The sequence below is a fragment of the Pelodiscus sinensis genome, chromosome 27 (genome assembly GCF_049634645.1).
Source record: "Pelodiscus sinensis isolate JC-2024 chromosome 27, ASM4963464v1, whole genome shotgun sequence".
Classification (NCBI taxonomy): Eukaryota; Metazoa; Chordata; order Testudines; family Trionychidae; genus Pelodiscus; species Pelodiscus sinensis.
The window spans coordinates 15,302,038-15,441,682 of record NC_134737.1 but is presented as its reverse complement, the minus strand read 5'-3'; the positions used below and the strand labels follow the sequence as shown (position 1 = coordinate 15,441,682).

At 55.6% G+C, this 139,645-nt stretch overlaps 3 protein-coding genes across 3 annotated transcripts; 2 read left to right on the top strand and 1 right to left on the bottom strand.

The window, feature by feature from the left end:
• The first annotated feature begins 48,548 nt into the window (after positions 1-48,548).
• Positions 48,549-62,274, top strand: GPR61 (G protein-coupled receptor 61). The gene is made up of 2 exons (XM_075910379.1): positions 48,549-49,458; positions 59,793-62,274. Exon 2 carries the CDS (start codon positions 60,173-60,175, stop codon positions 61,520-61,522), a length of 1,350 nt encoding a protein of 449 aa, XP_075766494.1. The 5' UTR covers positions 48,549-49,458; positions 59,793-60,172; the 3' UTR covers positions 61,523-62,274.
• Positions 62,275-72,004: 9,730 nt separating this feature from the next.
• GNAI3 (G protein subunit alpha i3) lies at positions 72,005-105,169 on the top strand. The gene is made up of 9 exons (XM_075910388.1): positions 72,005-72,203; positions 89,289-89,331; positions 89,441-89,582; positions 91,849-92,006; positions 99,042-99,170; positions 102,228-102,357; positions 102,962-103,115; positions 103,709-103,918; positions 104,004-105,169. Exons 1-8 carry the CDS (start codon positions 72,086-72,088, stop codon positions 103,897-103,899), a joined length of 1,065 nt encoding a protein of 354 aa, XP_075766503.1. The 5' UTR covers positions 72,005-72,085; the 3' UTR covers positions 103,900-103,918; positions 104,004-105,169.
• Positions 105,170-107,291: 2,122 nt separating this feature from the next.
• On the bottom strand, positions 107,292-122,375 carry GNAT2 (G protein subunit alpha transducin 2). The gene is made up of 9 exons (XM_006132159.4): positions 122,251-122,375; positions 118,322-118,364; positions 117,345-117,486; positions 115,269-115,426; positions 113,765-113,893; positions 113,285-113,414; positions 111,401-111,554; positions 110,788-110,993; positions 107,292-108,662 (listed from the first exon to the last, which is right to left on the bottom strand). Exons 1-8 carry the CDS (start codon positions 122,366-122,368, stop codon positions 110,803-110,805), a joined length of 1,065 nt encoding a protein of 354 aa, XP_006132221.1. The 5' UTR covers positions 122,369-122,375; the 3' UTR covers positions 107,292-108,662; positions 110,788-110,802.
• Between the last annotated feature and the right edge of the window lie 17,270 nt (positions 122,376-139,645).

The window sequence follows — 139,645 nt, the reverse complement described above, 5'->3', positions numbered from 1 at the left end:
AGGTCTCTTCCAGCTCTGTGATTCTATGGTTCTATGGTATTGTGAGGGGCCGGCTGCGTGAGTGGCATTGTGAAATAGCGCTGGGACACTAGTCCGGGCAGACTTGAGTTTGAGTCTCAGCTCTGTGACCTTGGGCAATACATTTAGCTTCTCTTGCCTCCATTTCCATCTGTACCATGGGACTAACAGCCCTGCCCTGCCCCCCCTCCCCAGGGGGGACAAGGATAAATATACTCAAGACTGTGTTCTCAGCGATGTACTGGGGCGTGGGTGGCCCGACCTCTTAGCCAGAGTCCATGGTGAGACAGGAGCCAGCTGGGCTGGGATGCCAGGTCAGACACAGGAGACCAATCAGACGCCAGGCCGGGGGCAGGAGGCACACACTTGGAGCTTCCTGTTCTTGCAGGCGGTTTAAACAGGGCTAGCTGGCCAATCAGCTGCTCTGGGCCTCCGCAAAGCACGGTGGGTATGGAGCCTCTAACGGAGGCTGGGCTTCACGGGTCACAGGCTGCCAGGCAAAGGGTTGGAGCATGGCTGCTCCTAGGAAACGTAGCCCCAGGTTTGTGGCTCGTAGGGCACACGGGCGCTCTGTGCTGCAGCACTCGTGGGGACAATAGCAGGGTCAGCGCCGCTGCCAATCAGCGGTTTGGCGGCTTGGGGAGGAGCCATGAGTGGCGGGGGGCCTTGGGGAAGGGGCAAGAAGAGGTAGAGTGAGGGTGGTGCCTTGGGGACAAGGGGGGGCAGGGCTTGGTGGAGCAGTGTTCAGAGTGGAGCAGGGTTCGAGCACCCTGGGGAAAAGTTGGTGCCAGAGATGGGCCGTGATGAGCTATACCTGAGAGAGGCATCTCCTGATTTACACCAGGATCAACGAAGGGAGACTCAGGGCCCGTAGTGTCCCCCTGTGGCCGCATGCTGGGGGCCCGAGGGCCCCTTGCATAGTGCCTGCGCTGTGGGGTGCTGAGAGGCACGTGGGTCAGCAGCCGCTTTGCAGACGGGTTTTCGGTAGAATCAGGAGCACACCAGGGCCGTGCGCTTGCACCGTCCTTCGCTGATGTTACTAGACTGTCTGATGAGGGAACTGACGGAGGCCAGCCCAGGATGTGTGGAAGTTAACGATTCATCCCTAGAGGATCTCGAACAGGCGGGTGATTTGTCTCCCTGGGAGAGCCCTGAGCATCTGTGCATGCTGCTGTAAGCGGGAACGAGCCACCTGCCAGCACGGCATGCAGACTGCAAAGATGCTGAAGGGTGAATAGGTCTGGCTGGCTAGTTGATGGGTAGCGGGATGTTCATCAGCTCAGTCTTGCACCAGCGTTATTTCCATGTGTCCAGAAGCCTTGGTTTGGGCGGCTGGATGTCTGTGGGCTGAGAGATGCAAGCGAGCAGCACGGTAGCGATGAGAACAGCAACACGGAGGAGAAATGTGGCCATTAAAACCATGGCAGAGAGGAAGCTAAACAGGTTCAGTGTCGAAAGTTGCTGCCTGTCCTTAACATCCCTGGCTTTGCTTTTGTCACAAGCCAGAACAGGAGTGGACGATCCGGGCAAGCTGAGGTCTTGCTCAAGCTGAGTGCGATGGAGAGCGAAAGGGGTTGGACTCACCATAGCGGCGCCTCCTGCTGGTCAGTCCAGGAATTAGCTCAGCTTGGTGCCTTCTGCAGGTGGTGCCTCACACGTCATCACTCCGCTCTGCTGTCTCCACCCTGTGGCCCTGGACCTGCGTTGTGCCCTTGCACCATGGGGTCTGCTTCAGGGCACTGCCCGCTGGCAGTACCGCCCTTCCATTCTCCCTCCTCCAGGGATATCGGCAGCCCTCCCCCTCGCTTCTGCCTCAGCAGCCACCTGCAACCCAAAGCCTCGGGGGCAAGGTGCAATCTGCACTGGCCACGCCGGGCTGGCAAGGAGCAGTGCAAGAGGGAGGAGTGGGACCCAGGTCCATCTGCCACTCCAGGTCCCGACTGCCCTTCCCTCCTCTCCACTGCCCGTGTTCCCTGGGCCCCTGCCCGCCAGCCCTTGCACCTCCTCAGCCCCACTTCACAGGAAGCACAGTCTGGCAGGGTCAGCTCTCCCTCTACTGCTCCCAGCACTGCTCTGTCCAAGGTCCTGCTTGTTCCCTCCTCCACTGGGGCCCGGCTTTCCCCATTGCTGGGCAAGACTGAGCACCTCTCTGCCCTGCATCCTTTAATAGGGCCCAGCCTGGCCCTGACTAGCACCTCTAGCTGCACCCTGATGACTTGTAGGGTTTTACAGGCTCCCTCCAGCCTGCTTTTAACCCTCCGGTTGCCACAGTGGGACGCCTGCCCCCTGTAAGTGGCCATGTCCGGCACGCGGAGGAAGGAACGCTGTACACGTAGGGGGCTGAATGACGTGGAGCAGGAGGCTGGCCATGGGTGAAGTCGGAGATGCAGTTTTGGGGGGTGTAAGCAATCCTCCTCCATAGTCTCTGGCTGGCGCACAGACTTGCAAGGGGCCATTTGAGATGGAAGCGTATTCAGTCTTGTCGCCATGCGAATCTGCTATCGCTAAAAGGCGATCAGCCTATCTTAGGGTTATTTCTAAGAGATCGCCGCTGAATAAACAGGCAGCAAACCGGCTGGAGGAGGCAAACGGGAGGCGGGTCAGTAGGGTTACGTGGTCTTTAAGGCAGGGGTAGTGTGGTGGAACCCCGGTTGGTAGAAATCAGTAGAGTTCCATTGAATCCCTTTTCCCCCAGCTGGGCTCTGGCCTCACAATCACATCTGTGTTCCTACCCTGAGGGGTGTGCGCCCCCCAAGCATCTGCAGCCCCTGCACCTTTCTGGGACTGCTGTGCTAGGCGTTTTGTTACCAGCCTGTCTTTGTGTTCAGCTTCAGTCTTCGCTCAGTTTCCCCTTTTGCTCCACTTTGTTCCTACCCTCTCTCCATAGCTGTCCTCCTGCCCCCCAGCTTGTTCTGCTTGTTGTGTCTGGAGTGGTTCACAGCAGTGGCAGCCTGTCAGAAAGCAGGGCAGACTCCTCAAACTGGTGGTGTGACTATAATTAGATTTCATCAAGCCAGCGTAGCAGTCTTACCATGCAGTCACAGAAAGTCTCCCTCCGTCAGGCCTAGGCAAAATGCAGCCCACAAGCTGGATCTGGCCTTCCAAGCCACCAGATCCGGCCTGCAGACACTGCGGGGAGCTGCAGGCAGGCTCCCCGCTTGCCTCACCCCACCCACACACTGCTCAGAAACTCAGCTGCAGCACGGTTTCACTTAAAAAACTGAGCCCAGAGGGGCAGGGGGAAAGCTTTACGGGCTGTTCCCTCCCCCAGCACAATCCCATTGGCCGGCTTCTCATCAGAAACTGGCCAATGTGAGCTGTCTGTTTCAGTAACAGGCAGCCACGAAGTACAAGGGGCTCATAGTTATTCACAGAGCACATGTCTGTATCCTGTGCAGGAGCACGGCAGGCTGGCAGACTTATTCAGGAATGGCTGCTGGTTGGTAAGTTTCCTGGCCAGAGCCTGCCTCTGGTACCCCAGCCGCTCCTTTTCCCAACCCTCTGCCCCCTACAGGTATGTCTACACTACAGTGTTATTTTGAAATATCTTATTTCAAAATAGCTTATTTTGAAATAACACATCTAGACACAAAATGCATTTTGAATTAGTGTTTTGCTATTTCGAAATAGCGCGTCCACACTGATAGGACGCTGAATCGCATTTAAGGCCAGCCAGAACTGGTTCTGGCAGGGCATCAGGTCAGGAGTTACTTAGCCTCAGGCAGCAGCCACACAATCTGAGACCTGTGCTTAAAGGGACCTCCCCCGGACAGCCAGTTCTAAGGCTTCCCTGCTTGCTTGCCTATCACACTGAGGGACAGAAAAGCATTTTTTTCTCTGCATGCTCTTGTTGCCCTCACTTAGGACACCACAGCACTCTGCAGCATGGAGCTGGAGCCACCCTTGGCCACTTTGGTGCTTTTCCTGGATGTGTTGCTGCGAGCCTGGCAGCACGTTCTGCAGGCAGTAACAGTCTCCCTGGTGTGCCCCACTGGGGGCTTGTGCCTCATTCCTCCCTCACGTCCTTCCACTTACCCCTCCCTAACCCCCCTTCCTGCGGCACAATAAAAGACACATGTTCATTAAAACTGGGGTGGGGGAAGAATGAAACTGAGGTGAGACTGGGGAAAGAAGGTGGGAGAGGAGAGGAGGGAGGGTGGGAGAGGGGAGGGGGAAACCTGGGAGGAGGGAGCTGGAAGGGGGAAGCAAGGGGAAGAAGGGGGAGGGGAAGCTCAGGGCTCAGGGTTGGGGGTCTTGCCGGACCAACTTGATTTTCATGCAAACCTGCCCCTGGGTTTGAATGTGACCTTTGGAGGCCAGGCTGGCAGCTATCCTGCCATAGACGGCTGCATTCCTCTGTCTAGTGCGGAGATCATGGATGTTGGAGGCATCCTCCCCCAACTTGAATAAGGTCCATGATCTCCACCCTGGACCAGGAAGGCGCCTGCCTTCTCCAGCCCCTATCAGGCTCCTGGGAGCTGGCAGACTGCTCCTGGGGAGCAGTGGAGGGCTGGCTGCCAGTGGCTTGCTGGCTCATGTTTTGGGGCCACAGGATCAGGGGCAGTGACTGCTGGCTCTGGGCTGGCAGGCTTGGAGCTGGCACAGGCACTGTGGCCAGAGTCAACCCCTTTAAGGGCTCTGGGGAGGGGGGAGGGAGAGGAGTGTTCTTGGGTGAGGCTGGAGTGGCCACCAGGGCACACTGGGAAGGCTGGAGGCCCCCTATTTCGATATAAGTGTCTACACAGCACTTGTTTCGAAATAGCTATTTTGAATTTGGCGTTACTCCTCGTGGAATGAGGTTTACCAAATTCGAAATAAGCCCTCTGCTATTTTGAATTAATTTCGAAATATCGGTTTGGCTGTGCAGATGCTAGGAAAGTTATTTCGAAATAACTTTGCTGTGTAGACAGACCCTACTTCTGCCCCCTACTACACATATCCAAATCCTCTGCCCCCCCTCCTGAACCCAAACCTCTCCCAGATCTGGCACCCCAATTCCTTGCCCCAGATCCCAGTCCCCTCCTGCCCTAGCTCTCAACCCAATCCCTTACACCCCCTCCTGTACCCCAATTCCCTGCCCTAGGTCACACAATCCAACCCCCTGCACCCCAGTCCAGTGCCCCTGGTCACACCTACCTCCTTCACCCAAACTCCCTTCCTTCCCCCAAGCTCCCCTCTGCTCCCCCCTCCATCCCAGACCTTGCACCTCCTCCATTAATATCATGGAAAAGTGCAGCCCTCAACCACTTTCCAAATTCTTGGAGTGGCCCCCCCCCATCAAAAGTTATTGCCCACTCCTGTCCTAGACTCTCCAGCCTGTCTTGCCAGCCAGACAAACCAGACATGATGATGATGGTAATGTGATGGGGTATACTTGCACTACACTGGAGAGGAAGGGGTTAAGGCATCACTCTTAACAATGGAAGCCACGCCCCCTCAGCCCTGCTGGGCATGCTCCAACTGTTGCTACTGTATAAAAGAGAGCAGCTCAGCTAGGTCAAAGCTGATTGTTGAGGAGGAAGGGTGCACCTCCCCAGCTCCAGCTGAGCAGCAGGGCTCGTGGAGCACAGGAGCAGCAGAGGGCAACAGAGGTGTCCAGGGAGCACAGCAGCTGGGGAGCTGTCTGGGGAGCACAGCAGCTCCAGAGATGCACAGCTTCCACTGCTGGCGTCATGGGAGGAAATTGTCCAGGGAGGGACTAGCCAGTATCCCAGCTGCAAAATGTCTGTAGTTTTGTGCTCTAGTTATAGCTCTTTTCAGACTGGACCCCTCTCTCGGTCTGGACTCCCCGCTTGTCTTCCCTTCCCTCCAGGGGTTGTTAGCAATCTCTCTTCTCGGGCCGGCAGGCCGTCAAGTAGACATTTACCTTCCCCTCCAGTCGTCAATAAGATTTACACAAGGTGGGACTCTCTTGTCTTCAGATTTGATCCCCCTTTACTTTTAGTAGAAGGTTACAAGATGCCCAAGATAATGTTTAAGATCAGGTGACAGGACTATCTGATTAAGCAGTGTCACAGGTACATCACAGGGCATTCTCCGGAAGAAGAGAGATTAGCACCTGCACAGTCTTGTTGTTTTGGCTCATGGGTCATTAGCCCTGTCTGGCTTTTCAGTGTCTACCTGAAGGGCTAGTTGTGGGTGACACATTGGAAGTACAGATACATGGGCAGTATTATTTCGATGCAGATACAGAAAAGGCACAGGTGGAGAAATTGGGTCAGTAAATCGTAACCTTTCCATCTCTCTCTTACATGAGCAACCTTGATAACGTACATCTCAGGAATAGCAGAGCCATGTCATAAGCACAAGAATATGGAGGGCACTGTCCTGGGGATGTGCATGGAGCCCCGACGGGCCTGATGTAACTGTGACAATGCAGGGATCATGAGCAAAGGAGAGAGAATAGTGCCCTTTGCTGTGTGTGAGGAGGGCAGAGAGTGGGGCTTGCTGGGAGGGAAGGAAACACCCCTCCCTGACACATATATACACCCAGCCCCACACCACGTATATGCACATGCCCCACAGAGATGTTCCCCCCCACTATACACCCTCCTACCTGCTGTATATGCACTCACATATGCAACAGGTCCTGACACACAGCACACAGCTATGCAGCCATAATATACTCACCAACATGCACACAGCTGCACCATATGTTCAGCCAGGCGCTATACCCATACAGATTATACACACACATCTGTACTCATAATGACATGCATCACATATAAACGCAGGCTCAGCACTCAGACCCATCCATCATACGCACAGAACACACACTCGCAGAGATAAGCAGGAAGCACGCTGTGTATTCAGCATCCCCCTTGTGTAATGACAAGCACACAAAGCACGTGCGTTATTACTACAGCCGTGTCCACCAGCCCCACACGTGGCCCAGCCCTCACTGTACGCCGCCCTGTTCAGACACAGAACAAAAGGACAGTCCCGCTCTCTGTCCTAGATTGAGCACAACCGAAATCTCAGCATGGAGGTAAGCGCTGCAGTGCTGGGGGGTGAAGCAGGCCTGGCCGGTGTGTGTTCTCAGCACACCAGTGGCCTGGCTGGGGGCAGGCTGTCTGGAAGCCCTGCCAGCAGAGGAGCATGTTGGAGGGATGCAGGGGATGCGAAGGAGAAGGCGCAGCAGTAGTTTGGCGGGTGCTCACTGCGGGAGAGGCAGCCTGGGAGGAAGCACAGAGGGGCTTGTTAGCGCATGTCCACGTCGAGGTGGAGACCTGCCACGTCCAGGCAGCCCTGTTAGCACAGCACACGCTAACACTCACCTTCATTGCACCGCTCCGCCCTCAGCCTGGGCTGTCTCGCACTGCCCCTGCCCCAGGAGGGGCAGCCCTGGGCCCCCTATCTCTGGTCCTTGGCCCGGGCCAGCCCTGCAGACCGAGGGCCTGGCAGGCAGCAGGTGGAGAGCCACAGGAAGGGTTTACAGTCCCACCCCGCACTGCCCTGAGCAGGGAGCGGATCCTGCTTCCAGCCCAGAGAACCTGGCTCTGCTGGCTGGGAACAAAGGTGCAGCCCATGTGTGGGGAAGGGGGTGGAACGGAAACCATCGGGCTCCAGATGTCAGGAGTCTCTGAGAACAGCCAGGCATGAGCAGGGAGAGCACAGCGAGAGCCGGGAACCTCCTCCCAGCACGCCCGTCCTCTCCCCTCCCCCACCTGCTTGTGCCAGGAATGACCTTCCCTTGCATCAGCCCTCCCGCTCCCCTGCTCGTCTTATGTAAGTGACTTGTCTCCTTGGCTCCCAGGCATATTTTTAGATGCAAACATTTGTGCAAATTTTTTAATCCAAAATTAGAGGGAAGGGAAACGAAGAGAAATAAACAGGGACCAAAATATGAATCAGCTGTTTTGATGAAGGTGGGAAGATCGTCAGACTGAAATGCAAAGAACGTACGATCCCCGAACATCTTCCCCACCCCCAAACTTAGTAACCCCCAGCGCTTCCTTCCCACCCTGCCCCGGCAGCCCTGCCCTTGTAGCACATAAAAGGGAGATGCTGTGCTGAGTTGTACCACACCAGGCCTAGAGGACCTGATGTGCCAGGGGCTGTACAAACGCATTGGAAGAGACAGAGCAGGTTCTAAGGAGTTTACATTCTAAATGGACCAGACAGACAGCTGGTTTTCCTACATAATGGAATATACTGTGGTCTCACTGTGGTTGTGGGGCTTGTGATGAACGGGGATCAGAGAAGATGGCCTTGTGGTTCTTCTGGCCTTCAGCTCTATGAAGTGACTTGCCCAAGACCACCCAGGGACTCAGTAGCAGAATAAGGAATTGAGTCCAATTCTCCTGAGTGCCGGTCAAGTACCTCAGCACAGCCTTCTGCTGAACCAGGAATTCCTTCATCCAGCCCAGTAGCCTTCCTGCCAGGGCCTTGGGGGAAGACCTGGAAGGGGAGCACAGGAGAAAACTGTTATCGTCACTGATGGAGCTGACCTGGTGAGGGAGGTGAATGGTTAACTGCTCACTAGTTACAGTTAATTGGAGGGAGCCGGAGCAGCCCCCGCCTGCGGTGGGCCCAGCCTAGCCAGACCAGCCCCCGCCTGCGGTGGGCCCAGCCTAGCCAGACCAGCCCCCGCCTGCGGTGAGCCCAGCCTAGCCAGAGCAGCCCCCGCCTGCGGTGGGCCCAGCCTAGCCAGAGCAGCCCCCGCCTGCGGTGGGCCCAGCCTAGCCAGAGCAGCCCCCGCCTGCGGTGGGCCCAGCCTAGCCAGAGCAGCCCCCGCCTGCGGTGAGCCCAGCCTAGCCAGAGCAGCCCCCGCCTGCGGTGGGCCCAGCCTAGCCAGAGCAGCCCCCGCCTGCGGTGAGCCCAGCCTAGCCAGACCAGCCCCCGCCTGCGGTGGGCCCAGCCTAGCCAGAGCAGGCCCCGCCTGTGGTGAGCCCAGCCTAGCCAGAGCAGCCCCCGCCTGCGGTGAGCCCAGCCTAGCCAGACCAGCCCCCGCCTGCGGTGGGCCCAGCCTAGCCAGAGCAGCCCCCGCCTGCGGTGAGCCCAGCCTAGCCAGACCAGCCCCTGCCTGCGGTGGGCCCAGCCTAGCCAGAGCAGCCCCCGCCTGCGGTGAGCCCAGCCTAGCCAGAGCAGCCCCCGCCTGCGGTGAGCCCAGCCTAGCCAGAGCAGCCCCCGCCTGCGGTGAGCCCAGCCTAGCCAGACCAGCCCCCGCCTGCGGTGGGCCCAGCCTAGCCAGACCAGCCCCCGCCTGCGGTGGGCCCAGCCTAGCCAGACCAGCCCCCGCCTGCGGTGAGCCCAGCCTAGCCAGAGCAGGCCCTGCCTGCCCCCTGTACAACGTTTAACCAGTTAAACAGAAGGTTCAATCGGTTACCTGATGAAATGGGATTTTACATCCCTAGGCCTGGCAGAGTGAGGGCAGGATGTCTTAGGGCAGAAAGCAGAGCTCGGTCTCCAACCAGCGCTGGTCCCACCAGTTCCCTGGCATGCCTGCCCCAGCTCTGCACCTTCTGCTCTGTCCAGCTGCTCTCCGGGGCGGTGTTGGTGCCCCATGCCCAGGCTAAATTGACCCTAAAAGGGAAACGGCATGATCCAGGGACAGGGCACAGAGCTAGTCCTCCAGCGAGCAGGGCTCCATTTCCCCACTGACCACGTCCCACCCCCAGTGCCTCAGTTTCCCTGTAACTAGATGAAGACACTAGCTGGATCCCGATGGAGCATTAGGAGCCCTGTGGACAGCAAGTGCTAAGTGTGGCTATTACTATGGTGCTGGGCCTGGCTGAAGGCAGAGCTCTCTGTATGCCCACCCTCCTGGTATCTGAGAGAATCACTACAGACCTGCCCCCGCTTCCTTCCTTGTGTCCCCCCCTACCCCTGACTCTGTCTCCCTGCAGTCACTTTGCCTTCCTGCTCTCTCCCTTGAGCTCGTGTTTCTCTTTCCCTGACTCCCCCCTCTCCCCTCCTCCATGACACAGCGGCTCCACCTCCCTCCTTTCCCTCTGCTACTTTCCTTCCTTCCTTTCTCCATCTCTTTCTATTTGCCTTTCCTCCCTCCCATTCTCTCTCCAGCCACCCTCCCGCCCACTCATCCATCACCCCTCCTCCGCCCGTCTGATGCTTATACAATCGCCTTCCCTCTCCCGCATCTCACTTGCGCCCGAGGTCCCCCCTCCACGCAGGAGAATCGGTGGGAGTCTCTGGGGGAGTTGGCTGCAGTGGAGTGGAACCGAGGGAGATGAGAGCCATTCGTCTGCCCTGGCTGAACCTTCCCTGCCGCAGGGGAAGCACAGGGAGAGGCATCTTGACAGGGAGGTGCAACCATGAATATCCCCTTCCCAGCCGGGCCAGCGTGTCCCTCCCAGACTCTGCCTCTGTGCTGCTCTGCAAGCGCTCGGGCGGCAAACGCTGCAAGCAGCCCTGCTGCTCGGCTTCTGTTTTCCTCTCTTACGCTACCAGCAGGCCTCTGATTAGTGCCTGGAATAAATAATGGTGCAATAACGATTTCCCTGATCACTGCCTGGCGGTGGAGCTGGTGCCGCAGCCTTAGGGAGGGTGCTGCGGTAGGGACGGATTCTCAGATGTTTCACCAAAATCACCCAGGCACTTGCATCATGCCCTTCGCTCCCCCCAGGGGCCACCCCGGGCAGAGGCATCCCCATCTCTGGGCCTGGCAGAGCTGGGAGCCCCTGAGATGGGGTAGAAAAGGGGTTCACTTGCAGCCGGAGGGCTAATTAGCTCCCCAGCGTACAGGGGAGAACCCCGGCCTGGCCTGGAATCGGCCTCCCTGGCCTTCAGCTAAGTTCAGCATTCTGCGTCCTGCAGCGAATTCATAGATTGAAAGGGGGGGGGAATCCAGCCCCCAGGACTTTAAAACCCAGGCCTGGATTTGACTGCCTGGGCCCATCCGTTTTCTCCCTCCCATTGCTGCCTGGGCCAGGCCTGATACCACATCACGCCCTGGCTCCCCTTCCCCGCGGCTCTGGCACACGGCGGGAGCTCAGCGCAGGCGGTGGAGATTAGCCGGCGGATTAAGCCGGCGCACGAAGTGAAAGGCGATCAAGCTAGCAGATTGCAAGGCAGGTGATTTATTGTGTTTTCCCCCTTCCCCCCCCATAATCCCCCTTCCTCTGGATTCTGTGGGTGGAAGATGTGCTTCCTCCGGCCAAAGCCCAGAGAGCGGAAGCCCGTGATGAAGCTGTGCTGGACAGGCACACGGACACAGAGGATGGGGGGGACCAGTGAGGGCAGGGACTGCCTGCACCCCTCAGCCACACAGGGCAGTGGACTGTCCGCCCCAAGCACATCTCAGCGCTGGCCCGCTGGCTTGCGTGGGCGTGGTGGGGGGAGGCAGTTTGCCATGTGTATCACTCTCCTGGAAGAAAACACAAAATTCTCATGGGCAGAGCTTGTGGGGGGAGTAGGGGACTTGGATTCAGAGTGGTCCAAACTGCTCGGCAAGCAAACAGCATGGGCTTTGCTACGGCTAGAGGGAAACGGCTCCGGCCAGGAACACGGAGCACAAGAGCCACAAGAACGGCTAAAGGCTTGGAGACGGTGCCTTAGCGACGGGTGCACGGTGCTCAAGCTGAGCACAAAGAAGGCTGCGGGGGCCTGAGCCCAGCCGATCGGTACCTGCCCGGAGAATACGTGTTTACTCATGGGCGGTTCAGTCCAGCAGACAGAGGTGTCACAGACTGACAGGCCAGGTGCTCTCTCTCTCCTAGCTCTGTAATGGTCCCTGCAAGAACTCTTCAGTGCATGAGATGCGGGAGAACTCTTTGGGTGCAATTTTTGAGATAGACTGTAACTTACTTGGTTTTCTTAAAGCGGGGTGCGGAACCTAAAGCCATACGCTGGATGCGGCCCCCAGCTTGCCTGAATCTGGCCCCTGAAGCTCGCAGCTCCTCTACCAGCCGGCTCCTGCACGCTTCCCCACACCCCAAGCCTGTTTCCTGGCAGCCCCCACCTACACACTATAAACCCCTCATTTTGACCCACCCCAGAGTCTACTGGGAGCTCACAAAAATCTACTCACCCTCAGTCTCTGGCATGGCCCCTGACTTATTTTTCTGTGGGTCACTTCACGTGGAAGTGGCAGAGGGGCTTAATGGCTTCGTTTCGATTTTCACCAAGATTAGTGGCAATTGGATACCTAACAGTGAATTGCCAGTGAAAATGAAGTAGCATCAGAAGTTAAAATAGGGAAAAGAACAAGTTCAAAATTACTTAGACAAAGTAGGTATCTTCAAGTCACCTGGGCCTGATGAAATGCATCCTAGAATATTTACTGAGCTAAGGAAGTATCCGAACCGTTAGCTATCATCGTTGAAAAGTCCTGGAAGATGGGTGAGATTCTAGAAGACAGGAAAAGGACAAATACAGTGGAAAAGGGAAGTAAGAACAACCCTGGGAATTACAGACCAGCCAGCTTAACTTCTGTGCCAGGAAGGTAATGGGGCAAAGAATTTAGGAATTAATCTGCAAACATTTAGAAGATAATAAGGTGATAACTAACAGCCAGCATGGATTTGTCAAGAACAAATCATACCAAACCACCCTGAGAGCTTTCTTTGACAGGGTAACAAGCCTTATGGACAGGGAGGAAGTGGTAGATGTGGTAATATCAAAACTTTAGTAAGGCTTTTGATATTGTCTTGCATGATCTTCTTATCAATAAACTAGAGAAATACAACCTAGCTGGGGCTACTATCAGGCGGGTGCATAACTGGTTGGGTAACCATTTTCAGAGAGTAGTTATCAATGATTCATAGTCATGCTGGAAGGGCATAACAAGTGGGGTTCCACAAGGATTAGTTTTGGGACCGGTTCTGTTCAATATCTTCATCAATGGTTTAGATGATGGCATAGTGAGGACGCTTCCAAAGTTTGTGGATGATACCAAGTTGGGAGGGGTTGCAAGTGCATTGGAGGATAGGCATCATAATTCAAAATAATCTGGACAAACTGGAGGTGCTCAGGGGAGAGGGTGGAAAGAGGTGGGGTGGGGTTGGGAGGTTGGATGGGGTGGGGTGGGACCTGAGGCAGGGGAGGGATGAGCACACCCCAGCTAGAACAGAAGTCGGTGCCTATGTCTCGAGTAGCCTTCCAGTTCTACTCGATTTGATTCGATTCAATTCGATTTGATTCTTCCTCAGGTTTTATTCTCCACTTCTAAAAAGTCTCAGAGGGGGAGCCATGCTAGTCTGTGACTTTTCAAAACAAGGAGTCCTGTGGCATAGAGCCTAACAAATATATATATATAGTACCAGGAGCTTTCCTGGGCCAAACTGCCACTCCTACTCGCATTCTGCAGCCTCAGAAGGGAACGTCGTGCTCCTCTCACGTTGCCTCCTGCATATCAGGCAAAGAGAACTGCCCCGAAGTGTTTCCCGTCTGCAGGAGGGCGTGCATTGCGGCAGCACGCCAGCAGTGTGACCTCTGGGTAAAGGCTGACCTTCTCTAGGACCCCCGAAATTGACATGCTGCAGGTTTCTGTCTGGGGTACTTCAGAAGGGTGCAGGGAAGGGTAAGTAACTCAGTTTGGGTGTCATTTGGGTTGTGGAGATCTAAACCTGGGGACACCAAACAGCTATTTTTAAAAGGTGTCGAGGTGTTTTTATTTGTCGTGTTTGCTTTGCAAAGAGCAGGCGCTCAGGTTGTTGTGATGCGGGTCAGTGTAAGATAAGATGAAAGGAGGGTGCCATCCTGCCTTGGAGCTTGCGGCTGAATTTTTGCTTTGGGCAGAGGGGTGCCTGCACAGGAGGAGAGAGATCCGACAGAAACGAAGAGGAGACAAGGCCCAGCCAGGCAAGGAGAGGAAAGAAAGCCAAGCCGCAATAGCCTACCAGCACAGTCTGGCCCTGGAAAAAGCCAGCAAGAACTTTTGGGGCCTGAAGTTGGGGAGTGTAAGTGAAGAAATTGCTCCTTTGGTTTCTTCAGCGTTCAGAGACACCGGGCACGGTACATTCCTAGGAAATAAACAAGCTTCCAGAAAACAAAGTGCCAGACTCCATCAATTGCTGCTTCCAGCTGGCACAACCCCAGGGCCCCAAACGTTGCTGGGGCGAGGGGCAGGATCCAGGTTGCAGGGGAGAGGCTGTGAGCTGCGTGTTCTGTTGGGCCCAGGGGCAGTGAATATGGAGGGACTTGCAGAAACCAGAAGCGGCCTGTGGGATTTCAGGAGGGGAAGGTGCCACAGGAGAATGCTGGGATCTGTCTGCTGGGGGCTGACAGGCCGGGCGGTGAAGGGGACGGCAGCTGCACATTGCCACGCCTAACGTTAGGTGCCCAGCCCCACGGTGGAGCCCTGGTACAGTGTGAGCTGGCACCTAAGGAAGGGATTCACAGATGCTGAGCCGCCTATGCCAGCCAAGTGGCCGTGCCCAGGGGAGAGGGAGCAGAAGCCCGTGCCCAGTGGGAGTTCAGCGCCTGTCTCCCCCGGGTGCTCAGCCTGACCCTGCTCTGCCTGCTCCTCCAACTTCCCTCAGGGGGCAGGGGCCTGAGGGTCCTGTTCTGGGTGTGCGCAGCTGGCTGGGAGGTCAGGGGCGCTGGTGCGGAAGTGAAGCCCCCAGAGGTGCGGCAGTAGGTGATCGTGGGCTCCATGTTTGGCCTCGGCAGGTGGAGGCCTCAGTCTCTTTATGGATCTAAGTCCCAGTGATGGAGCTGGGAAGAGACCCTGGGTCCTGACTCCCCTGTGCCCTGCTGGGACCACTGGCAAACACCCCTCCCGAGCTCCTGGTGGCCATGCCAAGGAACGTTCTTCCTGCTCCCTGCTTTCCACGGCTCCTTTGCTCGCTCTGTGGCGGGGCCGGCTGGCACTGAGCCGCTCTGCAAACACAGCTGCCAGCCTCCCCGCCGGCCTGTGCTGGCACAGACCCGCACGCCGCACCTGTGCAGGTGGGGGCTGAAGCCAAGCACCCCTCCCCCACGGCAGTCAGCAGCCATCCATCCCAACCCCCCATCTCCCACCCACTCAGCCCTTCCCCTGGGTCCGGGCTTCTCTCCCCTTCCCAGGGCGGTACAGGAGGGACCCAGGGTGCCGAGGAGGAGGAGCCCAGAAAGGAGCTAAACAGGGAGGCAGGACCAGGGTTTCGCTACTGCCTGAGCCCAGGACTGACTCCAGGAGACAGCGCCGGTCCGTCCAAAGCAGGGCCACAGCCGGCGGACGATTGTTCCCGTTAACGAGAGGGACAGGAGCACACTCCTCCCGGACTCCCCTGCTCACCTCTGGCCTCTCTGCTGCACCGGGGAGACCCGGGGGTGCGTGGACAGCTCACCCCTGTGGCACGGAGGGGCTGCAGGTAGCAGCGTAAAGCAGCCATGAGCGGCCGGACTAGGCGCCTGCTCTACACGCTCAGCGCCCAGCAGGCACATGGAGTCCGGCAGGGCTGGGCCGGCGAGGGCGGCGAATGCAGAAAGCCTGAGAATTCAGTTCTGCAGGCGGGGCCCGAGCTGCAGCCTCTGGCTCAGAACCGGGCAGGGCTAATGCCGGCGAGCGGCGCCCAGCCAGGCCGGTCGGGTGACACGCCAGCTCCATGTTCGTGGCACATGCGCCCTCTGAGGGTCCCCACGTCTCTGCTTTCCCCCAGCACGGCCACGCCCCTGCAAAGTGTCCTGGGCTCATCCAAGGGATGGGGAAGGTCTGGGATTTGGCCAAGGCCAAATGGGGGAGCAAATCCTGTAGCCCTGTGTGACAGGTGTGACGGCGCGTTGGGGGTTCCCCGTCTCCTGCACCCCGAAATGGCCCAAACAGACTGCACCAGCCAGTGGAATTGAGGGTGGTTTATTGCTCCTCCAGCACAGCGCAGCACAGATGTAATCTGGTCACAGGAACTGGGCTAGGATGCCTCAGGCCCCCTTGAGATGGGGGAGACTGGGCCCCTAAACTCCAGCCCCTTCTCCTAGGCTCTCCTCCATGCCCTCCGACAGCCAGCAACCAACCCACTCACTTCCAGCCCTGCCCCCCAGCCAAGGCAGCATTCCACCTTCCTTTGTTCCTCTCCATGGGTGGTGTCTGGCCACTGGTTTGCATAGTGACTCATCCTATTTTGCTGGGTCGTGGTACCCACGGCAGCCAGTGGGGGTTCCCCCAGAGCCAGCAGCATAGAAACCAGCCAGGTACCCCCACTACGTCACAGTTCTCCCCCCTCCGAGAGCGAACTGAGCAGGGTCACTCCGCTCGTGACCTAGGGAAGTTCGGGTCCTCTGCGTGGGAACCCGCCCCGGGGACATGGGTGCTCCCCTTGACTCGGGCCGGCCGTGGCAAGGCCCCACATGAGCTGGCTTCCCTCTGTCCACTCGCCGCCCCGCTCCAGGGCGACTGGCACAGGCCTGTACTCGGGGGTCACACCCACCCTTCCACTGGCCTTGATCTCTGGCCAGGGTCTCTCGGGCTGGGGCCATGAGCCCAGCGAGCCTTCTCTGGACAGCCAGGGCGGCTTCCACCCCCGATGCTCCATCCAGGGAGGACTTCCCCTCCCATAACTCTCTCAGCCAGCCCAGAGGGTCCTCTATCTGGGGTAGAGACCCCCAAGCCGCTTTCCTACTGTCTTGGGCCTTCCCGCCCCTCTGGCAGGAGTCACAGGACCGGCAGTACCGCTGCACGGCTGTAAAGATTCCCGGCCAATAGAAGTGCTGGAGCAGCTTCAGCCGGGTGCTCCGGATCCCCCGGTGGCCCCCAACGGGGGAATCGTGGGCCAAATACAGCAGCTTGAGGCGATACTTTCGGGGGACGACCAGCTGCCGCTCTACCCTCCATGCCCTCACCTTCCTGGGGGGGAGCCACTCACGGAACAGGAGTCCACGCCCCCGCAGGAATCTCTCCTGGCCACCTCTCCCCCGGGGCTGAGCTGCACGGAGGCCAGCCTGGTCCCTCAGCCTCTGCAAGGAGGGGTCTGCCTGCACCTCAGCCTGGAATTCAGCTGCTGAGGCAGGGATCGGGACCTGTCCCCCACCTCTGCCTAGGTCCGGAGTCCCAGCCTGGCTGGACCCCGTGTCCACTGGGATGGGACCCTGAGGACGCTGCCAGGAGTCCTTCCCTGGACCCACGTTGTCAGCCTCCCGCTGGCTCTGGCTCCGGGTAGTGACTAGAGCCCGCTGGGATTCATGGGGCCACTCCTCTAGGTCATTCCCCATCAGCACCTCGGTGGGCAAGTGCGGGTGCACCCCCACTTCCTTGAGGCCCTCCTTGGCCCCCCATTTCAGATGCACCCGGGCTACAGGCACCTTAAATGGGGACCCATCTATGCCCTTCAGGGTCAGCTGCGCGTGGGGTAGTATCCGCTCCGGGGCCACTATGTCGGATCGGGCCAGAGTCACCTCCGCCCCCGTGTCCCAGAAGCCTGTCACCTTCCTACCATCCACCTCCAGGGGTATGAGGCACTCGCTCCGCAGGGGCCGTCCTGCCCCCACCCGGTACACGGAGAAATCCGCCTCCTGAGAATCAGACCTCCCAGGGGAGGTGCACTGAGCATCCTTCCCCTCTCTCTGAGCTGAGGTTTGCCTGCCAGCCCCTGCCTCTGGGGCAGCCTGCCCTTCCTCCCGCCCCAGCCAGTTAACCCTGGAAAGTCCCCGGTCCTGGGACCTGGTGCACTGAGCCCTCTTGTGGCCTTTTTGCCCACAGCGATGGCAAGTTAGGCTTTGGGCTGTCTCTGTCCAGGCCCTGGCTGGTTCTCTGGGGCGCAGACGACCTGTTCCTTGGTCTCGCCCCGTAGTTGACTCCCTCCGTCGCTCAGCCGAGATCCGGTCTCTGCGCGGTTCCCTCTCTCTCCGGGACTCCCGTTCACACCCGGACCGGCTCTCCGTGAACTCGTCCGCCAGTCTCCCGGCCTCCTGGGGGTTCTCTGGTCTCCGGTCCTTGAGCCACAGCCTCAGTTTGGGTGGGCACGCTTCATAGAACTGCTCCATCATGACCAGCTTGAGCAGCTCCTCTGCGGTCTGGGCTCCGACTCCAGACACCCACTTGCGGCAGTATTGCGCCAGGCGGGAGGCCAGGTCCACATAGGTCTCCCGTGGCCCTTTCTGTACCCCCCGGAACTTCTTCCTGTACATCTCGGGGGTCAGCCCGAACTTGTGCAGCAGGGCCTCCTTGACTCGGTTGTAATCCCCTGGCTGTAGGTCCTCCAGCTGGCTGAGCACTCCGGCCGCCTCCTGGTTCAGTGCGGGGATGAGCTCCTGCAGCCAGCCAGCTGGGGGGACCCGTTGCAGTCCACAGGCCCTCTCAAAGGAGCTGAGGAACCCGTCTATGTCACCCATGTCCTTCAGTTGGGCCACCGTGAGCCTCTCCAAGCGTCTGGCAGTCCTGGGACCCTGGGGCCCATCCGCACTTGGCGCAGCCGGTGCCCTGCCGGTTCTCCGCTCTGCCATGGCCAGCTCATGCTGCCACTGCCTCTCTCGATCTTGGCGCTCCTTCTCTCGATCTTGGCGCTCCCTCTCTCGGTCCTGGCGGTCCCTCTCTCGGTCCTCTACTTCCAATTCCCTGATCCGCAGCTGGATCTCCAGGCGCCGCAGCTCCGCTGGGCTGGCCCCTGCCCTAGATGGGCTACGGCTTGCAGGCCTCCCGGGAGACGCTGTCTCATCTCTCCGTTGGGTTCCAGCGCTCCTCCCCCTCTCTGAGCCTGACACACTCTCAGGGGGGGTCTGGCTGCTTCCCCTGGGGACAAGATCCTGGCCCTGTGGCTGGTCATTCTCTTCCAGCTGGGTAATCAGCTGGGCCTTGGTTGCTTTCCGCACAGGCAAGCCCCTCTCTCTGCACAGCCCCACCAGCTCTGCCTTCAAGAGTCGGGCGTAGGCCATCTACCCGCTGGGCCCCTCGGTGCAGACTCACCAGTCTAGTGCTGCAGCGCCCCACGATTCCCAGGAACCGCTTCGCTCTGTCTCCAGCACGCCTGGCTCCAGGGCTCTTGCTTCTACTGCGCCTTGTCGCTTGCCGCTGGGAGCTTCATCCACGGGGTGCAGTGCATCCCACTCCTGACACCAGTGTGACGGCGCGTTGGGGTCCCCCGTCTCCTGCACCCCGAAATGGCCCAAACAGACTGCACCAGCCAGTGGAATTGAGGGTGGTTTATTGCTCCTCCAGCACAGCGCAGCACAGATGTAATCTGGTCACAGGAACTGGGCTAGGATGCCTCAGGCCCCCTTGAGATGGGGGAGACTGGGCCCCTAAACTCCAGCCCCTTCTCCTAGGCTCTCCTCCATGCCCTCCGACAGCCAGCAACCAACCCACTCACTTCCAGCCCTGCCCCCCAGCCAAGGCAGCATTCCACCTTCCTTTGTTCCTCTCCATGGGTGGTGTCTGGCCACTGGTTTGCATAGTGACTCATCCTGTTTTGCTGGGTCGTGGTACCCACGGCAGCCAGTGGGGGTTACCCCAGAGCCAGCAGCATAGGAACCCGCCAGGTACCCCCACTACGTCACAACAGGGCGTTCGCCCTGCACTGGCCCTTTAAGGGCAAACCCCAGCCTGAAGCAGGGCTGGGGAGTTTAGCCCCAGCTGGGGCTGCATTAGGGGATGAGGGCCCAGCTGGGGGCTATATAGGAACCTGGGCGGCAGCTCCCAGGGAAGGTCAGTGAGGGCCTGGCTGCTGGGGAAGCAGGAGGCTCCCTGGGGCGAGGCCGAGGCGAGGCCGAGGCGAGGCGAGGCTAGGCTAGGCTAGGCTAGGCTAGGGGAGCTCTGGCCGAGCAAACCCCCAGGCTGCAAGGCCTGCATAATGGCCTGGTGGAGAAACAACAACCCCCAGAAGGGGGGCTCAGACGGACTTGGGCACTGCCGGGGGGCAGTGTGGTGAAGAGGACGACGCGGCCTGGAGGAGAGGGGAAGCCCCGCCAGAGGGAAGGTACTGTGCCAGCAGAAGGAGCTGATCCTGGAAGCAGACGGCAGACCCCCTGCTATGGTGGTGAGTGAAACCCCTCACACCCTGACTCCAGTGCTCCAACCACTAGGCCACGTCCCCTTCCCATTCCTCCAATAGAGTGCAGGGCCCTGAGTGAGCCGAGCTGAGCCGTGAGCCAGCAGATGTCACCCAGGGACTGATCAGTGCCAGCAATTGGCCTGTTCCAGCCTGGACAAGGGGCATTCCTGCTGCACAGAAGGGTCCCAGCTCTGCTCCCCTGGCCTCCCCCAGCTGCTGCTGCAAGCGCAAAGCGTCTCCTTGGCTGCACATGGTGTTTCTCAGGCTCCGGCTGTGATCTCCAGCCAGGGCTCCCCTGGGCCTGGGGGCACATTCCTGAAAGGGAGACAACCCAGGGCCCGACACCCCTACCCTGAGCCTCCCTTTGCTCTGGGGGAACTGGGAGCCAGGCGGCACAGCGGGGCCCTGGCCTGTGCTGGCCGCGATCGCAGGGCTAGTAATAGGCAGCAGTGCAGCCAGCGTGGCACTCAAGCCACCACCTGCGCCATGCGCATGGCTCTGCCCGTCCATCTCCTGGGGCACAGGCCCAGCTGAGCTTGTCGCCCACCCCGAAATGCTGGGCCGAGCCCCATCCCCAAGCAGGGCTGCCCACCAGCGCCCCTCCCTGCAGGGAGCCACAAGGGCTGTGCTGGGATGGCAGGCCCTGGCAGCCGCGGCTGCTGGGAACCCCCGGCTGGGGGCAGGGCGATCCGGGCGGCCGGGAAGCGCTGGCAGAGCTGTGAGGAAAGCTGTCAAGAGAGCAGGCAAAGGCGTGAGTGTGTGGGAGGGGGCAGCGCTTCGCGAGCAGCATCCCTGGCTCAGCCGGCTGCAGCGTCGCGTGAGGCGCAAGGCTCTGGGGAAGATGCTGAGGATCCGGGTGTGGGGCTGGCTGTGGGGAGCCGGGCTGATTTGTTTGGGAAGGCAAGGATGCAGGCTGAATGAAGGACAAAGCTGAGAGGGATGCAGATGGGGGGAGGGGGCCCTCTTAAAGCAACATGCCTTGCTTTGATCTTTAAAGTCCGAGCCTTCCTTGAAATGCTGGGCCGTGTCCCTGCACGCCTGTGGTGAGCCCCATGCTGTGATTCTTGGGGCGGGCACGGGGCAGCCTATGGCCCCAGTCCACCCACCAGGCATCGGATGCTGGGCCGTGTCCCTGCACGCCTGTGGTGAGCCCCATGCTGTGATTCTTGGGGCGGGCACAGGGCAGCCTATGGCCCCAGTCCACCCACCAGGCATCGGATGTGCTGGGGTTTTCCTCCTGGGTTCCGTTGCTTTGGTGCAGTGAATAGTGGCACCTTGGTGCCCAATTGGTCACTGGACCAGCTGAAGGGGCTGGATGGGCGGCAGTGTTCCCTGGATGCTGGGCACTTTTGTGGCCCCTTAGGAGAGAGTTTAATGACGCCCAGCTGGTGAGCAAAGCACCACAGCTTGGTTTGTATTTCTACTGGTGGTGCACATTCACACATGCCTCGGTGCACATAACATTATTCTGCACATGAATGGGAAAGTGTGACGGCGCGTTGGGGGTCCCCCATCTCCTGCACCCTGAAATGGCACAAACAGACTCCACCAGCCAGTGGAACTGAGGGTGGTTTATTGCTCCTCCAGGATACAGCATAGCACAGATGTAATCTGGTTACAGGAACTGGGGCTAAGAGGCCTCAGTGCTCCCCTTGAGATAGGGGAGTCCCAGCCCCCCTCCCCAGCTCCTGCTCCCCTGCTTTCCAGACCGCAGAGGCCACCACAGCCCAGCAAGTACCCCCACTACGTCACAGAAAGATCTGCACATGGATGGATAAGATTAGAGGAATTTGAATGACGCACATCTGGATCCAAACTCTCCCAGCTCTGGGTTTCAGTGGACACCAATCTGGAGGGATAGACTTGCTGAGTGCAAGCTTCAGAAACTTCTCATTGCTAATACCAGCCACGCTCCCGGCCAGTTCACGCTGGCGGGCGCTGCAGGCGGGGCCCAGCAATGGTTGCTGCACTGAGCAGAGAGATGCAAAGCACAGTTAGCAGGCAAGTGCCCCAGGGCATGTCTGTGTCCAGGTGAAGGTCACTTGTCTTGGGTGAACTGACAACGCTGATGCTGAGGGATGGGTTCCTGCAGGAGAGGGCTGCACGGGAAGGAGCACTGATGTTTTGGGATGAGTCAGTGGATGAAACTTTTAGGAAGAGTCATTTGTCTGCTGGGGCTGCCGACACGTCCCATTACACAGGCGTTTGCTGGCCCGTTGAAGGGGAGTGGAGGGGGCAGTCTGGTGCCCCTGGACCCATCAGCTGCCTCTCGGGGGGGAGTGAAGAGCCGAAACCCATCTGAGAGTGTGCAGAGAAGGGCAGGGGAGAGCCCTTGGGGGGGGAAGAGAAGAGTGTTCCTGGAGGACCGGCCAGGGCTGGAGCAAAGCCTGCCCAGTTCCAGGCCTGCCTACAGCAATTGTGGACTCCAGTACAGCCCCCTGCCCCTCCCTCGGCCGGAGCCACAAGCCCCCGCCCAGAGAAAATCTAAGTGCCCCCCTCGACCAGGGGACCCCCTGGCTGGTTGCAGCCCATCCCCCACCAGCCCAGAGGAGCCTCTCCCCCTCCCACCTGCCCGGAGGAGCCTTGGCTCAGCTGCAGCTGCACTGACCCAGACCCAGCCCAGCCTATTTGCTGCTCAGCTGCCCCACAACCGGCATGGGGCACAGCAACGGTGCCTGAGAAGAGGCGTCTTCCCAGGGCATGCTGGGTCAGGGAAGGGAGGGGAGGCCGCTGGCCAGGAGGGGGTGCTTGGGCTCCTCCGAGTGGGGGGGTCTGCGATGAACTCCTCTGCCCGCTGGGGGGTGTGATGACGTGTCGGGATTCCCCCCACACTGCACCCCCGTAGCAGCCAGAACAGACTCTGCCAGCCAGTCGAATGGAGAGGGGTAATTGCTTCTCCAGGATACCGCCCAGCACAGACGTGATGTGGCTGCAGGAGTTGGGGCCAGGATGCCTCAGCCCCCTGGAGAGGGGGTCCCTGGGCCCCTCGATTCCAGCCCCCTCCTTAGTCTGTCCCCTTCATGGTTCCAGCCCAAGACTGACCCGTCCCCAGACACTCACTTCCCTAGTTCCCTCGCTGCCCTCAACTCCTCTGACCGGTTTGGTCCTTGTCTAGGACTTAGGAAGCCCCCCCTGCTTCCCCCCTGCTGGGCCGTGCTCACAGGCAGGGCCAGCAGGGGTCACCCACAGCCACAGCCCAGCAAGGTACTGACACCGCATCACCACCTGTGGGTGAGTCAATGGGGATCGCACCTCACAGCGCAGGGGAGCCCCAGGATACAGAGCAGACAGCCCCCCACTGCGCCACAGGGGCATTTCCTTCTTTCCTTGGTGGGGGGAGAGGTGTGGCTCCAGCCAAGGGGGGGGGGGGGGAGAGGTGTGGCTCCAGCCAAGGGGGGGGGGGGGGGAGAGGTGTGGCTCCAGCCAAGGGGGGGGGGGGGAGAGGTGTGGCTCCAGCCAAGGGGGGGGGGAGGGGAGAGGTGTGGCTCCAGCCAAGGGGGGGGGGGAGGGGAGAGGTGTGGCTCCAGCCAAGGGGGGGGGGGAGGGGAGAGGTGTGGCTCCAGCCAAAGGGGGGGGGGGGGAGAGGTGTGGCTCCAGCCAAAGGGGGGGGGGAGGGAAGAGGTGTGGCTCCAGCCAAAGGGGGGGGGGAGGGGAGAGGTGTGGCTCCAGCCAAAGGGGGGGGAAGAGGTGTGGCTCCAGCCAAGGGGGGGGGAGGGGAGAGGTGTGGCTCCAGCCAAGGGGGGGGGGGAGGGGAGAGGTGTGGCTCCAGCCAAGGGGGGGGGAGGGGAGAGAGGTGTGGCTCCAGCCAAGGGGATCTCTCTGCTCTGGCCACAGAGGAAGGAGGGTGCGGGCGCAAGGAGTGGAGCCAGGGGCTAGGGGAACCCCACCCACCGCTCACATGCCCAGGCCTGGGGCCCAGCTGCCCTTTTAAATCGCCCACCTTGCCCTCCCCTGTCCGCGGGCAGGAGGCCTCCCTTGGCAGAGCAATGGATTTGGGAGTTTACAGGAAACACCCGCCCCTCCCGGCGGTGTGCGGAGGGGCCCGGTGAGAGCGCCAGCCACGGCGCCGGGTGACTCGGCGGGAGACGAGGGGGCTCCGACAGGCCCAGGCACACACAGGCTGTCCAAGTGGCCAGAGTGGGGGCCTGGTCCCGGGGGCCTGGTCCGGGGGGCCTGCGACACGTCCCCAGGCTCAGGGCGAGGCTGGGAGAGCGGAAGCCTCTCATCCCGGGCAGCAGCGCAGAGCTGCAGGACTGAGGCCGGCTGGCAGGTTCTGGCCCCTCCCAGGCGACCTGGCCCCTCAGCTCCCCCTGCGCACAGGAGGGTCAGCAGGGGCTGGCTTGCTCCTTGGAAAGCAGTTTTAGCAGCACCCCCCACGGCCTGGGGGTTAGCTCTCCTGGGGCTCTCTGCGTGGGGGGCAGACCCAGCCTGCTGCTCATGGCTGGGGCAGGCGCCCAAGAAGCGGCATGCAGGAGCCGGGCGAAGCCAAGCCCTCTTTGGTGGCGGCATGGGCCGGTGCAGCACTCCCCTTGGAGAGCTGAAACCTCCTGGAGTCTGGCCAGAGGAGCCTGGTGCCCTCTGGGACCCCGATTCTACTCCTGAGGCCAGGCGGCGTTCGGAAACCCTGCGGGCTGTGGCAGATGGCAGGCGGTGACTCCCTGCAGAGACTGGGGGCTGAGTGCAGGGTGCTGCAGGTGGGCGGGAGGAGACAGCTGGTAGGTTCTTCTCTGCGCTGCAGATTGCTGTTGGCAGCGGACAGGAGGCAGCGCCGCTCCTCTGAGCAGGGAGCTGGTGCGAAAGGAGACAACCCCAAGAGGCTGGGGTTAGGTTTGCCAGCACTGGGGCTACCCTGCTTTAGAAGGACGGAGACCCGAAGGGCTGTAGGAATTGGGGGCTGACGCCCCACTCCATGGGAGAGCTCGTTACTCTGCGTCAGTGTCAAGTGCATGCCCCAGTTTCCTTCTTCTGGCCAGGGCCTGTCGCTGAGTCCTGGAGGATCTTCTCCTCCCCTTTCCAAGGAAGCAAGCGAGGAGACGGGCTGCCCTGGCTGCAGCGTCTCTGGGGGCACTAGGAGCGAGCAGCAGAGCCGGGGTTGTGCTTTGGAGCCGGATCTGAGAACACACTGAATTATTGATGTAATAGCGGCAGGAACCAGCAACACCCCTGAGTCTGTTTCTCAGAGCTCTGACATGTGTAACGGTGACGGTGCAGGCGAAGGCTGGATGCAAACATGGCTCAGTCAATGATCGCTCGGATGATTCAGCCAGATTCGTAACAGCTTCTCGGGGGACGGGCGAGCGCGTGGTCTGGTGGCCACGGGCCAGGGCTGAGGAAGCCGTTCTTACTCAGTTGGCCAGTCCACGGGCTCGGTTTGATCCCCAGGCAGGGGCTCTCGGATTCCTGGCTGAGGCTGAGCTCTCTTGTGACATGCTGTTGTCTGTAGGAGGCTGTTCCAGCTCACTGGATGGTGAGGGAGCCACTGGGTCTTGCTGTTTTCCCTTCTTGGCTGGAGCTCAGCAGTGTGACAGGCCTGGCCGTGAAGCCTTCGGTGCCTGGCGAAAGTCAGTGGGGCGCAGCCAGGGCTGCTGTGAGTTCATCACACCTGTCTGTGCCCTGCAAAGTAACCCTCGTGTGAGGTCCCCACGGAGACACGTCAATCCCCACTTCTCCCCCAGAGGAGGGGAGGCGGGAGAACAAGCGTGTGACAGGCGTATCACGTGATGCCCTGCTGCAAGGTGCTCAGACAGGATGGTGACAGATGTGGTATAAGAACAGGTAGAGAACAGAACCGGTCACTGTTACGTGCCTCAGTTTCCCCTGTCACATGCCTCAGTTTCCCCATTTGTAAAGCAGGGCTAATGATGAGATGGGGCCGCCGGGGCGTGTGGCTGTAGTCCCTGCTGCACAGAATGTTTCTCAATGTTCTTGGGTTAAGGATGCTCTAAGAGCAAAGGGTTATTGGGGGACTTGGCCTGACTGAGTTTGACACCAACTCGTGGCCCATGGTTGGCTGGCCGCTGCTTATTCACTGTCCTGTTCAGCCAGGAAGCAGCACCGGGTGATGGGAGCTAGGCCCATCCTCATGCTTGAGACAGCCAAGCGCAGCTTGTCCAGCAGCAGACAGTGTGCTCAGGTTTGAGCCTTCAGTCCCCAGCAGGCAGCCAGTGGTGTCACACAGCCACCTAGTGTAGACGGGCCACAGCACAATGAACCGGGGTTTGCTCTGCTTTCCTTTCCCAGCTCCTGGCAGCTAGGGACGGGAACAGTGGGTGCAAATCACAACTTACCGCAGTCCTGCTTCTCTAGCCTGACTCCCACCCCCGATCTAGCTTTCTTACCTGTAGACCTCAACGCCCTTCACAAAGAAGGCCGGTATCGCTATCCCCATTTCACAGATGGGGAAACTGAGGCACAGTGTTTAGCCAAAGGTCAGCGAGTGGGGCTAGCTCAGAGTTCTCCAGCTATCCTGGGGAAAGTGAAGCACACAAAGAGGAAGTGAAGTCATTCAGAGGCAAAGCTGGGACTAGAACCCCAAAGGGCTTCTAACCACTGTGAAACAAAACCCTGAGGGCTTGCCTCCGACCAGATCTCCTGCCACTTTTACAGTCAGTGAGAACGCCTAGTTTTTATCTAGCATTTTGATCAATCTGTCTCCTGGCCCTTTACAAAGGAGGTCAGTCATACAGCTAGGGAAACTGAGGCAAGGCAGTGCTGTCGCTCACTCCAGATCCCCCATGCAGAGGTGACTTTAGGCCAGATAGCCAGCAGGCGTAAACAGGTGCTGCTTTTCTGATGGCAATGGAGCAACCCCAATTTACACCAGCTAAGAATCCGGCCTTTTCTTTGCTCCTGTGCTTGGCACCCAGGCCTGTGCTTGGCTGGGTGGGGGGTGGAGTGGTGCCAAGGGGGCTTAAGGGCCAGCTGGAGTGCCAGGTGGTCAGCACTGCACAGAGCCAGGCCTGATTACTGAGAGCTGCTACCACGCTCCCTTTAAAGCTGTGCCTGGGAAGAGCCGCACGTCTTGTTGTTTTAATGTCAGCTGCAGTGTTGGTGCCAGCCTGCTCCGTGGGGAGCAAGAGGATGGAAGCTATGGAAACCAGGGGGAGGGCCAGGCTCAGGGGAGCAGCAAGGGGGGAGCGCAGTGACTTGGGCCCAGAGAGCAGTGACGCAGCAGAGGCTGAGATGGAGGAGCAGCTGTGGGGCGGGAAATCCGGCAGAGGAATGGGTTGGGGGGGTGCAGGAGAAGGTAGGCTGAGGATCAAGCTCCGAGGGGTGGCAGGAGTGTGGAGCAGGCTCAGGAGAATGGGACCCTCCAGGATCCAGTTTTAAACCCCTCCCCTGTGTGGTGATCGGGGGGAGGTCACGCAGAGCGCATGGAGGGGGAGATTTTCCTTCTGGATGAACTGCAAGGGCTGGTCCCTCTCAGTGCCCTGAAAGGCCTGGCCTCTGTCCCGCTTCCTGGCTGGTTTTGTGAGCAGGGTGGGGAGCCACACACAGCCAGCGGTGGCAGCCCTCCCAAGAACCCACCTGGGAATTAGTTAATTACACTCTTGTCATGGTGGTATTGCCCCCGGGAGCCAGAGGGGGAAACTGAGGCCCGAAGTGCTGTAACTGCTAGACCCCACTCCTGTTCTACAGCTGGGACTAGAACCTGGAGTCCTGGGGCCTGGTCCTGTTGTTCTAACCACTAGCTAGTGCTACCTCCATAAACCTGGGCTGCTATTTGTGCCATGTGAGTTCATCTGCTTCCACAGCCCTCCAGGAAGACATGATAATTAGAGCCCAGCAAATCTGTGGGTTCTGCATCCGTGGGTGCGGCTGCAGATAGCCATCCATGACACATTTTTGTGGATACGGACGCAGATACAAATTTTGTATCCTCACAGGGCTGTAGTGATATTGGATCATACGCTCCGTGCTGTGACTCCCAGCTCTCTGCAATGCCTCTCCCAAGGAAGGGCGGGGGAGCCGGGAGCCAGATCAGTCTTTCCTACAGGAATAGGAACGAGGCTGGCGTCTCTGCAAGATGGCAAAGAACCTGGCTCCCAGCTCCATCATGCAGCAATGACCGAGTATCTGCAGACAGCTCCCCATAGACAGCACTCCGGTACGGGGAACTCCTGGGAGAGGCCTTACAGTCCCTCCTCCCGCTGTCTGCGCTGGAGAGCAAGGATCCGTAGCTAGCTCCAGCTGAGCTCCCCTGACCCCCAACTCGGACCGTGAGGCTCACTGGGTACCTGCAAGGCTCCCGGGCTAGCAGCAAACAGGCCCCTAGCTATTATATGTTTCAAACAATTGTGGATTTGTTTGTGCAAAGTAAAGTCCTACTTCACAATTACCTACCCATACCAACCTTTGCATAAACAATCCTGCCACTTAAATTAGCGGAATGCACTCCTTTTCACACCCGAATATGCTGAGTGAAAGGTTTACATAATTTATTTTTTTTTGTTTCTCATGGGGAAAAAGGTCATGACTATTATAATTAGAGTTCATCAAAAATATGTGCTAACAGAATGAAAACCGAGTCGCCTGCTGAACTGTCGTTTTCGTGAACAGAAAAGTATTACTGTTACAAATCACAAAATAATTCCGATCAGTGATGGGAAGCTTGAAGAGTTTCTGACTGAAATGTACTATGGATGGTAATTATTCAATACAATGAATAGTGTTTGAAGTTGAAAATCCTACAGATGTAAAACTGTTCTGTGACTTCCCTTTCCAAGCACATTAATCCAAAATTCTATGGCATGGATTTAGTTTCTTGCACCTTCCTATGCATGTAAACTGCGCAAAACTACTCTGCCCGGGCCTCACCTGCTCGTCTGAAATAATTAGAGGATCCCACCAAGGCAGAGAGGAGAGCGACAAACCCAGGGAACCAGGGTTTCAGCAGCACATGCCAGGCTAGGCCCTGAGGTTCCTATTTAGCTGCTTTCTCCCTCCTCTCTTCCACTATCCCAGCTTTCTCCATTGCCCAATTCACGGCCAGGTGAGCTTGGCCGACTGGAGAAATCTGGCCTTGATTCAGGTGCCTCGCAGGGATCTCTGGGGAAATGCAGCCCCAGTTGGGGGTGCTGAGCAGGAAAAGTCCGGTCCTGAGCTCTTTGGGAAATCTAGCACCACTTTTTCCCAGAGGAAACCCAGCCCAGCCCCCACGCCAGCAACTGAGCAGCTGTGTTTGCAGGCAGGCAGCAGCACATGCAGGTACCAGCCCTAGGGAGGGGGAGCTTTCTGCAAACACTGGCTCAGCTTGGGAGCCAGGCATTAGCAGGGTGTCTGCTGTGCTGTCTTCGAAACCCCCCACTGCTGAGTGGGGCGCAGAGAGAGGGAATGGCCGATGGGAGTGGGGGGGGCAGCTGGTGGAGGAAGGGAAAGGCGATGGAGCAAGATGCCAAGGAGAGTGACAGGAAGCAGTGACAGCGAGGGGGCAGAGGTAGGGAGGGGGGAGAGATGATGCACAAAGGAGGCAGGAGACAGCAGGCCAGAGAGGAGCAGGGCCCGGGCTGCCAGGCCTGTGATGTCTTCGCCCCCCCCCCCCGTTTCTGTCTGCTGGGAGGGGCTGCTTCCCTTGCCCCCAGTGACCCACTGGAGTCGCGGCCAGAGCGGCAGGCCAGTTGTGCCAGGGCCCTTTACCCCACACTGCATTGCTTGGAGTTTATTGTTTGCAACAGGACCCTTTGCCGGCTGCTTGTGCCTCCGCTCTCCTTGGGCTGGCTGGCTGGCATGGACCAGGGCCAGGAGGCTGAAAGCCCAGGCCTGAGTTTGCCCAGCAACCTTGCTTCCAGCTCCCAGCCAGGCCTTTCTAACATATGTTCTCAGAGCTGGAAACACACCAAAGAAGGGTGGGAGGGGAAGTTGGAATGTGCTGAGTTCCATGCTCAGCGCTGGGAGGGAGTGGGGCTTGTGGGTTACAGTGGGGGAGGGCGGGCTGCGGGGAGCAGGACTCTGGGCTCTCTGCCACTGACTTGCTCAGTGACCTTGGTGCGTCCCTTCCTATCTCTGCGCCTTGATTTCCCCTGTCAAATGGAGAGACTGGAATCCAGCCATATGTGCAGCAGCTGTAATGCTCTGCAAAGGTAAAGTGCTGTTCACATGGCGGGGGGGGGCAGAGAAATAAGATGGGAGGGGCTCGCTCCTCTCCTACATCTTCAACTGGGGTGCATTGCCTCTTGGCCTCACACGTCTTTTCTCCCCCCTCCCCTCCTGACTCTCTGACCCATAATTATTTAGCTCTTAGCTAGCATTGGGAGGGGATGCGAAGAAGGGGAGAAAGGAAAAACAATAGGGAAAATTGATAGATGAAGGCAAAAGAGCTAGTTGGATCAGGATATATTGGGATAAACAGATGGGTGTGCCTGGGGAAGGAAGGCAGCTGCAGGGTGTGAATGTATGGAGAAGAAAGGAAAGATGGCTGGAGGGGGTGTGAATGCAGATGATAGAGGGGTGTGTATGGGGAAGGAAGGGAAGGCAGGTACTGGGGTGTGAATGGGGATGCAGAAGGGTATGTATGGGGGAGGAAGGCGACAGGAGGGGTGTGACTGCAGATGGACAGAGGGGTGTGTCTGGCGAAGGGAGGAAAGGAGGCGGGAGGGGTGTGATGGATGGCTCAGGCTCCCGTCCCAATCTCTGATCCCATTGAGCACTGTCCGGGGGCAGGGCCCCAGCTCAGGAAGGGGTCAGGGTTGGGCTGGCACGAGGCACCACGGATGCTGCCCGGAGAGCGGCGATGCGAGCAGGAAACATCTGGTGGGGCACTTACGCCAGCAGCGTCACCTCCCTGGCTGAGCATTAATCAGCCAGCAGCTGCTGGCTGCACATCACAGGCCCCGCAAAGGCTGGTGCGGATTAGCCTGGCTGGGGGCAGGGATGCTTCTCCAAATGCTGCGGGGGCCCCTAGCAACACAGTCCGCTCCAGCCTGCGCCCAGCTCGCTCGGCGGGCTCCCAGGAGAGCGGCAGACAAGGGCAGGGCTCGGTCCTGGGTACAAGAGCCCCGCGCCAGGGCAATACCCTGCTGGCCAGCGCTGGAGGCGGGATGAGCTGCAGCTCCCACTCCGGGTGCATGGCCCACCTGGGGCAAGAGCGCAGACGTTCCTGCTTCCTCCACAGCCCGAAGGCACAGGAGCGCAGCCCTAGAGCCCCTCTCTGCAGACTGGGAAGGGCAAAGGGGCTGCGAGTGGCAGGCCCAGCCAAAGGCTTTGCAAGGGTTGCATCCCAAGGCAGGATTCTGGGAGCGGGGCCCCGGGCCCGGCCAGTGGATGGTGACTACTCAGCAGTGTGGGGCCCTGAAAATGCAGGGCCCAAGGCATTTGCAGGGCTGGGAGCAATGGGGAGACCCAGTGTGATCCAAGCCCAGGGGCAGAACCAAGGACACCATTTATGGGGGTTGGGGGAGGCAGCATCCCCTCTCCTGAGTTTGAACCCTCTGGATTTCATATTTGAGGTCTGCTTAAAGCTGAATGCCCAGAGGCAGCTCTTAAATGCAACAGCGTTTGAGCTGCCTGCAGCTTTGTCTTTGGGACAGGGAGTTTGTTAGAGGAAAAAGAGAAAGGCAGGGTAATTAAGACTAACAAAAGGAAGGGCATTCCAGTAACTGAAGAATTGTTCCATCATCATGAAAACATGAAAGATGGGGAGGGGGGAGGAATGAGTGTTGTGCTGCAGTGATCTACATTTGGATCACTGCTGTTAAATTTACAAATGTTTTTGAAAAGGGGGTGAACAGGGATGAATACAAAGCTGACTGCAAAGAGCTACAAAGGGATTTCACAAAATTGGGTGATTGGGCAACACAAAAGCCGATGGAATTCAGCGTTGATAAGTGCAAAGTAATGCACATGGAAAAATATAATCTTAACTATAGATACAAAATAGCTGTTACCAGTCAAGAAAGAGATCTTGGAATCACTGTGAATAGTTCCCTGAAAACATCTGCTTAACGTGGAGTGGTAGTTCAAAAACTGAAAAGCTAACAGGCTATTGGCAATCATTAGGAAAGGAATAGATAAGACAACATACCATGTTGCCTCTATATAAAGTCATGGTATGCCCACATCTTGAATACTGTATGCAGATCTGGTCAACTCATCTAAAAAAAAGATGTATTGTATTTGGGAAAAGTACAGAAACGGCAACCAAAATTATTAGGGGTAAGAAACAGCTTCCATGTGAGGAGAGAGTAACAGGACTGGAACTTTTCATCTTGGAAAAGAAATGACTAAAGGGTGGGGGGATATGTTAGATGTCTAGAAAATCAGGAACGGTGTAGAAAAATAGAATAAGGAAATGTTATTTATTCCTTCACTAACATAACACAAGACGCTGACCCAATTAAATTTATAGGCAGCAGATTTAAAACAAACAAAATAAATTATTTTTTTACAATCAACTTGTCTCTGCCAGGAGATGGTGGAAAAGCCCAAACTGGAAGGGTGCATCTATACAGCGGCGCTAGCTGAAATAAGCTTATTTTGAGAGAGTCTAATTTGAAATTTGGCGCTGTCTACACAGTGCCAAATTTCAAAGTAGACCTCTATTCTGACAAATCCCTTAATCCTTGTGGAATGAGGTTTACCGGGATGTCGGAATAGTAAGCCCGTTATTTCGATTGCATTTTGAAATAACAGGTGTGCTGTTAAGATGCAGAAAATGCTAGTTTGGGAGACCGGATGTATCCTGAAACAGCACCACTGTCTGGACGTATCCAAACAGTGTTCCAATAAGAACAAAATAAGCTCAAGGAGGACAGGTCCATCGATGGCTACTAGCCAGAGTGGGCAGGGATGGTGTCCCTCGCTTCTGTTTGCCAGAAGCTGGGAATGGGTGATAGAGGATGGATCATGATGATTGCCTCTTCCGTTGATTCATTCGGAAGCACCTGGCATTGGCCATTGTTGGCAGACAGGACACTGGGCTAGAAGGACCATTGGTCTGACCTAGCCTGGCCGTTCTGATGTTCTTATATAGAACTGGAATGTATCTGCCCCCTGCTGTAACCCACTAGACCCCACTCCCCTTGCAGAGCTGATAGGAGTCCTGCCAGGGTCTAGCTCCCCAGAGTTAGTTACAAAGTAAGAACAGACATTAACATTTTCAGGCTAACTAGTGTCCCTTAAGTGACTTGCCACAAGCTGTTAGAACATGTTAATGTTAGAGTGGCGGGGGGGTGTCTAATATTTATTTATCTTTTTCTTTAATATAGGAATTAGATACAGTGCTCCTGTCAGCTAACTTGTCTGCCCAAAGCAGTAGAGTTTTCCAGTGCCTTGTAGCCCCTGCATAGATGGTGTGTGGGGGGGGGGGGGAGGGGGGAAGATGGGGTTGGTTCCTCCCTCCGCATTTGGTGCCTGGCTTGCAGGGAGCATGCTCAGTAACTCTGCTGAAGCCTCTGCCCTCAGTCCACCACCCATGCTTCCCATTGCCCCCCACACACGCCCTTCACGGCATGCACAAGTCGCCCCTCCCATCTGAAATGGCACCCCTGGGCAGCACAGAGGGGGCTGTTTGCAGCCTGCCCCGTGGATCACCCTCCCGGCATGTGGGCTGGGAAACTGCCGAGCTTGGGGGGTGGATGGGAACTGCAGGGCTCTCCAGAGCCCCAGCCCAGGGAAAGGAACCAGGGGGCGGGGCGCAGCGGGGAGCTGCCAAGGGCTCCCTAATGCAGGGATCATCTACCAGGGATAACCGCTCTCTGGGCTGTTCACTCCTCCCCCTGATCCACCAGCCCCAGCCAGCACGAAACCACCCCCTCCCGCCGCCTGCGGTCCGGCTGCAGCCGCAGCAGCACGTGGCGGGGAGCTGCTCTGCCCCGCGGCACCTCCGGCTGCCAGCTGCTCAGGAACCGGCCAGCGGCGCCGGTCACCAGCTGCCCGGTGCAAGCTGCTGGGAACACGGAGCTGCGTCGCGAGAGCGCCCCCTGCAGGCTCCGCACCGCAGAGCCAGCCAGCCGGACCCCAGTGCCCAGCTTGGGCCCGTCCTGGGGCACTTGCCAGCACCGTGTGCCCCGAGGCATGGACCTGGCCCAGGGAGGAGCCTGACTGGGGATTTGCGCAGGTGCAAGCCAGGGCACCCCCTGCCGCACCTAGGGCTTCTCGCCGTGGCCGTGGGCTGGCGGCGCTACCCCCGCAGCTCCGGGCTGGGGCCTTGAACCGGGGACCGGGTCCTGCTTCGGCTCTTGTGGCCCCCGCCGAACAGGGCGGGAGTCGCAGCGCGCTTGGTGTTGTGCTGGGAGGCCTGGGAGGCGCTCACTGAAGTGGGCTCCAGCGCTGCCTGCGATGGCCCCGGGCCCTCCAGATGGAGGAGGGGCGCTGGCTCTCCAGCTCTGCTCCTCCTGAGCCAGCTGCGGGTCCACGGATCCATGCCGAGGGGAGGGGAGTCCAGGCCATCGGGAAGGAATCTTGCATCCCCCTCCCCCCCAGCCCTGCAGCTTATGGCAGCAAGGCCGTGCAGCCGGGTGGGAGCCAGCTCTGTGCCCCCCATGATGGCCCCCTCACAGGGTTAATAGAAGCAAAGATCTGGCTGTTTCTCTTCATTTGCATTGTGCTCACCAGCCTGGTGCTCCAGTGCTCTTGTGCCTCTGGCTGGCTGCAGGGTCCCTACAAGCCATTTCTACGCTCTTGGGGCCCAGAGGAGTCTGAGCCCCTGGCCCAAGCTCTAGGGAAGTTCACATCCCATTCCAAAGTGTGGGGCTGGTCCCCCAGCCCAGGCCCTGAACACCCCCAGCCTGTGGGGCATTTAGCTCTGGGCTTTGCAGCCAGAGGCAGCTTTAGGCCTTGCAGTGTGTGTCACTGGGCAGGTAAGTTACCGGGGCTGCATGCCAGCCTGGAGCTGCTTGCGGGGCTCACACAAAGCCTGTGTCGAGTTGTCAGCTTCAAAGCCCCAGGTGTGAGTGTCTCCACTGACCCCAAAGGGAGAACCACCAGCAGCTCACTGACCCCTTGGGAAACAGACCACAGGGTCCTAGCTCCCTCCTTTCCCTTCCCCGGGGAGCTGGGCTTGCAGCTCCTAGCTTACACCTCTGCGGCTCCTCCCTGTCTCCTGTCAGGTAATGCTGTTAGCTTTTTGTGTCAGCAAGGGCCTGATCCTAGCACCTGGGGTGAGCCAGAATCCAGCTCCCTACATCAGCCCAGCGTACCTAGCGAGGAGTCTGGGCCAGTAACTGACCGAGGACTGGGGGGGGTTCTCCATCTCGGACAGTTTTGGAACCCCGGTCAGATGTTCGTCCCACCGCTCGGCTCTGGGAATGACTGGGGGCAGTTCCCTGGCCTGTGCTATGCTGGGGTCGGGCGAGATGATCTCTTTGGTCCCTCTGGCCCTGGACTCTGGGAAACCCCTACAGCTGGTCCCACAGCCTGGGCCCTGCATCCCTCTGCGGTGACCCCTGCTGGCCAGTGCAGGGAGCACGGACCCTTCTCACACAGCGGGGGCAACTGTCTCAACTCAGGGCCCAGCGCTGGGACGTAGGTCGGCAGCATGAGGTGCGTTCCTGTGGCTTGAAGAGACTCTCCTGCAGCGGGTGGGCGGGTGGATACGGGGGAATGTCTGTCCCTAGTTCCAGAACCCCCACCCCCTTGCACCCTGGGCCCCTGCCGCCGCCTGTGGCCTGGTGCCCACTGAAATAAAGCTTGAGGGAGAGGGGGAGAGCCGAAGCTGGGGTAATGCTGCCCCCTCGTGGCTCAGTGTCACACATGCAAGGTGGAAGCCCCAGACGCAGCCTGGCCCCTGCTTTAGGAAAACCAGTTGTCTGGTCTCATGTTCGCAGAGATCCCCACGCTGGCGCTGGCACAATTTCCCTTCGGCCTTGCCGAGCGCCTCCTGCACTGGCAGGAACAGACTCTTCAGAGCATGTGGGCAAAGCTCAAGCGAAGCTGGTTCCATGGTGTGAAGCTGGGTAACGTTTTACAGCGGCGGCCTGCTTTAACCACCAGCATTTGCCTCAGGATCCTTTTCAGGTCCCTGGCAGCCCAGAGGCAGTGTGGCCTAGTGGTTATAGGGCTCTGGAAACCTGCAGTCAGTTTCCTGGTCTGCTGCCTGCTCCCTGCGTGACCTTGGGCCTGTTGCTTAGGATATGTCTGCACCCAACAGCGCACTGGCAGCTGGCCCGGGTTGGCTCTTGGGCTAGCAAGTTGCACTGTGGATGCTTGGTTTGGAGCTGCATAGTTTGGGGAGGGGACTCAGACGCCTGGCCCCAAGCATCTCCTTGCAGTGCTAGAGCCAGCAGCCAAAGGCTGAGACACCTGATGCAGGACCAGCTCTGGTCAGGACTGACACCCTCAAGATTATACTGATGAACTCAATGGGCCTCCGTGCCTGTGGGGCTGATTCCCCCTGGGCACCATGGCAAAATAGCTGTGCTAGCTCCCAGGGCAAGGCACGGAGGATGGAGGGAAGTGGGAAAGGATCCAGGGGTGAGTGGTAAAGGGATGGAACCATGGGTGGTGGGTGGGCAGTGTAGCTTTCCATGGCTCCAGTCTACCTGGGGCAAGGCCCCAGCTTGGGCTGCACAGCCCCCCACCCCCACCACTGCCGCTGGGACTAGGGCTGCACCGCCAGTGCCCCTGATGCTCCAGGCCTGTGGCTGCACTGCTTACTCTCCTGGCAGCTGGGGAGAGAGCTGGGAGGCTGAAGCTGAGCTACCTTCTGGCTCTTCTGTCACTCTGGGCCACACCTTATCCACGGTGGGAGCCCCCAGTCTGGGCTCCCCTTGTCTTTTCTTTGTTCCAAGAGTGCCAGGTCTATCCATCACCAAGCTGGTGTTCAGTGAACCCATGATGGGTGGACAGGGCTTGAACCCTCTACCTCTGGCTCCAACCTCCCTATGTTCTGGGCCCCCTTGTCCTTCCTTTGTTCCCGGGGTGTGAGCTCTGTTCCTCGGGAGCCTGGGGGTGGCTGTCTGCGGCGCCCGCTCTCCCAGCACTCCAGGGCTTGGGGCTCCAGCCCAAAGCGGCAGAGAGCCAGCCTCCCCGATCTCCCCAGCCAGCCCCGCTCCTCTCTCAGCAGGTCCCCCCCATCCATTGTCATCTGAGATCGCGTCATCTGAGATCAAGTGTGTCCGGTATGTTTTTTGAAGCCATCTGGTAACACTATCTGCCACAGCCTTCCTGTGTGGCTGATTGTGATGCCGCATGGAATTTGGGAGACACTTCATGCTGTTGTGGGCACCAAGGCTGTAACATTGCAAGGAATCTGACCAGAGAAGCTGTGTGAGGTATCTGAAAATAATACAATTTGCCAAGTACAGGAATTGGCTTTGTCTGTTCGCATCTCCTTTGTACTGTGAGCTGTAGAATCACAGGGTAGCTCTGGGTTTCCAGCTGGTGCTATGTAGCTGGGTGACGCCCCCAGACAGATTGGCATCAGCACTGAGCCTGCTGCATGGTCCATCCCAGGCCAGAGGCTGTTCCAGAGGAGTCAGCAAGCCCGGTAGGGGTGTGTCTACGGACTCCAGGGTTGGCCACATGGGAAGCTTATGTTTAGGGCGCAGGAAGTGCAGACCTCACGGCAAAAGAATAGAAAGGCAGCCGCATCAGCTCCATTCTGCCTTCACTCCTGCCTCCTGCCTCTGTAGCCATGTCTCTACAAGCCAAAGCACTGAGCAAAGGACTTTTCGAAGCCAGGATGGTTCCAGGGGGACTTTCAAGCCAGCGGACTCACCGATACTGCTCAGATCCTGACAGGTGGACTTTGAAGCCTCTGTATGTACTTGGTTACGTTATCATTTATTCCTTGTAATAAACAGGGCTGCCAATGCGGGGCGAGGGGGTGTGATGCCCCAGGGCCCAGTGACTTAAAAGGGCCTGGGGATTCCAGCCACTGTTACCAGGGGCCCAGCAATTCTGTCAGCAGCCCTGCTAATAACCGCTGAGTTTTAGACACTAAAGGATTGCCTAGCAGTGTGGCATTCTGGGTAAGATACATCAGCGGGTCAGTATAGGTATGGATCTGGCCCTTTGGGGTCAGATGGACACTTTGTCCAGCGAACAGGGTTTTTAACTCACTTCCAGCTGTACTGGCCCTAGGTGCTGACCAGGAACCAGCCGTAAAGGTTGTGTGAGTCCTTCTGCTTTTAGCTTCTCAGTAGCCAGTGTGGGGCATAAGACGCACAGATTGCGGCTGGCGGAAGAGTTTAACGTTGGTGTTCACCACCAGACTTTGGGAGTATTGTCTCGCCTTTCTGCAGCCTGCCCGTGGCTTTTCCAGGGAGGGCGGTGTGATGTAGTGGGGGTGCCTTGCTAGGGCTGTGGCAACCTCTGCTGTCTGGTCATTATTCAAAGGGGGCTCCTAACCTGTCTGACCAGCTACCCCCTATGGGGAGAAACAAAGGAAGGTGGATGCTGCCCTGGCTGGGGGGCAGGGCTGGAGGAGGGTTAGTTAGTTTCTGTCTGGGAGCATGGAGGAAGCAGCCTCAGCAACAGGCTGGGGGGTTTAGAAGCCGAGAGCCCCCCCCATATCAAGGGGGGCTGAGGCATCCTAGGCCTGCCCTGTAACCTGATGACATCCGTGCTGCGCTGTATCCTGGAGAAGCAATAAACCGCCTCTATTCTACTGGCTGGTGGAGTCTGTTCGTGCCATTTCAGGGGTGTAGGAGGCGGGGGACCCCCAACGCGCCATCACAGGCGGTCCCCCTTACTGGGTCGATTTCAACCCAGTCACATCACTCACGGGTGTAAAACATTGACAGCTGCAGTAGCAAAGCCAGCCTAACCCCTGTATAGCCAACACTAGATAGATGGAAGAATTCTGGGTTAGCTGCTGTCTCTCAGGGAGGTAGATTCCCTACACCAATGGCAGAAGCCATCTTGTTGACATAGGCTATGGTTACACCAGAGATGGGCAATAATTTTTGACCGGGGGCCATTTCTGAAATTTTTTAAGTGGCCCCAGGCCGTCCCAGAAAGGGCGGGGCCTCAGGAAGAAGGGGCGGAGCCGTGAGAGCAGGGGACTGGACTCGATAACCTCTCGAGGTCCCTTCCAGTTCTAGTGTGCTAGGAGTCTGTGTGGCCCCCAACTGAGAAGCAGGGGGGAAAGACACCCCCCCTCAAGCTCCAGTCCAGTGCCATGGCGTGGGATTAGGTTCAGGGCTTAGCAGGCCTGGATTCATTCTTCTGGGGGCCCAGGCCTTGTAGATTTTGTGGGGCATCCCTGGGCCTTGGGGTGTGGCCACAAATGAGCGGTTCCTTGTGTGGGTGGGGGCTGCCAGGGAGTGGGCGGGAGGGGCGGTGCAGGTCTGGAGCAGAGGGGGTGAGGGTGCTGAGTCTGGGCAGGATGGAAAGTGCAGGGGTGGGCTGGGGTGAGGCTGCAGGGTCTGGGAAGGAGGGGCAGGAGACTGGGGCCCAGTTGGGGGGCTCAGGTGGCTCCATGTGGGTCTGTGTGCGATTCCCAGCCAATGGGAGTGATGGGGGGCAGTGCGGGCAGGGAGCGCTTCCCAGCAGCTCATAGAGCCACGTCCTCCCCCGGGCAGGCAGAACCTGTGGGCTGGATCCGGGCCCAGCTTGCCCTGCGAGGCTCAGGGCTCCGTCCCCCACAGCGGGAGCCAGAGCTGGTGCTGCAGCCACAATGCTAACGCTAATGCTGGCTTATGCTGCTGGCGGGGAGGCTCCCAGGAGCCCCGGGGGCTAGCTCAAGGCAAGCCATGGGGCTGTAGGTCACCCACCTCTGCTCTGGATGGGGCTGGGTCCTGCCATGAGGGCAGGGGACTGGACTTGATGCTTCTCAAGGTCCCTTCCAGTCCTAGGGTGCTAGGATCCCGCGGAGCCCCCTTCAGTTGGTGAATCCCCCCTCACTCTTCTCCTCTGCAGCCCAGTCAGCCCAGTTCCCGCAGGCTCAGGGTTGTGAGGTGAGCTAGCGGCTGTGGGGGAGCCATGCAGTGCACCTTCAAGAGATGGGGGGGGAGGAAGAAACATCTAGCGCTCCAAGCAAGGATGCTGGAGGAGGCGGTGGAGGGGTCTCAGCTCCAGGCCAGAGGTGTGCCTGGCAGGATGCTGGCTGGGCTCAGGAGGTGCCTGGCAGTGGATCTGGGGCCGGGCTCGGCAGAGGAAATGATGGGGAGATGATGTAGTGCCTGCCTTGGGAATAAGATGGCTGCAGGGTGGGTGACCGGCCCCTTTAAAGGGAGATGAGCCAGTGCCTTCTGTGCTGTAATTAAATAGATTCCTCTACACTGGGTCCTCAGTTGCCCTAGGGCAAGGGAGACAACCCCCCTCCCCGCTAGCTTGGTTTGCACCCTGTGGTGAGTTCTCCTGGGGTACAGCCTGGAACCGGGGTACCCCTGAGCCCTCTGGCACACCAACCTGGGCTCCCTCTGCTCACAGTCCTGCACTCCCACAAACATTCGCACAGGCAGGGGCACACCCCACTGCAGTTCCAGGAGGGCTTCTCCCCAGCTCCCTGCCCCAGGATCCCAGAGTTGTACCCTCTCACCCTGGCCAAAAGTCTGACCAGAGTAGGGGTAGTGTCCAGTGTGGAGAGGACTGTCATGGCTCCTTCCCCACTCTGGCATGATAAATGCAGAAGTGGGGGCCAGCAAGTGTACCCCAAAGCCTTATCTACCAGGCTTTGGTATAAAACTTCCCCCCAAGATCTTAAAAACCTAGATCTTGGGAATAAAACTTCTGCTGCCACCACCCAAATGTTGATAAAGAAATCAGGGGAAAGATCATTTGGGAAATCTTACCCCTAAAATAAAAATCAGGGCACACAATTAACCACTGCCAGGTTAATAAAAGAAAAGAAAGAACTTTTATTATTACAACAACATTCCTGTTGCAACCATAATGACTAGATAGGGAGGTAACAAAATATACTCATGGAGAAACTCCATGGGCCTAGAACTTAGTTACAAAGAAAAGCCAAAACATCTTTTAAACAGTGCCAGATCTCAGATCCCATACCCAATCCTTAATACAATAAAACCTAACGAAACTGCCTAAACTTTACCCTACTTACAGAAAATGAAGAATGGTGTCTTGGAGAGAGAGAGAGACATGCTTGTCCCTCTCTGTAGTTGCAGAGAACTCACACACAGAGAGCCAAAAAGGAGAAAAAAAGAAAAAAGCCCAAATTCCTTTGTCCCAGTTTGAAAGTCCCACCTACATTCTTATTGGTCACTCCACCTGGCTAGGTGTAGTTAACCCCTTAATCCCCAGGCTGCTGGCTAACCCTCATCATCATGACAAGGACAACACAGCAGGGCTTGGTCTGAGCGGATTCTCCAAAGCGCTGCTAGCCCAGCACGCTGCTTTAGGTACAAATACAAAACGGATTTATGAACGGCAGATTGTGAGGCTTGTCAGTGCTGAGGGGACAGAGCAGAGCAGACGACCTAAGAAATACACAAAACCACAGTCCAGTCTTTATAAACAGATGGGGTTGGAACCCAGCCATGTCTCACCGATCGCTAGGACGCGCAGCTCACAGCGTTTGCATACACAGGCGGGAATTCTTCTGTCCCGGCTGGGTCCCCTTCCACACTTAAATGGTTCCTCCAGCAGTGGCCCTAGACTAGCTGTCAGCAACTGGCGCCCTACGCGAACCATGCAATCGGCACCCCCACCTCCAAACCCCTCTGATATTGCATCACCATTTGGCACCCCATTGCACCCCATTTAACTTGGCTCTCTAGGCGACCGCCTAGTTTGCCTATTTGGATGGGCCGTACGGTTCCTCAGGTGTTGCGTTCTACAGGGAGTGAGGTCCACTGATTAGAGTACTTCCCCCTCAGTTTGTGAAAAAGTACAAGCACCAAAATGGAGTCCGATGTCACATGATTTAGTCACATGCCTTTGCATGATCAGTGTGTCAGGCAGCCATTACCCATACATTGGCTGATGTATCAACAGCAAAGCTCACTAGAGGTGTGTCTAGACTACAGGGTTTTGTCGACAAAAGTTGGCTTTTGTCAACACAACTATACCTGCGTCTACACTACCGCTGCATTCTGTTGACCGGAGGTCGACAGAATGCTGCAGCTTTGTCGACAGCGGTAAACCTCATTTTACGAGGAATAGCGCCTTTTTTCGAAAGTGCTCTTTTGAAAAAAGGCGCTATTGCATGCAAACTGTGCTTTTTCGAAAGAGATCATCTAGACTCTCTTTCGAAAAAGCGGCTTGCTTTGTCGACAATACTGATCGTAGTCTAGACACTTTTTTTCGACAGACGCTTTGGGGGAGGCTTAGGGGAGGCTAAGCTTTTCCCCACGGCCCATTATTTTCAAGGATGAACCATTGTCACCTTCTATGACAGTTTGTACAAGCTGCATCATAATTGTAACCATATCATAATCATATCACTATGGGGAATATAGGGTGCAGAGAGTCATGTGCACTCACAGCAGGACTAAGTATTATCTAACATCTGTTTGTTTAACCTGCTGGTAATTGCCAATAACAGAGATTCTACAACCTCCCTAGGCAATTTATTCCTGTGCTGAACCGCCCTGACAGGTAGGAAGTTTTTCCTAATATCCAACCTAAACCTCCCTTGCTGCAGTTTAAGCCCGTTGCTTCTTGTCTTATCATCAGATACAACCTCTTATGTACTTGAGAATTGTTTTCGTGTCTCCTCTCAGTCTTCTCTTTTCCAGATTAATAAATCCAGTTCTTTCAGCCTTTCCTCAAATGTCATGTTTTCTCGACCATTTTTGTTACTTTTCTCTGGACTTTTTCCAATTTGTCCAAATCTTTCCTGAAATGTGGAGCCCAGAACTGGACACGCTACTTCAGTTGTGGCCTATTCAACACAGAGTAGAGCAAAAGAATTACTTCTCATGCCTGGCTTACAACACTCCCAGAATGTTTGCTTTTCTTTGCAAGTTTTAAATGGTTGACTCTTAGGGTGCATCTAGACTGCAGGATGTTTTCAGAGAAATGGTTGGTTTTTTTTCTAAAAAAAAAAAAACCCTGTCACTTATGTCCACCCTGCTATTGCGTTTTCAAAAGAAAATCGAAAGAATGCAGGGGTTTTTCCAACATTGGTAAACCTGGTTCTACAAGGACGAAGCCTTTCTCCAAAAAAGCTCTTTCGGAAAAAGGCGTGTGGACAGAAGAGGGAGTATTTTCAAAGGAAAAGGCCTCCAGGAAAATGCACAGGTGCCCTGGTGGATACTCCGTCCACACTAATCACAGCTCTATAGCTCCTGTCTCCTGCCAGCTCTTAAGGCCTAGTCTTGTGGCAGGAAGCTGGCTGTGCAGCAGCATCCTGAGCTTGCGGCTCTGAGTGCTAAAGGCCTGCGGACCCATGGCACAGCCACAAGCCCTCCGACACTCCCCTGGCCCGCCCAGGGAGCAGCACCAGGGCTCAGAGATCCTGTCCCTCTTGGAGCTGTGGGGGGAGGAAGAAACAAGGCAGGATCTCTGCTCCCGGAGGCGAAATGCCGACATCTATGGCTGGACGGCCGAGGCTCTGGCCCAGAGGACACCACCCCTGCACCTTGGACCAAGTCAGGAGCAAGGTGAAGGAGCTACATCAAGGCTACACAAGGGCCAGGGAGCCCAGCTCTCACTCTGGGGCAGGACCACGCTCCTGCCCTTATTACACACAGCTGCACCAGATCCTGGGGGGGGGGTGGGGGTGAAGCCCTTTCCCTAGGTACTGGTGGACTCGGGCATGGACACACCAATGCTCGCCTGGCCGGAGCTCCCTGAGGAGGAGGAGGAACAACAGCTGCAGGAAGAGGAGGACACTAGCAGCGTCGTCACCCTCAGTTTGGAGCCGGTATCCCAGACCCTGGAAATCTCCCAGGCATCATCTGATGCCAGGGAGGGATTATCAGGTGAGTGCCCTGTTTGTCACACACACAGGGCAGGGGAGGCGGGCTCAGAGGGGATGGGGTGCGATCGTCGCTCGGCGTGCTCGGTCTGGACAGCGTGCAGCCGTCCGTGCACGTGCAAGCACATGCAGTGGCAGTGTGAACCACGTGGTCTCAGGAGCCAGCCCCGGAGCACACACGGGCTGCTGCTCACAGGCTGGGAGGAGGCCCCACACACGTCCGACCCCCGGGAGGGACGTCCTCCCCCCACCAGCCACTGCTAGAAGCAGGCTGGGCACCCTACCCTACACAGACTGAGTACCACCACCCATAGCACACGGCCATGCCTGTACATGTGAGGCACCACCCGCTCCTGTGGGCAGCGCTGCCAGGTGCTGGTGTGTGTGTGGGCCCCAGGGAGGGCCAGGCTGCTCCTGGCCCCTCTCCCGCACATGGGATCCCACTACGGGTGGAGACTTCCCTGGCCTGCTTGTCCATGGGTGGGGGTGAGTGGGCAGCATAATCCCCTGGGCACCTCGGGACCCCTGTGAGGCAGGGCCTGCTATGCAGGACACACATGGCCTTGCTCTTGGGACATCATTGTCCCCTGCTCCAAGGACAGTTGCTCGCAGCTCACAGAAGAGGGCACGGCCTCAGGGACTGGCCGCCTCTCCCTCTTGGCCTCCACAGCCGGACCAGCCATTGCTGAGGGGCGAGCCACACCATCCCCGGCAGCCGCCCGAAGTCAGGGGAGCTGCAGGCGTGGGAGGGGCCCCCAGGCCCTCATGAGAGAGCACACAGCAGTCCTGCCCAATGACACCAAGTGGCGCTATCGCATGTGGGACCAGCTCGTGCGGCAGGGCGAAAAGGTGCCACCAGCCGTGAGGGGATGGCACACCCGGCTCCTGTCCCCACTCTATCCCCCCCCCACTCCCGCTCCGCCCACTGCAGCTCCCCCTGCCATACCCCCTCTCCCCCCCCGCCGGACCTGACCCCGCTGAAGGCCCCCCCCCCACCGCTGTCCCAGGCCCCACCCAACCCCGAGTTCGTCGAGGTCCCAGGACCTGAGGCAGCATTTGCTGGTGCTCCCCATGCCACTCGCAGCCCTGATACCCCCTCCTCACTCCCCCCTCTGGGTTCTCAGCCCCCCTCCGCCTCAGTTACTTTTTGTTAAAAAAATAGACAAAATGTTCCTCATTCAACTCACAACTATTGTTTTTATTGATTGTGCAGGGAAGGGGGCAGGGAGGGGCTGAGGTGGGAAATGTAGAGGGGGCCAAGGCACCTGGGGAGAATTACTGGGGTCCTTCAGAGAAACTGTCCCTCAAGGCCTCCTGGATGCCCGCCCCCAACAGACGGGCCTGGCAGATGGCAGCTGTCCGTGGCTATTCGAAGGCCCTTCCCTTGCGGCAAGCCTCTGCCCCCCGCCCCAGGAGGAAGGTCTCCCCTTTGCTCTCCATAGTGTTGTGGAGAATACAATACGCCGCGACCACCTCGGGGGTGTTGCACTCCCCCACATCGAGGTGAGTCAGGAGGCACCTGAATCGGGCCTTGAGGTGCCCGAAGGCGCATTCGACCTGCATGCCCAGTTGAGGTGCACGTGGAATTGTTCCCTGGTGGGGTCCAGGTGGCCAGTGTACGACTTCATGAGCCGTGGCATGAGGGGGTAGGTCGTGTCCCCGACGATGCTCAGTGGCATCTGTACATCCCCCATGCGAGAGTCCTGCTGGGGGAAGAATGTGCCAGCCTCCAGCTTGTGGTATAGGCTCGAGTTTCTAAATTCGCGGGCATCGTGTGCCCGGCTCGACCATCCAACAGAAACTATCCCCGAGGGTAGGTCTAGACTGCACCCCTCTGTCGGCAGAGGGATGCAGATAAGGCAGGTCGACATTGCAAATGAAGCAGGGATTTATATATCCCATGCCTAATTTGCATAAAACGTCCACCGTTGAAAAAGGCTTTCTCAACAGATCCCCCCTAGACTGCCGCTTTTGGTCAACAAAGCGTTGAGTCGGCAAAACACGGCGGACATTTTTATGTAAATTAGGCGTGGGATATTTAAATCCCTGCCTCATTTGCGATGTCGACCTGCTTAATCTGCATCCATGCTGTGGTGTGCGGCTCGGGATGTGGGTCCTATTGAGCGCTCCTCTGCACTTTGGGAAGCCCAGGGCAGCAAACCCGGCCATGATGGGGTCCAGGTCTCCCAGGCAGGTGCCCCTGCGCAGCAGGACGGAGTTGATGGCCCTCACCACCTGCAGAAGGAGACAAATAAACCCACAAAACAGAGAACGAGAGGGAGTGCCGGAGCCCTTGGGAGGTGCTCCTCCCCACTCAAACGCCCCCAGGAGCCCACCCCCTATGAGGCTGCCCACCCAGCAGCAGGGCTGTCTGAAGGCAGGATGGCACAACCGCCCCCCTCACTCCCACACCCACTCCACCCCTTTCCCGAGGGTCCCCCTTTTCCAGGACTCCTCCCCCCCCCCCGACAGGGACAGCAGCCTGAGAGTGCCTTACCTCCATGAAGAGGACCCTAACGGTGGACTTCCCCACGCCGAACTAGTGGCTGTCGGGGGCAGTGAGCTTCCAAACAGCAATAGTGACCCACTTCTCCGGGGGATGGTGGGCCGCAGGTAGGTGTCGCATCTCCGGAGGGCAGGGGAGAGCCAGGCACGCAGCTCCAACAATGTGGCCTTCTGCCCGTGGAAGTTATTGAGCCACTGCTGGTCGTCCCACCGCTCCATCACCAGCCGGTCCCACCAATCGGAACTGGTGTCCAGCCTCCAGATTCGTCTCTTAGCCGTGGGGCACGGGGGTGTGATGTAGTGTCAGTACCTTGCTGGTTGCGGTGCTTGGGCTGTGGGTGACCCCTACTGGCCTCTGTCTGTAAGCACGGCCCTTGCAGGCCCCCATGACAGTGACCGAATCGGTCCTTCTGGGGAAGGGAGGGAACAAAGGAAGTGAGTGTTGGGGGAAGGGTCAGTTTCTGGCTGGAATCATGAAGGAGACAGATGAAGGAGGGGGGCTGGGCGGCTAAGGGCCGAGGCACCCCATCTCAAGGGGTCTGCGGCATCCTGGCCCCGACTCCTGTAGTGACATCATGTCTGTGCCGTGCTGTATCCTGGAAAAGCAATAAACCCTCTGTTCTACTGGCGACTCGTCGTCACAGGGGCAAGGGCCTGGCTCCCACATCCGGGCAGAGGTTCTCAGTGATGAGCTCAGAGTCCAGCTGGGGCAGGACCATCAAGACGGTCTGCTGAAACTGCTGCAGAACCTCCAGCCTGACAGTGCGGCGCCCAGAGGCAGCTCCGGCTCCATAGCAAAAGAAAGAAAGAAAGAAAGAAATGCAGTGGTGTCCAGAGAAGCTGGGCAACCAGAGCACGCACTGCTAAAGCTTTGCTGTCCCTTGGAGAGGCAGGCAAGCAAGCAGCAGACACACACGGGGTCCCTGTATGCACACGTCTCAGATAGCCTTCGGTAACAGCACCCAGAAGCAACTGCTGACCTAATGCCTTGGCTGAAGTGGTTCCGGGTGGCCTTTTATGCGAGAGAGCATCCAATGAGTGTGGACGTGCTCTGTCGGAAAAGCAGAGCGCTTTTTCCATGCACTTGTGCTGTGTGGACGTGCTCTGTCGGAAAAGCAGAGCGCTTTTTCCATGCACTTGTGCTGTGTGGACGTGCTCTGTTGAAAGAAGTTTCTTTGGGCGAGATCTTCTGAAAAAGCGTCTTTTGAAAGAAGCCTGCAGTCTAGGTGTCCCTTTATTTAGCTTGTGGCAACGGATTGCTCCTTCCTACGTGGGGTATTTTCATTTCTCCATATTGAATTTCATGCTATTTGCCTCAGACCATTCCACTAGTTTGTCCAGCTCATTTTGAATGTTCATCCTAGTCACCTAAGCCCTTGGGATCATCTGCACACGTTGTAAGCATGTTCTCTCTGCCATTATCTAAATCACTGATGAAAATATTGAACAGAACCAAGCAGACCTGATCTTTCTGGGACCCCGCTTGATACACCTTTCCAGCATGCCTGTGAGCCACTGATAACTACTCCGGGAACAGTTTTCCTATCATTTGTGCACCCTCCACATAGTAGCTCCATGTTGGGCGTATTTCCCTACTTTGTTTGAGAGAAGGTACCAAAATAGTACCAAAAGCCTTGCTAAAGTCACAATATACCACATCTACCACTCTTCCTTCCCCCTCCCCCCACATCCACAAGGCTTGTTACCCTGTCAAAGAAAGTTAGCAGGTTGGTTTGACATGGTTTGTTCTTGAAAAATCTATGCTGCGCCTCGTCACCTTATCGTCTGATCTTCCAAGTGTTTTCAATTAGATTGTTCTATACACTGACACAACTTCCTGCTCCCCTGAATTGCTTGGAATGATATTCCTGCTTGCCAGCCTGATTGGATGGGACTAAGGGAGCCAGGGACTAGCTGCATGGTCCCATGGGGTGTTTAAAACCAGGGAGAGACATCAGTTTGGGGTGTGGTTGGCTCACTCCTGACCGCTCTAGGGAGAGTCAAAAAGACCCATGTCAAGGAAGGGAACTGAGGCAAGGAGCGCCAGCAGCGCCATACTTGGCCAGGAGGGGGCAGACTTACAACTGATGTAAATGAGGATGGCTCCATTGAGATCAATAGAGTTTAGCTGACTACGCCAGCCGAGGAGCTGGCCCTGAGTAAGCCCCTGGCTCTCCTGCCTGCGTCTGCCCTAGACTTTTGCACAAGGACAGGTCTGTGCCGTCCGCACACTTGCAGCTCCCTGGGGTTGAGACGCCCTCCGCTGCCTCCTGTGTCAGCAAGCGGCACTTGCGCGAGACGCGGCCATTTAAGGATGCAGCTCACCCTGGAGAGCAGCTGCCGCCTCCTCCGCTGTGCCGGGTGGCTCTCGTGCTATTTATTGCCGTTGCTCCGTGGGTGAGGCGAGCTCGGAAAGAATGTCTGCGTGGCAGCGGCGCTCTGGGTTTGCGCTGTCCTCCTTGCCCTCCCAGTTGCAGCCAGAATGCACCAGCAAAGGGCCTGTCCCTGGAAGATGGACATCCCTGCTCATGGCAATGCTCCAGTGCCCACGGCGAGCTCCCCTGGGCTTTGCCGGGGAAAGCTGCCTGGGCCGGGCCCCTCCGCAAGGAGCTGCTCTGAAGCCTGGCCCAGTTCTTTAGCAGCTTCAGTCTCCTCAAACGTCTGCAGCCCTCCTGTCTGCGGCATGGGCCCGCTCGGCCTTGGCAGGCACAGACACTGCCGGAGCGCTCCGTGCGCAGTCTGACCGCTCCCTGCCCCACAGCACCTGGCTGCGTCGGGGCACGAGTGGCTTGTGGTTAGAGGAACCTCTCGTCCCCGTGTCTGGCTCCGTCACTAACGCTCTCCACGCCCAGAGGGAAGCGAGAGAGTCTCGTCAGACGCAGGCATCGGCCACTCAATCTCAGGCAGGCTCCCGGGGCTTCCGGACCGTCCCCAGATGCTCCTCCGCCCGTGTTAGTGACCCCTCTGCCTAGTGGGCGCCCCTGCCTCGCGGCGAGTTGCGAAGCTGCCCCGCCCTCAGCTCGCCACTCGCCCACTCTGCAGATCAGACCCGAGCCGGCCTGGCCAGATGGATCAATTGCTGCCTGGGGTGGTTCTCGAATGGATTCCGGGGACGGTCTTTGCTCCATGCCTCGAGCTCCCAGCGCCGGGCTTCTGCACTGCTCGTGTCCCAGAGGTGTTTCGGTGCAGCGTGTGCTTCTGTGTCAGCCTGCTTCTGCCTTCACTTCGTGACTCCTGCTGCACGCCGCGGAGAGCGAGAGGGTCCGAGCCCTGTTAACTCAGCTGCAGCCTGGGCCCGTCTTTAGAAAGGTTTGAGTAACGTGGTTAAAGTACCGCGCAGGCTCACTGTGATGGGTCTGGCCTGTGACAGGGCAAGTGCCGAGTCCTCATGGGTGTGTTAAACTACACCCCTCTGCCGACAGAGGGATGTAGGCACATCGCCAGGGCTCGGCAAATGATGTAATCTCCTTGCCCGTGGCGAGTAGATCACAACCCGGAAGAGCCGGCGCAGAGCGATCTGCGCATGCACAGAGCGCAGAACCGCGCGGCTGGCGAGCCCTGCACATCGCTATTGCAAACGAAGCGGAGATTTAAATACCCTGCGCTTCGTTTGAATAAAAATGGCCGCCGCTTTTTGCCACCGAATGGGGATTGGTCGACAAGGAAAGCCTTTTCCGACCGGTCCCTGATGCCTGTCGGCAGAGGGGTGTAGGTTAGACACACCCCATCTTAGCCTGGTGGCAACGCGGCCCGCAGCCAGGCATTCATGTCACTTGCCTGGGGAGCCTCCGCCATGCCCCACTGCCCCAGGCCGACACAGGGACTGGCACCAGCGGGAGTCTGGCCCACTGACTCCAATGCAGCTATGTACATCAGGGAGGGATTTGGCCGCGGGTGCCAAGGCAGCTATGCGGATATACACTGGCTGGGGATCCCCCGACACACCAGTGCATTGAGGTCCCCACCAGGCGGCCTGCAGCAGTTCGTAGGGACACGGCTCTCCGGCCGGACTCTGCAGGGCCGTGGGGTGCTGGATGCAGGGGGCTGCCTGTGGGACTCAGCCTGGAGGGGGCCAGGCAGACAGTCGGGGGAAGGGTCTGTGACTGATTTCCCAGCTGTGAGCCCAGACGGCCAGCCCCGATCAAAGCAGCCCGGCCTCCTCCAGCTGCGTGGGACGACCTGGCAGCTGCCGGGGGAGCAGCCCCCTTGTTTTTGTCCAGGGAGGCCCTCCTTTCCCATCAGGGATCTTCCCCGGGTCTCCCCCTCTGCCACGCGCTAGTATCCCTGCCGCCAGCGTTGCTCACTCCCTATTACGGAGCTGGGAGCGCAGGTCATCCGAGGTCCCTCTGTTTCTAATCTCGTTTGGAAGGATTTATTTTTGGGTTCTTGTAACCTAGCAATAGGTGCACGTGACCAGTGGTGGCTGCAGCCTGAATATGCATTGCCTTCTCCAAGCTGCTACTCAGCAGCCCGCACAGCCAACGCAGACAACTACAAAGGGCTTGCCAAGCCAGGCCTCCTCCCCTCTTCCCGTCGTGGCTGCTGATGGGCGAGCCAGGGCCACTGCTGTGGGGAAGATCACAGCCCAGGGGTCCTGGCTGGCCCTGCCCAAGGCCCCACTGTGCCGGAGCTCCCAGCTGCAGCCTCCCTGGTGCTAGCCGCCCCGTACAGTGGCCAAGGGGACAGATGAGAGGGGGCAGCGTGAGCCCCCAACCCTATCAAAATGAATAAAAGGCCAGACTGAAACGACCACGAGGCTGGGGTCATGTGACCATGTTACTGGCTCCATGATGCAGGCGACCCAGGGGAGAAGCAGATGCCACCAAAAGCCATACCAGTGCCATGCAGGAAGTTAACCAGGCCACATTCTGTGGCCCAGGAGAGGTTGGAGGAAACAGGGAGCGTATTCCCCGCATGCTTTGAGCTGCGGCGTTTCTCCGTCTCCAGATGCTGTTCCCAGAGCTGCTGCTAACCCAGAGCATGGCCAGCTCTGCTCCACAGGGCACAAGGGGGGTGCTTGTGGTTGGATCAATGCCTGGAGGTTTTGTCCCGTGATATCAGCTTTAATTCCTGGTGATGACAGGCCATTCCCCGAGCGTGGGCAACCCTAAGAGAAACTGAGGCATGGGACGTGGAACTGACCTGTCCAGGATGCCCTGAGAGGCAGAAGCTGAGCTGGGAGCAGAGGCTCCCTGGGGGCTGGCAGATGCAGGCATGTGCCCAGGGTCAGGGCACTCAGCTGGGATTCAGGACCCTGAGCACGGGTGTCCTGTGGGCTATGGCGAGGGCTGGCAAGGAGGGGTCAGGGCTGGGAATCCTGAGCAGAGGGAGACATCCCCGTCTCTAGGGTGCCTAAGGCCCAGACCCAGGGGAGTTAGGCACTAAGTCCCTGTGCGAACGGGGGCTTTACGCCCCACGCCGTCAGCAGTGCACCCCACCTGGCTTCTGCAAATGCCGTTCTGAAGCACTGACTCTCCCCGTGCAGTGGGGGCAGGGGCTCCCCTGGGCAGCAGGGTGCTGTGCTGCCCCGGATCTGTCAGGAGCCCACGTCCTCGGCACCCCGGCTGCATCCCCTCCGCAGCACGGGGCAGAGAACAGGCTAATTCCTCTCCCCTCCCTGCTCAGCCTGGGGGCTCTTCGCAGCAGGCTGCCTCCGACCCCGGGCACCTGGGCAGCGCCTGGCACGCTGGGCCCTTGGCACGGCAACGCCGGAGTCCTGGTCCCCGGCCCACGGGGGCTGCCCACGTTGGGTGCTCTGGCTGGAAAGCAGGCCCCTGGCCCTTTGGGAGACTCACGGCCCAGCCGCTCCCCCTCAGCCCCCAGCACGGTCCAGCCCTCGTCCTGCCCTGGCTCCCCGGGGCTGCCGGTGAGACACCAGTCTGGAGTCACCCTCGTGTGCCCCTGCCCTTCCCGGTCCCCCTCTGCCCCTCCCTTTGCCCTTCCCTGCCCCCCTCTGCCCCTCCCTTTGCCCTTCCCTGCCCCCCTCTGCCCCTCCCTGCCCCCCTCTGCCCCTCCCCTTGCCCTTCCCTGCTCCCCTCTGCCCCTCCCTTTGCCCTTCCCTGCCCCCCTCTGCCCCTCCCTGCCCCCCTCTGCCCCTCCCCTTGCCCTTCCCTGCCCCCCTCTGCCCCTCCCTTTGCCCTTCCCTGCCCCCTCTGCCCCTCCCCTTGCCCTTCCCTGTCCCCCTCTGCCCCTCCCTGTCCCTTCCTGCTCCTCCCTTTGCCCTTCCCTGCCCCCTCTGTCCCTCCCTTTGCCCTTCCCTGTCCCCCTCTGCCCCTCCCTGTCCCTCCCTGCTCCTCCCTTTGCCCTTCCCTGCCCCCCTCTGCCCCTCCCCTTGCCCTTCCCTGTCCCCCTCTGCCCCTCCCTGTCCCTCCCTGCTCCTCCCTTTGCCCTTCCCTGCCCCCCTCTGCCCCTCCCTTTGCCCTTCCCTGCCCCCTCTGTCCCTCCCTTTGCCCTTCCCTGCCCCCTCTGCCCCTCCCTTTGCCCTTCCCTGCCCCCCTCTGCCCCTCCCCTTGCCCTTCCCTGTCCCCCTCTGCCCCTCCCTGTCCCTCCCTGCTCCTCCCTTTGCCCTTCCCTGCCCCCCTCTGGCCCTCCCTTTGCCCCTCCCCTTGCCCTTCCCTGCCCCCTCTGCCCCTCCCTTTGCCCTTCCCTGCCCCGCTCTGCCCCTCCCCTTGCCCTTCCCTGCCCCCCTCTGCCCCTCCCCTTGCCCTTCCCTGCCCCCCTCTGCCCCTCCCCTTGCCCTTCCCTGCCCCCCTCTGCCCCTCCCTTTGCCCTTCCCTGCCCCCCTCTGCCCCTCCCTTTGCCCTTCCCTGCCCCCCTCTGCCCCTCCCCTTGCCCTTCCCTGCCCCCCTCTGCCCCTCCCTTTGCCCTTCCCTGCCCCCCTCTGCCCCTCCCTTTGCCCTTCCCTGCCCCCCTCTGCCCCTCCCTTTGCCCTTCCCTGCCCCCCACTCTGCCTAGTACCCTGCATCTGAGGTGGGGCCCTTTGCTGCCCTCATCCCCGCCCCACTCCTTGGCTGGTCCCTGCTCATCTGCCCCCCCCCCCCCCCCGGAGGTTGCTGCTGCCCTTGCCCATCGATTCAGTGCCGGCCCTTCTCGTTGGGTCCCTTAAGCTGTGTCCTGCCCCCCCGGGGCTTTGGACTGTCTTCCAGGCTGTCCCTACATGAGGTACCAGCCTCCTGGTGGTGGTGCCTCTCTCCTCCCTAAAGCTTCACCTGCCCCAGTTATGCCGTGTCCGCCTCAGGCCAGGTCCCCAGGTCTGTGTATCACCATGGCAGCCTACCAGTGGTCCTGGCCCCCACACAGGGAGGCAACAACACTTCTGTCACCTCTAGCCATCGGCTTTCTGAAGGAGGAGAAGTGTCACTGCTCCTTCGTTACACTGGGGAAACTGAGGCACGGAGCGGGGCACACACTTCAGAACCTATGTGGCTCCGACAGGACTGAAAGCCAGGCCTGTGCCCTGCCCGCCGCACGCTGCTGCCGCCGTGTTGAAATGGTTCACGTGCGGTTCGGGTTCAGAGGAGTCAGCGAAGCGGAGGGGACGGGCCACAATCGAATCCCTCGCGCCCGTCGGGCTGACCAGGCGCGGCGGTGGGAGAACGGCTGAGTTCGCTGCACTTGGGGCCGGGGGGTCGGCTCCAGACTGTGGCAGGGTGCACAGCCCAGCGGCTCTCCTTCGAGGGGGCTCTCCCTCCTCCCCCAGCCAGTCCCAGCAGTGCTGCTGGCCAGTCTGACCTTCCTGGTCTGGGAGCTTCCCACGGCCAGTGTGGTACCAGGGGCACGTGCCCCTCCGTCCCCTGGCCATGCTCCCCCTGCAGTGGCCCTAGAGCCCTGGCCCGCTGCAGGAGACAGCCTGCCGTGGGCTTGGGGGCATGCTGGGCCCCCAGCGCAGGGCGGCAGCCTGGAGGACAGTGCCCAAGGCGATGGCTCCGGCTCCCTGGGAACGCTGCCGGGGCTAGGAGGAGGCCCAATACGGCCTGCACGCCTTGCCTCCTCCCCGTGGGGAGCCGAGCACAGGGACAGGCCCAGGGCACCAACCTGCAAAGCAGAAGGCCTTTAGGACCCAGAATCCTGGCTCTCCATGCTGCTGCTGCCTCTCACCCTTCACTGCAGTGGCTCTGTGCATCATCTCCAGTGGAGGAGCATCCGCTGCGAGGTGCCCAGCACTCGGGCAAGCTGCCCAGGGAAAGGTAGGGGCGGATGCCTGGCTTGGGGACAGGAGAGGGCTGGGGCTGGCGAGGCCGCAGCATTTCTCGCTGCAGCCCAGGCACCTGGAGGGTCTCGGTCGGCGGGGGAAACGCACCCAGCCACGTCCATTCTGGAGCTGGGGCGGAACCGCGCTGGGCACCTGAGATCTAGCCACTGGAGGAGCCGTTTTAATGGAGGGGCGAGGACCTGAGCTGGGCGGAGGCCGCCCTTCCCAGGGCCACCCGGACAGTCAGTGCAGCAGCACCAGGGCGAAGGAATGAGCAGGGCCAGGCTGGATTCCTCTCTGCTCTCCTAGCCGGGCTCTTCCCTGCCGGGCCTGGCCGGGCCTGCGGGCTGGATGCTGGGGCTCGCTGCGCAGGTGGAAGGCACGGGGTAAGAATCCTGTCCCTGCAAGGGGAAGGGCGGGGAGAGAAGTGAGGGGGCCAAGGTGAGGCCGGGGGGCAGGAGGGTCAATCCGGCTGGCTCGTGTGATGTGGATCATGGGGTGTGCCCGCTGGGCAGAGGGCCGCCGGCCTGGGCGAGCAAAGCGTCCTGTTCGGAGCAGCGGGGAGGGCGTGTAGCTGCGGAGAGCGGCAGGAGCTGGGAGTGGGCAGGGGAAGGGTGCACGGAGCACCCCAGCCCTCTCGCCCTCTGCCCTGCTTCTCATGGGGCCAGGCCCCAGATGCTGCAGAGGAAGGGCAGCACAGCCCCTCCCCCTGTAATAGCAGCCCCAGAAGGGGGGTCGTCCTGCCCCCCAGCTGGTGATCCGCAGGGGCCTTGCAGCATCCGAAGGGACAGGCCTCTGCACCACGACAGCCCTGGGGCTGGTGGGTGTGACTCCAGTGAGTTTGCTGTAGCTGCACCTGCTCCCGCTAGAGCTGAGCAGTCCCCAGCATCTGTCCCTGTGCCTCCGGGCGGGGCAGGGGGGATTGTGAGCAGGTTTCACTGCTAGGAGAAGCGCTTGGCGTAGGCGCCCATCTGCACTGCGCTGCTCCCCTGGGGAAGGGGCTCCCGAGGGCCGGTGCATGGCCTCTGTTGTGGGTGGCAACGTGGACCGGGGGAGAAATTCCTGGGGAGGGTCCCGCAAAGGGAGAGCTGCCTTGAGCTCTCTGGAGCTGGACAGCTTGCACCTCCCCTTGCTCCCCACTTTGGGCCAGATGCAGCCAGCAAAGGCCAGAGCTGGGTGCCTGCCGCCCCAGCAGGAACCTGTTGTCCCGAGACACTGTTGTGAGCTAAACACAGGTGGGCCAGGTGAGTCATTCCGCAGAGGGCTGCTGCCGCAGCTCCAGCAGGGCCCTCTGGGCGGTGTGGGGCCAGGCGCGTTGTGGGTGCAGACAGCAGTGCCCCAGCATGGGACTAGAAGTGCTGTGGGTGAGCCAGTAGGGGGCGCTCTTCCCTCAGAGCCAGGGCTGACCCCAATTCTCCAGCCTCCTGCTAGCAGGTGCTGTGCCCCACTTCTCATGCTCTCGCGGCTCGGCTCTCCTTTACACTGCAGTGCGAGTAAATTCCGCCCCGTTTCAGGGCCCTTCCCACTGCCAGAATGTACAGAGAAGCCGTAAATGGCCGAGAGTGAGGCCTGGTACTTTTAATTGGCATGACAGTGTCCAGCCACGCTTTTTTCCAGGTCAGCCCTGCAGGGCGAGCCAGGCAGTGCATTACGGTTCCCCATCTAGGCAGGGAATGCTCGACTGATCAGCTGCGCTCTGAGCTGGCTACAGCTGTAGAACTCAATTCCATCAGTGGTCAATATCTAACTATTCAGATGGCTGCAAACGTTGCTGCTGTTTGTCGAAAGTTTGCCCTGTAGGTGCCCTCGTCCCCAGATGCTGTTTCAGCAGATCCATTAGGGCGGTTTTCCATCAATGTTTCCTAATCAAAATGTAGGACAGATCTTCAACCTCAGGTCCATTAGAGTCAGCGAGACCAGTGATTCCCAGCTCAGGATCAGGAATATCTGCGCTCTCCGTCCCCATGAGAGCCAGGATACAGAGCTCTGTGGGAAAGGCATCTCCCTTCCCCTTGTACCACCCCCCCAGAGCTGGGTCAGTGCGGAGAATGGGAGTTCTGTGCTGCAAAGAATGTTGAGCTTTCAAAATCCGGCTTCACTCCGAATCAGAGTGAAAACGGGACAGTTGGGAATTCTCCACTCAGGGAAAGGCTGGAAAGGAAAGAGTTTCTCGTCCTTTTGGTTTTTAAAAAGAACTCTGCGATGTGAGCCCATCGTACCCAAACCATCAGAAGCCACCAGTTATTTAAAAGAGAAAAATCGGCATGTCTTGTGCTGAAAATGCCAGAAAAGGGCATTACAACTTTGTGCTCCTCAGTAAAACGGCAGCAAAACTGACCGGAGTTCACCGTGTTTGGATTTCAGTAGCACTACATTTTCCTGGGGAATGTGGGTCCATCCAAGTGTCCCGGACTAGCTCTCCCAGGCCCTCTGCAGGCACACACCTTTCCACAGCTGGTGATAAGATGTTCCCTCCCTTTTACAGCACTCACGGCTTAGATCATGGCTACATTCCGGGTGCTGCAGTGTAGTGTAGACGCGTCCCATGGCGACGGAAGGGGGTTTCGGTCACGGAAGGTAGTCCACCCCTCCGAGCGGCAGGAGCTCTGTGTGACGGCGCGTTGGGGGTCCCCCGTCTCCTGCACCCCGAAATGGCACAAACAGACTGCACCAGCCGGTGGAATAGAGGTAGTTTATTGCCTCTCCAGGGATACAGCACAGCACAGATGGAATCTGGTCACAGAGCTGGGCTAGGATGCCTCAGGCCCCCTTGAGATGGGGGGGAGACTGGGCCCCTAAACTCCAGCCCCTTTCCCTAGGCTGTCTCCTCCATGCTTCCAGACAGCAACTCACTAACTCTCTTCCAGCCCTGCCCCCCAGCCAGGGCAGCATCCACCTTCCTTTGTTCCTCTCCATGGGGGGTGTCTGGTTCAACCGGTTTGGCATCACCTTTGCATAGCGAGGTTTTCCCTGCTGGGTCTTGCTCCAGACAGCAGGGGTCACCACAGCCCAGCAAGTACCCCCACTACGTCACACTCTGTCAATGGAAGAGTGGCATTTTCCTGCCAAGCTAGCGGTGTCTAGACTGGCGGCTTGGATCAGCACAGCCCCTACGCAAGAGGGCTGTGCCAGTCCAAGCGGTAAGTGCTGCTCAGGCACTGACATTCACGTCCTTCATTTTGGCTATTTCGTCAGGGCGCGTGTGCTTGGCGTAGTGCCCTAGCCACAGTGCACGCGGACGTATCGTCTTGCCCAGCTACACGGGCCAGGGAAGTGAAAATCCACCCTGCCCGGGCAGCTGTGCCACAGAACTGCCAGTGCGGGTGCAGCTCTCGGTAGAAGAGGCCTTCCACTGACATGGCTAACTTTGGTCGGGGGGGGTGTCCCGAAGGGACAGAAGTGCCCTCTCCTGCGGTGTGTGCGGCGTCCATGCTACGAGGTTACGGTCTGGTCTCTGTCGTGTAGACGGACTCTCATGCTGGTGTCACAGGGTGCGGTGGCTCTTTAAAACAACTAAAATGTTGTTGACCCGGCTACGTTGCCCAGGGCGTGACCCCCCCAGTGATGCAGACAGCTGACCTGACCCCCTTTATAGACAGGGCTAGGACAAGAGAAGGATTCTGCTCTCGCCTCCAGGGAGGTGGATTCCCGCAGCGGCTGGAGATCCCCTCCCGTGGCTAGGCTGTGCCACTGTAGCAGTTTGAGTAGAGGTAGGGCTGGGCCCCGGCCCATCTCCCAGGTGGAAAGGCTAAGTCCTGAGGGTTTGGGTTTACAGTGGACGTGGACCCCAGAAAGGGTGGGCTTAGCTGCAGGGCTAAGTCACTGAGCAACCTGACGGAACTGGTGAGTAACTGACTGCAAGGGGAAACTGAGGCACAGTCTGATGCTAGATTGTAAGGTACCATCTACCGGGAACAATCCCAACGCCTGTCCTTTTGGGGTGGTTATTTTTCTGGGATACTTCGTAAACTGGAAGGAGGCTCTGTAGGGGACATTGCCATTCCTTGGGTGAGGACCCCATGGGTCAGTGTTCGAGTGAAACTCCCAAATGCTGAGATGGCCAGGAATGGGGACCCGTTAACACACTCGCCCTATGATAATAGGGGGCTGCCAAGATCCATTGCTTCATAGAACCATAGAGCTGGAAGAGACCTCAGGAGTCATCAAGTCCAGCCCCCTGCCCAAGGCACGACCAACCCAACTCAATCATCCCAGCCAGAGCTTGGTCAAGCCGGGACCTAAAAACCTCTAGGGATGAAGATTCCACCTCTCCCTAGGGCATTCCCAGGGCTTCCCACCCGCCTAGGGAAATCGTTTTTCCTAATATCCAACCTGGACCTCTCCCATTTCCCCGAGGATGGTAGGCAGGGAGCATGAACACCCAGGCCCCTACAATGAGGCTGCTTCTCAAACAGGCGCGGGAAACGGGCGATCCCATGAAACGCACGGGACACCGCCGCCGTACAGGCCCCCGGCAATGCACTGCATGCTCAGGCACGCGGCAATGCCGAGCACTTGGAACCATACAGAGCCCTGGCGGACTCAGGCGCAGACCCAGCCGGCACAGCGGCACAGGGCCAGGGCCTACTGCAAATCCGCCTCTCTCCACTGGCCGCTACAGAGCTACGGCCCTTCCGGGGCATGGTGCTGATTTATCCCAGCCAAGGAGCTGGGCTCAGGACGGTAAATTCTGGGCTGCCTGAGAGCACCGAGGTGGGGCTGGCCAGAGAGGGCACCAGTCTCCATAAGCCGGATATGCCCCGGCCCTTTGTGGCTCTTTCCTTGGGTGACTCCAGCTGGTTTCTTTCTCTCGTGAGAGTGGCTCATCCTTGCCCGGATCCAGGGTACGGAGCAGCCCCCTCACTGCTCTGCGTCAGCCGTGGGGCCCCCCGCGCAGCCTCTGAGTGACAAGGGGGGTCCCTGGACCTTCTTGCAGAGGCAGTAGGCCTCACGGGGGAGGTGAAAGGGACACGGGACCCTGAGAACGGCCAGAGGGGATCAGACCTAGGGCCCATCTAGTCCAGGATGCTATCTGGGACAGTGGCCAGCAGGAAACCCACTGTAGTAGGCAGAGATGGGGCAATCTCTCCCTCCTTGCCCCCCTCGGAAGGTGTCTTCCCATCCCTAATAATGGGTTGTCTGCCCCGCCCACCTTGGGACACCCCTGGAGTTGGAAACTGAGGCCCAAAGCTGGGAAAGCCCTCGGAGCAATAGAGGGGCCAGAACCCTTCCAAAGTGGTTTATGGGATTAGCAGCATCAGCTAGGACAGAACCTGAGCATCACCCTCGGGGTCTACTCAGCTCTGTGGTCCTGATTCAGAGAAACGCTGCCAGCACGTCTGTGCGTAGGCCTGGGCTCCAGTGCGCCCGGCCTTGCAGCAAACCCCCCCGCCAGCACGAGCCCAGGGCTTGGCCGGCGCGCTGACTAACGCGGAGTTCCATTGCTTTGCAGGCGCTGAGCTCTGCTGGGGGACGCGGCGGGAGATAAGCTACCAGGAGGCACGATCTGGGATCCCATGGCCTTTCGGACCAGCGGGCGTCATGCCCCCAAGCACAGTCCAGCAGGACACAACCAAGTGCCAAATGCAGTGGAGCTGAGCAGCACGACGGCCCGTGGACCCCGGCCACATCAGGAAGCGTAACTGACCTCGGAGCATGGACTTGCCCTGTGGGGCCTGGCGGCTGGCGAAGGAGCCAGCCAGCACGTGAGCGTGTGGGCTGGGACGCCTCCCTCTCTGCTGGCTAATTCTCTCTGGTTACTCGAGGGGGCTCAGAATAGGATGGGTGATGGACCTGTGAGGGGAGGTGCCGTGGGCGTCGACACCAGTCTCCATGGAGCCTTCACTCCCTACCCAATGGGCGTGGAATTCCTCCAGGCCGGGGAGGCTGCTCCGCACTGCCCAGAGCACCATGCACCCCAATTCCAGCCTGGACACCAAAACCCGGGACGTGGCCTCGGAATCCATCGGGCTCCTCTTCATGCTCTTGATTGACCTGACGGCCATTGTGGGCAACGTGGCCGTGATGACCGTCATCATCAAGACACCAGCACTGAGGAAATTTGTCTTTGTTTTCCACCTCTGTCTGGTGGACCTGCTGGCAGCCCTGACCCTCATGCCGCTGGCCATGCTGTCCAGCTCCGCCTTCTTCAACAGCACCATGTTCAGCGAGGCCATATGCCGTGTCTACCTCTTCCTGAGCGTCTGCTTCATCAGCATGTGCATCCTCTCCATCTCGGCCATCAACGTGGAGCGCTACTACTACGTGGTGCACCCGCTGCGCTACGAGGTCAAGATGACCGTCGGCCTGGTGGCCTGCGTCCTGGTGGGGGTGTGGGTCAAGGCGGTGGTCATGTCTGTCATCCCTGTCCTGGGCTGGCTCTCCCCAGAGCGTCTCAGCGCGGCCCCGGCCTACAGCAGCCGGAGCTGCTCGCTGCAGTGGAGCCAGAGTTCCTACTGCAAGTTCTTCGTGGTTTTCTTTGCCCTCTTCTATTTCCTCCTCCCCGCCCTGATCATCCTCGTGGTCTACTGCAGCATGTTCAAGGTGGCCAGGGTGGCTGCCCTGCACCACGGCCCACTCCCCACCTGGATGGATACGCCGCGGCAACGGTCGGAGTCGCTCAGTAGCAGGTCCACCATGGTGACCAGCTCCGGTGCCCCTCGGACAACCCCTCAGAGGACGTTTGGGGGGGGGAAGGCTGCTATCATTCTCCTAGCAGTCGGGGGGCAGTTCCTCTTCTGCTGGCTGCCCTACTTCTCCTTCCAGCTCTATTCGGCTCTGGGCCCCCAGCCCTTCCCGGGCCGGCAAGTGGAGAGCGTGGTCACCTGGATTGGCTACTTTTGCTTCACTTCCAACCCTTTCTTCTATGGGTACCTCAACCGGCAGATTCGGGGGGAGCTCAGCAGGCACCTCAGCTGCTTCTTCAAGCAGCCGCCGGAGGAGGACCTCCGGCTGCCCAGCCGCGAAGGCTCCATCGAGGAGAACTTCTTGCAGTTCCTGCAGGGGACAGGCTGCAACACGGAGAACAGGAACGTTCTCGCTCCCCCCTCCCCCAAAAGGGAGCCGCCGGGCGTCGATTTCCGAATCCCCGGGCAGATTGCAGAGGAGACCTCGGAATTCCTCGACCAGCACCTCATGGTCTCCGACAGCTACATCCGGGCTGCGCCCACGCCCGAGCCGTAGCAGCCCTTGTCTCTGTGACGTGCGGAGAGAGGCAGTGCCCAGCTGTCGACAGGGCACGACTTCCTAATAAACACACCCAGAGCGACTGACGCGTCCTCCCTCCACCTGAGCGCCCACGCTGACAAGCAGCTGCTTCTGGGGGCTGAGTCGCGGTGGCTGGCTAAGATCAATATCGTAGCATTTCTATGTTGTGTCCCTTTCTGATTTGGAGCAGAAACAGCCTCTGGGGTTAAAAATTCCCTGGATTTTCCAATTTGCCCCGGGTAAGTGTCCAAAAGGCCTGGCTCGATGTGGGGGGCTGGGCTAGCTGATCTCTTGCGGCCCCTTCCAGCTCCAGGTTTCCGAGTCTATGAAAAGTGTTGATGTTGGGGTCTCTAATTCAGAATCAAATAGTGTGATCAAAGCCCAGGAGGCGGTGGTCGAGTTGGGCTCCTGCTTCGAGGAGGCAGCTGAGGTCCTGACTCCTGAGGTCTTGGCCGGCCCTAACTGTCGATGATTCTGTGACGGCCTCTTACCCCTTTCGAAGTTGCTCCTCGCGGAAATGCCGGCACCTCGCCTGCCCCGGCTCTTCCCCTTGCGGCCCCACTCTGCTCGGCTTATTTCCCCGAGGCCCTGGCTCCATCCGCTCCTCTGTCCCGCCCCCTCCCATCGCTCGCTGCTTTGCCCCTTCCACCAGGATGGGAGCCCCCAGCGCAGTGAGGAGGCGGCCCCGGCCGAGTCGAAGCTGGCGCAGGTGGTCACCCGGAGCCTCCCCTGCCCACAGTGACCAGACGTCATTGTCACTTTCCGGTCAGAAACCAAGCACCCGGCTCCCCAGTCCCAGTAGGAACAGGGGAAAGGTGGGACCCCTCCCCGCCACACCACCTCCCCGAGGTCCCTTTGAGCAGCGGCAGAGCCTAGGTGTGGCCCAGAGGCTCGTAGCTGGGCCGGGGCCAGGCGCGCCGGAGCCAGGGGTCAGCGGAAGGCGCAGCGGGAGAGTAGAACCAGGCCGAGGGAGTGGAGCTGAGCACGGGGCCTGTGAGCAGGCAGGGCTCCGGGTGTCCTAGGATCCAGCCCAGCCTCCTGCCCTGCACACCCTGAACACAGCCCAGGCTTCCTCCCTGCAACAGCCCAGGCCCTGAGCTCTGGCTCAGACGCCTCCAGTCTGCTGCTGTGTTGGTGACGCCTGCCCGGGGGCGGGGCACAGGCTGAGATCCGCCGTGGGTCTCTTCCCCATGCCCCAGCTGGGCCCTATACTTTCCCACCCTTCTCCCGCCCTGGCCCCCGTTGCTGCTCCACGGTCCAGGACAGTGGTTCCCAGCTTTTTTATACTGCGGACTGGCAAACCCAGTTGCAAACTTTGGTATACTTGCATTTGCATATTTGCATATTAATTATGCAAATGAAAAATATGCAAATGTGCAAATAAAATGTTACCGGTCTGCCAAAATATGTGCGCCAGCCCCCACAAACAGCCAGCTTCAGCGGCTGCAGCCACCCGCCGCATGGCGGCCGCTGGAGCCGAAGCCGGCTGCGGTGTGGCAGGTCAGAGGGTTAGGGTGTACCCCGCCCCGCCCCGGCTCCCAGAGCCGCCGAGAACAGCCAGCTTCAGCTCCAGCAACCGCGGGCCACGCGCCTGGGGTGTACCCCAGCCCTGGTCCTGGAGCAGCCGGCATGGGCATGGCCTGGCATGTGCTGCGGCCCGGCAGCCAGCGGTTCACAGCCCGGCACTGGTCCGCGGACCAGCGGTTGGGAACCCTGATCTAGGGCTGGATCTCTTCCCCCATGCATGGCCCAGCTCAGGCACCAGATGCAGCTGCCATGGGGGAAGCAGTCCCCAAGACAGGCTGTCCCGGGCCGCTGGACAGGTATCAGCTTTTCCCTTCCAGAGCCGCCCGCTCTGGTCCGCTGGCCATGGCAGAGGGGACTCTAACGCAGGCTGGTCCCCCACGGAGTCTTTGGCCACTGGTACAGATGTAGGAACAGACGTAGGCTGGGGGATTGTGTCTGATCAGAGCCTGAGCCGTAGGGAGCTCTGGGCAAGCGAAATCCAGCATCCTTCTCTGCGTGGATCTGGCCCCTCTCTGTCAGACGAGGGGGTGGATTGGGGCCGGCAGGACCTCAGGGGTCAGGCGTTGGCCCTGCAGAGTCAGGGCGTGGTTCCGATCCAGGTGCCCCCCAGACAGGTCAGTGCAGGGTGATGGGGGAGGGGGTCTGGCGTTGTCTCGTCTCTGCTCTCACATCTCCGCCCGTCGTCCTGCCGCTGGGGTCGCTGGCGTGGACGGAGCAGGGACAGGAGGGCCCCTTGCAATCGGCGAGCCTGTCCCGCCGGGCCGGAGAACGGGAGAGAGCCAGGAGGAGAGGCCCGGCCACCTTTGCCAGGGATTAACCTCAGAGCCTGCCGGGTCTTGCTGCGGCTGGGGGCCCTCTCCAGGCAGGGGCCATGGGCTGGGCTGGGCAGCAGTGAGCTCCGTCCCCTCTTCCTGGGCTGGGCCCCAGGCTGTTTGGGCAGGACGGGTTCCCCCAGGAGCACCAAATAAAACCCTCCTGCCTGCGTGGGACCTGGCAGCCCCCAGCCCCTCAGGCAGTGGATGACACCAGGGCCCGGCTGGGCTCCACCCCTGAGGGCCAGGCCATGCCTTGGGACCAGGCCCCCGGGACGGGAACGTGCTCAGAAAGCTGAACCGCACCCGCCTTGCCCCGGCTCCTGGGACCCTTCCCAGGGAGTCTCCCTAGGGCGTAAGCCAGGGCCGGGTGGGGCTGCCCACTGGTCTCTCTCTTGGCCTGTCTCTGAGCTGCAGGGGGCAGGCTCCAGCGAGTCGGGTGAGCTGCGCTCTGTGACCCTGGGCCGTAGCTAGGCCAAGAGCCCCCAAACGGGCATGAAACCAGGCTCCCAAATCCACATTGAGGCACTTGCGGGATCAGACGACTTGCCCTGGGGCGCTGGGCACCCAGCAGCTCCCCTGACCCCCCTTCTGGCTTTGGGGGCTCAGCACCTGAGAAAACGAGGCTTCAGACAGCTCCGTGCCTCAGTTTCCTCCTCGGTGCACCAGGGAGGAGGATGCTGACCTGCCTTGTGGCAGGCTCAGCGTCTGATCTCGGCTGCAACCCTTGGGCGGAGCAGGCAGCTCCCTGTCCAGCCCAGGCCCTGTGTGACAGAGGACGCGCTGGCACCGGCCCTGGCCCGGCTGGGGCAGGCACGAGGGCGAGCCCGTCGCAGAGCTGGGGATGGGGCTCAGGAGTCCTGCCTCCTCATCCAGGCACCTCCCCACCTACGCCAGGGCCTGGCGGGCAGACGGCTGCTCGAGGGCTGTGGGCTCTGGCCTCGCTCTCCCTGGAGCTGGGGGCTCAGTGATGTTTCCTGGCAAGCTGCTGGGCTCCCCTGAGACCACCCCCTTGCAATGTGCCAGGGCAGGAGCCCCCGGGCAAAGGAAGCGCCACCACCCAGGGTCACAAAGGGCTCGGGCGCCTCCGACGTTCTCACCCAGCACCGGCCCACAGCTGCTCCGCGCCCTGGCGGGATTCGCAGCCCAGGCACCGGCCCAGGAACCGGATCCTCCCGCAGCCCCTGGGCTGTGCTGTCGGCATCGCCTGCAGCCAGGCCCTGGTACCTGGAGGGCCGGGGCACTCACCTGCCAGCTGGCAGACACGGCCCAGCTCCCAGTCCGGCTCAGAGACTTGGACAGGCCCCCATGGCAGGGGAGAGCCCGGCGGGGGTGGGGGAGGCCGCTGCTTATTCCTAAGAAAGGCCTGACGGGCGGGTGTGTTTGACTCCGGGGGGGGCCCCCGGAGGAGAGAGGGGCGCTCCCTTTGGCCCGGAGGAGTGGAGCTGTGGCCCTGCCCCCCCGCCCCCCCGGCATGTTGCCCGGTTGGCGTAAGCAGCTGCCAGCTCAGCATGCTGCTCAGGGACCCCTCCGAGCTAGCCCTGCCTTCGGAAGGGGAGGCGGGTAACTCACATCTGCACCATTGATAGCCAGTCTCCAGTAGCCACACACAGGGACAGGGCATAACCAGGGGGGAAGGCAGTAGTGTCCAGTGGTTATAGCAGGGGAACGCTGCCCGAGTCTCTCTGGGCAAGTCCTGGCCCTTGCCCCAGTGGGCAGTACCACTGCAGGGGCCTGAGGCCCTGCTGCACCTCGGTGCGTCCTGTGGCCCGTGAGGGCGGTAACGGCTGGGTCTCATGCTGGGCAATGGGTGGGCCCCGGGTGGGCCCCTCTGGCCCGGAGCCCCATGGCCTAAGCTCTCCGACTCGTTTGCGCACCGCGTGAGATTCAGCCGAGCCCCCCGGCGCGAGCGACATGGGCGCTAATCAGTGCAACGTGCCCCGCGGTCCCCAGGAAACGGGTGTGGGGCTGGTGCGATGGTTGTGGCAGCAGCTGGCGCAGGCAGAGGCGCCCGGGAGAGGCAGCTGTGCTGAGCCGTGGCTCGGCTCCCTCCCCCCGGCCGCGCTGCTGGGGCAGGGGCTCTGGGCAGCACCCGGCGGGACGGCTGTCGCTCAGAGCCTCCTGGCTTCCCCTGACACCACGTAACAACTCCAGGGAGCTGCCGGCAGGGGCCTGGCGGGGGGTCCCAGCCCAGGAAGATGTCCGGGGGATGCAGCTTTCATCTCCTGCTGGCTGCAGCCTGGGAAAGTGGCCTTTGCAAAAGCCCCCCTCTGCCTGGTCTTACGCAGGGGCCTCCCCGCTGGGCGGGGCAGAGCACCAAGGCCTCCTGCTCTGCTAGATGCTTTTTCTTTCTGCCCCAGGGGAGCCAGGGCCCTGGGCTGGGAAATGCCAAAAGGCAGCAGAGACCCCGACCGCCCATGGCAAAGGAATTAACCCCCCAGCCGGCGCCTGTCTGAGTCTCTGCATCCTCCACTCCAAGGGGCGGGCAGGAGGGGACTGGCTCCGGCCGGGGGGGGGGCTGAATCCCAGGTGTCCCACATACACCTCTGGGACCTCTTGCTGGGTCTCTGTAGATGCTGCCTCTGGCTCCTGGGACACCATCAATCCTGGGCCACTGTGGGGCAAGGGCGCTGTGGTGCCTGGCTGGGCTCCACCCCTGAGGGCCAGGCCGTGCCTTGGGACCAGGCCCCCGGGACGGGAACGTGCTCAGCGAGCGCTGTGTTTGCAGCCAGAAAGCTGAACCGCACCCGCCTTGCCCCGGCTCCTGGGACCCTTCCCAGGGAGTCTCCCTAGGGCTTGTGGGCGGGGGGGCCTGTTCCGATGGAGTGTGGCTCCGGATGCAGCGGCCCGTGCCCTGTTCACATCCACACGTGAGCTCCCGCACGCGCTCCCGGCATCACCCTCCTCCCGCCTCCCCCTCCTGCAGGATCCAGCCGCGCTGACCTTTCACGCTCCTCCGAGCCTCCCTGGGCGCACGCGCTTGTCCCTCGGAGCCTCCAGAAATAGCTCTGATGAGCGCTTCTTCTGCACCAGGGCAGGGCAGCAGCCCAGGCAGAAAGCGCTCGTGTCTTGCAGTCGGTGGGCGATGGAGACACGGGAGCCGTGTCAGCACCAGGCTCCGCAGGTGTAAGCCTTGGATCTGGCGGGAGCAGCTTCTCGTGGGATGCCTTGGCGTTCGGGGCCCCTGCCACTGGGATCCCGAGAAAGGGCTGCAACCCAAAAGGAGCTCTGACTGTACGGCCGTTGGGGCCCTGACACTCTACCGGGCTGCCTGAGCCCTGCACCAGCACCGGGGGCTGCTTTCTGTTCCAGGGAGGAAATGGGAGTTAACCACTTCATTACCCAGCCGGCAGGGGCAAAAGGATGTCAGGGCAGGGCTGCTCCCGGGCCACTCCCTGCCCCTTTGCAGCTGCACATGCTGGGCCAGCCGGTCAAAGTTTAAAACTACCCCCCCCCATGCATGGCTGTTGCTTAACCATTCCTGCAAACACAGGGTACGTTCCTTTCCTCTTCCCACAGCTCCGGGGTGCGACCTGCAGCCCACTGGGGTTCTGGGTGGGGCCCGCAAGACTTTTGGTTTTCCTGACATGCACAAGAAGGGAGGGGCGGGCAGATCGCACACAACAGTGAGGGCGAGAGCCAGGCTCCCCTGCATCCAATCCCAGCGCTGCTGCGGTTCAGTCGGCACCCCCACACGCTCAAGGTTCGCCAGCGCCGTCAGCAAACCTGCCGTCCCCAGGGACTGGCTTGGCTAGGACAATCTTACAGCCCCCTGAAATGAGGGGGCCACTCGCAAGCCTGGGTCGCCCATCACTGCTCCATCTCTCTCCCTGGCTACCTGAACCAAAGGCCTCCCGCAGCACCCGCCTGCCAGACACATCCCTAGCCAATGAGCCCCTCCTGAGCTGGGATTTCACTGGCCACAGCCAAGCCAGCAGGCCTATGGCTAAGCCGGGTTATCGGAGGGGCTGTGTCCCATAACGACGCCAGGGAGGCCAGCGCTGGTGCTCCCTAGATGGCCCTGTCCTCTCTCGCCTGTGATGGGATCCGGAGCCGGGCTTGGGGCTGTGCTGGGTGCTATGGACAGTGGCAGGCACAAGAGGGCAGCAGAAGGCCCTTTATGGTGAACAGGCTGGGGCAGACTGGGGCACACGCAATATATCCTGAGTGGCGGCTGTTCCCCCCGCCATGGACCTGCATTCTGTTTCCCCACGCGGAGCCGGGGGTGTTAATATGTCAGGGCTGGGGAAGAAGGAGATGTTCTTGCCCCCCTGGATGGGGGGCACAGGCCTCCAGGGCGGGCTCTTGTGCTCCTTGCTGGGGGAGCAGTGGATCCGGGGTGGGGAATGAAGAGCTGTTCTGCCCAAGATGCAGGGACTCAGGACAGGGATGTCAGAGCGAAGTCGATTAACCAATTAATCGAGAAGCAAAAGCGTAGAGGTTGATGCTGTAGACTACACACATTTCCCTCCCCCCACCCTTGCCAGTCAATTTTTTAGCAGGCTGGCCAGCCGCCCAACTCAATTCTGGATCATGCTGGGTCCAGGACCTACCCCTGCTGTAGCTCTGCATTTCAAGTATATTAGGAGCCAGGCAGGCAGCCCGCTCAGTTCCAGCTTGCACCGGGTCAGGGAGCTCAGACCCTCCTTAGACAGAGGCTGTCAGCCTGAGCTGCTACCTCTTTATCTGAGGCAGCAGCACTGGGCAACAGGCACAAGGGGAGCTAGTTTTTAAACTGGTTCCCCTCATGGACCAGCTCCTGCCTGGCGCTATGTGCTGCTGCCTCTGATACAGCGGCTGCAGGCCCCGCCCCCAGAGACTACCCAATAGTCGACTTACCAATAAGAAGTAATGAAGTTACTCGACTATTCAATTAACTGATCTTTAACATCCCTAAGGGTGTGTCTAAACTACATGGCTCCATCGATGGCGCCATGTAGATTAGGCTGATCAGCAAAGGGAAATGAAGCCGCAATTTAAATAATCATTTAAATTTAAATGGCTGCCGCGCTGAGCCGACAAACAGCTGATCAGCTGTTTGTCAGCTCAGCGCGCTAGTCTGGATGCTCCCGCACCGACCTGAAAGCCCTTTATCGACCTCCCCATTATGCCTCATTATTTAAATCGCGGCTTCATTTCCCTTTGCTGAACAAACAAATCGGAGCCATGTAGTTTAGACGTACCCTAACTCAGTAGGGTTGCCAGATGGTTTCACAAAAAATACCAAAGCTCCCCTCCCCCCCAAAAAAAATGCTGGGAAAAAATTCTGTTCAGAAAATAAAGGAAAAAGTTGATGAGCAAAAAAAAAGCCAGGGCTGAAATGCAGTCTCAGCCTCTTTAGATCCCAACCAGCGCGAGCAGCAGAGCATGTCCCGAGTGGCCTTCTGTCCAGACATTTTAGATGTTCGGTATTTTCTGACTTTTTTGACAGGACGGAAGGCGCAAATGCCGGGCTGTGCGGTTCCATACCGGACACCTGGCAACCCGGTAACTCAGAGGTGCTGCCATCACAGGCTGGTTCGTTCCCCTGGAGCGATGAGTTTGGCGGGTCTCAGACTGGCTCCCCACACACAAGCATCTTCATCACAAAAGGAGCCCTGGGCATGACACGGATGAGTGGCAACCTCAGCACAGCTGCCAGGACTGAACAGGGACTGAACTCTCCTCTGGAGTTAGGTTCAGGCAAAGACGTGGCTAAGGCACCGTGGGAGAGGAGCATGCCCTGCAATTGCCGGGGTGTCGAGGGTCCCTATGCTGAGAGCGGTTAACCAGGCTCCAAATAGATCCCAAAAGATGTAACATCTGCAGCATGGGAGTGGTCCTCTTCCCCCAGATGCATTCGCAGCCTGCTCTCTCTTCACTGTCAGTACAGATCTGGCCGTGATGGGTCCCCAAGAGGATCTTTGCTAGATGGCCACAAATGGGGCCCTGCATAGCAGCCAATGTACCCTCAGTCCCTGGTGCTCCTGGGAGGCTGGGCCCCAGCCCTCGTGATCAGGCAGAGGCCTAGCAGGGCTGCTAGACTTGCACCAGCTCCGGGGACAGCTGTGCTAGCCCTGCGGCAGTCTGCTCTTCTTGTGCCCAGGCCAGCTTGGTCACTGCTTTCTGCCCTCCCTTCTCAGGGCATCTACACTCCTGTTGGGGTATCACTATCGGCTAGGCCAGGGAATGGGCTTCTGGATCTCCCCTTGCCCAGATTCTTCCATCTCTGGTGGGAGTTGGCAGGGGATCCCAGGATCCCTCTTCAGCAGGGTCCAATCCAGGGAGGCAGCTACGTTCTGTACCTAAAGTGCTACTCTGTTGCTGCCTCCCTGGGTTGCTTTCTCACCAGTTCCCTTTCCCAGTAGCCATCAAAGAACTGAAATCAAAGGGGAAGTCTCCGACCTGTTGGCTCTCCCCATGTCTGGCAAAGTCTCTACAACCAGAGTCTTAGGCAGCAGCAGGGCCCCTGGTGTGCTCCATTCCATGATGGAGGTCAGTTCACCTCCACTGCCTACTCAGCTGTCCAGCACTAATCCTGTCCCCTTTGGGATGAGGCCATCTGGGACTAGCCGCTGCCTCTTTAGCCCCTTACTTACCAGTGTGAGGTTTGTATATCCCCATCACACACTCCAAAGGGAAACGTGGAGAGCACAGGGAACAAGCAGCAGCTGATGTTTGGTAGCTCAGAGCCTTACTCTGTGGTGAGTCTCTGGCTCATGTTGGCCTCTGCTCAGTATTTGGGTACCTTAGGTGATAGGGCTACTTGCCAGCTATGTAGCAGAGAATCACAGGCTGTGTATAGACTGGCAAGTTTTTCAGCAAAATCATCTGCTTTTGCGGAAAAACTTGCCAGCTGTCTACACTGGCCACTTGAATTTCCGCAAGAACACTGACGATCTCATGTAAGAAATCAGTGCTTCTTGCGGAAATACTGTGCTGCTCCCGTTCGGGCAAAAGCCCTCTTGTGCAAATCATTTGCGCAAGAGGGCCAGTGTAGACAGCACAGTACTGTTTTGCGCAAAAAAGCCCCGATGGCTAAAATGGCGATCGGGGCTTTTTTACGCAAAAGCACGTCTAGATTGGCCACGGACGCTTTTCCGCAAAAAGTGCTTTTGCGGAAAAGCATCCTGCCAATCTCGACGCTTTTTTCCGAAAATGATTTTAACGGAAAACTTTTCCGTTAAAAGCATTTCCGGAAAATCATGCCAGTGTAGACGTAGCCACAGAGACTGTGATTTTCTCATCTGACCTCCTGTGTAAGGGCAGAGACCCGCTCCATACCAATTCCTAGAGCAAATGTTTTAGAAGAAATAGCAAAATGGCCAGGGACAGGAGCACCTATGCTGGTCCTTGGTAACTTGTTCCGCTGGTTAATTACTCTCACAGTTAGAATTTGTACCTTCTTTCCCCTTTGAATTGTCTACAACTTCCAGCCGCCGGCTGGCGTTAGACCCTTTTCTGCTACAATGAAGAGCCCATGATTCGTGCAGGCACCGCTGCGTTTTACGGTGGTGTCACCATTGTGATGAGCTTCGCTGGGTGCATGTCCTGGAGTGAGGTACGCTGCATGCTGCCGTCTGCGGGCTGGACTCCAGGCTGCCATGCTATTTGCCAAGCTCCATGCAGCCAAGAGCAACTTGCTCTTAGCTCAAGCAGCAGGGACTTGGGAGCTGAATCTAGCCCTGTTCCAGCTGGGAGGGGAATGCAGCACAGAGCCACCGGAGAGTTCTCCGTGTCCCGGCACCAAAGGGTCGCCTGAGCCATGCCCGGGCACCTAGCTAGGCGCTGGCGGTGGGTGATGCCCATGAGGGCTGGGGGTGCACATGGACCCCACTGAGTAGCACAGGTAAATACAGTGGACACCTAGTCCCACGAGAGACACCAGCCCACGGGGGAGGGCAGCCCCATGCGGTCCTGTCCAGCGCCATGCACAGCGTCCCTCATGCGCAGACCGTGCCTCCACCAGCAGACTACATAAGACTACAAGTCCCGAAATGCAACGCGACGGGGGCGGGCTCAGCGACTGGACTGCATCTCCCAGCATGCAACGCTCGCTCGCGGCGGGGAGGGGGCGGGGCGAACTGCATTTCCCAGGGTGCGCCGCGCTCCCGGCGGGCGGGCGGAGGCCCCGGAGCGGATATCCGGCCCCGCCCCAGCCAGCCGCGCTCGGGCCGCCTGGCTGAGGAGAGCGAGCGGCGCAGCCCGGCCCGGCCCCGCCATGGGCTGCACGCTGAGCGCCGAGGACAAGGCGGCGGTGGAGCGGAGCAAGATGATCGACCGCAACCTGCGCGAGGACGGCGAGAAGGCGGCCAAGGAGGTGAAGCTGCTGCTGCTCGGTGAGCCGGGGCCGGGGCGCGCCGCGACCGACCCGCGCGGGACAGACCCCCCCCCCCCCCCGAACCAACCGCCCTTCCCCCGGGGCTGGGGGACACGGCTGGGGGGGCCCCGCGCGGGACAGACCCCCCCCCCGAACCAACCGCCCTTCCCCCGGGGCTGGGGGACACGGCTGGGGGGCCCCGCGCGGGCCAGACCCCCCCCGGGGCTGGGGGACACGGCTGGGGGGGGCCCCGCGCGGACCAGCCCTCCCCCCGGGGCTGGGGGACACGGCTGGGGGGGGAGGGCCCCGCGCGGACCAGCCCCCCCTCCCCCGGTGCTGGGGGACACGGCTGGGGGGGGAGGGCCCCGCGCGGACCAGCCCCCCCTCCCCCGGGGCTGGGGGACACGGCTGGGGGGGGAGGGCCCCGCGCGGACCAGCCCCCCCTCCCCCGGGACTGGGGGACACGGCTGGGGGGGGAGGGCCCTGCGCGGACCAGCCCCCCCCGAACCAACCCCCCTTCCCCCCAGGGCTGGGGGACACGGCTGGGGGGGGAGGGCCCTGCGCGGACCAGCCCCCCCCGAACCAACCCCCCTTCCCCCCGGGGCTGGGGGACACGGCTGGGGGGGGGGCCTGCGCGAACCAGCCCTTCCCCCCCAGGGCTGGGTCCACACTCCTTTACAGAGCCTTACCCTGACCCCCCCCTTGCACCGCAATCTCCTACGCCAGCTCAGCCCTGAGCCCCTCACGCTCTAAATCCCTTATTTAGCCCAAGACCAGAACCAGTGTCCTAATCCTCTGCCCCTGCCCTGTGGAAGGGAGGCGGTAGGGAAGACGGAGTGAGCAGGGGTAGGGCCGCAGAGAAGGGGCACGAAGGACGTGGAACAAATAGGGTCTGAGGTAGGTCCTGGATTGCACTTACATTCGAAAAGTGACCTCTTGCTTAAAAAGGTTGGAGACCCCTGCCCTAGCCTCTTTGTCAGAGGCAGGAACTGGGTAATAGGAGAGGGATTTTTTTATGATTCCCTGTTCTGTTCACTCCCTCTGGGGCACCTGGCACTGGCCACTGTCAGAAGACAGAAGAATGCCGGGCTACATGGCCCTTGGGTCTGATGCAATCCTTTCGTTCGTATTGGAGATCTCTGACTTGTTGGGCTTTTTTCCAATGTTGTTCTTTGAACAGATACATATTTTGGGGCTACAAACTAAGTGCTATGTTCTATATGGCTTTTGTGAACCTTATTGAAGGCTGGTTCATAGAGGTGCAATGAAGCACATGAAGATACAAGGAAGCAAGGAAATATTAAAGATTTCTTGGAGAAAACTTGCTGAATAATGAAGTCTGTTAATTTGTAGTAGACTCCCAAGTGAAAGCAGTCATTTCAAATGAGTTTAAGAATAAAATGAAGTACCATCTTGTATTGATTGGGGTGGAATGTGGATTATCTGATCATTCATAATCAGTTGCTTTGCAAAGTTGTCTTTCTATTTGAGAGACAAAATAGCTTTGGTGTATGTATTGATCTACTCAGAAGCACACCGACTAGTGAGTTTTTGCTTTATGTGGGAAATGTTAAGCTAAGATTTCTGGTTTCCTAAGGGGAGACAACCATAAGAATCCTATAAGCAATGTGTGTATTGCTTAACTTGTTTTTCAGCTGTGTATGGTGTGAGGCCCTGTGGTTCATGTCCTTTGTGTGCACAGAAAATTTTTTGATTGGCTGTTTGTGGTTATAGGTCTTCTTCCTTGGAGGTTTGCTCCTTTGTTGGAGTTGCAAAATGATTAGAGAAGGGACTCTCAATGGGATTAGTAACCTCCTTTTTCATACTGTGTGCGTGGGGTTTTTCTGTGTGCCACGATGCTGGAATATAGCTAACACTGAAAAGCCACTTTAAAAGGAGTTTGCAGAGGTGTGTTGGCAGTTATGCCTGTGTACAGCTTTTCTGTACAAATCAGACATGTAGCAGTGATGCAGTGTTCTCAGACTCTGTGGCAGAGATTTTTCAAAAGCATGAATGGTGGTTATGCACTTCACTCCTATTGTCTCCGTGGCAGTTAATTGGCCTCATGGCCGTTTGTGCTTTTGAAAAGGTTTCCATCTAACCTGTATTTTAAAAAAAATCCTAGCTTAGTAAAGTCTTTTAATGTCACCAGTGATTAAATGATTCTGCAAAGATCTTTGCACTCTACGTATTTAGTAATATACAGCTAAAACGGAGCAATCAACTTCTAAAATAAAATGTATGCACTGCATGCTGTAGTCATTTTATTAAAATTTCGAAAGCTAGACTAATAGCATATGAATCTTAAACATTTCAAGATCATTTTTAAAAAGAAAAATGCTAAAATGTCTAGGTTGAGATACAATTTCATGAAACGAAGCAAGGTAAGAACAGACCTTTGGAGTGTTTCAGTAACTGGAGCAAACCACTCAATGCTGATGCAGAGTTGTTTTGAAGAAATTTGTTGCTTTATAAAGTTCAGAAATCACTTTAATCCCCTTTTGAACAATTCAGAAATACTTTGAATGAAGGTGAGACGTCTCCATATACATCTCAGCATCTATTCAAATAACTGGCCTAGTTTTGCACTTCTCTGCAAAATTATGTAGGTTGGGAAAGCTCACATAGGCAAGAGCTAGTCAGTTTTCCTTGCCTCAGCCTTTCAACAGAATCTTCATTGTTATGACATTGCTAAAACATTGTAACCCACATACGGGTTACACCAGACTGAGGAGTCTAACCACCCTTTTGTAGAGAGATTGTAGAATTTTTGGAGTAGCCTTTTTTCAGCCACACGTCATGTGACTACAGGCCCTTGTTGGTTTTTTGAGATTTCTACTTTCCTCTTTTTGAAATTGTTATGGTTTTGCCCTTAAGAGACTCTCAGAAGTGGAAGAAAAACAGGATGCTAAGTTTTCTGGTCTTGCTCACTAAGCCTTTGGTAGTGCTCAGGTCATCAGTGTAAACTAGTAAATTATATAACCATATTTGTATTTCTGTAGCACCTTTCCTGCAAGGATCTCAGATTACATTACAAATAATGTTTCACAACCCTGACTGCTAGGTAGCAAGTGTTACGCCCATTTTAGACATAAGGAAACATAAGGAGGGAGGAGTCACTTGCTCAAGATCACACAAGATCTTGTCTGGACTACGTAATTGTCATCTTGTTGATAGGGATGTTTAATATTGGTTAATTGAATAATCGATTAACCTCATGAATTACTGGTTACTTCGAAGTAGGAATAAGAGCCTCCGGAAAAGGGCGCTTTTTCCGGAGGATCGGGGCCAGTCTAGACGCTCTTTTCCGGCTTTTTTAAAAGCCGGAAAAAAGCGGCGGACATTTTTATTTAAATGCCGCGGGGGATATTTAAATCCCCCGCGGATTTCCCTATGACGACTGGTGAAATTTACATGCCCCTTCCGGAAAAGGGGCCAGTGTAGACGTAGCCCTGGGGAGTGGGGCCTGCAGCCAGTGTGCTCTGGCCTCCCTCCCAGGGGGGGGCCCTGCCACTCTGTATCACAGGTAGCAGCGCGGGGTGCCAGGTGGGAGCTGGTCCGCAAGGGAAGCCAGTTTAAAAACCAGCTCCCCTCATGGACTGGCTGCCTGTTGCCCCACACTGGTGGCAGCAGCCCCTGTCCGGGGTGAGGGTCTGAGCTCCTGAACCTGGTATGAGCCAGATCTGAGCTGGGCTGCTGGCCAGCCTGCTAAAAAATTTCCTGCTGGGGGGAATGCGTGTAATCCCTAGTTGCTGACTGCTGTGAAAGGGTCCCTGAGCCAGCACTGAAAATGGCTTTAACCGGTGGTAGATACCAGGCTTCAACAATGTTTTCTATAATAGTGCTGACATCTGTTGTTGGCTGCACGGCAGTGCCCTGTGGAGAACCTGTGGGAGAGCAGGGACTAGAACCCAGGAGTCCTTGCTCAGACTTCTGCTTTAAACACCACTCCCTCCTTTCTATTAGCGGGTTGTCCGTGCCTCCAGGAAACCGCTCCTGTGCAGGAGCAGGCATGCAACTTAGCTGATGTATAATTCTATGAGCTTTTCCTGTTATGGGAAGCAGCAAGGTGTGGGAGGGTATAGAAATTGTATGATTCTTGTCTACTCAGTTCAACTCCTATCGTGCTATAGATAGGGCCCTTCATTTTAAATTGTTCTTCTATTTGAGTTTTCCTCGGAAAAGTGTCAGTGTTTATTACAACAGCAAAACCAGACCTCCATCAGAGTAAAAGCTATTAATAATTTTCTATGTAAAATATCGGTTTATTTTGGTGGATGGAAGAACGGGGGTGGGGGAGAGTGTTCAGTAGTTCAATTCCGTTGATCAGTGTGGCTTGTGACTTGCTCCAGGTCTAAAAAAGAACTCCAAACACAATGCTGCCGCCACTGAGTTTAAGCAAACACTGTATCTCTAATCCCTAAACAAAACTTGTAATTTGAACAAACAGTTTACTATTGTAGATGTAAAACTATTCGCCTATAAATATTTACTTTTAATTGAGCTGCACTGTTTGCAGCTCATACAATCAACTCATTCTTTTCTCCTGTTTTTGTTTTTTTTTTAAAGTTTTGAATCTTTGTGTTCTGAAATGTATTCTGATGCAGATTTTCATTTGCTTCCTATTTTGGTGTGTCAGATCTCTAAGCTGGTATCTAGCAGCTTGAAATGGGTATATGGGCATGAGATTCATCAGTACATTCAATGTGCATGCACTTCAGAGCTTGTGTGCATACCTATTTGTATGTCTCTTCTAGTCGAATACATAACCTTACTTCAAAAGACAGCTTTGCATATACACAGGGTGGGGATGTAAAATCCTGTATAATCAGTTAACCACGGTTTATCTTGGTGGGTAGAAGGATGGGGGTGGGGGAGATCCTGTGGGTCTCCTGGCCCCGGGCATGGCTGGAGTAGCCCTCTACCTGCAGGGGGAGGAGGAGGTACTGTTCCCAGACATCATTAACCAGTTTCCCATTCCTATCCCTAACAAAGACTAATGTATTATTGTAATATCTCATGCAGTATATTGTATTTTCCTAATAAAACAAGATTCTTTTAAAACTAGGGTGAAAACGGGATAAAACTAAATACTCTGTAAAATCCAGGAATTTTTGGTTAAAAATCAGTTTGAATAAGAAATGAAGGGGCTTGCCTGCAAGTTGTGTCATATAGTACACTTCAACTTATGTTGCTGGCTGCCGAAGGCGGGTGCCTTGTTGAATCCAGTCAGGCTCGCTCCTCCGAATGCAATATTCTGCTAGATGGCATCTTTGCCACATCCCTTGTTTGAACTGTTCATGCATAAAATACACTTCACCAGTCTTTATTTTAAATCACTCTTTACTTCCATGGTACTTGAACATAATTAAAAACCACCATTCATACAAAATAATTAGAACAGATCCTAAACGCATCCTAAAACAGTCCTGACCTACATAACCATTCAACCAACAGATGTTACACAAAGAACTTCCCCCACCTCCTCTAGAGATCTGAGCCACCAGTTACTGCTCAGCCCTTCCCCGTGCTCAGCATATTTCTGACGAGGGCTCAAGGATGAATTCCAAGGGTGAGGGCCTTAATTGGAAATGCCCTGCTACAAGCCTCCTTCCTTGTAAACTCTGGAGTAAAGTGCTTTAGAGCCACAGTTGATCAGTTCTGGATTGTATCTGAAAAACAGGACATCTAGAGTTTCATAGGGCCCCATCCTTGCTCTGCCTAAAATTGATGGACAAACAGTAGAAATTACAGTGCACTAATGTAATGAGGTCATCTAATACAAGCTGGGTTTCCATACCCTACTTAAATCTCAACCCAGATTGTGGGGAGGCTTGTTGAAATCAGAGGCATTCATATTCATTAATTGCAAGTTCTTCTTACACCTCCAGGACTTCATTGGGTGACACAGGGAGAAATGCAGGCAGAGAATCATCACATCCCCTCCCTATTAGGGAAGTAAGTGACTAGTCAACTACTTGCATTCTCTGCAGTGCCTATCCATGTGCTGCCTCTCTAAGAGGTAGCAGTGCGGGGCAGGAGGCGGCTGCCATGAAGCAGCCTCTGCTTGTAACGAGCCTGGGCCCACCTAGTCATTTGATGGGGATAGATGTTTGAAATACTTCTAGTTTGTACATCGATTATGGAATGCTGCAACATGTTTCACTCTCATTTTCCTCCACTAGTGACCGAGCAGGGCATGATCTAAACCTGTGGTGTCCAACCAGTTCTGAATCAGTAGCCACTATAGTGAACTAGCCACACACCTGGCCAACTAGCCACATGTGACTAGTGGCTGGTGTGGCAGACCTATGTAGGTGAGAATAGTGATAGAAATGTAGCCGTGTTAGTCTGGGGTAGCTGAAGCAAAATGCAGGACTATGTAGCACTTTAAAGACTAACAAGATGGTTTATTAGATGATGAGCTTTCGTGGGCCAGACCCACTTCCTCAGATCAAAAATTGATCTTCTGTCAAATGATCGGTTTAGTGCTTTGCATCCCTTGTATCCATTGGTGTCTTGTGCTCCATGTTGGGTTTAATTAGCTTTAAGTGCTCCCAAGGCTGCAGCACAGTGCTGCAAAACCAGCTGCAGAACTGAAAAGAGCAGGCTGGTGGGGTGAATAGTTCAAGGTGTATAGAAGTGGTTTCTAATGCTTGAGTTTTATTTAAAAAAAACTCATTGGAGAGGAAATAAAATCCCAAAGGCTCAGCAGGGTCTCATGAACTTGCTCTGTTATATCACTACACTGAATGAAACTACACTGGTGCAAGCCCCTAATATAGATGGGTACAGTTTGTATTTGCACTGCTGGAGCTTACACTACTTGGCCACTGATGGCGGGAATTAGAGCAAACCCTGGTGTAGACAAGGCCCTGAAATCCCCCACACTTGAGTAATAAGGCTTTGAGCAATCTCTCAGGGCTGTGAAGGCTATTCTTTGCATTTGTGGTTAATTTTGCATGCTGGAGCTGGTTGTGCTCCCTTGGTCGTCAGTATTCATGTGTAATGTGGACAGTAATTGTTCTGCTGTAAATCAAGTTTTACTTATCTTCTACTTCCTTTTGATTCCATCTAACTGCCCATAATTTTAGTCACGATAGTTTTGTAGCTGGTGACAATTAGTAACAAGTTCAGACTGCTTCAGTGATGAATGCTGCAATTGGAATATTATTGTACACAGTTCTGAGTTCTTGAATGCGGAGAACATTCCAGCATAATCAAACACCCTCTTTTTGCCGATATGCCCCTGGGCGATTAAGTGATTGCTAAAGCAAGTAGACTATGCTGCCAAGCTTCAGAATAGAATAAGATCCTCCAAGAATCATGAAAGAATAGCAGTGTTGGGAGATCCTGTCTGTCTATAAAGCTGAACTAGTTTCAATGCAGTTGTTCCTTAGCCCCATTACAGCATGGCCAACAAGTTGTAATGCAGCTGAGACCTTCTTCATCCCCTTAATTACTATGGTGAAAAACCTCTGCACTACAACTTTTAGCACTTATTAGCTGAGTCTGGAGATGACTCTGCTGATTTAGTTCTTAGGATTGGTTAAAGCAGTTCAACAGAAGACTTGGATTCCTAAGGCATCTAGTTTAGATACCTCACCACCAGCTTAGTTTCCCCTTTTGCAGTTCTCTTCCTAAAAATCTATTTATAAAATTTATAATTTCATATACCAATATTTCTTTGAGTGACCTTTAATTAGAGGGTAGGTTGTTTAGTCAATCTTAGTATTTTCTAATTGCTAAATTGTTTCCTAATCTGTAACGTTCCGATCTGTCTGGATCCTTTTTTGAAAAGCTGCTGTGCATTTTACATAAATATCATGGAAGGTCGCAAGCTATAATATTTTTCATCGCATACAAAATGTAAATTTTATGTACATCTTTAAATTCAGCATGTCTCAGTGTTCCATTGATCATCTGCTTTGAAGTGACCTCATTTGTGAAATTAATATTATGTAGAACTCTTACATCAGTTTCTAGCTGCTTTAATGCTGGTATGGACACATTGGCTCTTGTTCACCGTAGTTTGTTTGTTCAGTGATGGGCAGGCATGACCATTGTGCTCAAATACAATGCACGGTAACTATGCCAAGTACTTCCAGGTTTCCTGCATTTCAGAAGCTTTAAGGCAGTTGTTAACCTACTTTTTATTTAATGGACTGAATGTGTAATACAAAAGTACCACGAGAAATTTAAATGCTCCAAAGTAACAGTATTTTAAATGTTAACTTTAATGTCTTTGATGATAATACAGTGCTGTGGTTCCTTAATCTAGTTTGTGCAATTAAAATTGAGATGGATTGGATGACCTAATACTATATTGCTATATTTAACTTCTGTGCCTAATATTATTAACTATAATTGCTTTGATAGTGTGGATTTTCAGTCTGTTTTATATGAACTTAAATTATTGTATTTAATTTCTTATCTTTTGAAAAATCTGCACACAGAAATAAAATGCAAGTGATTATCTGCTCCAACCATCAGTTATAGGGAAGATGTGCAAACTGTTTGCACAGGGCTTTTTTGCACTATCACTTCCACAGAAGAGGAGGTGATGCCACATTGGATAGATGTAACATTTTTGCCTTTGGCCTCTGACTTGAGATCCTATCTAACTTAGATATGGTGTGATGCATCCTGTCATGCTATTGTGATTAACTTCCTTCCTTCCTACCTAACAAACTCAGCTCTTAATGGAGCAATATGGGTACTGGCAAGTCTGCAAGAGAAACGGTGATTAGCCCCTCTCCCTTTTGACAGTAGGTCTGGCTGTCTGATCTGCTTTGCCACTCTCCTGATGGCTCCACTTCCTCTGCCTTTGACCTTGGCTTCTTCAGCAACTGTCCTTGGTTTCTAGGTCAGTTTGCAAGTCATTGTAGAAACTTTTCACCCCTATGGGCTTTGCCTACTCCATTTCCTTTTGCAGCTCAGTTTTGCACTGGATTCCAAACAAGGACTTTAGACTAATGACTGGTCTAGGGATGTTGCATTTAGTTTAATCAAGTAATTGACTAGTCGATTTTCCATCGATTAGTTAAGTGCGGGAGGCACAGCGGGGTTAGTTCCTGGCCTGGGCGCTAACCCTGCTGCGGCTCTGCCTTTTAAATGTATTAAGAACGTGATAGAGGCAGCGGGGCGGGGGGAGGGACTACATCCCTAGGCTGGTCACAGCTTCCAAATCAGCAGTGATGTTTACTGGGTAAAAAGTGCCTATATTTAAAAGTCAAATAGAATTTCTGGCCCAGGACAATGGGGTGGCTTCAATTATTTTGTTACTTCAAATTGTTACTATTCCACTCATTTAATTTTCCAGATCCAGGCTATCAAAACACTGAATCCTCTAATTGCTTTCAAAAGCTGTTTTTTGGCTGTTTACTGATTGGCTGTTGCTTCCCAGTTAACTGATAAATGTGAGCTTTTCATGAGGCTTGGGTTTTTCTTCATCTTACAGGAAGGCGTCTAGCTTCCTTTAAGGAAGTGGTTGGTTGATGATGTCCCCTTTTGCGTAAATGCAGCCACCGATGCTATACTAATATGGATTAACCACAGAGCTGTTGTGTGTAGTGCTCTCCACTGAAATCAGTAGGAGTTCTGTTCATGGGCCTTATAGCCTTTATGGGTATGGCCACATTGCAGTTAGATACCCAGGTCCTAGAGCCTGGGCATCTACACGGCAATTAAACAGCCTCTTCAGCCTGAGCCCTGTGAGCCTGAGGCAGCTGGCACTGGACAGGCAGGGGTTGCAATGTAGATTATACCCTGTGGGATCTTAAATAGCTGTTACAAAAATGTGTAATGAGGTAGACTTGCTGTTCTGCTCTTCAGCATAATGGTGAAATAAGCCGTGCAGTCATACAAGTTTAATGGCTGACCATGTATGGAAAATCCCTTTAAAGACCTGGGTGCCGGTTTTGGGGGTTTTTGTGGGTAAGGATGGAGTAGCTCTTGAGATTTTGGCCTGGCTTCCGTTGGGGGCTAAAGCAGTTCTGTCATGGGCTTTCTGAATATCTGACAACCTGGCTGTGAGCTCGCTCATCTTAAACAAGCTATCTTTTGGTGTGAACCAATGGCGAGGCTGTTAGTCTGAATCTGCAAAAGCAGCGAGGAGTAACACGGCTACCCCTCTGATACAATGGCTAGGGACGCTCTTTGGTAACTTGTGCTGTCGCATTTTCAATCGCCACCTCTTTGCATTTTTTCTAGGTAGGGTTCGTTGTCCTCTTACTGCCAGTTTTGCAGAAGGGAATTGAGACTTCTATCTCCAAGTAATTGCAACATCTCTGTTCTGAAATTGGTTAACCAGCGTAAGCTCTGGTTTCTTATGCTGAAATGTAATCTCGGGGCTAACTATTCTAATCAAAGCAAAAGGAACAGCCTCCCTTTACATTTTTGCAAGTGACAATGTCTAAATAATGCTTCTGAATTCTAATTGAGTCCAGTAAAATAGACTCTTATTTCTGGAGCTCTGAGGTTTTGAAAGCTTTATAATTGTTACATCTGGTCGGGCCCTCAGAGGAGGGGTATAAGATCTGCAAGAACATCCTATGTTTTGCTGTGAGAAATCAGTGAAAATTTTTTTGTTGTATTTAAATTCCTACTTTGTTAGTAATCTAGAGGTGCTTGTCTTGTACTTTAGGGCTAAGTTTTCAAGTCCTGTTTAATCAGACTCTACATCATAATTCTTAAAGCTGGCTGAAAGCAGTAAAGAAAGGGTACTGATTAAACATCCATTTATTGAGTTTGTTGGGACAGTCTTGGTATAGAATTGGGGCTACTTGTAAGATATCTGGAAAAAGAAGGCAAATTTGGAATGTGAAGTGTGTTAATCTTTGCAGATATATAATTAGGAGGACTTGTGAATGCCTCTGAAAACAGAAAACACAGGGACTTGGAGATTGAAAACGTAAGCGGAAAATGTGATTAAGTTGGGAAAATGCAAGCTACTACATCTTGGTTGTGGGAGTAAGGGAGAAAAGAACAATCACAGAAATTCCAAGTGAGGAAAAACCTGAAATGGCCTGTGCAGTCTTTATGCTGCATACTCAAACTCAGATTACACAGCTGAGCAGAAACAATCTTTCTGCAGGTGCATAAAGCATAGCATTTGGTGCTGGATGTCTCATTACTGGGAAGACTGGACATTGGAAGGAGCACACAGAGCAAAAAATCATTAAGGATCTGGAAGGTTGTCTTGAGGGCAGATTTAAAATGGTTATTGTGATGCTTGGCATAGAGTGGCTGTTACAGGTTCGGAGAGGTGAAAATTGAGAGAGAACTTGGACTGATCGAAGACCAGTCACATGTGAAATTCAAAGCTAGACTGACTGGGAGAGAGCTAGTGTGCTGGGAGAGACAGTCCTGCCCTTGCAGGAGGAGAGCCATATGGCGTAAAATGTCTTCTCTAGCTACTTTTTTCTATTTCAGTCTCTCCCTCTTCAGAAGGAACCAGGTAATGACAGATATTGTCAATTGACTGTACCTCAAAAGGGAAAAAATGTGGTCCTCAAACAGCATCAAAGTGGGACTGACTTGAGGGATCAGGAAAGACTTAAGCCAAAGGGGATACACAGTTTTAAAAATGAGAATATCCTTACAGCCTACAGCGACGTTATTGATCATGTCATTTCATATGACACTGTCAGTGAAATAATAGGTATCACCAGTTCAGCGCTGACTGTGCTGCAGGCATACATAGCTGATAAATTGAGGGAACATGGGTAGCGCAAACAACGAGAAACAAATGTCACTTAAGAATGCATCTGAAAGTAATCTGCATGAAAATTCCTGCCACCAGAGCTGCTTGTGGTAAGGATGGCTGTTTTTTACAAACTGTGTACAATACACTGAAGCTATTCTTCATATGCCCCCTCTGTTCATAAGGGGAACATAGAGGATTGCTGTCAGAATAAAATGAATCTTTGTCTCTTCCCCCATGTGGAAATTCTGAAAGGGAATATACAGAATACTAGAACCACTACATTCTCAGGCCTAACGTTACATATTTTTCTTGTGTACTGTCCTCATGCATTAAACAGCAAAGTTCTCAGAGTGATGTTCCTGATGTCATCTTGGTGGAAATTCACCCTTCCTAGAAATGATAGGCAGCCATTTTGGCAACTGAAGTACAGAGAGGTGAGAATAAGAGAGCTAGCTTACTAAATGGAAGATCATTTAGTAGGGAAAAAACACATTGAATCTTAAAGGACTGTTACTAAAGTAATTGGTGAAAGCTGGAGTTTGAGTCATTAGCTTCAATGCATCTCAGTCTTGTAGTATCCTCTTTTGTGGCAGATGTCTGTTCGTAATCTTGGTGAGAACATGCTTGCTTTGAGGTCCTTTCTCTTCCCATAGTTTGCCTTACCAGCCGCTGTCTGAGCCTGGACTGGGAACATCTTTGTATTTGATGTGTAAGTAATGAATGAGGCTGAGCTACATGAAACACTGTTAAAATATTGAGCAGCTTTTCATTTCTTCATGCCTTGGTTGGGTCAGACAGAACAGCTGAAAACTCATTACTGGTACTTTGCCTCAACAGAGCAGAGGTGCTCATGATGAATACATCTAAGTGAGCATTCCCCCACCCCCAGACTAATGTCTAATTGATTCTGATTGCACTACCCACCCTGCCTTGGAAACAGTCTGGTTGTCCTGTGGAACAGCTGTCAGAGTTACTGTCTGGATGGGTATTTGAGGCAGGCAAACAAGCAGTATCTTCAGTCAGCTCTGAGCATTTTAGGGAGTTCACACTCTAACTTGGTATAGTCTTGGGTAATAAATCTGAATTAAATATACATATATGCTCCAGAGCAGAGCTCATACAAAAGGCATGTACCTGAACTGCCATATGGATTAAGGCTTCCCCCTTTGAAACTCAGTGGTTTTGCATCATAGAGAGATGCCTAGAGGCAGGCCCTGTGTTAAATGTATAGCAATAGATGAGCCCAAGGAGTTTGTAGATTAAACCAGTCAATCAGGGAGAGAAAAAATAAGTGGTATGCCCATTTTGCAGGTGGGGAACAGAGATGAAGTGACTTGTCCATGGGCCCATGAGATCTGTAGCAGAGCGGCAGATTAAACCAGTTCTTTGGATCTTGTGGTTAAGGCACTGAGCTTCCATTCTTCCTCGTGATAATTTTACACCCCGTATCAAAGCCTTAAGTAAGGATGTTAAGGAGCAGCTATTTCACTAATCATGTAGTTGATAGAATTTTTATCCACTGCACAATTTGTTGCTAAGGGAATACACTCAGTCCTGGCTCACGTCTGGTCCAGGTGCTATCCCTGCTGTGGCTCCGCAGTTTTAATGTAGTAAGAGCCAGGCAGGCAGCATGAGGCGGGATTGAGCTGGGCTTGTTCAGTCCCAGCTCACTCCGGATCCAGTAGCCCCAGCTTGCGGGGAGTCCCAGTGGCACTGTGGAGACAGTGCTGGGGGGATCTGGCTTTTAAGCTGGCTCCCCCCAGCAGTGGCTCTTGCTCTCCTCCCCTGCCCTTGCTGTCTCTGATACAGAGGCAGTGGAGAGAGGGAGGATGCAAGTTGTGAGCTCGACTGCTCACCTACATTCCTAGCCTTAGGCACTGAATTGGCTTACTGCCAAATACAGTGAGGCATGGAGAAGCTGGTCTCAACCTACCCTGTTAAGCCACTCAGGATTTTCAAGCAATACTGTGATCACTTGTTCAGTCTGAAACAATCTAAACTACCATTGGGACATATGAACTTTAGTATAAAGTTACACTGGCAGATAATGGGAAACTTAATTTTGTAAAGTGCTGTTGTATTACTTTTCCTAGACAGGTACTAAAGTAGTTGAATCCAGGGGTAAATTTGTTTGTCCTGTTGTCAAGGTCTCTCATGGCAGAAAATACTATCTCCTTATAAAAGACGAGCAGGTACCGTCACCATTCAATTTATGGTACAGTTATTGTCTTTGTATCCTGCTCCCAGTCTGACGACAGTTATCCCTGTTCAAGTTTGCACAGTATTTCCATAACTAATGAATACCTGCTTGTATTTGGCCATTGCATAAGTGTTTAGAAAGTCAGGTAATGGTATATTTGCTCTTTGCCTGTCTCTCTAATTTCCATTTGTACCTTGAGACTTTGCATGCTCATGCAAATACTCTTAATTCTTTTCCATACTAGTCCAACATTTTATCCTGATTTAAAAAGCAGTTCAGAATTATAGAGGAACTGTAAAAAGTTCAAAGTGTTTTATCTCTTATACAAAAGTTAGTACAAAGGCACCATTCTAACTTTCAGAAATCTAGCCTGCAGATTTCCTCATTCTCCTTGCAGTGTGTGATATCAAGTGCCCTGAAGAGACAGAATGTACAGAGTGCCTCTTTTAAACCTTGTTCCTAGTATTCTCTCTGGGAGCTCAGCTTTCCTGAGATCTTAAGGATGCAATAACTTAAATGTGAATGCAGCAGTTTCTCTGTCAGTGGCTGTCCTCTGTGTCTATTTGAAACTAACGAAACAATTTGGAACTTTAATTCTGGAGGACATACCTTCTAATGCTTCCTCTGGAAGTTTCTGCTAGGTTGATAGAAGGGATATTAAAAAGCATGTAATTGGGTAACTTTGTAACCTCTTAATGTTGGTGGTTATATGTACCCTGAGCCAGCTCCCCAGGAGCCAGTGTGTGCTGGTAGCTGGCTTTTAAGCTGTTTCCCAGTGCATACCAGCTCCCACCTTCCGGCCCCACTCCTGGGAGGTCGGTACCCAGCTCTGATGCAAAGCCGGCAGTGCAGGCTTGCAGTTGGCTCCCTGGGTGCAGGCTGGGAGCCTGTGTGTAACCATTCATGGTAACTGATATGTGGTTATCCTATTACATCCCTATAAATAGTGACAGGACCATATACCAGAGCCCAGATTTCACTTAACATAAGTACCAAGAGTCTAGAAACCAGTTTCTCTAGTACTCATGCTAAATGTGAACAGGACTTCGGTTTGTACAGTCATCAGTGTTAAAATACTTAGAATGCCATGGACTGCAAGCCCAAACCTAGGCAAGCTTCTCCTCAGCCTTCTGTGGATAATAGAAATCTACCGTTTATTGGGCGCTTCTTTTAGATGCAACCTTAAACTGATGTCCTCTTTGTTCTTAGTGAATGTTGGAACCTTTTTAGTGAAGAGTAGCATTTGCTCCAGAAGCTTGTTTAAAATTTGCCAACCACTCCACTTTTGTACTTTGCTCGAAGAGTTGGTTCCCACCTCCACTCTCCAGGGTGCAGTGGGTGTGTCTGGCGCTTGTAAAATAGCATCTAAAAGCACCACTTTCTAGATGCAAATAGTTAAGATGACTCTGGGCTGGCTGTGCGGGCGTGACAAGGTCAGGCTTCTTTACCCTACTGTAATCACCACTTCAAGGCACATTATTGAGTTGGGAGGGGGTGTGCCAAGGGTCTCGAGCCAAGATCCTCATCTTGAGGTAAACTTAACTTCTCATTATCTTTTGGAACCTTCTATCCTAAATGTTTCCCAGATAGCTGCCCTAAAATGAGGAAGAGGTTTCCTTGAGACTGCCTTAAGCAGAATAAGATTATGATCTGACATGTAAGGAATTTTCTTTGGTTCAGTCCTATCCTATCATTACGACAAACTTAGCGTTGTTGCTATTTTAGGTTAGATTTCCATAAACTGCTGCGGAATGGAATCTGGATGAGGGCTTCCTTATAGCCCTTCCACTTCCAGAAGATAGACGGCTGGTGCAGAAGGTGGAGATACTGGAGCCTGTCAGTAGATGGGGGTTTCCATCACATCTTGCTTATGATCCCTCATTTTGATGTTTCAGAGCTGGCAAACTGAATCTAGGCATTGATCTTAACAATAGATTAGTGCAGGCTAGCATGGTGGAATGTTACTGTGGCTTCAGTTTGTTCTTTGATTTTTCCCTTGGGGCAGCTGTTTTTCTCTTGTTCACCTGTGCTACTAGGAGTTCTCCTCAAGACAAGTGTGTAAAGTCAAGAAAGAGAGCGCAGTCATCTTGTGCATGTTGGCTTCTGAATCACCGATTACACTGCTGGAAATCTACAGCCCAGACCAGCATGGGAAATGAGAGCCTATAGACAGGTCAAACTTTGCTGTGTTCTGTGCCCTACATAATGGGAAGCTGCCGGTGTTTGCCGTGGTGAAAATCTTGACCTTCCTTGGGCTGCTATTTCACTTGGAAAGCTGTATGGAGTAATTCACTAATAGACAACTAGAGCAGGGACCTAGAAGGCATAATCTCTGCTTCCAACTCGCTGCAACACCGAGGTCCTCACTTAGCTGCTATTCAGGCTTTCCATTGGTAAGAGCCATCTACCTCGCTAGGCGGTTGTGAGACTTACTGTTTAAGTGCTTTGACCCCATTGGCTGAATGGTATCTTAGCAGTGCAAAGTGTTAATGCCTGTTACTTCCACTGCTTTGTAGCCTTCACATTCATGTGTAATGGGAGCATTGCCTTGGGAGATGGTTAGTGTAGGGTGAAGGGCTGGTGTATAGACTGAAGCTTTTACAGTCCTGTCTGCCTGGTCCAGAGAGTAAAGGAGTAGTCAGACCTCTGGCAGTTCAGGCTTCTAGCATTCCTCCTGCTAAGAGAGAACCTTTCACATCCCTAGTCAACTCGTGAGCATCACCTTTAACGGGTCATGCTTACCAGGTCCGGTTAACCGGTGGCCTGGGACAGCTCCCCGCCCACCGTGGGAGGGCGCTGCTCCAGTCGTGTGGGGCTCTGGACATCTGGAGCAGCTGCTCCAGCCCAGTTGCAGTGGGAGAAAGGATACCCCTTCCCGCGTTAATTGATTAAATGTGAAATTTAACTGGTTAAGAAATTATACAGGATTTTACGTCCCTAACGAGCACTTGGTTGTCGGCGTTTGTAAACAAGCGGAGAGCACAGACTGAACACTGTGTACTGGTGCCTGCGCTCTCTGGGGGCCCGCTGTCAGAGGTGGAACACGGTAGGGAATAGCTGCTGTAGAGATCTTACTGATGAGCTTGCACAACTAAATTCTTCACTTGAATCCTCGTCAACATCTAGACGTGGCACTTCTCACTTTCACTTTTAGCTTCACATTAAAACTAACATAGGTTTGTTTGTTTGCTTTTCAGGTGCAGGGGAATCTGGTAAAAGCACCATTGTGAAACAGATGAAGTAAGTAGATGTTCAAATATTGACAATAAATTGTTTCTGTATTAAATGAAATGAGAAATCTGCATTGTCCTACTGGTTTGGATTGTGACTATGGGGTTTTCTCCCCCAGGATCATCCATGAGGATGGCTATTCAGAAGAAGAATGCAAACAGTATAAAGTGGTTGTCTACAGCAATACTATCCAGTCTATCATTGCAATAATAAGAGCCATGGGAAGGCTAAAGATAGACTTTGGGGAAGTTGCCAGAGCAGTAAGTATTTCACTCATTTCCTTTAGCTTGTTCTGTAATGTAAATCATGTTAATGAAGATCTGAAATTCAGTCCCTGGCATGTGTGGTGGCAATATTTTTAAGCTACAAGATACCAGTAGTGGAGTACATCTGGTAATCTGTGAAGTATTAGTAACCCCTTGGATTGAGTATCGTACTGCAAATGGGAAAGGAGCCCTAGACGACTTTATGAACTGATTTCTAATAAAAAAAAGTTTCAGTTCCAGGTGCTACATTGATAACAAAAGACTGTTACTGATACATTTCAAATGCTCTGCCTCCTGCTCTGAAGTATTTCAGAAAGTTATGTCCTTTTACATTTTAAATCTAAATCAGATTTTTAATGACTTTTCACAATTTAGAAACAAAGAGCATTCTGAAGAGAACTCTGACTTCCTCCTTTCCAAATGATATGGCTTCCTCCTCTATCACATCACTAAAATTTCTGCCTGCTCAGTCCCTCCTGTCTAGCAAATTTCCTGGTAGATCTCTTCATTCACGCATGACAAAAGAGCAGGAAGTAAATATCTTAATTGTGGGATTAAGCCCCCCAGGATGTCCTTGTCCAGAAACACCACAAGCCTTTCTCCTGAGATCAGTTGTGCTTTCAACCTGGGCTGTCTCTGACATGGATGGGGGTGAGTTTAGTGAAAGCAGAACCAGGACTGTGGCTGGTATCCTGCCCATTTCATACTGGTGGTCCAGGCTCAGCCTCTCGGGTGCTGATAGTCCTTCAGTGTCTTCCCACAATTCTGTGCCCAGAAGGACAGGCACTTCCTCTTGCAACTTACTGAGGAAAAATCCTAGAGCAACTCCGTATACTGCAACTCAAAGAGCCATGGGCTGTTTCCCCAGCTGCCCTAGTGGGACGCAATGCAGTGCTGCACCAGTGAAGTCTCTAACTTGGATAAGACTTTACAGAGCGATTGCTTAAACTTGGGCCAGGCACTGATCAGTTGGGCTAACTCTGCAGTGATGTACATGTCACCGGGGCATTACTCTAGAGCCGTGGTCCCCAACCCGGTGCCCGCGGGCGCCATGGCGCCCGCCGGACTCTTTACATGTGCCCGCGGAGCATCTGGGCTGGCAGGTGCCAGCCCCGGGCGCATGGCCGGTCCCGGCCCCGGGTGCGCCGCGCATGCCGGTGCCGGCCCTGGCCCACGCCCCCGGGGGCGCTGCGCGTGCCCTGGCCCCGGCCCTGGCCCCGCCCCCGGGGGCGCTGCGCGTGCCCTTGCTGGCTCCGGCTCCGGCCCCTGCCCCTGCCTTGGCCCCGCCCCCGCCCTGGCCCCGGCCCCCGGCGCTTACGGGGGGAGCTGAAAAGGTTGGGGACCACTGCTCTAGAGGCTAAGTAGGTTGTTCGTTAATGCCACACCTTGCAGCAGCATTCTAAGGACTAATTTCAGGAGAGAGGAAGTATGAGGAGCAGACAGGCTCTTCTAGTTGGGAGACTTTCTGGGAGAGTAAAAGGCCTTGCAACGTTACCTCTAAATAGAGCTGAGACAAGTTGTATCAGGGAAACCTCAAAGTAGGTCATCCTGTTTCACAGTTGCAAATCTGGCTGATCATTTCCCCCATTGAAAAGCGAGAACTTAATTTTACGTGTTCTGACAAGTGTTTCATGCAGTTCAGTGCCAACAAACACTGGAATCCTGAGCGGTCCCAATCTTTTCTCCCTGGGAAATGCTCCTATGAAGAAATTGGAATTCCCCTTTCTTTTGACCATCTTCATGGGAGATGGGTTTTCAAACCTTTAAATCATCCAGTATTTGCTTTTGACACGGGATTTTTCCTCCTGGGGCATTCTACAGCATGGCCTCTAATAAACTGTAAATTGTATCTTTAGACTGGGAAAACTTCATTGCCTTCAGTGGCCTGTTGTACAGCACTGGTATGCTTAAAACAGCTGAACATACCTCATGTCAAAACTAAGATCCACCTCTGAGAAGGGAAGGTTCACGGTGCTATATGGGCCTGTGCGCGCCACAGACAGCCGCCACCTGCCTCTCGTTAACGCATCCTGCATTCTGTAACCACATTATCATGGGCACCCGAGGAGCAGTTGGCTTCTTGCTCAGTCCATGTGTTTCTGATTGGAGGAGGAGGATTAGTTTAACATAATGGGTGATAGTAGTGGGAGGGGAATCTAGCTGTGCCAGTAGAGATGCTATTACTGGTGGCATAAGCGGTAGGTAAGCCACACTTCAGCTTGTAGTGTCGACTGAATCTTCCTTTCCCCTCTTCCTGCAGGACGATGCCCGTCAGCTGTTTGTACTGGCTGGAAGTGCCGAGGAAGGAGTGATGACTCCTGAGCTAGCTGGAGTTATTAAACGGTTGTGGCGAGATGCCGGGGTCCAGGCCTGCTTCAGCAGATCAAGAGAGTATCAACTTAATGACTCCGCATCCTAGTAAGAGACCTTTACCAGCCCCAGTGTTTTGTATAGTGACTGTACCACTTGTGGCTGTCAGAGCAATATGCTCTTCCAGTGCCCACATGCTCCCCTAAGGGGTAATCTGAACGCGCTTAATGGGAGCACAGATCACTTAAGGAAGGGTGTATCTAAGTTGGGTAAACTTGGCAGGATGGGGTATGCTAGTGCAGAGGGGATTGGCTCTGATCCATCCCTCAGGACATCTGCTCCCTGCTCTATTGAGGGCTCTTCCAGTCCTACGTTTCTGTGATTCTGTAGCTCCATGCTCTGACTTAGGGGCAGGCAATAAAATGGTGGTAGTTAGCTCCTGGGGGGCTGCTGCTGCTATACTGACCTGCATCTCCACAGGTATGAGTGATTGCTGCTCCCCGTGCCTGGGAATGGTGATCCACAGCCAATGGGAACTGGTAGGGATGTCAGATAACGTGTAATTGAATAGATGTGTAACCGCGTGAAATCTTAGTGTTACACGACTATTCTATACTCCCTGGAGGCAGGACCGACAGCCAGTGCACTGCTGGTCCCCACTCCTGGGGAAGCCCCTGCCACTCCATGCTGCTGCCTCTGTATCAGAGGCAGCAGCATGGGGTGGCAAGCAAGAGCCAATCTGCAAGAGGAGCCTGTTTAAAAACCAGCTCCCCTTGTGGACCGGCTGCTTACAGTGGGCCCAGGCTCCCCATGGACACAGGTTGCTCCATGGCAGCCTCTCCCCCCCCCCCCCTCCCCGCTGCCTCTGATAGGCAGTGGAAAAGGGGGGAAGCCGCATTTGGCTCCTACCCCCTACCTCTGTAGGAGGCAGTTGGGGGTGGGGGGAGAGAAGAGAGACACAAGCAGGTCCAGGGGAGCCAATATGCATGGGGGCTGGCTTGAAAGCTGGCTGCCCGCACATTGGCTGTAGCCTATCCCCTTCACCTTCATGCTATTGCGCCTCTATCAGAGGCAGCAGTGCCAGGGTGGGGGCAGGCAGGCGGATGGAGTGCTTGGAGAGCTTGCTTTTAATCTAACGTCCCCCCGCCACCCCTGGGCACTGGCTCTCGCTCCCTTGATGCCTCTGATACAGAGGCAGCTGGGGGGGGGGGGGGTATGGAAATGTGCATAGTCGACAATGAGCCCAGGCTTAGTGGTTAATTGTGGAGTTGTTTACACAGTGACATCCCTAGCTGTGACCCCCATACCTGCAGAGATGTGGGTAAATCGGGCATGTGGGGGCCAGCCAGTGGCTAAACCTGCCAGGCTGTATCTGGCCCCCAGGCCGATATTTGCCCACTCCCGCTCTGACCGATGACAGTAAATACCACAATGAAACGAAAGGGATTGGCTGCCTCCAGTGTAGAATGTATTGTCTCCCCCCATCACAAGGAAAACAATTCGATTTCTAATGTCACGAACAAACTAACTTGGTTTGCATCGCAGTGTAAAAGCAACTCAGTCCCTTTGTAAATGTCAGCGTAGCGAGATGAGTTGTAACTTCTGCAAGGTGCTTTGACGTCTCCTCAGCATTAACGCCAGGGTTGGTATTTTGTGACAACTAGCCTCGTAATTAAGTTACCAAACATGTAATGAACATTTAACTGTGAGCTCCTAAAACAAGTGTAGGCAAATCCATTTTCATGCACTTCATTTTAGTAGTTTTCACCAGTGCTTCCCATCTGGTGTACCAATATTCAGGCAGAAAGGAGGCTGTCTATTTTAGGTGGGGTTGCTGGCGTTCCTGTCAAGGTAGCCAAATGCTTCCCATTAAGGGGGCTTGTTTTCCCTTGCTTACAACTTTGCCAAACTTTAACTGTTTGTTTGGGTTTAAACTTTCCACATGGGGTATCTGGATTTTTTTGGTGCCCTTTTCTTTGGGAAGCTCTAGTGCATGAGTGAGGGACTTGATATTTTACAGGGAGGTGACCTTTGTGTCAGGGATGTGGCTTCTGCCAGCCTGGTGAAAATCCATCTCAAATTGGTGAAATTATAAGGCTTTGAGAAACTGAAGATTCTGTCCATGCTGAGCAGAAGTTTCTTGCAGTTGCAGATCATGTCTGGTCCAGATCTGGGCCCTGGAATAGTGAGCAAGGAACCCCTCTCCTGTGCTCTCATCGACCACACTTTAGGGCCTGCAGACCACAGGGACACTGCCTGATTGAAAGGCTTAATCTGCCTTTGTGAGGGGTGGGATGACAGGGATGTAGGTGGGGACAAGTAGCTGGGGACTTGAAATTAGGAGTGGGGAAGAGGAATAAGGCAAAGGGACTGAGTCAGAATGGGGTGGGGAGGAGCCCTTGGTGGCTGAGTGTCCGGTGGTGATGGTGGTTAGAAGTGACAAACTGAGAAATAGGTAGGGCACAGGAAGGGGGGGGGGGGTGGAAGGGACAACCCTGATCTGACGAAGAGCCAGGCTGCGAGGCGTCACTGGGATTGGCTTGGCAATGGGCAGGACAAGGAACCGAGACTGTGGTGTCTACTCTCAAAGTTGGTAGATGCAGGGGGGAGACTTGAAACTGGTGGGGGAGAGAGGTTGGCCGAGGAGACGAGGTGTGAGCAGTACTGGGCTAGCTGGGGTGTGGTAGAGGCAGACCTAGACGATGACAGGGAAGGGACAGGGTGGGAGTATTGGAAACGAGCTGAAGAATCGGTGTGCCTTGGAACACGCTCCCCTCCAGAGCCGGATTGGAGCCCAGGGTTCCCGAGACTCACCATTTATTTGCTGTCTGTAAATATCTCTAACGGGCAGCATCCCATCCTGCTGTGGTGCTGCTCCGCATAGCGGGCGACAGTCCAGCTACCGAGTGGCACAGGTCTGTGCGGTACAGCTAGTGGCTCCAACTCCTCCTCTGACCTGGTGGGGGGTGGTTGGTGTCAGTACAATCCCACATGATGAGATTTCCATTTTCATGTAGGAAACCCCCCCAGGGAATTCCACATTAAAATGGCAAGAAATGAATAATGCTAATCACCCGAACGCTGGGCAATGCCAGAAATAAGATTGTGCAATCTTCATGCCTTCTGGTGCAATCTAGTGGGGATCACATGTTGTCTTTCCTACACTTCAGTCTGACGGGTCACAGGAGTGGCCTGTACAGCAAAAGGAGGGTGTTGTCTGTCAGGTCCTCTGCTTCGGTTGTTGCTCAGCCCATTGAAGCCGCATTGCCTGACCCAGGCAGGCACCAAGCAATTCGCTGCCTCGGTTTCCCTTCACTCATGCACCTGATCACCTTAGGCAGGACTCACTGCCTCACCCAAAGGTTGTTTTTTTCCAAGCATAGTTTTATTCTTCCCACATAAAATGTAGGTGAAACAAAGGCAGATTCTCCCCCAGCTCCCAGGGGCTTTGCCCCCCGTTTCCCTCAGTGGTGAAGAGGGACATCCTTTCCCTTCATTCATAGGATCCTAGGGCTGGAGGAGACCTCAGGAGTCATGGAGTCCAGCCCCCTGCCCAAGGCAGGACCAACCCAACTCAATCATCCCAGCCAGAGCTTCACCACTGAGTAATCAAACACAGCTGGTCAAGCTGAGACTTAAAAACCTCTAGGGATGGAGATTCCACCCTCTCCCTAGGGAACCCAGCCCAGTGCTTCACCACCCTCCCAGGGAAATAGTTTTTCCTAATATCCAACCTAGACCTCTCCCACTGTAACCTGAGCCCATTGCTCCTTGTTCTGCCATCCATCACTACTGAGAACAGCCTCTCTCCAGCCTCTTTGGAACCTCCCTTCAGGAAGTTGCAGGCTGCTCTCAAATCCCCCCTCACTCTTCGCTTCTTCAGACTAAACAAACCCAAATCATCCTCTCTTCATAGATCATGAACTCCAGCCCCCCAATCATTTTGGTCGCCCTCCGCTGGACCCTCTCCAATGCATCCACATCCTGTCTATAGTGGGGGGCCCAGAACGGGACACACTACTCCTGATGTGGCCTCACCAGAGCCGAATAAAAGGGGAATAATCACTTCTCTGGATCTGCTGGCAATGCTCCTCCTAATGCACCCTAATATGCCATTAGCCTTCTTGGCTACAAGGGCACACTGTTGATTCATATCCAGCTTCTTGTCCACTGTAACCCCCAGTTCCTGGGCTTTGTTATACAAATTTTGCCGCCTTTGTAGCTGAAACATTAATTTTAGGACTTGCATTTTTCCTGGGGACAGTTGAGGCATGAAAACAGTCTTCCTCCAAAGTGAGAGGGTGTTAGGGAGGGAGCAAATGTTTGTGTCAGAAGTAGTGAAGAAATGATCTAATCCCTCTGCACTCACTCAGGAAGAACATTAAGCCATCTTCTGAGGGGTGGCTGAGTTAGTCTGTAACTGGAAAACCTTAAAACACAACAAATAATCTAGCAGCACCTTACCGACTAACAGAATGTGTAGATGGTATCATGATCTTAAACCAGAAGGGAACTAGGAAGACTAGGATAAACCCATCTGTTCTTTGAATGGTCGGTAAATTTGACTAGTTTGTCTTAACTTTTTACCCCACACAGTAGTGAGGAAACAGGATTATTAATGCCCCATCTGCTAGTGTAGTCTCTGCATCATTCTCTTTTCTCACTTTCTTCTTGCATTCCTACTTTTTTCAGGCCCACAGCTTCTATGCAGAGCTAGCAGCAGCTTGTAACTGACTAGGATTCTTCAGCTTCCCTCTGTAGAAAGAAAGCACTTTACAGGACAGTGCTACATGGGTGTGGCTGCTGCTGCCTTGCAGAGCAAACCGCATCTGTTAAGTCATGGGTTGCTGCTGACAAATAAGGAAGTGTGAGGAGGGAGTTTGTCCCAGATCCACAGTGCCTACGTGTGCTGGGCCGGGTGGGGGGATTGACAAGCAAAGACTTACTTCCTGGTGTCAGTTCCTTTGGATGCTGGCAGTGTTCTGGTCATTTGAACATGCAGTTCTGCTGACCATGGAGTTAGAGACGAGTGGCCTGCAGCGTTGTCCATATCCACCTTTTTGAATGACCTGGTTCAGATCTCTCCTGGACTCTGAACAGGGTTTTGTAGATTTCTCTCCCCTGTCCCTTGGCCCAGCTGTGTTTGATTACTGTAGGAGTCCCACCAAACACTAATAGTCTGGTAAGTCACTTGTTTCTAAAGAAGATTTTGTATTGTGACCATGTGTGGGATTTCTCAGTTCATTTGATGGTAGATAGTGCCTGGAAATTACCTAACCTCTGTTGAAAGAGCTGATGAGAGAACTAAACACATTTTGCTTCTAAGAGGTCTTGTGCTGAAACCTGTCAGTGGAGCAGGCAGATTAAAAGTGCTAATGGAGGAAGTAGAGCATCTGTTGCAATAATTCGCTGGTTAGTCACAGGCTTGTTATCAAAGCCAAGTTACAGTTGCCAGCGCTTGAGGTAGTGCGTGCTTGCTTCTACCAACACAACACAGCGTGTTCGGGTTTAGCACGGATTGTCCCTCCTGTGACTTAATTCACTTGCCTTTGCTGTCTGGTTTGTGTCGCTGCTTTTCCACGAGTGCTTTGCTGCTAAATGAGCTGTGTCCTGTGTCCAGGAAAATGGGACCATTCTGACCTAGACTAGAAATTCCAAGGATCTTTACTTCTTAGCAGAAATATAGTTCTCAAGTCAGGAGCCAGTCATGCTACCTATACAAATGCAATTCTGAAGTTGTTCCAAATCCTCCATTAAACCAGGACACACAATAGTGTTATCTTGTAGACCTGGGGCAGGGAACCTCAGGCCTCAGCTTGACTGGATCTGGTCCCCGAGACTCAGGCGCCCCCCCCCCCCAAGCATTGGGGAGCTGGTGCTAACACTCCAGCTGTCCCATTGCAGGGCTGGAACACACAATCTTCTACACTCTTCTCCCCCCCTTCCCAGCTCTGGTGTGGAAGGGGATGTGGGGAGTTTCTCTTTCTCAGACGGGCTACATTAGTGAGGGGGCTGTTTTTCCTCACTTGTGTGTGGCCTCCAACTGATTTTTCTGTGGGTCAGTGGCCCCCGACTCAGAAAAGGTTCCCCACCCTTCTTGTAGACAGCTGAGAAGTTCACTTTTGAAACTAGTTGGCACTTGTCTTTACACGACCAAGAGGAAAAGTGGACTGGGCCGAATCAAACCTTGACAGATCATGTTGAGCGGAGGGGAAGGGGGGATTTCGCTAGAAAACACCCCCACCAGTAGTCTCAGAAGTGGCTGGACTAGACCTGGGGTCAGAGGCAAGACTGCCAATTCCAAATCCCCAGTTATGATTATTCTCAGGTTACCAAAGGTCATGGAGCTGGCAGTTAACACCTCCTCTGAAATGGATGAAAGGCAAGAGCCTGGCTTTGAGATGCCTGGGAGCCCTAAAGGCGATGCTCCTGCGACGCTGGGATTGGAAGGGGGTCTCTGCGGATACACTGCTGCAGAGGGGGAAGGATTCCTCCTAGCAGCCTCCCGGGAGCCCAGGTGTAAAGCGGGTGCTTGAGCTGTGCAGAGTTCTGGTCCCTGTGCCAGGAAAGCAGCAGTGCATCCGGTCATGTGGCAGGTAGTTTTGCTCCATGAAAGCTCCAGATTGAGTTTGTTCTCCAGGCGCTGCTGGGGAAGGGCCCCAAGTTGTCAGGGGAAGTTCCCACTTGCTTCTTGTCTAAGTGGCCGTCAGGGTTTGTTCTGCTTTGGCCAGAGCTTTGACTGGCTTCCTGTCCTGCCACTTCGTGCCTCTGACTTTGCAGCTGAGCAGGGCACTTGGCTTCATTCACTTCTCTTCTGGCACCTGAGCGTTAAGGTTTTGGATGCCCCGAATGGATTTTTTTTAGCAAGGAGTATTAATTGCACTCGAGTTCTATGGCCATTGCTTCTACCCTCATCTTTTACACTCGTGCTCTAGGCCAATTTGAGCGTATGACTAGCTAAGCACCCTCTTGCTGAGCACTGCTGTTAGCTTGGGCTGGGTAGTAAATGGCTACAGAAAGGCTTGGGGAGAGGGCTGTGCGGACAGCAAATGCAGCTCACCACGACTTTCTCCTGCAGCTAAGATGTTTCCTATCAAGGAAGCAGACTAAAAAAGCTTGTCTTGGGTTGTCTCTTTGGTCTAGTTACCTAAATGACTTGGATAGAATATCCCAGCAGACCTACATTCCAACTCAGCAAGATGTTCTGCGGACCAGAGTGAAGACCACAGGCATTGTGGAAACTCACTTCACCTTCAAGGACCTGTACTTCAAGTGAGTACGGCGCCGGATGTCCTTCATCCCTGCGGATTGTACTGCTTTCTTCTGCTGTGCGCTCTGGGGCTTGGGCATGGTTGGGGTCCTGTTTTCCTTAGACACAGGCTGGGGAGCCTTGTTCTTATTCAGCACTTTCAAGTACAGGATGACTACACCCCCTGGTTAATTACTCCTGACTGGAGCTGCTGGCTTGGGGGTTCTCTGACTTTATTTACGTTCTCTTGTTCCTTTCAGCTGCTTTTCTTTTGGAATCACAGGCAGGTACCGACGGCTTGTTTACAGGATCAAAAAGTACTAAAAGGACACTGGGCTACTGGTTCTAGTTCGATTTGCTAAGATAAGAGCCCTCCCTGTAGCCTTGGTCACCCTGTCATTTGCAGTGCATTGTTTTCCTGTCTCTCTAAGGGAGCTGAAATTAATTTGGCTCTGCCCAGACTGCGGGACATTGTTAGCAAAGCTCTAGAGACAATCCCGCTGACTAACCACTGCCTTTAATGTGCAGGGGCGGGACTTGCCCTCTATTGTAATTCAGGTAAAACCTTTCCCTGCGAGAGATACTGAGCCTAATCTTGACAGTGTCCCTTTAAGTATGATGAATCCACATTCCCTCCTTATCCTCTGCGCAAGATGTTGTGGGGGGAAAGGGCGAGGCTAGCACAGGCTTTCCCCAGCTTCCTCCTTCCCTTTCTAGCCAACCCTTGCTTTGGATTGAGAGCGTGTTTGCTGACATGCTAGTATCCTGTGTAGTGGATGTTAGTGCTCTCCCCTGTCCTAGGAAATGGCTGTGTCTGTATTGGGGGGCTGTTTGGAATGCTGTCGTCAAGTCTTGGTTACACAGGCATTAATTTGCCAGCACTGGTTTTGATCCTTCTCGATTAGGGAATACTGGAGTAACCTCATGAATTCCTATCGGTTGCTGGGCTAGTCTTTAGTCCCTGGGGTGGGGCTGGCAGCAGCACAGGGGGCCAGGTGGGAGCTAGTCCGCGAGGGGTACCAGTTTAAAAACCAGCTCCTCTTGCAGACCAGCTGATAGAGGCAGCAGTGCTGGGTGGCAGCAGCCCGTCTGCAGGGGGACAGGGGCCTGAGCTCCCAGACCCAGCGCGAACCGGAGCTGAGCCGGGCTGCCTACCCCCACCCCAGCCCCCCCTCTCCTGCTCCTAATACACTTTAAATGCAGAGTCATAGTGGGATGTAGGTCCCCGCACCTGGCATGAGCCAGAACTGAGCGGGGTGCTGGCCAGCCTGCTAAAACATTTACTGGTTGGGGGAGGGAAACGTGTAGTCTATAGCCTTAACCTGCAAGTTTTTGCTTCTCGGTTAACTGGTTAGTCAACTACGCTATTACATCCCTATTCGGTATAACTAGGAAGAGTCTAAACACTTTACTGAAATCCAGCTCATTTCTCGCTTCTAGGGGCTACACTAGCCAGTGTGGTTTCTGAGCGATCTAACCTGTGGCTTGTCTCAGAGTACCTGCGTATTTTGTATCAGAGCTATTTTTATGGCTGTTGGTTAGCTCGGGGAAACTTTCCTCCCATCACTATGTACGGGGATTAACATTGCTGTGCTGTCAGTGCTCTTTTTAAAAAGCCACTTTTCTCTGACTCATGGGAAACTGACCTCAGCATGGCAGACGTGGAACTTAACCATTTCTGTGTACCGGGAAGATAGCTGGGCTCTTTCCTGACAAGCCTCCCTGCTGTGCAGCAGAACACACATTGTCTAAAGCACTGAAACCCACACCTGACCTCTCTGGGGTCTGTTAGCGTGGCTGAATCCCTCTGTGTATTCCTGGGAATAGGACGTAGACGGGAGATTAGCTAGCCCAGCCAAGCTTCAGTGAAGAGACCATTTTGGAACATATGGGCTCGAATAGAGAGTTATTGCAAAATTGGTTTTATTGTATCATTAATGCTGAACATTCACACCTCCCTTGATTGGCTTATACCAGGCTCATGAGGCCGGCTTAAACTAATTGGGCGTCCGTAGACACTGACACACAAGGCATCTGGTTTCAAAGGGACGAACCTGCTTAGGGAAACGCGCACATAGATTTTAAACATGAAAGAGCAGTCTTCTCTCTGGATCGTCCTGTCATCCTGCAGCGGACTCTTGGGACTGCACTTCCCTACTGGGCTGGTGTGTTGCCATGTCGAGGCATGACTGACCCGAGGATCCGCTCACGAGTGGGGTTGGCAGGCAATGGTCTTTCTCCAGACATCTTTGCAATAACCAAGGGGATGGAGAACTTTACAAATGAAATAATTAACCTGTATCTATCGCCCCATCCCCCTCGTTCGTAATATGGCCCATCAGGACTGCTTGTCTGAAATAAAAGTGCACAGTTGCTGAGCCACGATTCTGGCCCTTTTGGTCAAAATCAGTAAATTGGCAAACACTGAATTAGTTCCTCCCTTTGACCGCCCACTTGCTCTGATCATCATCTTGGATATTGACTTGGAACTGGCCTGGTTTAAATAAATGATTGCAGCCAATCAGAAACCTGCAGAACATTTGGAGAGGAGTGGGGTATAACTTGTATTTTTTTTATAGCCAGAAACCTTCCAGCAAAAGTTTTTTATTTATTTATTTATCCCCCCCCCCCAAACCCTTCAGGCTCCTTTGGCTTTTTAATTGTGTGTGAAACCTTTGTAACACCCACCTTACAAGTTCTGTGCGCATCCCAATAGTAGGTCCTGCCAGGCACAGGTAACTACAATAGCTGACCTGTGCAGAGCGAGAGCCACCAGTGGGTTCCTGCTGCAGGGAATGTGAGATGAACAAACAAGGAAGAGTGCCAGGCTGAAGCAGCAGGCTCTACTTTGTTTGAATTACTGTGGCAAAGGAGCCCAAAGGATTATTTCCAACTGGGAGGTGTACAAACTCGTGTTTAAAACGAGTTCATTAGAAAGTCGTTAAAATCCCCTACATTGGAGGACTTGCCTTTCGCTCAGCCTTCCCTCGCCATTTCACTCGCAGTCTGCTTCCTGCCAGTGTTTGGGAGAGCAAGGTGAGTGCAGCTTGACATGAGTGGCTTTCCCTTCGCTCCTCCAGGATGTTTGATGTCGGTGGCCAGCGATCCGAGCGAAAGAAATGGATCCACTGCTTTGAAGGCGTGACCGCGATCATATTCTGTGTAGCCCTCAGCGATTATGACCTTGTCCTTGCAGAAGATGAAGAAATGGTATGTCACTGCCGTTACTAATACTGGCTGCATTCTGCAGCCAGGGGATTAAGATGGGAGTTAACTTTCAAGCTACCCAGGATACTTTGTATCCAGGCTCAAAGGCCTCTAACCCAACTTGTTCTGTGCTTACTGACTGAGATGGTGTTGGAGTTTCCTTTCTAAGGCTTCTGGCAATAGGATGGTGCAGGGAATGAGCTTTTTCTCAAGGGCAGCCTATAGCCTCTTGCCCTACAAGAGCACATAACAAACACTGTGCTAAGAGGACCCACCCTCGGCTGCTGAGACAGCCTCTACAACTGCGGTCCATCTTTGGCACCCGGGCCGCCTTGGCACACCTCAGAGAAAGTGTGGGCTGATGAAATGCTGAGGGAAATTAAAATATGGGGAGTTTCAGCCTTTCCTGCACAGAGCTCTGATCAGGGCCATGCACAGCAAGGAGTTACCTGACTTGGGCAGCACCACTAACCTTTCTGTGGCTGCACATACTTGAGCAGTGACGCTTCTCGTTTTGAACACTAGTAGCTTTGTTCTGAAGCTCATCAGAGCGGGCCCCTCCTCCCAGCATCCCGCTGGAGTGACGCCATGTTCTTTTACTTTCCAGAACCGAATGCATGAGAGTATGAAACTGTTCGACAGCATTTGTAACAACAAGTGGTTCACGGACACGTCCATCATCCTCTTCCTGAACAAGAAAGACCTGTTCGAGGAAAAGATTCAGAGGAGCCCCTTAACCATCTGTTACCCAGAGTACACAGGTGAGCCAGGCTACGAGGAATGGAGGGGCCTATAAGGAATGTGGGTAAATGCTGGAGCACTCGCTTGTCCTCATGATGGAAGCCTCCACCACAGTAACCTTTGCAGCCACCTCCCTATTGATCATTCCCTGTTCTGTTCGCTCCCTCTGTGGCACCGGCATTGGCCACTGTCGGCAGACAGGATACTGGGCCGGATGGACCTTTAGGCTGACCCAGTGTGGCCGCTCTGATGTTCTATTCCAAATGGCTTGCAGGCTGGTCCTTCTCCCTACTCCCCCTCTGGCCTTTTAAAGGTCACAGCAAGAGGATCGTACCTCCTTCTGGTGTGATCCTCTTGGGACCTCGCCCAGCTCATGGGGCCTCCATGCATGCCTGTCATTTTGTTTCAATCCCTACTTCCCTTCACTAGTTTAGCGTAGTGTGGGACACTTGTTTTGCATTAAGTACCAGTGGCCATTGACATGGAGGGGCTAATGGTACGATTGTCGCTTGCTAAAGCATATGATTGCACGAAGCTTAACTTAGGCATGAAAGACTCTTATCCAGTTCTTTGCTGGGAGCTGCCAGCTAAGGTCAAGTGTCTCATTTCCCAGGCTCGAATACATACGAGGAGGCGGCTGCGTACATTCAGTGTCAGTTTGAAGATCTGAACCGAAGAAAAGACACCAAGGAGATCTACACCCACTTCACTTGTGCCACTGACACAAAGAACGTGCAGTTTGTGTTTGATGCTGTTACAGATGTAATCATTAAAAACAACTTGAAGGAATGTGGACTCTACTAAGGGAGGACGTGGGAGGAAGGTAATGCTGAGCTATCTGGCTGCTCTGAGTTCTAGAATTGCCCTACAATTGGAATGTGCGTTTGCTAACACTGTTCTTCTTTCAGGTTTTAAGATGTGGCGTTTTGAGAAGCCGACTGTTTCTTCGCTGCCTCGTGGACAGCTGCAAGCATGAACAGGACCAGGGCGATGAAAACAGCATGCAAAATTCTTGCATTCCTTAGCACAATTTTCTGTAGTAGGGACCTTTTTATGGATCTGGCATGTTGAAGTTAAAGATCTCAAAATGGAAAAACTGTTAAGTGTGATTTGATCATCCAGGCAGCAGTCGGATTGCGTAGTCTCAAATGTGTACAGCTCTTGTGAAATTGAGGTGCTGGATTCCAGAACTTCAGTATGTAGCTTTTCTTTCTTTGATTAACAAGCCACCACTAGTCTGGTTTTAAGGTTTTTCCATCAAGAAAACTAACTGTACTAAATTTTATTTCTTTCTTTGCAAATGAATCTTGTTTTAAAAAAACAAAACAAAAAAAATCACTTAACTATGCACATGATGTGACCAGATCATGCAGAAAGTATTCCTCTTAGTAGGAACTCTTTGTTTTTAACGCTTGATATGGTCAATTTAATATTTCTGCAACTATTTAAAAGATCCATAGAACTCTTAGGACTGTAGCTTCGGCTTCTTCTGATGTGATGTTATCATCCTGCTACAAATACCATAAGGCTTTTGAGAGGGGGAATGGAGGCTTCTGCAGCAGGATAACCCGTCTTAACGTGTCGTTGGGGCTTACCTGGGTTATGCTGATAACCAGAGCAGAGATTTGTATTGGGGGGTAGTAAGCTTTAAAGACAGCTTCTTGGGTGAAGTTTTACCTGGGGGTGCTTCCATCTAAAGGGACAAACTGCTAAATTCCAAACTGGATGGAGCATACGTGCTGCTACAAAGCTACTAAATCAACCACTTAGATTCTGGTGTGTTTATTTTTTCCTGATCTAAAGCAGCAGGAGAACTTGTAAAAGGTGCACCTTGTTCTGCATTTTACCAAGGCCTTTTCTGTTCAGAGACTTCTAAACTGTATTGACAGCATGCCTTTACTTTGTAAATGTGGTGCCAAATTCCTGTTTGTCGTTTGTTTTTACTGTAGTAACGATCTTAACAAGTCAGTACATTCCGTTGCTGAAACCATTGCATTATGAGATGTTTCCCAATTTTGTCACGTGTACAGTTTCAGTCTGTTAGTGTTGGCAGTATTAAAATGGTGAGTAAACAGCTTAGCCTTTTTCTTCAGTTTATTCTAACCATTTCTGGAAGTGTGCTGCCGTATGATGTGCTTTATCCATATCCGTCTGCTTGCAAAAAGAAGATCCACTGCTAGCTGCATGTAAGGTGGGAGCAAGCGGAGATCTACTAACTCTCCACTACAGGGCCTCTAGACTTACTGGTGTCTTGTACAGAGTTGTCCGCTGCTGCTTGCGGCTTGGTTGTATGGCCATGGCGCGAGATCAGCTGATGTCCTATGTCGCTCATCATGTCTGCCGGTTGATGGCAGGTCTCTTGCTAGAATCCTAGTTCCTCACTTGAATGTAGTGGGGGGAAAAATAATGCCCAGGGGCAAGCCACCCTGTTACACCCCCCTCTCCCCTGCCCCGTATGCTGGCTGGAACACTTGCCAGGAAGTACCGTACCACTCCCCTGCTAAGCATTTTAATCTCCTACACCAGGGGTCTCCAACCTTTCTAACCACAAGACGCTTTTTCAATGCAAGTGCTATGTAAGATCTACCCCAAACCCAAATCCCCTTGCCCCACTTCCATCCCGCCCCTTCTTTGAGGCCCTGCCCCTACTCCAGCCCTTTTCCAAGGCCTCACCCTGCTCACTCCATTCCCTTCCTCCCCCATCCTCACTCACTTTCACCAGGCTGGGGCAGGAGGTTGGGATGCAGGCTCTGGTCTTGGACTGAGGAGTTTGCAGTGTGGGAGGGGCTGTGGGGTTAGCCCAGGGTGGGAGATCGGGGTCCAGGAGGAGTTTCGGGGTGCAAGCTCTGGGAAGGAGTTTGGGTGCAGGGGGACTCACGTCTGGGGCAGGAGGTTGGGTGTAGCAGGAGGTTCAGGGCTGAGCCGGGTTCAGGAAGCAGGCTGTGGCTAGGCACCATTTAACTGAGATGGCTTCCGGTTAAGCTTGCTCCTGCCCTGGCCCTGCGTTGCTCCTGAAAGCAGCTAGCATGTACAGCGGTGGCTCCTTAGCACTGTGCTGCCCCTCGTCTACAGGCACTGTGTCCACAGCTACTGGCCACGGTTCCCTGCTATTGATCCATGGGAGCTGCAGGAGCAGTGTCCGCAGGCAGGGACCGCATGTGGAGACCCCCTGCTCTGCTTCTCTCGGGGTGCAGAGACATGCCAGCCACCTCCAGGAGCTGCAGTTACCACAGGGATTCCAGCTATGACACGTTGAGGCATTTGAGAATTCACTAAAAGAATTACATTTAAGCCTGAGAGAGAGAGAGAGAGGAAAATTGTGAAATGCACAACAGCCAAACCAGATACTGCTTGCAAATTGGGATAACAGCTACTCCCCACCTATGGGTTGGGTGGGGAGGAGAGTGACAGACAGTGGGGGACACTTGCGTTGTCAAGCTCTCTCCATCCCCTCCTCTGTGGAGATAGGGTAGAACAGTGGTCCCCAACACGGTGCCTGCAGGCACCATGGCACCCGCGGGGGCATTTGTGGGTGTCCAAGTGCTCGGGGCTGGCCTGGCCCTGGGCACGTGGCGCATCGTGAGCGCCGCGGATTGGGCGCGTGGCGCTTGGGGGGAGCGCTGGTGCCTAGCAACCTTAAATGGTTGGGGACCACTGGGGTAGAAGCATGGGGGGGAGGGGGACGGGACGACAGTGACATCAGCCTCTCCTCCCATCCCCCTCCCTCATTCTGCACAGCAAACAGGAGACTTCTGGGGGGCAGCTCCAAGGCAGAGGGCAGGAGCAGCATGATGGTTGAGGGGCAACTGAAAGGCCCCTGTTCCATAGCTTCCTGGCCAAATCAGTCAGACCTGTCAGAGGCTCCAAGATCTACCAGTTGGTGTCCACTGTCCTAGAGGAAGAACCTCAGCTGGTTCAAGCTGCCGTTATCCCACACTCAGCGCCTTGCATGACATCCCTAATGTACGGCAGGGTGCAGGGGTTGGCTCACGTGAATCTGGAAATCCCTGTCTGCTATCGGTGTGTCTCTCTCCTTTTAGCCAGACCTTGTAGGTTTCACCGCACCCTCACAGTGATGCTGGGAGTAGCCCCTCCGTCCGGAAAGCACATCTATGCTTTGTGCCTCCGCAAGGGGCTGTGCTCAGAGGTTTATTTCAGTGAGACCAAGGGTGCTCGGCCCCTTGCAGCCTCAGACTGTTAAAGAGGATTGGGAGGGGGCTGAGTGCAACTGGTGCCCACCCTACCAGCCAAGTGACGGGATGGTCTATAGCACTGTCAGACAGCCCCTTGGCACCACTTTGGCCACTGTGCACCTGCAGCTATTGGTGGTCGCACTGGGAGCTCTGTGTGTAGCAGCTACAGGACAAGGTCTGGTATGTGGCACACAAACCTATTGCGGCCTCTGAGCATTCCTGTGGCTTATGTTTTCAGCATCAAGAATTTAATCTTGAGGTATCATTGTTTTCCACACAGCTAGCCCAGAACAAAGGACAGCCACCCGATCCATGCACGTGCCTTTATTTTGGGTTTACTACTGCTTAGTTGATGCCATAGAAGAGATTATCTGCAGCAAACATGAAGATGCAAGTAACCGTGTCTCTAATGATAGCACAGACTTATTTACACTGGAGAGGACATACAGCTCTAAATAGCAGACTGGGAATCTTTTCCGTAACCGTTTCCTCTTTGTGTCTGACCTGCTCTCCCCCCACCGCTGTGAAATGATTGCCAGACCCCAATCAATTCAGCTGTCTTGCTGTCCTGTGATCTGCTACTCTCAGCATCCAGGAGACAGCAGCTAGCATCTGTGCCACTACACTGGATAGAGAGAACAGGTGGGGGCTCATCAGCCTTCCAGGCTATCTAATACAGAGAGAAAATTGGATACTAGAAATAAATTCAATCGGCTACTTAAGGCTGTGGGGACAAATTGCAGCAGTTGCAGGGAGCAGCAAATGTTAATTTTTCCAGTGGAAGGTTTGAAAGCGTCTCAATTCTTGGGGGCTTTATTTACAGCTGGTAAATGGGTTAACTTCTAAACCAAGGACTGAGGGATTAGTTACATTTGAGGTTAAACTTAAATCTGGTCCATTGTCCACTCCCAGTGATATCTTTCAGTTCACACCACTATGGATTTTTTTAAGGGTTTCCACAAAATAGACCGGGCTGGGGTGGGGTTTTCTCTTGCGTTCCACAGAAGCATTGCTTTCACCGTCTTCCGTGGAGGTTTGTAATGTTGTTTACATGCGGAGATGTAAAGCTTAGTATAACGTATCCATTTGATGTACTGGTGACTACTTGCTCTTCTGTTTCCGAGCATGCTCTTCTGTTTCTCTTATAAGCAGCAGTGCTACAGACTGCAGAGAAACTTTTTAAAAGAGGAGGGCATCACAGCTGGGCTGCAGGAAGTTTAGCCTCATTGGATGGCTTGTTCTTGGAGGGATGTGGCTTGTGCACCGGGCGGGTCTTAGAGTGTGGGTTCTTGAGTCATTTTTGCTTAGTCCTCTGGCTCTGCTCAGCAGAACAGTGATGCTAAATGGAAGTTGACTTCTTTCCCTGCCATCTCCCTTAAGAAAAGAGAAAGGGAAGTTATAACACTTTAGAATTAGGACACTTTAAGAGAATTAAATCCAGTGCCCAAATGCCTGCAGACTATTGATTTTGAGGGCCAGATTCTGATTTTATGCGAAGACGAGAGCTAGGTAAATACATCTGTCAAAATTAAGGATGTTAAGTATCATGTAATTCACTAATCAAGTAGCTGACGTATTTTTGCATCAACTATTTGATTAGTCAATAGGGTGGCGCTGCCCCTTCGAAACACCACGGCAGCACTTCAAAGGGGCAGTGCCGCATGGAGACCGGGGCACCCCCCAGCTGACCCTGGGCTCCATGTGGTGCTGCCACTTTGAAGTACCCCGCTTATCCCTCCCTTACTGCCTCTATCCGATGGGGCAGGGGGGAGAAGCGACTAGTCGACTAGACTAGGGATGTGAAGGAGAATCTGACTCGGACAGGAGCAAACAATGTGAAAATATAACAGTGTAAAATATAAAGTTTACAACAATTCTGCATCTAACCTAGGGCTGTTAAATACCAGTTAATTAAATAGTTGATTAACCTCATGGATTATCAGTTACTCAAGTATTCTATAGTCCCCTGGCTAGGGCTGGCAGCCAGTGGGCTCTGGCCCCACTCCCAAGGAGTCCCTGCCACTCCCCGCTGCTGCCTCTGTATCAGACAGCAGCACGGGGTGCCAGGCGGGAGCTGGTCTGCAAGAGGAGCCAGTTTAAAAACCAGCTCTCCTGGCAGACCAGCTGCCTGTCGCCCTGTACTGCTCCCTCTGATACAGGCAGCAACACAGGGTGGCAGCAGCCCCTGTCTGGGGTGTGGGACTGAGTTCCCAGACCCAGCACTGCCTGGCTCTTAATATACTTTAAATGCAGAGCTGCGGCAGGGGTAGGTCCTGGACCCCGTGCAAGCCAGGACTGAGCTGGCCAGCCTGTTAAAAATGAACTCGCAAGGGGGAGGAGGGAAATGCACATACTGTAACATTAACCGATAAGCTTTTGCTTCATCAACATCCCTATCAACTGCTCCTAGCGGAGCTGCTCTCAGCAGTGCTTGTAACTCACTATAGTACTAAACCTGCCAAGCAACTGTACAGCACAACAGCTTCGAGTGGCCGTTCCCACACTTAGAAACGGCCAGGAAATGTCGCAGTGAACAATACAGAGGTGAGATCACCGCTTCCCTCCTGCTGCAAGCGAGGGTGTGCTTGCAGTGAAGCAGGCTAGCTGCCTTTCATGCCCCTGCCTTCCTCTTTGTGTGCATGGAGAGGGAAAGCTCCCAGCCTGGCTCTGTGGGAAATAAAGCATTGGAAGATGCTGGCTGGATGTTTTGGAGCAGGGGGGAAGAGAATGCTTCAGGGCCTTTCTGGGCAGTTACCACAAATGTTCATCAAACTCAGACTGTGTTTGTGAAAAGCAGCAGGGTAGGTGGCCAGGGCCTGTCTGACGCTGTGCATAACTCGTCCCTTGTCCCGTCCCTTGTCCCGTCCCCAAGAGCACGCTACTCCGGCTAGGTTCTGTTTCAGCTCCGGTGCGCGCTGGGTGCTAGAACCGTCGCCCTGAGCCGCAATAGGAATGGACCCGATTATAATACTGCTGCAGATTACCCAGTGTGCTGTGTTGTGGCGGGGTGATCGCCCGGACTATAATTCGGCTTGGTCTTGCCTGACTGCACGGGACCCGGGCGGTATTCCAAGGGGCAGCACCTCTCCCCCGCCAAGGGCAAACAGTTTTGTAATGCAATGCCTTAAAATGCTTGCTACCCAGCCAGACCTCCTAGTCCACTTTGGCCAATCAGATTCAGCTAAAAAGCCCACCTGCCCGCTGAGTAGGGAAATCAATCGCTGCAGGGGCTGGCAGGCAATAAGCAGTTAGCGTCACGGGTTCCTTGAGAGGTGGCTGATGCTCGCAGCCCCCTCCTGTTCCCATAGACAAAATAGGAAGAGGCTGCTGCGGCAGGGAGGGGCAGGATGAGCCAGTGTTTAGTTGTGACTTAGAAGGGCAAATAGAGCAAAGGTTTCCTACGACCTCGGTGCGCTATCGCTGCCTCCTCCCCCTCTGCTAATCAAGTGCTCCGGTGTGGCTTACAAGCTCTCCAGTTCTCGGCCTGCCGTGCCCATACCTGCGGCGCTGGCGTCTAGAAGAGACCACAGTCCTTGAGGTTCTCTTTGATGATGACATCCGTGACTGCGTCGAAGACGAATTTGACGTTCTGTGTGTCTGTGGCACAGGTCATGTGGCTGTAGATTTCTTTCACGTCTTTGCGCATGTTGAGGTCAAGGAACTGATTCTTGATGTAATTTCCTGCGTCTTCAAATGTATTGGGGCCTGTTTGGGGAAGGAAGTAGCTCTGCTGATTGGGAAGAGCACCGGTTAGAAACTCCTGCAAGCCCGTTGTCGTGGGCTGGGTCGGATTAAGTGTGTGCTGCCCAGGGCAGGACTGTTTGCTTTCCACACACAGTGACGAGTGAGCAGACCTTTCCTGGGGTGGCTCAGCCTTCAGCCAAACCTCTTTGCTCCTACGCGGACAGATCCGCCCCTTTTCCCTTCTGCAGAGTCCTAACTTCATCCCAATGAGATCCTAAGAGCACTGTTTGCTCTGACCCTGGGCTGTGCCCCTCCCTGCTTCCCACTGCCTCTGGGTAGACACTTGTTTCTAAGCCTTGGGTGCAGATGTCATGGGACCTTACACGCTCCCATGGAGAGGGGCAGGGCAAGTTTTTAGACCAACTCACCGTCGTAGTCTGGGAAGCAGATGCTGAGGTGGACTTTCTTGATCTTTTCCTCAAAGAGGTCCTTCTTGTTGAGGAACAGAATGATGGAGGTGGCGGCGAAGAACTTGTGGTTGCAGATGCTGTTGAACAGGTGCAGGGACTCGTGCATGCGGTTCTGAAGACAGACAAAAAGACCATCTCGCGTGGACAGACATTTCCGAGGCGGGGCTGTTGGAGAGACCCGGCTCGTTCTGCTTTCAGAAAGGAGGGGCAGGCCAGTCCCCACTGGGTCAGACGTGTACTGAAAGTGCTCTCACCCCACCCCCCACAACCAACTTTCTGTGGCTTGTGAACAAGGGCGAGTTTCTTCCTCAAACTCGGCTCCACAGCAGCCGCTGCCCACACTGCTAATCGTACCGACGGTGACGCTCAGCAAAGCACCTGTTTTCTGCAGTTGTAAAGGTCAGGGCTGCACTTCCTACCGTTACAAGGGTGAAACCTTTGTGGGTCATAAAGTGATGATGTTTCCTGTTTGTCAGAGCCCAGATAAGGACTCCAAGGGGTAATCAGCACCCCTCTGTAGTGCCTCTGTTGCAGTTTCAACAGGGCTCCGAGTGTCAGTTCTCAACTGAAAAAGCACCAATTCGCTCCACTAAGCTCTGTAGAGCAGAAACAGCTCTGTGCTCAGCCCAGGGAGGGCTTTATTAGCCTGGGCCCCAAGACACCCCAGCTGTGCTGACTGATGGTGGGAAGGAGAGAGCGACTGTTGCTGAAATGAAGGTACCCCTGGCAGGCAGGGAGAAGCACAGGCCCAAATACAGCCGCTGGAAACCAGCAGCCCAACCCTCTGCCTTCAGCAAGTCTCTCGCAGCCTCTTCTGGTGTGAGAAGCACCTGCCTTGCCAAAGAAGGCCCGGGAGCATGTTTATGGGAGCTTTGCGAGCGGTTTGGCAGGGTTGTTAGAGGAGACTTTTCACCCTGAGACTCTTCAGGTTCCTGCTCCTAGAAGCCAGGGGGCTTGGCAGCCCTCTGGTCCCTCGCTGCACCAGAAGCAGCGGCCTCTTCGTGGATCATCACGACAGCTGCTGGAGCGTCCAGCGTGAAGGACTCGGCCCCCCCCCCCCCGCTGCCTCGTATCCTAGAGCTACCGTCACATCCCAAGCTGCTGCAAGGCAGGTGTGCGGGTGGCAAAGACTCGGCCCTGGGAAGCCGCGGGGCTCCTGTTACTAAACCGACGACCAATTATAGAATCCCAGGGCAGGAAGAGACCTCAGGGGTCATCGAGTCCCACCCCCTGCCCAAGGCAGGACCAACCCCAACTCCATCATCCCAGCCAGGGCTTTGTCAAGCCGGGACCTAAAAACCTCTGGGGATGGAGATTCCACCCCCTCCCTAGGGAACCCAGCCCAGGGCTTCCCACCCGCCATGGGAAATAGTTTTTCCTAATCTCCACCCTAGACCTCCCCCACTGGGATGCTGTGGGAGGAGGCACTGAACAGCTGTTCTTTCTCCCATGAGCCAGCACCTCTGTGTCTCCCTCCTGTGGCTGCTGCAGGTGCCTGAGGATAGGACCTTCAGAAATCCCCCCTTTTCCCCCTCTGATCTCTACACTGCCCTCCCCAGAGCCAGCTCCCTGGTGCTGCAGGCCAGCTGGCCTCGGAAGCTCTTCCTTAAGCCTGGTGCGAGCTGGCCCAGGTCTCGGCCGTGAGACTATCACAAGCTGCCGCCAACTCTGCCCCAGCGACTGCGAGCGCTCGCCAGGCGCGACGGGAGGCAGAGAAGGCCTGTCCTCTGCCCAGAGGGGGAACTGAGCCGGGGGGTAGGTCAGGTGATTTGCCCAGGGCCACACAGCTCTCAGGTGAGACCTGAACTCAGCTCTCAGTTGGGATGCGGAGGGAGAACTCACCACTTCATCGTCCTCTACCAGCACCATGTCGTAGGCGCTCAGGGCTCCGCAGAAGATAATGCAGGTCACGCCCTCGAAGCAGTGGATCCACTTTTTGCGCTCCGACCTCTGTCCTCCCACGTCAAACATCCTGGGGAAGGAAGAACACTGCTGCCATCAGACAGCCCCTGACCCCAGACCAGTGAGAATGGGAACAGTCCCAGCACCCGCCAGGACCCCAGCCCCCACCCTCTCCTGGCTGGGATGTGGCAGCTGTTTACACGATTGCAGAGGCCAGATGGTATAAACTGACGGGGCAATGGTGCTCTGCTGCTTTACGCCAGCCACGAAACTCGGCCGTTAGGCTGGGATGGGACGGACACGCTCCCAGCCAATGGAAGTAGGACGGCATTATCCCAACTGGAATTTGGCCAGGATGCCTGGGTGGGTGCCACCGCCAGAGGCCACCAAAGGGGGAGGGACACGTGCGTCGGTACCCACCTGAAGTTCAGATCTTTGACCGAGAACTTGGTCTCTATGATGCCTGTGGTCTTCACTCGAGAGCGTAGCACGTCCTGCTCATTGGGGAGGTAATCAGGGGCTGTGATCCGATCCAGCTGGTTCAGGTAGCTAGGCAGGAACACAGAGAGCTGTCGGGAGGAGTCCCAGGAGGCAGGGCATGGAGCTACCGGGCCTGGGGTCCCCAGGGAGCTGGGCTCATGGGAGAGGGTGGGGGAAGGCCCAAGCGATCCCGTAGCCTGAGGGGGAGGAGACGTCCTACCCACCATAGAGCAGGAGAATCTCAGCTGAGCAGCCCGAGTCAAAGCATGCGCCTGGCCGCCTGACTTAGGGCACGGCCCAGGCCCCTTGGGCCAGGCGCTGACCAAGCCTGGCCACTATGGCCCGAAGAGAGGCTGTTGGGGGGGGGGGTGATGAGGGAGGCCAGCTGGGTGCGGACAGGCGGCTGGGGCTACGCGAGGGCTTGTTGCAGCGGAGGCCGGGGGTGCGAGGTGATGGAGTCGCTCCGGGAAGCCCGTAACCCCAGGTTGAACGGAGCGGGGAGCAGCGGGGTAGGCTGGGGTTCTGAAGTCACAGAGCGTCCTTCCCGCCCGTGGATGGGGGGTGCAGCAAGGCTGTGTGCTCCCTGCAGCAGTCGCCGTGAGGAGCCCAAACCGGCCACGGCGCAGGGCCTCGAGAGCTCACGCCAGTGCAAAGGGACCTGCGCTGCTGGCGCTGACAGTGGCGTGGAGCCGGGGTAACTCCACCGGCTTCCACGGGTCTACGCTGCTGCGAGCAGAAGCCCCGAGGCTACTGACCACCAGAGAGCCTGAAACGCCCCCTTGGCCTCGGAGGGAGCTGCCTCTTAGGACACAGGAGAGTGGGGCTCCGGTGCCTGACACACCCGGGCACGGGGCAGCTGTGCTGGGTTGGCAAGGCTGGCTGCTGCAGTCATGGGGTGGCGCAGGGCCAGCCGCCCGGCTGCCAGGGGCCTGGAGCGCTTAGGCCGGCCCTGGTGGCTTGGGTCTCGCTGACACGCTAGCACTGCCCAGGCCGGGGTCAATCCACGTCCCCATCTCCCAGCCGTTCCGGGCGAGGGGCAGCCCGGAGGACACAGTGAAAGACCGGAGTGAATGCAGCTTGATGGATCCTCATGCTTCCAGCCGCTCGGGCTGTCCCGCGTGTCGGCTAGGGCCCTTTAAGGGGCGTGGGCCCTTCCCCGGATGGACAGAGCTCTCCTTGAACTCCAGGCTAAGGATCCAGCGGCTCCAAACGGAGCAGGTCGGCCCTTCACCTGGAATCTCTCCCCTCCTGCCCCCTTTGCCTGGGCAGCTGGGAGTCCTTGGGGTGAATCGTAGGGAGGGGGTACCTGCTCCCCAGCGACCAGTCACTTCACACCAGCTAAGGAGAGAGGCAAGATACTAAGCCCCAGAGAAGGAGCCTCCCCCCCCCCCCGCCCCCCACGGCAGGTGCTTGTGGTAATGCCTGGGCCATAGGCCAGACTTACTAGGCAGCGGAGTCGTTGAGCTGGTACTCGGCTGCTCGGTCGAAACAGGCCTGGACTCCGCTGTCTTTCCACAGCTTCTTTATGCAGTCGACCAGCTCCGGGGGCATGGTGCCCTCCTCGATGGAGTCTGCCAGGTTGCACAGCTGCCGCCCGTTGTCCTGGGGGGCAGAGCCGCTGAGCGCAGGGCATGAGCCGGTGGGGGGGCAGCGCGGCCGGGGCCTGGGACTGCTCTCTGGCTTGCCCCCACCCCTGCTGATTCCCCAGGCCAGTGTCCCAGAGACAGACTCAGGGCCCGGAGCGGGGTGCGCGCTGCTCCTTCGCCAGTAGGTGGCAGCCCGCACCAGCAGCTGGCTGCAGGGAGCAATGGGACCCCAAAGGGAGCAGGGCCCGAGTCTCTGCGTTCGCCTTGCCCAGCTTGAAGGCATTGCCTTCCCCTGCCCAACCGCAGCCTGGCACCACGGGGGGAGACGGACCGGCCACGTGCCAGCAGTGACCTGGGAGAGGGGATGGGTTGCACCCTCAGCAGGTTTGACGCTAAGCTGGGGGAGAGGTAGAGACGCTGGAGGGCAGGGAAGGGTCCAGAGTGACCTGGACAGATTGGAGGATCGGGCCACAAGAAATCGGATGAGGTTCAACAAGGACAAGTGCAGAGTCCTGCCCTTGGGTTGTAAGACTCCCAGGTATTGGTACAGGCTGGGGACCGACTGGCTAGGCAGCAGTTCTGCAGAAAAGGACCTGGGGGTTACAGTGGATGAGAAGCTGGATACGAGTCAACAGTGAGTCCTTGTAGCCAAGAAGGCTAATGGCATATTAGGTGCATTAAGAGGAGCATTGCCAGCAGATCCAGAGATGTCATTATTCCCCTTTATTCAGCACTGGTGAGGCCACATCTGGAGTATTGTGTCCAGTTCTGGGCCCCCCCACTATAGACAGGGTGTGGACGCATTGGAGAGGGTCCAGTGGAGGGCGACCAAAATGATTAGGGGGCTGGAGCACACGACCTAGAGGAGGGGCTGAGGCAGGCCATACCCTCTGGGCATCCACTGGTGGCTGTGTGGGTTGGGGTGACCCCTACTGGCCAGCACCTGTAGCTCTGCCCAGCAGGACGGCTGCCGTCAGTCACGTAGGCAAAGACCCAGCCTATCTGGCAGGTTGAGGGCAGGCAGGGAACAAGGGAAGGGAGGTTTTGGGGGAAGGGGCAGTGGCTGGCTGGGAAGCATGAAGGAAGCAGCCTAAGCTGAGGGTCTAGTGATGACAATGGACCCCTAATCCAAGGGACCTGAGGCATCCTGGCCCTGACTGCTGATATCCCGTCTATGCTGGGCTGTATCCTGGAGGAGCAATAGACTCTCTATTTTACTGGCTGGGAGAGTCTCATCTTGCTGCAGACGGGGTGCAGGATGGGGGGGGTACCCGACCTGCCACCACAGAGGGATTTGGGTTTGTTCAGTCTGCAGAAGAGGAGAGCGAGGGGGGATTTGATGCAGCCTTCAACTTCCTGAAGGGAGGTGCCAAAGAGGATGGAGAGAGGCTGTTCTCAGTAGTGACAGATGCAGAACTAGGAGCAATGGTCTCAAGTTGTGGTGGGGGAGCTCTAGGTTGGATATTAGGCAGGTGGGGAAGCGCTGGGCTGGGTTCCCTAGGGAGGGGTGGAATCTCCATCCCCAGAGGAGCAGCTGGGAACCTTTGGCCCCCTGGTAAGTGCTTGCAGGCGTGCGTGAGGCATTGGATATGTCTGCGCAGCGCCCAGCCGAGGGACGGATTTGAGCAGGCAGCGAGGACATGGCAGCTGGGGCGCAGGGTGGGGCTGGCCCTGTGAGCTCAGACCCAGGGTGCCTCGGACTGGCAGAGCAACCCGCCCCAGCGGCAGCATCCGCACTGCCGTTCTGCTAGCTGGAGTGAGGCGCGTGACCCCTTCTAGCCCCAGGGAAGCTTCTCCAACCCGAGCATCCTGCATCTCAGGCGCCCGCCTCTGCAGATCCATGGGACTCGCGACGTGCCCGAAGAGATGAGCACGTGGGGACCAGCCCCCCACGCCCTCCCCTGTCCAGTTCCCAGGTGCAGGCGCGTACTGACCGACCGCCCTGGCTCGGCGAAGTCGATCCCCAGCGTGGACATGGCGCGGATGATGGCCAGGATAGACTGCAGCACGTTGCCGTAGATGATCGACTTAAACTCCAGGCACTCTTCTTGTGTGTAGCCGTCTTGGTGGATGATCCTGCAGGGCGGGGGGACCAGAGCAGGGCGCTTAGCGGGAATCCCAGCGTTCCCTAGCAGTACCCTCCCCCGCATGCAGACACTGGCGCCAGAGGAGAGGCAGGGCAGGGACGGAGATGGGGCAGGTTGGCCCCTGCTTCCTCCAGCACTCAAACGCTCAGTGTTTTCCTGGCATAGCTGCCTTTCCCCTGGCGCTGGCCCGGGCATGCTGGCTGGGGTGGGTGCGGGATGGAAGAACGGCCCAGTACGGGGGGCGTGCGCTGGCCGTGTCTGGCACCAGGCAGGGAGAGCTGGGCTCCTCGCCGCTTTCTGCCCAGGCTGGCATGCGGCCCGGCTGGTAACTGGGCCCATCGTGGTTGCACGCAAGCCCCGATGCAAAGAGAAAACTCCCTCCTGGGTCTCCATGGAGCCAGCCCAGGGACCAGGGTGGAGGCCCGTGGCTCGGATTAGCTCGTGGCTCTGCCTGTGACAGATTCCCAGCAGGAGGGCCAGCACCTCTGGGGCCAGCAGCCCGCCTGGGCACTGCTCCTGGCTCTGCCGTCAGGCTGATCTTGTCCTAGCGCGGGCCGAGCAGGACGAGAAACGCCCCCGTCAGTGCTGGGCTGGCGCAGGAAGGGACCCCGCACCCATCAGCTCGTGCCTGGAGGCAGACCAGGGCCCCTGTTCCTCCAGCAGGTGCTGCTTTGGTTGGACTCTTTAACGCATTGTGAGCAATCTTGCTGCCGTCGGGCTGGAAGGCAGCCCGGCCCCACAGCGCAGATCACGCTAGTCGTGCTTAGATTAGGCCCGGGCCTGTGTTCTGGGCAGCCCCCCCTCGGCCCTCCCGCTGTACTCACTTCATCTGTTTGACGATTGTGCTCTTGCCTGACTCCCCGGCACCTGGAAAAGAGCCGGCGGAAGCGTGTGAGTGCAGCCTCCCGCCAGAGACGCTGGCGCCTAGAGGGGCCCAAGCTCTGTAGCGTCGCCCTGCGGAAGGACCTGGCGACGCAGCGAGCAGTGTGCACCCGCCTGCTCTTTGCTCCCCGCCCCTGGCGCTTCGCTCTGGGTGAGCCCAGATCCGCAGGGGATTTCTCGGGGCAGGGGGGGATACTCGCATATTACCACCCTGGGTTCCCAAAGCGGATTGCGTCCCAAGCCCTGTCAATGGCCTTGTTTTGCGGGAGCGTCTAGAGCCCAGGGCTTCAGCCTGCGCTTACGTAACCACCCAGCCTCTCCCCTTCCCCAGCTGTCCAGAGGCATTGGGCTCCCCTGGCCTGTAAGCAATGCAAGCTCAGCTCTGGGATGGGGGGCTGCATGTCCCCAGCCTCCTCTGTTCAGTGCCACGAGCGCCGTCCCATGGAGACTCCCGCCGGACGCACCCCGACTCCTCGCCAGCTCACAAAGACCAGGAAACGGGGCCCAAACCTGACCCTCTGCCCTGGGCTCAAGCCGTCTGGTGCCCTGCTGGAAGGCACCGGGCATGTGCAGTCTGGAGACGGGCAGACTGACGGCACGCGATGGCCTGTGACCGAGGGGCCAGCGCCCTGCTGCTCTCCCAGGCCAGCGAGGTAGGAGGAGGCTCCGTTTGGAGCCAGGAGGCTGCGGGTGGATTTTTAGGCATTTCTCTGAATGATCTGGAGAAAGGGGTAAGCAGTGAGGTGGTAAAGTTTGCGGATGATCCCAAACTGTTTAGGACAGTCAAGGCAGAAGCAGACTGGGAGGGACTCCAAGAAGATCTCACCAAACTGAACAAAATGGCAAATGAAATTTCATGTGGATAAGTGTAAAGTAATGCACATCGGGAAAAATAACCCCAACTATACGTACAGTATGACGGGGGCTAATTTGGCTACGACAAATCAGGAAAGAGATCTTGGAGTTATCGTGGACAGTTCTCTGAAAACTTCCACACAGAGTGCAGCGGTGGTCAAAAAGGCAAATAGGATGCTAGGAATTATTAAGAAAGGGATAGAAAATAAGACCCAGAATATCTTACTGCCCCTGTATAAAACTATGGTACGCCCACATCTTGAATACTGTGTACAGATGTGGTCTCCTCACCTCAAAAAAGATATTTTGGCCTTGGAAAGGGTTCAGAAAAGGGCAACTAAAATGATTAGGGGTTTGGAACATGTCCCATATGAAGAGAGGCTAAAGCGACTGGGACTTTTCAGTTTAGAAAAGAGGAGACTGAGGGGGGATATGATAGAGGTCTATAAAATCATGAGTGGTGTGGAGAGGGCCGATAAAGAAAAGTTATTTATTAGTTCCCATAATAGAAGAACTAGAGGACACCAAATGAAGCGAATGGGTAGCAGGTTTAAAACTAATAAAAGAAAGTTCTTCTTCACACAGCGTGTAGTCAACCTGTGGAACTCCTTGCTAGAGGAGGCTGTGAAGGCTAGGACTATAACAGAGTTTAAAGAGAAGCTAGATAATTTCATGGAGGTTAGGTCCATAAAAGGCCATTAGCCAGGGGATAAAATGGTGTCCTTGGCCTCTGTTTGTCAGAGGCTGGAGAGGGATGGCAGGAGACAAATCGCTTGATCATTGTCTTCGGTCCACCCTCTCTGGGGCACCTGGTGCTGGCCACTGTCAGCAGACAGGATACTGGGCTAGAAGGACCTTTGGTCTGACCCAGCACGGCCGTTCTTGTGTTAAGGCGAGTTTGGAGCTGGAGCAGGCAGCGCAGGAGGCGCATGGGACCTGTGGGGGCTTTGGGAACAGGTTCCCCCCGTGGGGCTGGGCCTGCTCGGCGCGGGAGGATGGGCCAGGTGAGCTGTTGAGGTCACTACGGGTATCTCGCATGGCTGCTCTAACGCTCGTGCCCTGTGGCCAGGGATTCCGGTCTTTCGCCTCCCCTAGGCGACACCCCCAGCACGCACCCTGCAGCTTCTGCCGCCTTCCACGACCCCTCCACTGAGCCGGCCGCGCCCGACTCGACTGACCCCTCAGCCCCTGGGCAGTGCTCAAGGGGGAGGATGGGGGCTCGAGAGCCGTGCGGTCGTGCCATCAGCCCCCCAGCGGGGGCCCCCAACCCAGCGGGCCAGGCCCATCCCACTGCGCCCCAGCACGCTGGCGAGGAGGGTGTCGGTGGGACTGGAGCTGGGGTCCTCAGCCCTTGGGCACACCCAGCCCAGCCCTGGGCTCTCCCCCCGCCAGCGGGGCAGGGTGGGGCGGGGCGGGGCAGCCAGCACCGGGCAGCATCTCATCTCCTCACTTTAAGCAGCTTATTCCAGCCAGGAAGCTGCTTAGAATTAGGCCTAATCACGCTGATCCCGGCCTCCTCGCCGGCACCTGGATAAACCTTGTGGGCCGCTCAGAGGCAGCGAGTGGAACCCGGAGCGCCGGGGCCCCTCCCCAGGCCTGTGATGGGGCAAGGGGGGGAAGGGCCCTGCCGGGCTCTCCTCGCTCGCTCCCAGGAGCCGGGGAGGCTGGCTTTCCAGCCAGGGGTCCAGCCCCACGCTCAGCGCTGCGCTGTCAGGCGCCAGCTTTCCTCAGCCTCTGGAGCCGGGCCGGACGCCGGCGGGCAGTTCCTTTATAGCCCTCCTCCCCCCACTGCCCTGCGGAAGAGCCCCTGGCCCCCGCTGCCCCTGTGCTGTGCCCAAGCAGGCGCCCCCGGCTGACTTTACACGCCCACACACGTGCGGTTTGGTGGCTGTGCGCCAGACGGGGCAGCAGGCAGAGCACGGAGAGGGGGCGCGGCAGGAGAAGAGGGGCTGGAGCCTCCATCGCGGCGGGCGAAGGACTAAACCTCGTGTGGCCTTGCCTGGCCTCCGCAGAGACCGGCCCAGAGCTGCGCTCTCGGCCCTCAGCGGGGCACCCAGCTAACAAGCCCATAGCAGAGCCAGTCACCATCACCTCTGCCTGTCTCTAGGCCGGGTCTCGGCACGTGTCTCTAGTGGGGCTGCAAACCATGCGGCTGCAGCAGGGCAGGGGCTAGGACCAGGTGCCTGACTCTGTGCCAGGCTCTCGCACCAGGTCTTGGCTTGGCATTTCTGGCCAGAAACTTCCCCTCAAATCCCTTCCCTTTTCCCCGCCGGCCTTGGAGTCTCCAGATGGATCCCTCGGCGTGTGGCTACTGAGCGATGCTGCCAGCCACCGCGCTCCGATTTCGCCCCAGCCTCCCTGGGAACCACAAATAGATTCTAATCCCTCCTGAGGTGCTGCCCTCTTCAGCCCGGCTTCTCTGAGCCGGGGTTTGTGACCTCTTGGCACATCCGACTGGCGGAGAAATCTGGGTCCTGGCTAATCGCTTCAGGTAGGAAGTCATCAAGCTAATGAGAGCCCATCTGGCGCCGCTTAGCACCGGAGCTTCGCTCAGCTGGGAAAAAACGGAGCCGCAACAAAACCCCAGGGCTGATCACACCTGTGAGCCCAGCATGGGCTGGAGCATCCCTCCTGCCTCGGGCCTCACTGCATGTCCTGCTTCCTCGCCTCTCTCCCCCGGCCCTTGGCCACCCGCATTTTCTAATCCCTGTTCGCCAGCCCTGCCTCAAGACCCCCAGGTTCTCTCTCCTGCCCCCGCTCCTCTATTTGTGCCTCACCGTGGTTCACGGCGCCTGAGGGAGCCGTTGTCCCAGGCTCGGCTTAGCCTGGAAGCTGGGTGGGCTCTGGCTAGCCGTCCCCTCCTACACGGCACGATCCTGAGCCCACAGGATCCCTGGTTGGGCCATTCTCCACCGACATGCGTGGAGACCAGCTCGGAGTGGCACGGACCCTCCTCCCTCCTGTCCCAATCCACCGGAGGGGCCCAGAGCTTCCCGTTATCTGCTCTCCCGCTTACCTAGCAGCAGCAGCTTGACCGTCTTGGCCTCCTGGTCCGCATCTTCCTGGAGCTTCTTCTCCAGCTCCTTGGACCTTTTGGCCAATTCTTTATCCTCTGCGCTCGCTCCGCTCCCCATCTCGGCGTCTTCCTCCTCTAGCTCCTCTAACTCCTCTAGCTCCTCTGTCTCTTCCAGCTCTTCCCCCTGGCTCACTCACCCTTTAGGGGTGGGAAGAGAGAGAGAAAAAGGGGTATCTAGTCCACTGCCCCTGGTGCCCGTGCAGCCCAGCTCTGGAGCTCCACGCAGGACGGCTGCTGGCCAGCGGCAGGATGGGAACCCTTCCCTGTGCCCCCAGCCGTCTCTCTGCTCTCTACCTTAATTCCCCATGGGTAACCTAATTTCTGCCCTGCGGATTGGGGACTTTTTATCTCACCATGTGACCTGCAAAATCCAATTATCCAAGCCCAAGATGGCAAAGATTAATGCCTGAGAAGGAGAACACTCGCTGGAGGCTGCCGGCAGGGCGGAGAAGGTCATTATGGAAGGGGAGAAGGGAGTGCAAGCACACCCGGAAGGATTCCCCGGCTGCAGGGGCCCTGGGGTGCGACCCAAGGGCCCCCAGGCCAGACGCGCAGAGCTGGGAGGTGTAGGTGGAAAACGCTAGTGAGGGGCCTGCTGCGTAAAACCAGCCTTCTCCTTTCTCCGGATCTGGGAGAGGCTGTTTGAGCAGTCGCAGTGGGGGGCAGCCAGCCCCCACCAGCTAGGGCCTCGGTACCCGGCAATGGGTGCCTCAGAAATGTGCTAGCTGGAGAGCTAGATGTTTCCACCCCACATCTGGCCTCCCTCCATCCCCCTTTTTCCCCCAGGCTCTTTGTTGCCACCCTCCCAGCCCCCTCTGTTTCAGGGACTCCCATCCCCCCCATGCCAGCAGCTCATTCCCCTTCCCTCCCATGCCCTCCATTGCCTGTTTCCCACCATGGTAAGGACCCTGGGCCCATCCTTCCCGCTCCGCCATATGCCAGTAGTTCTGTGCGCCCAAGGCCCCCCACTTCCTGCCCCCGGCAGTGGCTCCGTGCGAAGTCCCATGCCCCTTCCTTCCCCCATTCTGGTGTCTACCTAGAAGATCCATGGGGTCCCCATGTTAAATTCTCGTGGGAGGACGGGCAGAGCCGGGCTAGCAGGGCGCAATGGAAACATCAGCTGGTTCACGGTTGAGCACCGCTGGCTCTGCTAACCAGATGCCAGAGCGCCACGTGTTCCCAGCTTTCCCCCGTCCAGTGGTTGGCGTGTCTCCAAAACCCTCATAGCTCTGCCCATGAAATTCCATTCCCTGGGATTTGGGAATCGGATTCACATTGGAAACACAAGCAGCCAGACAAACGCCAAGAGCCGACTGCCCGCCCTCTCCCCCGCCCCCGCCGCCAGTGCCCATCTGACACGATTTGTCTTTTCCGTTTGGGTTTAATTATTTGGCCACTTGTGGCAAACTGACGAGTCCACTTTGCAAGCGGATTGAGTCCAGCCTGAGATGAGCTAGCCCGGAACAGCCCCGTGTGGCCGGAGCTGTGTTTCAAAAGAACAGCGCTAACTCTGGCAGGGCTCCCACTGCACTTTACACCTGGACTGGCATGTCTTTTTACCTATGTCCCTCCTTCTGCTCTGGCATCAGGGTGTCTGCTTGGAACCAGCCAATATTTTAAAAGAGCTCAGAGGCGATCTTGGCAATTTCAGGCTGGTAAGTCTAACGTCAGTAGCGGGTAAATTGGCTGACACATTGGTAAAGATTAAGAACAGAATTGTCAGACACACAGATGAACATAATTAGGTGGGGAAAAGTCAACATGGTTTCTGTAAAGGGAAATCCTGCCTTACTAATCTACTAGAGTTCTTTGAGGAGGTCAACAAACATGGACGAGGGAGATGCAGTGGATATTGTGCACTTAGATTTGCAGAAAGCCTTTGACAAGGTCCCTCACCAAAGGCTCTTAAGTAAAGTAAGTTGTCATGGGATCAGAGGGAAGCTCCTCTCATGGACTGAGAACTGGTTAAAAGACAGGAAACAAAGGGTAGGAATAAATGGTCAGTTTTCAGAATAGAGAGAGGTAACTAGTGGTGTCCCCCGGGGGTCTGTGCTAGGACCAGTCTTATTCAACTTATTCATAAATGATCTGGAGAAAGGGATAAACAGTGAGGTGGCAAAATTTGTAGATGATACCAAACTGCTCAAGATAGTTCAAACCAAAGCAGACTGTGAAGAGCTTTAAAAGAATCTCACAAAACTAGGGCACTGAGCAACGAAATGGCAGATGAATTTGAATGTTGATAAATGCAAAGTAATGCATATTGGAAAATAGAATCCCTACTGTAGGTATAATATGACGGAGGCTAAATTAGCTGTTACCACTTGAGGGAGAGATCTTGGCGTCATTGTGGATATTTCTCTGAAAATGGCCACTCAATGTGCAGTGGCAGTCAAAAAGCACACAGAATGTTGGGATTCATTAAAATAAAACAGAGAACATCTTATTGCCTCTATATAAAACCATGGTATGCCCACATCTAGAATACTGCGTGCAGATGTGGTCACCTCATCTCAAAAAAAAGATCTCTTGGCATTGGAAAGAGTTCAGAAAAGTACAACAAAACTTTGGAACGGGTTCCATATTAGGAAAGCTAAATAAGACTGGGACTCTTCAGCTTGGAAAAGAAAGGACTATGATTGAGGTCTATAAAATCATGACTGCTGGGGATAAAGTGAATAAAGAAGCGTTATTTACTCCTTCACATAGCACAAGAACTAGGGGTCACCGAATGAAATTAATAGATAAGCAGGTTAAAAACAAACAAAAGGCAGTATTACTTCACACAGTGCACAGTCAACCTGTGGAACTCCTTGCCAGAGGATGTTGCCAAGACTATAACAGGGTTAAAAAAGGGCTAGATAAATTCATGGAGGTTAGGTCCATCAATGTCTATTAGCTAGGGTGGGCAGGAATGGTGTCATTAACAATGCTGCAGCACTGCTCACTGGGTTCAAGCATTCAGCACAGTGTGGGCGTGGCACACTTTTGGCCGTGCTAATGGTACCCCTGGTGTCAGGTCCTAACCATGCCACTTAGAAGATCAAGAACACATATTCCTGTTCATCCAGAAATATAATCTATGCTATCATGTGCCTAAAGTGTCCGTCTGCTATATACATGGGACAAACGTCTCAGACACTGCGCCAAGGACTCAATGCACACAAAACAGACATATGTCCTTTTCATGTGTGTTCATTTTTTTGATTGTATCCTTTGGTATATATGGTGGTGCCAATTTTCTTCCACTACAGGCAGTCCCCGGGTTACGTACAAGATAGGGACTATAGGTTTGTTCTTAAGTTGAATTCGTATGTAAGTCGGAACTGGCTCCAGATTCAGCCGCTGCTGCTGAAACTGACCAGGGGCTGACTACAGGAAGCTGGAGGCAGAATTGCTCTGCCCCCAGCTTCCTGGAATCAGCCACTGATCAGTTTCAACAGCGGCTGAATCTCAAGCCTGGGACAGAACAGCTGGGCTGCCAGGAAGGTCCCTGCAGGACCAACCCGGCAGCACCCCAGCTGCTCTACCCCAGGGTCCAAAACAAAAGCCTGGTCTGCTGGGGGGGGCGCACTAGCTGCGCCCCCCCCAGCAGACCAGGGACACGGGGAGCAAAGCCACAGCAGCGGCGGGGTGCCACGCCTCTGCAGCTTTGCTCCAGGTGTCCCTGGTCTGCTGGAGACGAGGTTTCCAAGCACAGTCCAGCCACAGAGAGTCCAGCATCCTCTGGAGTAAATTTACATACAAAAGCGACTCCTTATGGAGACTTTCTTCAACTCGCTCATTGAACAATGGGGAGAAATAGGTTGAGCCAGTCTTACAGCTCACGCATGGAGGACATGCAGCCTGCTGAATCATCTCCTCCCCAGCTTAACCTAGACCAGTGGTCTCCAACCTTTTTACACCCAAGATCACTTGTTAAATGTCAGAACAAGCCAAGATCTACCACCCCATCCTCGCCCCAAGGTCCCGCCCCTTCCTTGAAGCCCCGCCCTCTCTCTTCTCCTCCTCTCCATCACTTGCTATCCCCAGCCCTTTTACACTCTGCACTGCTGCTTTTTGCTGACTCTTATGCAGGAAGAGGTTTTTCCAATATGTGGCCTGTCTAGACTGGACCAAATGTCAGAAAAACCCCTTCTTTCGGAAGTCCCCTTATTCCTTGTGGAACAAGGAATACAGGAGTTACCGAAAGAGCATGTTTGCTCTTCCACTAAAAAAAGTGGAAGAACAAACGCATCCCTGGATGCAGAAGAATTTTTCCGGGATTTCTCTGGAATCCTGGAAAAACTCCTGCAGTCTAGCCGTACCTTCACTGGGCTGAGACAGGATGTGTGGGCTCTGGGGTGGGAATGAGGGATTTGGGTGTGGGGAGGGGTGAGAGGTGCACGCTCTGGGAGGGAATCTGGATGCAGGAGGAGGTGGAGAAGGGGACGCTGTCTCAGGGAGGGGGCTCCAGGCAGGGGGAGTGCTGAGATCAGATGGAGGGTTGGGGTCCTAAGCAAGCCACAGGCTTCTGGATGTGAGGGTTGGGGTATATGAGGGGCTCAGGGCAGGGGGGTCCAGTGTATGATAGGCTCAGATCTAGGGTCTGGGGGTGATGGTGCAGGAGTGTTATGATGCTGCGGCCAGATGGGGGCTTGGCCCCAATTGGGGGATTGTTGGCCAGGCTTCATTTTTAAATAACATACGATGTCAGACAGAAAAAGTTTCTACATTGTCTTTATTTATGGGAAGGACAGGGACCCTGTTTTGAGTCAGGGGGTCACTGACCCACAGAAAAGTCAGTTGGGGGGGCCACACAAGTGAGATGCAAAAAAATAACTCCTCCAAAAAAACCCCGAGCTTCACTAATGTGGCCCCAACTGTGCTGGTGGGAGCAGGGGACGTGGTACTGGGGAAGGGTGCTAGTGGGTGCTGGGGCAGGGGACAGGGTGCTGTGGTTGGGGCAGGGTGCCAGTGGGGGACAGGGTAGAGGGATCAGGGTGCCGGGGGGGATGAGGAGCAGGGGACATGGTTCTGCAGCAGGAGACAGGGTGCCAGTGGGAACAGGGGACAGGTTGTTGCGGGGGGCAGGGGACAGGGAGTCCCCCACACCCACCTCCTCCCAGGACTTCTTCCTCCCTCCCCTTGGCAGAGGAGGGAAGCCCCAGAGCATGCCTCCTCTGGGGACAACTCCCCCCTCCCACAGAAGAGGGAAGCCCCGGCACGCACCTCCTCCGGGGACGACTCCCCCTTCCCACAGAGCAGGGAAGCCCCGGGGCATGCCTCCTCTGGGGATTCCCCTCCTCCCCTAGCCGCAAGTTCCCAGCATGCTGCAGACCTGGGGGAGGGGAGCAGCCAGCTCACTTCCGGAACCCCCAGAAGTGGCGCTCAGCTGCAGGACTTCTGTCCACCCTGCAGGAAGCAGGCACTACCTCCATTGTCGCTGGAGGTAGGTAGTGGGGCTTCTTGGGGGTGGGGGAAAATCGGGGGGCCCTGAGCACCTCACAATCGATTGGTTGAGCCCTCGCGATTGACCAGTTGATCGTGATCGATGGGTTGGTGACCACGGACCTAGAATCATAGACTCCGAGGGTGGGAAGAGACCTCAGGAGTCATTGAGTCCAGTCCCCTGCCCAAGGCAGGACCAACCCAACTCAATCAACCCAGCCAGGGCTTTGTCTAGCTGTGACTTCAAAACCTCTAGGGATGAAAATTCCACCCCCTCCCTAGGTCTCTGAAAGACCAGCCTCTGTCCATCAATGTGTATTTACACTGACAGGGTCTCTTCTTTCAACTGAATTAAACACAGTCTGACTTCCTGCATTGTGCATTCCCACGATAGCTGCAAGCTCTGGTGGTCTTATCTTACAATTCCTGCATTCAGTTTTCACACACAGTTTGTGAACCCACGACAGCCAAATTGGTTACAATGAGCAAAGTACCTTCTAACAGCTGAACATCTAGCAGGCCTGAGCAACCTGAGTGAAGTGTATTTCCATCACCACACCCAGGATTCCTTTCCTGTTCCAGCTGGCTGAAATGGAAGCGTTGATTCGGACCCTGCTTGAATTGTATTGGGGCAGTTCTTTGGCCTGGGTTCTAGATGATCACACAGGTTCCTTCTGGCTTTGGCATCTATGAATCTGTGAATCCACCAGTGCGCTGCAGAGATGAATGCGAAGTTACTAACCTGTCCTCTGCTGCCACCCCTCAGCCTTACCGTCCAACCCCAGCACACAGCCTACCAGTGACCCAAGACTGGGATGGGGGCCTATCTAATGGGGCGGGAAGGTAGCAAACGTCTGATCATCTCCATGCTCACCCCAGGCTGGGAGGCAACAGGAGTGGTATTCCCAAACCGAAGAGAATTGCTGCCATGGAGACTGGACTTAATACCATCACCACTTGTTGTGTTTCCCAGAGCTTGCTCCTGGTGTCCCTTCACTCCCCAAACACCAGCCAGGAGCCCAACCAATCCCCAGGGCCACAAAAGGAAAACCAGAGATGAGATGTTTGGGGACCACGTGTCTGCATCTCAGAAGAGGGTTCAGAAGGTGCCGTCGTGGTCTCCTTGCAGAGAAGGACAGAGAATTGACAAGGGACAGCTGGAAACAACAAGGCCGTGGAGCAACCGCAGCAAGTTCCTGTCTGTGAACATTGCACCAGATGGTCTCCATCTCAACTCAGCCATGTCCTGGACACCACAAGGAGCAATGCATGCTGGGAGCAGCAGTACCCTTCTCCAAGTTCCAGCCAGTCAGCTTTCCCCACACCAAGCAAATCAGTGAATTCTGGGCCCCCACATTCACTCCTGCAACTACCAGGAACGGTTTCTTCCCTCACCCTCCAATGCAAGGACAGCAGCCACTCTCCGTACTACACACGCCGGGGCCCAGAACAGCACAATGCGTGCATTCGCCACTTAAGGAACACGTGTTGCATGTGCACGGCTGCGTCCCCTGCACTTTGCACTGCCTCGTGTTGCGTTTTATGTTTCACAGCTGCCGTGTGGTCTGTCCAGCAGGGATTTTTATTATTTGCACTGTTTGCTGTTCATGGAAGTTTATTCTTGACACTGGTTCAGTCCATGTGCATGGAAGTACATGTACAGCAGAAGCTGTTATAAAATCGATGCACAATGCCTAATAAAAGCCAGACAAACGTACATTTCCTTATGCCCAGCCTGACACAGGGTGTAATCGACATTTGTGTCACCATTTCGCCCTGCGCCTTGGCCAATGTTCCCTCTAATTTTTTCCATCCATGTGCAGAATAAATGTTATGTGCACTGAGGCATGTGCAGGTGTGCACCACCTGTAGAAACACAGGCTGCTGGCTGTGGGCGCTCTGCTAATCAGCTGAGCAGCACCCAAAACTCTCCTGGGTGGTCGCCCAAGCGCACGGCTTACAGGAAACACCAACGCTTTGCTGTACTGGGCGGAGGCGGCTTCTCCAGCTGTTTGTAACATTCCGCCAGTTTGCCCCTCCACCGTCTCACCATTGGCGAGGCTCCACACTGGCTTGCAGAGATTGTGCCATACACAGCAACCAGCTACCCCACCAAGCAGATACTACTCCGTGCCACCAGACTCCTCTGTCGCCCTCTCAGCTGGCCAAACACACGCATCATTGCCACTCCGCTCTGGGGAGAGTCAGACAGCCCTTTTCTCCTGGCTACGCACCCAAGACAAGGGGAGCAGAGGGATGGGCTGGCTCTCCCCACATAATGGGGGAATCATAGAATTGGTGCTCCCAGGACCACTCTGGACATCGGCAGTTCCCTTTCTCTTTACAGGAAACGGGCTGAGGATCCGGCACCTTTCCAGACCGCTCTACTTTCATGTTGCACCTGCCATGGAGATCAGCCGAGGCCTTGGGGCACCCTGGAGAAATCCCCCTTTCTGCGGATGAACTCTGAGGCCTTGTGTGGGGCTCTGATAACCCGCACAGGTGGGTTCTATTATGGCTCCAATACAGTGTTGGAACCTAGCAGTGCAAATCCATGCATGGCCTCCGGTGCATGCTGGGCTGTCGGAGCCAGGCTCTTTCAGCACCGCAGTGCAGCCTTCTGTGAGAAGAGCCCCGACGGCTGATCTGCTAGTCCTGAACTGGGGAGCTGCTGGCCACAGACGATGAGCTTGCAGGTGGCAATGGCCGCACACTTTTTCACGCCCCGGGGAGCTCTCGTGCTGGTTTGCCACCACCACAACTTCTGCAAGGTTTCTAGGAAAGTGGCCTTTGCTGTCCTGAAATTCCACTGTCCTTGGTGATCACCCCAGACCTGCCTCACCGTCCCATCCCACATGCCAAGCCCAGGAACAGCAGTGAAGCTACTTCAGGAAAAGTTCATGCACAAGTAGCTGCTTTACTTCCTCTTCCTCTTCCTCGCCTCCCCACACGTGCTCTGCAGCGCAGGGGCATCTCGCAAAGCCAAACCGTCTGGCTGTGCAGCTGCAAATACAAGTGCTGCAGCCACAGTCTAGTCACAATGGCCAGCCCACCAGGCTGACTGGCAGCAATGGGACTCATGAAAGACAACTGAATCCTGGGATGACAGGAGGGGAGTCACGAGGCTTTGCTTGTTTGATCTCTGAATTCCATGGCTTCCAGTGAGTATCCCACAATGCACTGCAAGGAAATCCCAGAAAGGGTAGATTCTGGGAACAGGACAGGGCATGATGGAATACTGCCCAGTATTCTGAACAAACTCAGCGCTGTCTGGGCACACGGATTCCAAGGGCAGTAGGTTAAAGCCAGCCATGTGGGCCCGGCTGTTTTGGATTAGTTACTCCATGAATGTTTATGCACAAAGACACGTTCTGCAAAGAACACCCCACGCAGACGACAGCTTGTGAACGGCGGGTCTCCGCGCTGTGCTCGGCCACTTAGCAACTCCCTCTACTTGTCAGCCTGCCTGGAACGCGCCTCCCTTCCAAAGGGAGCAGTGTTTCCTCCTCTCCCTCCCCCCCCCCCCCCCCCGGCTGCCAACCTTTCACCCCACACGAAAGGGAAGGGATCCATGTCCAGCATGAGTCCCCTGCTCTCTGCTTGCGCAGGGCTCTGGCCTTTGTGATCTCTGACCTGTGCTAGCTGGGGTCTGCGGGGCTCAGGCATCATGCTGTGATACCAAGGCCTGGGGGGCATGCCAAGCGCTCACAGAGCTGGTTTCTCCAGCATACTGCGGCTCCTCACCCCCATTCCTGTCCTCCCAGCAGTTTGGGCAGCGGCTGCTCTGAAGGACGAGGCGGGTAAGGAGTGCTCTTAATCCCTCCATGCGAGGAGAAGGACTACCACCAGCTAATCGGGCTCCTCCATCCTGCCCTTAAGCTCTTTAAAGGGTTAGCTCTGCAAACCAAATCCCCCTCCTCCTCTCCCTGATGCAGCAAGTCCCTCCCCTCTTGCCTCTTGGTAGGGCTGCCAGGAAGGGTCAGATCTCTGCTCCCAGCCCTTCGGTGCTGCCTGCCAGGTGGGCACCCCTAAAGCTCCCAGCAAGCTCCCCCCTCCCCTGCGTTTCGACAGCTTTCTAATCCTCTCTCCTGAGACACTTGCTTGCTGCATGTTTCTCCTGCTGATGCTGCAGATTAATCTGGTAGGTTCCCGGCCACTCTGCTCTGGTGCATTCCCCATCTACTCCCCGCCTCTGCTCCCCTGCAAAGTCAGCAGGGCTGCTCTGACACTGTGGCAATGCCCCAATGCCCCGGGGCTCGCTCCAGAGGTTAGGGCGGGTTGCTCACAGATCCTTCCCCTCGTGGCTCTCAATCAGGCAGGCCAGATCCACAGGGACCTGTTGGGGGAGTGAGCGAAAGGGAGACGATGCCTTGGGAAGGGTTAAATGTGTGTCCCATCATGCCCATTTCTTGCTCCTTTGTTTGCTACTGGTTCCTGGGGTTGGCTGGCTGGGACCTCCTGAGCTGAAAGCCTGGCCCAATGCAGCTGTAACAGGCCCCCGTCCCCTGGAGCTCAGACTCAGAGGGGACCAGTGGGTTGCACTTGCTTTCTCCAGGCCTAGCGACAGCCATGGGCCTACTGAGCATGCAGGGCGTTTGCCCCTTATTCTCACTTGCCCGCAGATTCCAAGGCCAGAAGGGACCACTGTGACCACCCAGCCTGCGGAACACAGGTAGACCGCCCCCCCCACCCCGCATCATTCTAAGCTTGAGTAGCAACTTTAGGGGGCTGGAGCACATGACCTACGAGGCGAGGCTGAGAGATTTGGGCTTGTTTAGTCTGCGGAAGAGAAGAGCGAGGGGGGATTTGGTAGCAGCAGGGGTGGCCCGTGATGACGTCATGGCCAGGGCTGGGTTCAATATTTAGGGGCCCCTTTGCATCCGTCTCACACAGGACCGGCTCGAGCCCCCACCCAGTAGCCTGGGAAATTCACATACCCCAGGGTACCTCTGAGAGGCCATGCTGCCCCCCTCGCAAGCACAGTCTGAGCGTAGAAAAGAAACTTTTAATGAAAGGGCGAGAGAAGTCACATGGCATTAGCTTGGGAAAAACACCACAACCAGAGTCACTAGTAACTGTCCCAGCTCAAATGGATTGAGCAATGTCCTTTGCCTCTCAGGCTCACTAGTCCAACAATGTCAGGGTCCCATTCACGTACCCCACTTCCAGCTCTGTCCAGTCAGTGCGGACCCAGACACATCACCCTGATGAGTCCACTCACTGAGCCTGAGGCCAGGCTACATTTGTGCTGTTCCTGTGGTCCGCTTGCTCCTGTCAGCCACCCCATCGTTATAGGGCTGGCTCCAGGACAAACAGTGACTTCAGTTCGGGGGCTATGTCTACACTGGCGGGTTCTTGCACAAGAACGGCTTCAGAGTGTCCACACGGCCCGCCTGCTCTTGCGCAAGAAGATTTACAGTAAAGTGTGGGAAGAGAGGGCTTCTTCCGCAAGAGCTATGCTCTTTTCTAAGTGTAAGCCCTCTTGCGCAAGAGGGCAGTGTGGACACACGGCAGGGGTTTCTTGCTCAAGAAAGCCCTATGACTAAAATGGCCATCAGAGCTTTCTTGTGCAAGACAGCGTCCACACGACCATGGATGCTCTTGCACAAAAGCACAGCTCTTTCAGCTAGCTGCATTGCAAGCGGTTGTTCAGCCCCTGCTTACATTAGGAAAAACACTTCCCACCAGTAGAGATGTAGCCTTGGGCTACATCTACACTGCAGGCTTTTTGTGCAAGAACGACTGTTCTTGTGCAAAAACTTGCTGGGTGTCTACACTGCATGCACGTTCTTGCACAAGTAAATTTACAGTACAGCGTCGGAAAACAGGGCTTTTTCCGGAAGAGTTATTCCTCTCCCCACGAGGAATAAGCCCTCTTGCGTAAGAGCTCTTCCTAGAAGAAGGCAGTGTAGATTGGCAACATGAATTTCTTGTGCATGAAACCCCTATGGCTAAAATGGCCGTCGGAGCTTTCTTGCACAAGAGAGCGTCCACACTGCCATGGACACTTTGACGCAAAAGCACATCTCTTCCACAAAAGCACACGGCAGCATGGACACACTCTTGTGGAAGACCTTTTGCACAAGAACTCTTCCACAAAACAGTTCTTGCGCAAGAAGCCTTCAGTGTAGTGATTTCAACTCCTAGCCACCACCTAGGCTGGCCAAAAGATTCCAGCTTCCACTGGAATAACAGAGACTCCTTATGGAGCCTGCTTAAGGTCTAGGGAGAAAGGTTGAACCAGTCTTCCAGCTCACACCTGGCAAGCATGAAGCAGGCTAGCTCAAGCCCCTTCCCCTCAACTCAGTTCACTCTGGTCTGGATGGGGGAGGCTTGTTCATCTGAGACTCTTACAATGATGGTGTCTCTCCTGCAAGTACTGGTGTCATATTTTATAGTTCCTACATTTAAGGTAGCATGGTTTGTGACCCCACAACAGCCAAATTAGTTGCAATACACCACATTCCATTCCAACAATTCACGCTCCATCAGCCCTGGCTGAATTGGATTTACATAACCACACCCCGGATTCCTCCCCCTTCCCGGCATGAGCTGTATTTACATAGCAACAGTGGATTATCTTGCAGGGCTGAACAATTCGAGTGAGCATACCCACCCCCAGGGCTGCTCTCCCCTTTCAGCTGGCTGTATTGCAAGCAATTGTTCATCCCCTGCTTACATTAGGAAAAACGATTTCCCTAGAGAGGGTGGTGAAGCACTGGGATGGGTTCCCTGTGTGTGTGGGTGGAATCTCCATCCCTAGAGGTGTTTAAGTCTCGGCTTGACAAAGCCCTGGCCGGGTTGATCTAGTTGGGATTGGTCCTGCCTTGGGCATTTGGCTGGACTTGAGGTCTCTTCCAGCTCTATGATTCTATGATCATTCCTGGAGCTCAGCCTTGAGACAACCCCCCACCCCAGCTTGAGTTAAAAATTGTCACAGGTGGTGAATGCATATTGAACCGGTCAGCCAGACTAGGTTGGATCCAAAGGTTATGTTTTCTTTAGAGCGGGTGCGACTTTTCTGCCAAAGTTATTTTCCAATGGAAAATGCAATTTCCACAACGTTAAAATTTTGTATGAGAAAAATTCCCCAAATTTTCTTTTCTTTGCAAAAAATGTAAATGAAATATTTCATTTTGGGTTGATTCAACCCAAATCAGAATATTGTGTTTTGTTGAACTGACCCAAAATATTTTATTTCAAAATAGTTGAATACAACATTAACCTTCCCTTGCCTATCACTGCATTGCCTTATGGGATTTGTAGTTCAGCCCTCCGGTCCCTCCTATAAGCTGAGCTCCCCAGAGGATTCCATCTCCCTTACTGTCAGTGGGGCCAACAGCCTGGCTGGGCCCCTGGGCAAGGTGTATGTGGGAGGAGGGGGGGGAGCTCTGCTCCTTGCCCCACAAGGGGCGGGGTTTGGGCAGAAGGGGCAGGGCTGGGGCCATTTAAAGGGCCCAGGGCCACCCTTCTCACTGCCACAGTAGAAGTGAGGCCTTTTTGTGTTGTTGGGACCCAGGGCCGTCACCCCCTTTCCCCCGCCCACCCCATTGGTGGGCCTGCATAGCGTAGTGTGATTTTCCCTCTGACTAAATTCTGTGCGGTGCATCATGGGAGATGTAGTCCAGTCAGGGAGCCCGGCCTATAGGGGACAAAGGGGCACCTGGCTCCCAGGAGACAATGCACCACCATGGGACACGCACTGTAACGTAGAAATGATGTGCAATGAAGTGTTGCGGGTCATTTCAACATGCCCAAGGGAGCCAGATTGATTTTTGGAATGTCAGCATGTTTCATTTCAACTGAAAATATCAAAACACATTTTTATTTTTTTATTTTGGGGGGGAGGGATCTGGTAAAAAAAATCAAAAGTTTAACTTTGTTGTCCCAGTTTGGAAAGAAAACAACTGTCGAGCTGCTGAAATTTCCTGAGGGACGTCAATGCTGAATTTCACTCCCCTCTAGTGTGGTTTAAACCAGTGGAAGAGCGATAGTGATTGGAACAGAACAGAAAGGTCCTGGATTTCTATGCTTTGGGGTAGCATGAGTTTCCCTGGAAGTGTTGGCACAATTGCCAATGCTTGGGATGGTTTCTTGGGGCTTGCTGTAATTTTTCATTTTCATCTGCACTCACCTTGGGCACTTTCCCCCTTATCCAGAATACTAAGAATGCCTTGTTCTTATCTCATGCTTTCCCTGAGCCAATCTCAAAGCACTCGACCAAGGAGACTGATGTTGTTATTCCTATTTTACAGGTGGAGAAACTGAGGCAGAGAGCAAGGCCACAACTCACCCAAGTTCACCCAGCAGCCAGTAGCAAAGCTGGGCATAGAGCCTCGGTCTTCTTCATGCCACACTGCCTCCCTATCAGCTGCTAGTACTTGCATAGGGATTGAAGGCAGGCAGCCCCTTAACTAAGGCTAGCCATACACTGTTCACACGCCCATTGAAATCAATGGCAAGATTCGCTACAGCAGGGGTCACCAACCAGGAGCTCGGGATCTACTGGTAGATCTTGGAGCCCCTGACAGGTGATGCTGACTGGTTCAGCCAAGAGGCTGTCAAGTGCCAGCACTTCACCTGCCCCTCGCCCCACTGCTGCACATCTCCTGCCCCTCGCCTTAGAGCTTTCCCCCTGCTCCCCCCCGCCTAGGGTCGCCAGGTGTCCAGTTTTGAACTGGACAGTCCGGTATTTGAGCTTTCTGTCCAGGAAATAAATTGAGAAAATACTGGACATAGAAATGTCGGGTATTTTCTAATTAAGTGAGTTTTATTATTATCAGGCGTATCAGTACGTAGTTGCGTAGTGCCTGGCTGGTAGACACGCTCACACTGCATGAACGTGTCTACCAGCCAGGCAGTACGCAACTACACAGTAGAGAGGAGGGGGGTGGAGGGCTGGGCCAGGGTGGGATGAAATCCCCAAGGCTGGACTTGCCTGTGCGCCCCACTGGGACTGTGCACAGGATGGGCAGCGCCCCGGCATCTGTGTGCTCCCGGGCCAGCCCTGCTTCCTGCTCGCTGGTTCCTCCCCCCCCACTCTGCTTCCAGCCAGCCCCGCTCCCTCCAACCCTGTCCTGGCCAGCCCTGCTTCCCGCTGGCTGATTCCTCCCCCCCATCTCCCCTGGCCAGCCCTGCTTCCCGCTGGCTGATTCCTCCCCCCCATCTCCCCTGGCCAGCCCTACTTCCCGCTCGCTGGTTCCTCCCCCCCCCCACTCTGCTCCCAGCCAGCCCTGCTCCCCCCAACCTCGTCCTGGCCAGCCCTGCTTCCCGCTGGCTGATTCCCCCGCCCCTACATCTCCCCTAGCCAGCCCTACTCCCCCCAACCCCGTCCTGGCCAGCCCCGCTTCCCGCTCGCTGGTTCCTCCCCGCCCACTCTGCTCCCAGCCAGTCCCACTCCCCCCAACCCCGTCCTGGCCAGCCCTGCTTCCCGCTGGCTGATTCCCCCCACCCCTACATCTCCCCTGGCCAGCCCCGCTCCCCCCGACCTCCTCCTGGCTAGCCCCACTTCCCTCCCGGCTGCTCCCTCCCCCATCTGAGATCAAGTGTGTCTGGTATTTTTTTGAATCCATCTGGTAACCCTAGCCACACCCTGGAGCCTCCCGCTTGCTGTGCAGAGCAGGGAAGGGAGAGGAGGGTGCTCATGTCAGGACGCCCCCTCCCACCCTGGATTCTAGCTCCACAGAACAGAGTGGGAGGGGGCTTGGGATGCAGGGAGCTTGCTGGCTGCTTTGGCGAGCGGTGCAGGGCCCCGGCAGGGCCTTAGCCACCTCTGAGGTGAGCGGTGCCCAGCTGGAGCCAGTTCCAAACCCCCGCCCCAGTCAGGAACCCCCTCCTGCACCCCAACCCCCTGCCCCAGGCTCAGCTCACAGCCCCCCTCACGCTCCTAATCCCTTAGCCCAAGACCAGAGCCTCTGCCCCTGCCTGGTGAAATGGAGGGTGGGGGCAGGGGCCGGGCCTCAGAGAAGGGGCCCGAAGGAGATGGGACAAGGGGGTTTGGATCTGACGGAGATCCTGGATTGCACTTCAGTTCAAAAAGTGATCTCGTGCTTAAAAAGGCTGGAGACCCCCGTGCTACAGGCTACAGGGGTGGGGGTTGGAATCGGCCCCCATTGTGCAGACAGTGAGGAGCGTTCATGGCACGGGGGAGAGGGAAGAGACAGAGACTGCGGGGCACAGAGGGACAACGAAAGGCCTAGGAAAAGTAGGTGGCAGAGGGGAAATGTGGGAGCCAAGAAACATGGAGGGGGAGGGCTCTGGGACCATGGGAAGGGAGGGCGGCGCTCGCTGTGGGAAGGGACAAGGAGGCTAGACTGGCAGCGCCCCATCTGAGGGGCTAGAGGGGGCCGTGGGCTGTGGGATCAGCCCGGCGGCGGGAGGGTGAAATCTGAAGGCTGCTGTAAAACACAGTCCAGCTCTTGCCTTCTCCCTCCTGTGGTCACTGTTAAAGTTGCAATTTCCTCAGGGTTATTTATAGTAAAAGTCACGGGCGATGCACAGAAATCCGGGAAGCCAGTGTCCCTGACTGGAACTAGCACGGCTGTGACAAAAGGGGGCTGGCAGGGGGCGAGGGCCTGTAGCTGCTGTGGGAGGGGAGGGGAGGGGAGTCCAGGGCCACTCCCGCTGCCACTGGGAGCTCGGGATTCCCCCTGCCGGCTCGGATCTGCGGCCGCGGGCGCCGAGTTCTATGGGCCTGTGTTGCTTGGGCTCCAGGAATAGTCCTGGCCGGGGGCCCAGTTCCAGCAAACTTGGGGGGTGAGTCTCTCCCCCGGCCCTGCCTGCTGCCCTCATGAGCTCCCCCAGCGCATCCCCCAGCACCCCTGCTTGGTGATTTAAAATGGCCCAGGACCGCCCCTCCTGACCACTGGCAGCACATCCCTGCTGCCCTGGGTGGGGCGTGGGAGTCTCCGCATGCTGCCCCCACCCTCAGCACCTCGGCGTTGATTATAGTTCAAGGTCTCCTGGTTTTAAAGCCAAGCTCATGGGCGAGTGGGGGAGGGGGGTTCTACTGGGACTTTGTCTGCAAAATCTACATGAGAACCGTGGGATTTCGCTCACTGAGGCTTGCGATGGGGGAATGCACACAGGGCCCCCGCAGCCCAGCTTTCCGCGGTGGAGCCTGCTGCCGTCAAATGGCCAAGTGACGATTGTGGCCCAGTCCAAAGGCCTGGATAGGCATCTCTTTCTTAAAGGGACTTTTCCACTTGAGAATTGCCCCCGCCTGACTTACCAGCTGTACAGGAACGCTGCAGCTGGCGGTACCTGAACCCGACAGTTACTTGCCTCTGGGTTTCAGGCATTCGCTCCCTGCAGTTTTAATTTCATCTCCTGCCTCTGAGTTTTACCCCATGGTGCCTGGTGAAATCATGCCCGTCTCTCCTGATGACCTCCTCTGGCTCTGCAGCCTGCTGTCACAGATCCTTCCCCTTCCCTGTTCCCATTTATGTGGGGCAGGGGGTGAGCGAGACCCTGGGAGACTAAGACTCAGCTCCCCAAAGGGATTTAGGCACCGACTTCAGTGGGAGTTAGGAGCCTAAATACCGTTAGGATCTGGGCCCAAGTGACTTGCCACAGAAGGAGGCTGGGGCAGAGCAGAGAATTAAATTTCAGACCCTCCCAGTCGTTGTCGTGTCGTTGGACCAGCCTTCCCCCGTGGCCGTGTCAAAGCAGGGAAATAGAGGCCGATGTACTGTCAGCCAGGCCTCACTGAGCAGCTGCTGCGGGGAGCACCTTGCGTGTGCGCACGTGCTTTTGTGGAACCAGGGGGGGTTCATTTTGTTCTCAGCACCATAAAAAATCAACTGAGGCCAAGACACCCCCCGTGAGGAGCAATTCTGAGAGTCTCCGTGTTGCCTGGTCTGTCCCGTCCCAGGCTGGCATCCCAGCCCCTGGGCCATCCTCCCTC

Excerpts from the sequence above, each read along its gene's own strand:
- GPR61 (XM_075910379.1), top strand. The coding sequence starts at position 60,173 with ATGGAGCCTTCACTCCCTACCCAATGGGCGTGGAATTCCTCCAGGCCG.
- GNAI3 (XM_075910388.1), top strand. The coding sequence starts at position 72,086 with ATGGGCTGCACGCTGAGCGCCGAGGACAAGGCGGCGGTGGAGCGGAGC. Across the intron at positions 72,204-89,288 it reads GGTGAAGCTGCTGCTGCTCG|GTGCAGGGGAATCTGGTAAA; the intron begins GTGAGCCGGGGC and ends TTTGCTTTTCAG. Across the intron at positions 89,583-91,848 it reads TTGGGGAAGTTGCCAGAGCA|GACGATGCCCGTCAGCTGTT; the intron begins GTAAGTATTTCA and ends CTCTTCCTGCAG.
- GNAT2 (XM_006132159.4), bottom strand. The coding sequence starts at position 122,368 with ATGGGGAGCGGAGCGAGCGCAGAGGATAAAGAATTGGCCAAAAGGTCC. Across the intron at positions 118,365-122,250 it reads GGTCAAGCTGCTGCTGCTAG|GTGCCGGGGAGTCAGGCAAG; the intron begins GTAAGCGGGAGA and ends GCTCTTTTCCAG. Across the intron at positions 113,415-113,764 it reads GTCAAAGATCTGAACTTCAG|GATGTTTGACGTGGGAGGAC; the intron begins GTGGGTACCGAC and ends TTCCTTCCCCAG.